This window comes from Calypte anna, chromosome 4A (assembly GCF_003957555.1).
Source record: "Calypte anna isolate BGI_N300 chromosome 4A, bCalAnn1_v1.p, whole genome shotgun sequence".
Lineage (NCBI taxonomy): Eukaryota > Metazoa > Chordata > Aves > Apodiformes > Trochilidae > Calypte > Calypte anna.
Window position 1 is genome coordinate 16269163 of NC_044248.1, and position 115070 is coordinate 16384232.

Sequence of the window (115070 nt, forward strand, 5' to 3'; positions counted from 1 at the left end):
GCTCCCCTGACTCCATTAACAATCAGATCAGGAACAACAGAAGGATGGATCAGCAGCTCTTCAGGAATTAAATTTCACCACATCAAATAAGTTTGCCTGGGTTAATCAGACACTTTTGATCTTCTGTACAGCAACATAATTTGTTTTTCTGGACCAGTCTTCTGCTATAGCATGGACAATGTCAGGGAGATCTGTAGGACTGGCCTCCAGGCTTTCATGTCCCTTGCAAGAAAATTAATCCATTGTTACAAAACATGAAAAATATTTCCAAGTGAGAGTTTTTGATCTAGAGTTACCTCAGAAAAATTTTGCTGAAGACAAACTCACAAATTGAAATCAAGGGTAATAGACGGTAGTTCAGAAGTGGGAAGAATTCTGCTGGCTAGTCAGAGACAGAGAGGAAACCATGGCTTTACAACACTGCCTCTTGTAGCAGCTGCTGGGGAAGAGAGCCAGCAACACCCTGGCAGAGCCAGGGACACCCTTGGGTTTAGATTGTTCTAGTACCTTAGGCATATGCACAGACACCTGCATGAACTGCAATAGAAAAGTTAAATAGTGTTCACCACCAATGATCTCCCCACTTGAATCTTCTAAGAAATGTTATCACTCTCTCAAATCCATACCTGGAGTCATAAGGAACATGGATGCCATAGACCCAGTAGTTCTGCTACAGGTAAAAATCAAAGAAACTCACTCAGTTATCCCCCTCCCAGCACTTTTAGGAACTGAGCTGGTCTTTGCATGATTCACAGGTTCTTAAAGCAAAGAATAATATAATATTGCTGATACCTTTTGTCTCTTCTGTAGAGGTACTTCAGTAAAAGTAACACCAGCTTGAAATATTTGTAGAGAGGTCATGCCAGGGCACCAGGCAAGAAGTACTCATGGCTTTGAAGAAGATGCTTGTGGTTTTTTTGCTAGGAAAAGGCTGACATAGCACTGTTCTGTCACACCCTGGCTGCCACAGGCTAGATTGATATAGGATGCAGGTGCTGTTTGGGTGCTTTCACTCCCCACAGGTGCTAAAACTAAATGAGAAATCACTTTCTTTAAATCTAGAAAATTATTTCAAACACTTCTCAAATTTATCAATGTTTATTATCTCCCTTAGAGTCAGCATTGACTATCAGGAATTAAGTAAAATTAAAACCAAAACCAGAGATTGCTGTCTTTGATACTGGAAAACTGTATTGTTAATATATTGCTAAAACTTTTACAAAACTAGGCTTAAAGGAAATGTAAAACAGTTTAAAATAACAGTAAGCAGCCCTACAAGCCAGATAAATGACTTCTAAGTACTTGCTTATACCTTTTGATAATCATCATCACCCTGGCTAATTTGAATATTTTTAATTTACATTTTAAGATATAGTCTAGATTATTTTGTCATGTATTTGTAGCAGAGAAACACACAGGATCTCCCAGGGTGCTTCTTTATTACTAGCATATATATGCTGATTTTGAAAAACCACACTTCAAATTATCTTTGATCACTTAGAATTTCTGGCTTACATCATCTCTCCTAAAGAACTTGACGACTCCAAGAAGGATTTAGTGGTCAGGGGATGAATTAATGTTCCCTAAAAATGTTTTTTGTATTCAGCATTTTCTCAGCTTCTCCAGCTTTCATCACCAATTCTTCCAAGATTTCTCCAAAGAAATCTCACCCATCGTGGACTATTGTAAGAAGTGGACTATTTTTGCCCAACTCCATATGCTCAGAAAGCACTTGAATATCTTAAGCAGACTTTTTTTTACTTTTTCCGTTTTTTTTTTTCTTTTTCCCTTTTTTTTTTTTCTTTTCTTTTCTTTTTTCCTTTTTTACTGCCCCTGTGCTGATGTACCCTCCTAATGATTTTTGATGAAGTAGATATTCTGGCCATGCCTGAAAAGACATTTTATCCAAAGATATGGATCTTCAAATATAGTTTGATGTTTTTATTTATCACAACAACACACAGAGAAGCAAAAAAAATTTTCATCACTCTTGCCATTCCAACTTTACCATCAGATTAAGTGGAAAGAAAAACAAAGTCAGTACTTTTCTTGTGGAAGGCATTATCTAGCCTTTGTAGGCTTTTTTTGTGAACTATGGATTTCACCAACATTACAGGTCGTACAGGTAAATTATAGGCTGCATCCATTTTCCCAGCAGATTTCATTGTTTGAGTGACTTTGTCCTGATTTAGTTCTGGCATCAAATCCATGAAGACAGCCAAGCTAATATGGAAAAGACTGACAAAATATTTAATGTCCAAATAAATATTGCACAGTTAAAAGCCTCTAATGCTTAGAAAAGAGGAGACAAGACTGGAGTCACCTAAATGTTTCTTTATCTAAATAGCTAAGTCATTGATTTCTTGGACTTTTTACAGTTTCTGCCCATATCAATATAATTTCTTACAATCTTGATCAAACATACATTCTTTTTAAAGCTCAGTGGCTGAATACCCATTCTTTGGTAGAAGCCCAACCCTTTTCTTTAAAGGTAACTAGAGAGTCTTTACCTCCTCTCCTTGTACCTCCTCAATGTTGCAAGAAGTCTTTCACTCCCCTCCTCTTCTGAATCCACCCACATTGCAGAGATCATGGGAATCTACAAAAATACACCTGCACTTGGCAGTTTTGATCTGGACCTCATCAGAAGCCTGAACTACCTGTTCAGGGAAGAGTTTTCCATCAGTAGGGATGCCAGGACCATAAACCTCTAGCGATGTACTCATGTTTCAGGAGTCTCGATTTTGACACTATTGATTGCAATTAAAGCTCTGCCCTGGGATTAATAAAATAGATGCTTAAGTTCTTTCCTGCCCTTCTTCCAGTCCAGATTTCCCTCCCTGCTCTAATTCTAGTAGTTTTCTTTTTTTCTTTCCAGAGCCAATATTTCAGTAGCTGATCAGTTTCAGTAGCTGACCACAAAATGGTTACCTCCAGTTTTAAAAGGGTTCCATGGCATTCATTGTAGCAAACGTTACCAGGTGCACTTCCTTATGACAAGAACTTACAGGCTAGAAAGGTCAGAGTAAGGACTAGACATAAGAAAATACTATTATTTCTGTTGTTCTGGGAACCAAGAAGCCTAAGTGGCAACCCAACACCATAACATGGTGTAAGAAATCTGCAGTGGAATAGGAGCTTGATTCCAGTTTGTTGGGTCCCAGGTCAGTTCTGTAATCACCACCTTAGCTGTCCTTTCAAAGCACAGCACAAGCTCTGTGTAAAACTGAACCTTCAGCTGGTCCAGCTTTGCTACATTTTCAGGGCTATAACTCCTACGAAACTGCAGGAACTGATGCCAACATGCATTTAGCTGTGTATTTTTTCCTCTTAACATATGGTATTTACAAGACTGTTCTGAAGTACCATGGTTATTTTAACACACATGTCCTTGATTGCTTGGAATAAAGCTAGAAAATCCTTTGAGTACCAAATATATATATACACACACATATATATTGCTATTACCAATTGCAATAGGATTCATGTGGATTCTTCTAGTGATTGACACATGGATGTTTAAGGAGGTAAACTGTGAGCTTCATATTTAAGGGGACTCAACATACTGCAATGGAAATATGTTTGTGGAAGCACTCACTGCAGGAACTGCCAATCTGGGGCAAAAAGTGTTTGCAGCGAGAAAGCATTAGAGAATTCCTATACCTCCATCTCTCATTTCTCATCTAACCCTACTGCTTCCCTGGCACACAAATACACTTTTATAATTGAGCTCATCATTGATCCACATCGCATCTAGGGCAGGAGCCTAGAGATGCAGGGGCCATAGGGGCAGGTCACAGTGACCTCCTCAGTGGCAGAGTGGGAAATAACATACTCATAACATCTCATGATATCTGTCTCTAAAATGGGCATTCCCAGAAAATATGATAAGAAAATGTCTTCATGTTGAACTATAGAGATTTTTCTTTAAAAAGTACAAGGCTGGCTGTTTCATCAAGATTAAAGGACATGACAGGCTAGGCTGTGGGAGGAATCTGGAAAACCACTTCCCTATACCCTTCACTTCCCTGTCAGCACTGTCAAGTTTAGTGCAAAATGTCTCAAAATTTTTGGCTGTCCCAAGCAACAGTAGCAAACCTGCAGCCTTCAGAGGCAGCAGAAAGAGAAGGGAGAGGGGCAGGGGGCTGAGACAGGGGCAGCTCACAGGGGTTGCCATGGCTCAGCAGGAAAGGGGAGGAAGGCTGGGCATTCCAGTTTGTGGTCTTCTTCAGGTTCCTGGTTCCAGGCAGAGCTTTCCCCACTGCCGCCTGGTTTTAAGACACCTGCGTACCACTGGTGGCCCCCATACCCAGAGGGAATGAGTGAGCAGAAGCACCAACAATCTGCTTCTCTGGAAGGTTTCATGTTTTCAGTCATTACATGTCTATTAATCCCAGAAGTATATGTTATGAGCAGGTGCCTGGACAATGAACTACAGAATGCCACAGGAGACATAAGTCAGGCCCCTGACTTGCACTGAAGCCACTGGTGTCAGCTCTACTGAATATCTCACTGACTTCATGAGGCTTGGCTTAACCAGGTCTCTCAAAGGCAAGAGCCTTATTTTTCCTTAAAAGAGAGAGCAGGAGAGTTGCAAAGTTCCTGGACTGTAAAATGGGGAGAAAAAACTGAAAATCTGACCTAGGTGTTTGACAAGGTACTGCGTAAAGAACCCAAAATCCTGCAGGCAGGTAATAAAAACTGAGAATTCTGAAACTCATGACCCCTGAGGGGATGACTTCTGATTCTCAAGGGTGGGGCTTGCAGTACTGATGAGGCTCTGTTTATGCTGCTTTTCATTCATGTGGCAATGCTGGGGGATCTGTGAGCCATGCTCACCACCATCCCTGCACTGGCAATGATGTTCAGTGAAGAGACACTTTGGTTTGGTTCACTTCCCACCATTGCTGTCTTTGCTGATGTTAAGCACACATATTAGCAGACAAAACACTCCTTTCTACCTTCGAAGAGATACATCCTTTATGTCAGGACATTTTGAGAAATATTACAGCTCCAGAAGGAGCAAGGCATACCATCACCTAAAGGTGCTCTGCATCTACCTTCCTACAAGGGAAGCTTGTAAATAACTATAGTAAAAATCTTCCTTATAGTGATAGAATCTGTGTACTAAATGAAACTATCAGCACTCATGTGTTAGATAGAAAATATTGCTTTTAAAAGGTTTTAGCATAAAAACAAACAGAACAATTTTTTATGCAAACAGAGCTGACAACCAGAGTTTTACAGGGGCCCAGAGGTCTGTAAATAACTGAGCAAATTGGCATTTAGAGCTGCACTTTTAAACTCTGCTTGCAAAGGCAAAATTTGACATCGTGGTAATACACTTAATCTACAGACGACATATAGCCAGTCTGCTCTTCATTACCATCTGGTGGTTGTTGGATGGAGTGGCATAACTCACAACTTCTCAAGAAGCTACTGAAGGGAATTTCTGTATCATCACCAGAAGTGAAAGTGTGCTGTAGCAGCAGTCGGCACTGCAGGGGGGCAGAGGCACTAGAACCAAAAAATGCTGACAAAATAAGAAAAACAGAGAATTAAGAAGCATACTTTGGCATTTTATCAAGTAATTTAAGGCATACCTGAATACCATTTGCAGGGAGCTGAGAACTGCTTGGGCAGTATAGAGCAGTGTTCCCTCCCATTGGCAGCAATGGCAGCTGAGACCATTTTGCAAGACAAGTTATCTTGTCAACCTGTTTTGATAACTAGCTCCCAGATCTTCACTACTTACCAAGAGAAATATCTTACAGATAGTATCGTAGTAGATGCCCTATGTCCTCTGTGGTAAGCAAGAGGAAGGTAATCCCACTCCACAGCTACATGCGGAGCCGACTTTTGTTCAATCCATGCTTTCCACTACACTCTCTTCCCTTTGCCAACCAGTGGTTTCACCAAAGGGAAACTGTAATTCAATGTAATTCATCCCAGATGGGACTTTTGGTAGTCATTGGTTAGATCAGGTAGCTCAAGGTCCCTGGGGAGATCCTCACCCTTTTCAGTCTTTAGAGTAGGAAGAGCAGTCTGCTCAAACACTGAATAAAAGAAGTAGAGTAATGGTTAATGAAGTACAATAGCCTTTTGCTTTTTCTAAGTGTATGGATCAACAGATAATTGATACAGCCTAGGAAGAAAGTACCCCATGTAGACAAGTCCATTTTAAGTATTTTGCAACAGCAGAAATACAGCCTCTTGGCCACAGTTACACAGTAGTAGTATGGATACATCATGGGGTTGATGCAGTGCAATTGCAGCATCTCGTCTTATGCACTAGATTGAATTTTCAAGAATAATATGAAATAAATTCATTATTGTAATTACAAAATTCAAGAAGTATTATACACTTAGAAACAGTTTTATGGCTCAGTTGCTTTTTATGTTTAAGGAAGATGGACTCGTCAGATTCTTTCCTAACTCTTCCATTGACTTCAGTGATCCTGGATTAGTCATTTAGGCCAAGTCTTCTCAACAGGAGGAACTAGTATTAAGTGCATAATGTGTATGAAGTAAGAGTGACCCAGATCTTGTGGACACCAAATACCTAAAGCTGCATTTAAAATTTTGATTCCCAGACCCTGTTTGTCTGAATTTCCTGTTCTGTAAATTGTAGAGGAGACTTAAACATGTTGCAGGAATATTTGAAGCATTAATTAGTTCACATGTGCAAGGGCTTAAAAATGTAAAGTATATAAATACCAAGTATTACTATCAAATAGGTCATGTCCTTGTTAGTTTAGACATTTTGTCAACTTAATGTCTTATTTTGGATGTTTAATACATAATCAGCTTTCTAAATACTTCTCTTCTGGACACAGGTATCAAAGATTAACACTGAGAAATAAACACTCCTTAAGCCAATACAGGCTCCCACAGTCACTTCCCTGGCCTGTTAGCCCTTTTAGACAAGGGAAACAAAAAGACTTCCACTGCTGATGGTTAAAATGAGAGAATGGAAAATCTAGGGGAAAAAAAGGAAGCAGAAATTTCACATAGGCAAATACACTCTTCCAGGAGGCAGATTTCATAAGATGAATGGTTTTAACAGGATGGATGAGGTCTGCTCTCAAGAGCATGCTTTATTATCTCATAGAAAACCATCTGTGTCTTCCCTTTCTTATTACTCCAGAGCAATACATACTATTTTCCCATCTGTACAGTTCAGGTCACAGTCCAAAAAGATGAAGTACAAATCTACCCTGAATTATATAAGATTTAGTGAAGCAAACTGAAAACCTGTCACACACTTGGGGAATTCTGGATCAGAACCAGAAAATATTTGTCACTTTGAGGTCCTGATTTACTATGGTGCTGGGTTTTCCTCTAAATTGATAATACTTTGTTTCCTTACAGTCTCACTGTTGTTTTTATTCCATTGTACAAATGTTCTAGTTCCTCAGTTCTCCATCTGACAGACAGGCAGGTGATGCAACACGTTCATCAAAAGAGGGGTGGGCAGGAGTTTGAGTTGGCTCCTGTGGCTGGCCCCTCAGATTTGTCTAACACAAAGACAATACTGAAAGACATTTGCAGGTTTTCTGAAATTAAAACCTTGATAATGTTTGGAATGTGAAGTAAAGCCTTCATGTGCTTTGCATGAAGGGAGGAAAACTTGGAAACAAGGAAAAAGTAACTTAAGGAGATGCTTGGCAAAACAATGGAAGAAACAACAGAGAGGTTAAGAATAGGAGAAGTTAAATCATGGGAAGGATCCAGAAATCATCTCCTATAATAGGAAGAGATGGGAGGAAAGTGCTTCCAAATTATAAAATTAAGTATATTTCTTCTTTTTAATTAAGCTATTTCTTCTTTTTGGCCTCTTCTGCCCATAAAACTAAGTCTTCTTTCCACTTCTTTCACTTCTGTCCAGAGATGGTATTAGAAAATATATGAAGCTAACATTGTTAACATCACGCAAATGTTTGCCAATGCCCCCACCATCCCTCATTTTACCCTTCACTGCTCCCTAAGCATTCATGTTTTAGAACTACAGCAGAACTTGAATAAACCAATAATCCCTGTTGTTGTTTAACCATCCCTCCCATAGGCCTCCACTTAGAGCAGTCACCCTTGCTGGAGCCTCCTGCTGCAGTGGGAAGACATACCAACGGGGGCTAAAAAAGTGGTAGCATCCCAGTTTTGTGATCTGTCTGAAGAACTTCTATCTCATGTCTTTGACAGTTCTCTTTCTTTTGTTTAATTTTTCTTTTTCTTCCAATTCTTATCTTAGCATTTATTTTAGCCTTTATTCTAGGGCTCTTTGTGAACTAGCTAAAAACAGCACAAATGACAGGGCGGAATCTATTTCTCAGTTTATGGACTGCTTCCAGTGACTGCTGCCAGCCCACACGACATATATAAATCATGGATTTTAGACCTGCACCCCTGCATCAGTTAAAGAGATAAGTAAAATTACTTGTCTTACACCTCCCTGTTGACAAAGTGACTCCCAGCTGAAGAGATTCACATGTGCTCTTTATTTCAGTGAGCAAGAAGCATCTATCTCCCTCATCAAATGTGCTCCCAAGACAAGAAAGGAGTGTGCAGGCAGCTGTTGTGTAGGACTATTACATTTGTTAAAATCATGCCCACTTTGTTTTCTCTCAGTGTAGGTATGACTATACATGGGGATACATATTTAATGCTGTCATTTCCATGGCTGTAAATTTACTTAATAGAACACCAGAGGAGTTTGCCATCAGGAAAGAAATCATAGAATGGCAAGGGTTGGAAAGGACCTTAAAGATTACCCAGTTCCAGCTCCCCTGCGTGGTCAGGGACCCATTCCACCAGACTGGGTTGCTCAGAGCCCGATCCAACCTGGCCCTGAATGCTTCCAGGGATGGAGCTTCCACAGCTTCCCTGGACAACCTGTGCCAGTGTCTCACCACCCTCACACTAAAGAATTTCCTCCTAATCTCTAACCTAAATCTCTTCTCTTCCAGTTTAAAACCATTACCCTTTGTCCTCTCACTCCATGTCCTCGTAAGAAGTCCCTCCCTAGCTTCCCTCCCTCCCTGTAGGTGCCCTTCAGGTATTGGAAGGCTGTTATCAGGTCCCCCCAGAGTCTTCTCTTCAGGCCAAAGAACCCAAATTCTCTCAGCCTGTCTTCAGAAGAGAGGTGCTTCAGCCCTCTGATCATTTTTGTGGCCCTCCTCTGGATATTTTCCAACAGGTCCACATCCTTCTTGTGTTAGGGGCTCCAGAGCTGGACATAGTATTCCAGGTGAGGTTTCACCAGGACAGAGTAGAGGGACAAAATCACTTCTGATCTGCTGGCCATACTTTTTTTGATGCAGCCCAGGATGCAGTTGCCCTTCTGGGCTGCAATTGCACATTGGAGGCTCATGTCCAGCTTTTGATCCACTAGCACTCCCAGTACTAGTACTTTTTCCACATTGCTGCTCTCCAGTGTGTCCTCCTCCAGTATTCAAGTTTCAGGTTGCCTTGGCCCAGATGCAGGACCCTGCACTTGGCCTTGTTGAACTCCATGAGGTTCACCTGGTTGAGGTGACCCTGAAGAGGTGAACCTGGTTCACCTGGTTCACCTCCATGAGGTTTTCCAGCTTGTCCAGGTCCCTCTGGCATATCAACTGCACCACCCAGCTTGGTATCATCAGTAAACTTACTGATGATGCTCTCAATGCCACTGCCAATATCATTAATGAAGATATTTAAACAACACTGGTCCCATTACAGACCCCTGAAGGACACCAGTTGCCACTGGTCTCCATCTGAATTTCAAGTCATTGACCACTACCATCAAAATAGAAATCTTACATGTCCAACCAACCATCCTAACATGTCACTGCTACCAGAATGGGCTCTTTTGTCATGTTTTGCTATAGTGAAAGCATACATGGATATAGAAACACACTCCTTTGAAATATCAGGTCATGAGATGTTCATTTTCCTGGTTGGATTTGAATAAGATAACAGTGCTATTTCTAAAATGTGTTACAAGAAATTCAGCAAGAGTGTTTTCTTCCTTTGCTGGTGTTAAGGGGCTTGACAGGCATATGACTGTGATTACAAATGTAACACAAACAGGCTCAAAATATGGCTCAAAATAGGGACATATTTTCTATTACTAAGTACCCACAGGGAAGTGAAATTTCAACCTTAGCTCCCAGTCCCCACTGTCTCTGATGTTTAACAAGACAGGATGAAATGCATAAATGGGTTCCTCATTTTTTGTTTCTGGAAGTCTGTGGTGTATAGGGGGACCGATAAACTGGGATGCACAAGAGGTACTCCATTAGCATGGGTGCATACGTGGGAGAAGGGTCTATAGAAAACCAGCAATGAGAAGCACTGAAACTGATGAAATCAACAGATGGACACAGAGAAAGGAAACAGCATGGAATAAAAGCAGTAACATCTTTCTGTGGCAAGCAAAAGAAAAGATACTGAATAGAAACCAGAAGACTAGACACTATTCTCCTTAGAGAAATTTTCCTGTGTAAGATGTAAATACAGAAGCATAATGAATCAGGTCCACAGCTAATACATACATCTTTAGTGACTTCACTGAAGCAATGATAATTTACATTAGACTAGGATCTGACACAAAGAGTCATTTGAGTAAAACTTCTGCTTGTCCCAGTCACAGACTTTTCATCTTAATCTCTTTTTTTAATTATTTATTTTGCATTTCCCTCACAATAAAAATACATTTAAATTCCCTTCATAAAGAAATCAACCCCACCCTCATCCTATTCTCTCTGTGTCCTATTTTCTCTCTCTCTCCTGATAGTTCAAACATTTTCAAACACTTCCCTTCATTTCCCTCTATCTTGTATTGTCCCTTGCACATAGCTGGAACCCCAGTCAGATAACTTCTTCCTATCCAAACTGCTGTATTGGTAAGCCAGTGCTCACAGTCCTCTTCCATAGTCATCCACCCACCTTTTGCTGATCTGCTGATAAGGTTTCTTCACAAAACCTCTGCCTTCCTGGCCTTCTGTGCAGGTGCTCACCTTCCTCTTGTCATTTCTTGTCCTTTGTTTCTTTCATTTCTTGTAATTTCTCTCCTCTCTTGGTGGTTCTTCATCCAGCACACTGATGGAGTCCCATGACTCCATCAACGCAACCTCTGCATTTTACTTTTCTTCACCTCCTGAAACTGGGGATGGATGAAGAGCTGACAGAGACCCTGTGGGTGAAGATTAAAGGGAAGTCAGGGGCAAGAGATATCATAGTGGGGATCTGCTGTAGGCCACCCCAACAGGATGACCAAGTGAATGAGGCTCTCTTTAGACAGACAGGAACAGCTTCACACTCACAAGCCATGGTAACAACCCTGACATCTGTTTGAGGAACAACACAGAAAAGCACCAGCATTCCACTAAGTTCTTAGAGTGCTTTGATAACACCTTCCTCCTCCAAATGGTAGAGGAACAAACAAGAAAAGGCTTTTTGTTGGACCTGGTTCTCACCAACACAGATGAACAGCTATGAAGACAGGCTAAAGAAGTTGAGGTTGTTCAGCCTGGAGAAGAGGAGGCTCTGATATGACATTATAGCAACTTTCAAATATCTGAAGGGGGCCTAAGGGAAGCTAGGGTAGGGACTTTTACACAGGTGTGTAGCAAGAGTACAAGGGGAAGTGGTTTAAAACTTGAAGAGGGGAGACTTAGGTTAGACATTAGGAAAAAATTCTTTCTTGTGAAGGTGGTGAGACACTGGAACAGGTTGCTCAAGGAAGCTGTGGATGCCCCTGCCTGAAGACCAGGGTGGAAGGGGTCTTGAGCAACCTGGTCTAGTGGGAGGTGTCCCTGCCCATGCAATGCAATGGGGTTGGAACTGGATGATCCTTAATGTTCCTTCCAACCCTAGCCATTCTATGATCCTAAGTGCAGACTTACCACCCCTGGCCCTGTTCTCCCCAGCAACTGGACACTGGGGTGTTTACACCTGGTTTATATCTCCTGCTGGTGGTGGTGGTGGCCCCATGCACACCAGCTCAGCACCTGACCACAAGCTCCTGACCCCCAGCACCACCCAGCTGCTTCTGGGCTGCAAAGAGACCCCCAAATGACAGACTAACCCCAAACAAGAAACAAACACAACCCCCCTAAACACCACCCCAAGTCAACAAACACAAACCCCCCAAGCCAAAAACCACAACCCGGCCAATCCCACCAGTAGAGTTGTTGAATGTGTTGGTGGCCTGTTGGGTGTTTTTGGGTTTGGGTTTGTTTGGTTTGGGGTCTGGGTTCCTGGCTGCCTGTTGTTTGTTTATTTACAGCCTGTTTGCTGTTTGTTTGAAGGCTGGTTGTCTGCTGTTTGTTTCAGGGGCCTTTTGTTTGTTTTGAGGGTCTGTTGCTTGTAAGTATTTGGTCTAGAAGCTTTTCTTGTTATATGGTACTGTTTTTCTAAAACTCACCTGAAAAAAGTAAGCGGTGATATATTTTGTAGACAAATTCTTGAAATATCATGCAAGATCTCATTCTTGTCACCTTCGTCCTTGGAGGCAGTCAATAACCTTGAAAATTAATAAAAATATGAAATGCCAGCTTTTTGTGAGGCAGGTGAAAAAGCAAGAGGTTAAAGAACAGTTACTATTTGTATTGATCTTTCTTGGTTCTGTTTTAGCTTTTACTCTTTAGGGTCTTATATACAATCACAACCTCTTAATTAAACAAATATACAATCTCTGCCAAAATGCCTTGGTTTTTTCTAACTGAACCTGGCTGTTTGAGGAGTATGTAATTTGGAGACTGGGTCTCCAATGCACTGAGGACTCAGTTTTCATCCCAAATCAGACTGAAGTAAAAAACCTCAAACTTTTAATGTTAAAAAGAGCTTTGAGAAAAACTCGTTAGGGCCATCAGTCTCATCAGCAGTGTAGAACTGCAAAAAATCTACTGGAGATAATAAAGGAACTAGAACTACAGTTTCCATGGAAGAACTGCAAGTCCTAAGTAGAGGTAGACAGTCATGTTACTATTGTTTATAGTAACAAGACCACAAAATACTTGAAATTAGAAGTGGAACTTCTACACTACCTCAGGCTCAACTTCAGTGACAAGTTCAGCTCCTGCTCTGAGCTACAATAGCCTGAAAGATAGATCAGGTTGATGAGGGCTCATCAGGTTGATGAGAGTATCTTTTTAATTCTAAATTTCTTAAGAGTAAATTATGCAGAAATCTACCATTTCTTGAAAAAAAAAATCATTTTGATTATGTATTTTCTTTCTTCTTCCTGACAAAGGAATGCTTTGATCAACACATAGATGAAAATATCCCCAGAAAAGTTTCTTGTGTGACTGAATTCAGCCATTCCGTCTCTTTATTGCTAGAAGCAAACAAGCTAGGCTCTTATTTACATGACTGACAGATTCATAAGCCTACATAGTGAGTGCATCACATCACTAAAATGGGACAGAGACACATTGCATTCTAGTGGCCCAGTATGGTAAAATACTTCTGAGTATGACTACTACTCACATTTCTCTGTTTACTCCTTTTAAAAGGACTTATTTAACCTGACAATATAAGTAGGGTTTTGCAGTGAGCTGCTTCAGAAAACACTGAAAAGACAACAGTGGAGAAAATGAATGCTATTTATAAAAAAAAAAAAAAATTTCTGGGTCATTCCAGTAAGAGTGTTTCATTTCTTATACAAAAAAAACCCCATACAAATCAAGACAGGACCTGGCCTAAAAACCACAGAAGCAAAAGTCTCAATCCTACAACTGTATATCCAACCTGACATAATATGCATCAGTCTGTAAAATCACAGGAGCTGCTTGCAGTGGAAAGGTACATTTGTGCTCAGTTTGTACAGGATAATACATCAGGTTATTAACTATTTTCTGTCCTGCTTCAGACATCTCACCAGCACTGAGAAACCACAGTTGTTAGGAACTGTATAAAAGGATGTACCTGAAATACATTTTAACAAGAATCATAACAGTATCACACTTCATATGTCTCTGCTTTTTAAATCTCTTCTTAAAAACAGCCTCTGCAGTGCAGTGTAAAACTGCCTTCTTTTTTTCAGTGACACTTAGGTCTATGGCTACTTGTAGCTAATATCCCCACTGAGGCCATTAAACTATGCAAACTCATACAGACCAACTTCTGCCTTCACCTTCTTCACATCTGTTGCAATGCTTGCAGAACGTCTTCCTGACTTAACCAGGATGATTTGTTCTCTGAAGTCAGGATTGTCTTTTTTTGTAAGCTCTATAGCATCTGGCACAAAACCTAAATCTTCAGTCTCTATTACTTCTCTTGGGCTAGCATCAAAGAGAAGAAGGAGCTTTTGAGCCTCCCACATCTGGGAGGAAGGACTTGGAAAGCCAGAAGAGTTCTTTCACACAGGTAGTGAGGAGGGAGGCACAGAAAGTGCACGTCAGAGACTTCTGTAATTAGCCATGCAGGGCTGGCCTCATGCATCCCAAGAGGAGGCAAGTCCTGAAATGGTAAGAAAGGATGTTGGATGAGTGGTGCATACACAAGGCTAGCAGATCTAAAAGGGAATTTCAAATGAGAGTTACAGATGTATATCTAATGTGAATAAAGACTCACTATATTATTCTGCGTGTAGATATTATAGGAAAAAAGCTCTATAGCTCTTACTTTAGTTTCTCTTCTCATATGATTACAGTAGGTGAATTACTTCAATTCACAGTTTTGGTATTTACTATTCATTCAATAAAGTGATTTACAGACTCAAAAGAAAGTAGAACCCATGCTAAGATATGAATTGACCTTTACAGCATACAAAAATGAAGCACAAAGAGGGCATAACTTTTCAGCTGTACCTTTTTTCTATCCTGAGAGAAGGGTGAGGATGTGGAGTTTACTGAGAGACATGAAGGAAAGGAAAATGGCTGGAAGGGTGAGGTGCTCTCCTCAGTGCAGGGCAGCACCACACTGGCTTCAGATAACAGGATAAAGCAGAGGTTCAGTGTGTCACTCTGCAGCTCTTCTTCATTGCTTGTGCAGCTTTCCCACTGCACTGAAACCCCCAAAACACACCAGAAGTATCTCCAGTTTGCTGTTTTCCACCATCTGAGAAGACAGCTCACAAGCTGCATTTGACTCAAGGGGACACTGTAGGTATAAAATGATAAAAGTGTCATCACTAAGCAGATGAAATGTGACCTATTTCATTACCTGCCTCTTTTTTTTTTTTTAGTATAAATATTAACAGGGCTTGTGTTTTACCTGTAAATGTGATAACTTCAGAGTTCCTAGGTTTCATATCACAGTTATCACAGAGATATGATTCCCTTTAAAAATATTGAAGTGACAGAAATCTCCATATTAACCTCCTAGGTTTTTTAGGCACCAAGCAGCCTGATTTCCAAAATTGCAAAGCAGCATGTACTTAGGTGCCTGAATTCTGGGGCACTCAGGAAATTCCAAGATACCTAAAAGTCATGTTGGAAACGTTTTCACTCAGCCTGAGTAAGTAAACCTCACTGGGGTGGATGGAAAGACACACTGCTGTAACCTGAATCAAGTTTATTGACCGCAGAAGAAGCTGCAGATCACCATCAGACCACGAGATGTTTTGTCACCTATAAAAACTTTGGAAAATGTTTGTGAACAATAGTGATAACACCTGGGACTTGAAAGTAAGCCTCTGCTATGGCCACTCATTTTGGACATCAGCTGTTCCTTGTAAAAGGTTAAGCAGCTGCTGAAAGCAAGAATTATGTCCCAGGGAGTATTTTTACAAGATTTTTCTGCATTGGCAACCTGGAAAAGCATGATGTATTTTCTTAGAAAAATATCTTCTGCTAAGAAAGCATAACTTCAATGTGCCTTAATCTGATAAAACTACTGAGCATTTCAGTTTCTAACACCTGGGGCAGTAGAAGTTCTGCTGTAATATTTTACTTATTTCAGTCCTGGAAACAATGAAAGGTCCAAGTCATATTCCATCATCCACTTCATGGGGCTAAAAGGATCGTCCTTACCACCTCTGCTGTGGCAGTGTTATGCCATGCAGCCCCTCCTTTGCATGGTTATTAAAACCATATCAGCCACTTTGTTCCCAAGTCTCAATTCGCAAGGGATCTTTTCAGTATTGTCTCCACAAAGTGGGATATTTGCAGTTGCTTCAAGACTACAGTTTAGAGTCCAGATGTCTTCATTGATCAGGATGAACCAAATGGAGTTGAATTTCCATAATATGCCACCTTGAGCATTTAACAGCTCAATAGCCTTATTTTTGGGATACTCAGTAGAGGAAGTTTGACACCAGTCTGCAGAAGACAGGACATTTCAGCTAGGAGAGCACTCAGAAGAAATGCCCTGCTGAGGAGAACAGCCTCATCCTCCCTGGAAGTACACTTGTTGGGCTAAGGCATCCCTAATGGCAAGAGACCTGTAGGGCAAGCTTAGTTCACACCTTTTACACCTATATGGAGATACTCCAGAAATGCACATAAAACATTTCACCTAAAACATAGCATTCGGTACAGGGACCAGATTACAGCTGCAGCTAGTCCAGAGTAAAGCTGCACTGAAATGTAAAGAAAATAAAGAATTCATATAGAATAACCCCCTTTGCTTATGCTTTAAGATGGATTTTGCAAGCCAGAGAGAGCAGCAGTCTCCCTTTCAAACAGGCATATCTGCCTTTTACATGTCTTATGACAAAGCTACAGGATATAATCCTGCACAGCATCAAGCAGTAAAATGGGACTCTACTTGCACATAGAAAATCCTAATCCTGGGAGTGAGGGAAACCAGGCAGCTTTATTATGGCTACGCTTGATACAACTCTAAACAAACATACCTTTTGGCAGCCTTGTATGGGGGAGAATTTTTTTAAAGTGCTATTGCCAAGCAGCACCAATTATAATTAAACACTACTAAAATATACTAATGCTGATTAGTACATTTTAAAACTTTTTCCAAAGTATAAGTCCTCAAAGGCAACTGAAAACATTCACTACAGTGTAACAAACTACTAATAAAACAATGATTTTCATGAGCATGTATTGTCAAGGTTACAAGAAGTAGCTGTGTGAGAGGCTCTTGTAATGTGTCAGCAAGTGTGCTGTGCTGCTTCTTTAAGAGCAACAGATTTCCACAGAAATATACATAGTTAAATTATTCAACATTATCATTACAATTTAAGTCACAAACTATGTACTTCCTGCATTTCCCAAAACATGGTTGCATATTTCAACCACAAAAGCATCAGCAAAATCCGACTTTTCTCAGAAATAAGTCTGTACGACACTGTACAAGCCTCAAAATATCAGCTACATATCCGAAGGTCACCGCATGCAGTACTGTATAGCAGTATGGAGCCACAGATGAGGTGGCTTGAATTTGAAAGAGATGTCACCTGTGCAGGGAAACAGACGCACTGGCAATGACATAAATTGTTCACAGGGCTCCAATTAGTCAGTGTGTAATCCTGCTCTAAGCTACGATGAAGCAGCAGTTCACGGAGTCTTAAAAAACAAACAAGCTCCCCAAAACTTCTAAACGCTTCGATTTCTGTGGCTGAAAAATAGCAACTAAAACCCTGTTACAATGTCCTGCATGTTGCACAGTGGGTACGCCAGAGGGACAGCCTCAGGGACAAACCCCTCGCGGAGCAGCGACGGATCGCTGAGGAGTGCAGCCTTCACACCTGGACTAAGTACTATTTGCATCAAAACGGGCAATTTCTTTCGAATTTGCCGATTTCCCTTATTTGTTATCATTAACATCAGATCCTATCAGTGTCAATTTTCACAGAGACGTGTCCTCAAACATTACTTATTTCCTCCGAATGAGGATCCTGCGCCCCAGCTGGGGAGGTTGCACCCGGGCAGTGCCGTCCCCTCCGGGCAGCTCGGGTTCTCCCGATCTCGCTATTCCCATCCAGGAACTTGGCTTCGCCGCCCCTCCCTGGCAGGGCGGCCCCGTCGCCGGCTCCTGTTCCCGCTCTCAGCCTCTCCGCTGCGGGCCGGGCTCTGCTTCGCTCCGGTCGGACCTGGCCTGGCTGGGTCCTGGAGGGTCGGTGCGGGGATGGCACAGAGGAGCCGCAGCGGGCAGAAGTGCTCCCCGGGGCCGCTGCGCCCCGCTCCGCGCATGCGTCCCGCTGTGGGGAATTGCTGCTCCGTTCCGCACCAAGTTGCAGTTTCTGGCTCTTTCTCCGCGGGGCAGCGGTGCGGAAGGCGCTGGGACGGGGGCGGCGAGACGGCAGGGTCCATGGGCTCTGTCACTGCCGCTGCTGCCGCCGCCGGCCGTGGCGGTCGCGGCGCGCAGGTGAGCACCGGCGGGGCGTGGGGCCGCCCAGCTGCCTCCCTGCCCTGCCCGTGCTCCTTCCCGCAGCGGCCCCGGGCCCAGCAACTTGCCCGACGTGAAGGAAACGGCGGACAGGTTGCTCCAGGGCTACAGCATCCGCTTCCGACTTCGGAGGTGAGGTGCCTGCGCTCTCCCGACCCGTGCCCCAGCCCCCCCGCCGGCTAACGCCACTTCTCCCCAGCCCCTCCGCCGCAGGTCCGCCCGTGGATGTGGGCATGCGGATGGAGATCGGCGGCATCGACGTAGTCTCGGAAATCAACATGGTGAGTGACGCCGGGGCCGAGAGCTGCCGTCGGTTCCCCGCCGAGCCCGGCCTCGGCCGTGGAGCCCCCCTGTTCCCCAGCGGTGCCGGGCGCGCAGCTCCGCGGATGCGGAGTCAGAGACAGCCCTGCGCCCCGGCGGGGAGCAGCTCGTCCCTCTCAGCAGCACAAGCCCCATGGGGACGAGCTGTGAGCTGTCGGTTTCCCGGCTGCTGAGGAGACTATCTGCCCGTCGAGACCAAACGCTGTAAAATAGGCAAGCACGTCGCGGCTTCTCGGAGAAAGTTCTCTGTGTTGTTGAGATAAGGTTTGCGTGCTTGAATTGGGGCTCCAGATGTGCTCCCTGCTTTGATCAAATTACCTGCCACAGGTTTGAGATTCTGGGCGCTGCTTGCACTGGGTTGCCCTTTGCAGAGGCGCAGCTGTCTCCGGAAACGTTGGAGTTTCTTGAAGTGTAGCAGCAGATGGACATTTTCCTGTGTTAAATGATTTAAAGAGTTAGACACTTTACAAGCTAGTGGCATTGAGTAAAGGGTGCAAAAAGAGAACAGAGCTTCTGGAAAATGCTCTTTTTTTGTAGAAGGAAAGTAATCCCAGCATTGCTTATCAAGTACATGAGGATGTTGTCTGTCCAGCTATAAAATCATAAGAGTTTCCTTGCTACAGGTGTGAAACATACTGCATTTCATTCAGTTCTGCTGCTGAAAGGAATGTTTATAGACATGCAGGCTTAAATAGCAAAACTGGGTCTTTATGGTGTTTGTCTCATAAAGCCTCACAGCCTTTTCCCAGAAGAAGATGAAAAATCAGTTACAAGTTTGAACATTCTACAAAATTATGTTGGGTTACTATACACCATGGGCATGTCGTTCTCACTCTTTTAATGTTTGATCTTGTGAAAATCTACAGTACTTTCGTGCCATAGGGGAGCACTTGTTTAGTTAAAAGAAGCTAGAAACCTTACATTTCCATCTTGATCAGCATTTTATTTCCCTGAAAAAAAAAGGTGATAAATGCCTGTCCAAAGTAACTTCCCCAAGAAGGGATTTTTTTCCTCTGGTATATTAGTTAATAGTTGTCATTAAAATGGTCTGTTCAGAGATTGTTGTATGTTCATATACACAGTTCCCATTCATAAGTACCTGTGACACTTGTTTATGAATATGCTTGGCAGAATGGGGAGGAAAGAGGCTTTGTCATACTGTGTGTTGCATACCAGGCTCTGCAAAGTCCTGGTACCACACAGACAACATTCTGCAAGTTTCTGTTCCTGGAATTCCTGTTACTGTATTGTGTTTTCAGGTAAGAGCATGCTACGGATCGTGCAGATGACACAGAGAAAACTGAAAATAGACCTTAGAAAGACAAAGACCAAATCTACACCAACTCCAGTCTGCTTCTACCACCCTGTAATCGGGTTGTCACTTTTACAAAGTGGTACACCCCGGAAAAGCCAAGCACAGCAAACACTGAAGTACCTGCTCTGAAATGTCCAAAACTTGCATTGCAAAGTCTCAGAACCTGAAATACCATTAATTCAGAGGACAGTGGATGTTACCATTTGCAGTGGCAGTGGCACAAGGCAGTGGTTGCATTTCCAAATCCTGCTACTTCCAGGTAGGTTCTGTTCACCTCAGTGATTAAATAAGAGTAAAGATTTATTTATACACATACAGAAACGTAGGCTATGAAGGAGGTGTACCACTTTGTTGCATTACCTGAGAATTTGTCATGCATGTAGGCTGTCTGCCAAGTGAACAAGCTGATTTGTATATCCAAGGAAATCCAGTCCTCAGGTAAAAAGTTGAAATATAGAGAGCAGAACTATTGGGAATTCTGTGAACATCATCAGTAATAAATGTCTGCTCAAGTAGCTTGCCTAGTTCTACCAGCTTCTTCAAAAATACTAAACTATTGTGACATGCTTTACTCACTCAGTTAATGAATTGAGACTTGCACAGCTTTGAAGTCAACCTTTCTGGTATTTTCCCCAATTACCCAGTCTTCATCTGTTCTGTTCTTTAAACAGCACTGTTTATAGCTACTTGGTAGTTCAATAATACTGTGATGAGCTGCCATACCAACTTTTACAGTAGGATTAATTGAAGCACTCATTCTCCTGACTCTCCCATTTAGCATCAGATATATTATCATATATTGATTTTTGCAGGTTATAAGCGAGAGAGCTTGTCAGACTTTGAACAAGCAGAAATTGAATGTAGAAGTCCTAAGACTGTTGCCTGATTCTAACCATACTTCCTGCCTAATATACCATGAAATAAATTTTAATCTGTTTCTGCCAGATTTTCACATCCTTGCTACAGTAACTGTAGGTACAAGGTGACACTCTGTTTTTTCTCAGGCAATGACTGTTCAGCTATCTTTTGTCAATGGCAGAGTTCCTTTACAAATATATCAGATGTTTACATGAATATAGAGTTCATTAAGAACCATATTATGGCTAGAGCTATTCAGTTGCTGTGCTGTGAATTGTTTGGTTTACTCTGATACCTTCACATGGTTAACAGAAGGTGCTTCTTGTATATATGATTCATAACTACTTTCAAGCTTCAGGACAAGCAAACAATTATTATATTTCTGTAGGTATCAGGAAACAGTAAAGTATCTGGACTCTGTAAGAAAAGTTCACATGCAGTACATGACAGATTTCTCTAAAAGTTTTTTCCTACTGAGCAAGTAGTCAAACCTTAATAGTCAGGAAAAGGTAGCATACACATTTAATGTTTTCAAAATCAGTGCACATGATAAAGAGCCTTCTGTAGAGCAGTTAAAAAAAACCCCCAAAAATAAAAAAAGCTTGTTTAGTATTGGGGAACACTGTTACTGACCTGCCATACTGGTTTTGCACTTATAGTAAAGATTTGTTCTGTATGATAGCACATTGAAGCTTTTGTGTCACAGCAAAAAAGAGACTAAATAAAAGATGGAAAGAATGCCTCATTGTTCTTTGACAGGAGAAGTGTATTTTTTTTTTAGTTTCTCTACACCCAAAGCCACTTTCACTCAAAGCTCTTACATTTATCTCATCTCACAGATCTCTAATCTTGCAGAGAAGCAGGATCTCATCTGTTGCCTGCTGCTCAAAAGTCACTACCTGATTCTCTAGATTTCTCCTTAATTAGTTGGTCTTTTATGCTGTCAGCATCCCAATCTGTTGGATCATCGCTTTATGCCCCAGAAAGAATTTAATTAAGTTAAACCACTCACCTTTTATGTCCTTTAGGGAAAAGTGATAGATAAGTCAGCTGCATAGGTTATTTTTTTTTTCATCCATTTCACGATACCACGCTCTCATACTCCATGTCAATCCTTCTAGCCCCTGTGATTATACATAAGGAATTAGACATAGAAGCAACCATTACATTTTGGTGCATCTTTGACACCATGACTTATGCTGGATGATGAAGTTGTGTTCATGTTTGATCCCTTGCTCTGTCATGACTGCAGATTGTCATTGGTTTGGAGAATAATGTGTCCCCCACAATATTTGAAGCTCAATTGCCCATGTTGTCAGAGGTCCTTTTCCTCCTACACTTTGTTTTCTCTGGAGGCAATATAGTATTTATCTTTTTTTTTTCTTACTTTAGGGCTCGTCCCATCCCTATTGCTGAAACACTATCTTACGTTAGAATTTGAACCTAAGAGAAATGCATTTTCTGATGTACTAGAAGTTTACATACATGTTACTTCAGAAGTTTATAAACAGTTCTTTGTCTGAAGCTTAACTATATTATTTCAGAACATCTTCCTGTGCTCAGTTTGGGTAGTGAATAGTTCTGCAAGTGTGAAAAAATTAAAACCAAACTTGTCGTCTACTCCCACATGATCTCTAGAAAAAGTCTTCTTGATCTTAAGTGTCTCTTTCTAGAATATTTAATGCCTTTTCTGCTTGAACTTCCACAGAGTCATTTCCCAAATAACAGTGCTTACGTATTTTACTTCTTTTGGGGTCTGCTTAGGTTTGGTGTTTCTCACCAGTCTAACTGCTCAACTTATCTCAAAAAATGGCAGAAATCTACAAAATATGTTTCAGGCATGTTAAGGATATGCTCTGTTTTGTAAAAAGCAGTAAAGAAGGACATCCATGTCCAGAACTGCATGAAGAGGAGCAGAGCCAGTTGAGCACAGGTTGAGGGAACTAATTATCTCTGCTTGGGACTCACTGGACCACATCCAGGTACTTCGTTCAGTTTTGGGCTAACCTCCCAGCCAATGCAAGAAAGATGTTGAACAGAAGCAGGTCAGAACTGAGCTTATCAGCTCTTTAGAAAAGCTGCAAAATGAGAATGAGCCACTTTCAGTGGCTAGAAAGAGAAACATTTAAGAGAATTGGGAGAGTTGCCATTGTGGGAGACTGAGAGTTTAACATTAAATAAAAGAATCAGGTCTTTTCTATGAAGGGTGTTCATAACTAGCTCTTTTAAACCTTAAAAATCATGGAAGTATGATGCCTGTCAGGCTAAAAATTTAACCCAGATTTTACAGCTCACAAGACAGGGCATCCTGACAACATCTGTAGTCCAGCCAGATGATATAACCTGTGCAGGATGTAACAGAATAGCATAAGATAACAATGAACTGAAAACTACCAGAGACAGTTGAATTTTTAACATAACTTTTTTTTGTTGAGCTCCTTCTTACCTTCTTGCTTGTTCTGAGCATGGAGGGAGGGGGAAAAAAAAAAACAAACCCAAACAGCACAACTCTAAGTCTGCAATAAGGTGGTATTACTGTGATGAACTTTCAAAAATTTCTTCCAGTCTACAGTTCCTCATGTCATAATGGTGCCTATGAAATGGGCAAGTTGTCACACTCTCTCTCTGTTTAGTGGCAGCTTTGGCACCCAGTTTGGGGTGTCTAGGATGTCACTGAGTAAGGGACATACCTGCGGCAGGATACATCTTCCTGGTATATGGATGAGAAAATCTGAAGTTTTCCCCAGCACTGCCTGTTCTGTGCACCCACATCAAACACCACCACTGCTGTGACTGCCGAAAACTTGCAGCTTGTGGTCTGTTAGCTCAGTGGCACAAACCTTTTGAAACATTCAGAGTCCCAGATGATTCTTTAATATTGGAACAGTCCACAATTTGGACAAAAGACCCATTCCCCCAAAATAACCGCTTTCTAAAAAGATACGAAACCGTAAGTTCTTCCAGGAATGTGAAGGTTTTCTTTTCTTGTGTACATGTGTAATACAGAGCAGAGGATTAACTGAAAGTTTGTGCTTTCATTTTTCCCAGTTGCATTGCCTTTTCACTTTGGATTCTGGAAAGGAGGGAAAATCAGAATCTTTCAGACTAAGTGTTTTCTTCATAAGGAGATCTAAGGGGGATACATTTCAAGTGTCTGCAAAACTTAGAGGGCTTTTTTTTTTCAGTCATCTTTGCTTTGTGCTCTGTTTTCTAAAAAGTATTCATTAACTTTTGTAGGCTGTATTCATGAATTCACTGTAGGGGAGTTCAAACCTAGAGCTGAAGATATGCAACCAAGAGAGGGTCACTCCACCAGTTTGCCCTGAAGCTGGGAAAGATCCCAGCCTCAGGAGAGGAACAGTAATAAGCCCCAGTGTTAGCACCAGAAAGACTTGTTCTGTTCAGGGTATGTCAAGTAGTTTGGGACAACAGCTGAAACTGTTAATCAAACCCAGAGATATCCATCACTCAGAAGTATCCCCAGCTAATGTACTTTGTTGATCTTTATATACCAAGTATCAGCTGCCTGAAAGAATTCTCTGGGGTGTTTCATCTCCCATCCATGTAACCATTCTGTATTTTAAAGCATCAGTAAAGCCTGAAATAAACAACTGTAAGGGCATCTAGCCAGTGATAAGAGTCTGAGATGGTTACCACAAAGTTTTTTACTTTAATGCTCTTTGAGACTAATTTTTTTCTTCTAGAAAAAGAATTCAGATCAAAAGGCAGACGCTTTCATGTTTGCAGAATTCCTCTTTCCTCAAATACAATATCACCTGTAACTGGCAGTGCTCCAAAAAGCATTTTAAAATTAAATTATTTTCACTTCAAGGGCTAAACTACTGCAGATATGTTCACAAGGAAATTGGTAGCAGTCACTGAATAGCAGTAACACGATAATGCAGTTTTTTTCAATTCATTCTTCAAGCAGTAGCTCTGTAGTAAGATCTACATGGGCTGGAGAAGGTAGATTAGATTTCTTGCTCATAAAGCTTCACAATGTCCTTTCTAGATTAAAAGGTTGCTCTTGGCCCAAACAGTGGCAGACTGTGGCTTGCTCCATCTTCTGCTGGGGCAAATCCTTAATGGTTTGTGTTATGTCATGAACAAAGGAAAAATAATTTAAAGGACACAAAAGCAGATTCCAGAAAGCTGCATTATCATGCTGATACTCATCCTATAGCAAGACTGAGTTGTAAGGCTTTAAATGCTCACTATAAAGCACATAGTTTCAAAGCAAAGATTAATGATTTCAGACTACCAAACTTAATTAAGGGTTGGAATAAATGTTCTCCATTAAAATTCATCAGTCCATTTGGCTGAGATAGAAGAATTCTTCTCATGTCTTTTTTAATTGCCTATAGAAAAAACTGAAGAGTTAACAAAGTTAAAACTGTAGAAACAGATACACGGTGTCTAAATATTATTCAAGATGTTAATCATATTAAAGGAAGAGTGCAGTTAATTCCTCTGCATATTTTTAACCAGGAGAGATGTTTAAGTGTAGCTGAAGTAACATGAGTAGCAGTCAGCTGCAGGTGGATCTCAGGAGCTTCTAGGCTTTGATTCCCACAAAGCACTGAAGAATCTGATCCCATCCAAGGAGCCTAGATGCTGATAGTCACATTGGTTTCTGTGAGTATGCTAATGGATAAAATGTCTCACACCAGTAAAATTAAGTGGATATTAGCTTTACCAGCTTAACAGTTTTCTCAGCAGTTTGCAGGACCGGACCAGCTCTCCGGTTAACATTAGTCTCAAACCTTTTGTTTCCTTATCGTTTTCTGTGATATTACTCATGAGAGAATAGCCAAGCCTGGAATGATAACATCCTATTCTGCATTCTTCCATTATCATTTATGCTTTCTTTAACCAGTAGTTTTGAAAACCATTCACTGGTCAAAAGAATACACTGGTTAAGGAGAGAAATGGATGAAGTCAGTGGCTTCATAGATCTATTCACAGGCAGCGCAGCTTTATCACTGTCTTCCTGGGAAGGAAACAACACATGGGATTAACAACCACTTGAAAATTCTGAGTTCATTTTATCCACTGTGCCAGTACCAACTAAGGAAAAAAAAAAAAGTAAGCTGCAAAACATCAATAACATGCTGGAAATCAAATCTGCAATGACAGACTTCACAGCTTGTTAAATGCTCCATGGATTCCTAAACTAATGGGGAGCAAATACATTGTCATTGTGGTGTAAACTGGAAATGAATCCTGAATATAGATCTTGTCAGTTCCCACTGGTAAGAGAAATAAGTTTGTTTTCCAGAAGCAAGCTGGGGATATGAATTTCTGAGATCCTAAGGAATTTTTATATTCTAGATAACACATTCTTTCCTTTTAATTACTCCTAGCGAAAACTCAGGGTAAGCACAAAGTAGATGATGAAAGGGCCTACCATATTTCAGGAAAATACAAAGACAAACATAAGAAAGTAGTAACCATTCAACTCACAGCAGTCATCCTGATTCACTAATATGATGTGGTCTATCAGAGAAAGCTGCTCTTTGAAGAAATTTTTTGCACTGGATCAATTCAGTGAGCCAGTTTCAAATATGAAGCAAAAAATTCCACCTCCTTCTGTCTCATCCCAATGGACATTTCACTATGACAATACTGAAACTTTACCGTAGCTCAAGCCTTTCACTGTTTCCTCCCTCAGATCCTGTAATCCTAAATGCAGTTTAGACTGTTCTACCCCTTGGATAGGACCAGGGAAATACCACTGCCAGAGACAAAATAGGAAGGTGTGGCCCATGTCCAACCACTCTCCTCTAGGTTTGATCTCAATCTCGTAGAGGAGCAGGGATGCTTTGTAAGCAATACTACTGTACCTCCCAGAAGAGCAATAGGCAAGAGGAGACATAAATAGCAAGAGTCAAGACTGTTTTCATGAGTAACACAACACTGCACTCTAAGTGTTGGTCACTGGGTATTTGGCTGTGTGACATGGGTGTACTATTGCTACACTGTCCACCACGAAACACCTTGGATTTTAATTATTATTTCATTTTAGTGCCTTCAAAGTACCTGTAAACACTCCAGTAAAATAACATACATTCAATGCATACTATAAATTACTTTTTAAGGACTATTAATATCTATTCTTCAGCTCATCATTAAGAGCACCTTAGTACAGCACCTGCAAAGAGCAGCAGAATAGCCAGAGCCAGCAGTGTCTTCAGTGTCAGGTGTTTGTTTTTTACATCTGCAGAAGCCAGAAGCCAATTAAAATGATTGGTCAACTCCTGAACTGCCTCCTTCTCTCAGAGGGTAACACAGAAAAAATGACTATCTGGGAACACTGCTCATTAAATTGTCCAATTAAGAGGTTTTTTTCTTTCTCAAAAGGAAAGAGAAAATTGACTTTTTTTTTTTTTAAATTGGTTTACAAGTCACTTTTATTCAAGGTAATACTCCTGCTTATATCTACTCTCCTCCTGCAGCAAGAGCAGCTATTAAGGAGTTATCTCCTTGGGAATAAGTATTTTTTAATAAACAATAATTAAATACTAATCTGCAGATGATGCAGACATGTCTTCTTCAGGCAAGTTTATTATATTGATTTATTGCCGGACTTTATGATTTCAGTGACTTTTGCACAGGTCATACTTGGAAAACCAGGCAACACTGGCACTCCAAATTGTAGAAGCAAGTACAAAAGGAGGCAGTGATGACAACGTGATGTTCAGGGAGCAATGTCAGCACCTGACTCTGCAGGAGGGGACTGATGGCTCAGCAGGGACCCCCCTGATCTCACTGCTACTCTGCAGAGCCCATCAGGTCAGGCTGTTGTCATGACAGATGGCTAATTCTTCTCATCATATTTAAAAAAGGAATATTCTTTTTTAGAATAGTTTTTATAGGACTACACAAATTCCCTTACAACGCAGTCGACATTTTTTATAAGTTTCAGGTTTGCTGTATTTCCAAGGAAGTTTGTGGGTCTAGAAGGGACCTTCTACTAAAGCAGGTAGATCTACATTCCTTAGCTGCTTTATTTCTCATCCAAGTGATTACAGTGTTGGGGAGTTCAGCACAAAATTGTGGCAAGGGATTAAAAACCACAGAGCTCTGAATTTGCATTATGAATTCAATAAACTCAGTAGGATGCATTGTTTTGCACTTACTAGTCCAAGCAATTGGAAAGTCAGTATTTCACATACTTTCCAGTTACAGAAGCAATTACTGTAACAGACTGCAATATTCAAGATCTGTATAGCAGAAAACTGGACAAAATTTAGGCAACAAAACTCAATTTAGAGCCCATACACTTTGGTTGAAACACTTTAATTAGTTAATACGTAGCTGTATGTATGTGCTCGTGAATAATCTTTTATGGAAATGCTGTAGAATAAACATAGATACATGAAATCTTGATAGAGGCAAATTTATTCCCATTTATTATCTGTTCTTTCACTGAATGTCCAGCTCCTAAGGGCTCTTCTGAAGTACATGAAGCACAGAAGCTCTTGGCCCACATTGTCCTTTAAAGTTCCACTGATCTCAGTGAAGATGCACCAGTAATGAAGCAAACCAACCTTTTTCAAACTGATTATACTTTCCTGCTGTAATTGCATTTTCTTATGAAAAAGCTACCTGTAACATGTGTGAACTCAAGACAAACTAAACTGTCCTGAATGCATACCAACATCGAGGAAAAACTTTTCAAAATGCTTAGTTTCTATCCTAAAGCTCCCGAGAAGATCTAAATAGCAAAATGCAAGCAAGTGAAAATGAGCAAGTGAGGAAAAACAAGAAGCCTGTTATCTACCCAGGAGTATATATTTCAGAGTCTTGGCTTGCAGACAAACTTGTTTTTCCTTGCAGCTTTTCTGGTTTTCCTGCTGCTATGTTCATCCATCCTAACCTAATGTTTAAATGTTGATACAAGAAGCTATCAGTCTTCATGACAGTAGCCTGAGATCTTGGTCTCCTTAACCTCCACTGAGCCATCTCCAGTGGAAACAAAATGCATGTGAACAAGTACCTATGCATCTTCTGTTCTCTTTTTCACATCTACAACTGCATTATGGAACAACATATAAGCTTTAAAAGTTGCAACTGAGAATATCTACTGTTCTCTGCCAGTATCTATGACCTTTGGGCTTTTTTGTGTATTTGTCTTTAAATTAAGAAATCAGACTAGGTCCACAATGGGAGCTTTGAATTTTGAGCTGAAACCGGGGAAGTATGTGGGTGCTAATGCTTCTTTCTCCCAGTGATCATGACAGTCACTGCAGTGGCAGAACAAAGCTGTGACAGGAGGTTCCAAATCTAAAGGAAACAGCAGCAATTCAGCTGGCTTGGGACTGGCTAGAAACTCCTTTGGAGGGCAGTGCAAAAGCCTTGGATTTCACTCTGTGTTCAACAGGAGATTGGTGCCTAGAGTGGTCATGGATTGTTGCATTATGGAGGGAAAAACAGTCTCACAGAAGAGCTCCTTGGTGGAACCAAAGGGTCAATTTCTCTTCCTTATATGGATTTTTATTTTTCTTTTTTCTGAATGACTATGGACACAACAGCAATTCCTCTACCCCCCAGTTTCTCCTCAGTTATGATTCCTACTTTACAGGGATAATATGAGAATTAAATACATTGTATGAGTGTTGATTTGGACAGTGTGCAAATTTCTGCACACTCAAGTGGAAAGAAAAGCCTGGAGCTAAAAAAGAATATATCCCCTGTGACCAGTAATTTCAACACATCATCGTGGCTTATGACCCAGATGTAGTTCCTACATCTCTACAATACTTGCAGTACCAACAGGAATTTTTTTCTTGCTTACTTAGTGAGAAATCCCAAGACAGCCCAAGATGGTGCATGGTAATTACATTTTCCTCTAGTGGGATTACTGAATGACATATTGTGATATATCAAGAGGCAAGTGTGAATTTGAGTCAGCACAGGAGACTTTGCCCAGTACAGTAGGTTTCCAGATGAACATACAGTGAATGGAAAAATAAAGGGAAGTTTCTGAATACCTCACAGCATCATGCATCCTCTGTCAGCATTAGCTTTCAAAACATACATGGTTCTGGGCTGGCTTGGGAAAACTTTGTATATTCATTATTTATTTACCTTACATATTCACTTTAATTGTTGCCAGAGTGGATTAACAGGAAAAGACAATGATACTCATTTGTCCAGAAGAATGAGGCATGTCAGAAAGTAAGTAAAAAACTTGCTTTTTCTTTCTATTTATGCTGTTATGCCACTAAATGCCTATTTCCTGTGAGTAACAGAACACGTAAGCGATGTGCAGGACTGTTATGTAAAAAAGAACTATTTAATCTCTGTAAGGGTCTTCCTATGCAGTCTGGAAACACATGCTTGGCCACCCTGCTGCTTCCCAGATGCATTTTCCTAGGTTTTGAGCAACCTAGTCTAGATAAGAGGTGTCCCTGCCCGTTTCACACATATCCCTAAGAAAACAACTGATAAATGATGTCATGCTTTGTGTTGTTGAGTAGTCCAATTCAGTCATACTTTTCACTATGCATTGATGTAGGATCAGAACCCCTGCAAACCAATGATGTTATAAATTGGCAGTAACTGGTCTGAAATCAGTGAATCAGATCCAGATGAAAGAAAGAGGACAAGACAACACACTGTATTTTCAACTTCTCCCTATGTATTCATTCCAGAACAAAGGATCTTTCAGGGGTTGGAAACAAAACAAAGTCTTGGAGAGGCAAGACCTTTTCCACTGCAAGACCTCTAGTAATAGGCAACTTGTGTGTTGTTTTCCACATCAGTGCCATAAATGAATTTTCATGCAAGACTGAGTGAAAATATGTTACATGAAGATAAGTGCACATTTTGTAATGTCAGCAGTCCAGCTCATTTTCTTCTCAGAGCTGGGTTTTCCATTGAATATGCAGCAATAGGCAATCACAAAAGGTTTGTTGTTGTTTTTTCTTTCAAATTCAGTATCTTCTGACATATGAGAACAGGAATGATAGGTCAGCAAGCTGAGGGCTCACTGGGTATCTGATTCATTATCAGAGAGGTGAGCAAACCTAACACCTGAATGGCAGATAAGGGGGACTTGTGGCAGGTAGCAGGAAGATACTTATCTGGAGTTTAGGCTGAAATTGGTCTGTGTTTTGATAGTCACTCTGGATGGTGTTTGACGGGTTTTATCTAGTTCTAGGGCAAAAATTATGACATTTTAAAATGGGACTGGAAGCAAGGAAAGCAAGTGAGCCTTCAGCTGAGATAGCAAGGTAGAGCTTAGGCTGACACCCAATACACAAGTATTCTCTCCAGCATGTTTCTGAGTTTTGTAAGGGAAGCTTCATTAATTCCTTTATTTATTTAGAGATTAGCATTACATAAAAGTCAACAAAAGGCTTAGGTTATGCTAGGGACTTAGTGTTTGCATTGTAGAATGGAATAGAACAGTCTAAAGCTTCACTTCACTCTCCATTGCTAAACAGATACAGAAAAGCAAAATTCACAGGAATCTTCGAGCATAGTTGTCAACCAAAGGTATTAGCATTGGAACGGAAACAAATTCTCAACTCTAGAGCCTTCCTGCTCTATAAAATGTTTTGTAAACACAGAGTGCCACCTTTTCCTTGTTTTGTAAACCAGACGGTATCAGCAACTGAGCATATTAAACACAGTTATGAAATCTACTCTCTGTTTTGCTGCTATTTCTACATATAGGAACAGAGATTTAAAAAAAAATACAAGTGACTGCAATCAGAATACTGTGACTCAGTTTCTGTCTCCATTTGTGGTGTTTCATGGCAAAAAACAATGGATTCCCACTGTGAACTAAACAGTGAATGAAAATGTAAAGCAGTACAAAAATTCAAGTTTTATCCTGCAGGTTTTATAAACTGCTTTTCCTGTAGCTGCAGCAGTCATTGCTTCTCCAGCATGTCACTCTATGTGTCAAAATGGGTATAACTGGTTCTCTTGTAAGATTCTCTGGAGCCTTTTTCACTTGGCATTTCTTACTCACAAATTGTCTAAATTGTATAAAAATCTATTGCAAAAAATTCCCAAATCCATTTTTCTGTACCTTGCCTCCCACAACAGCTACTTGCTACTCTGAGAATACAACAATTGATCATCAGCAGGAGAACTCCTGAGCATATTGCACAGAGCTCCCCAAGAAATTCAACCTTTGAAAAAAAAGGGTTTTGGAAAAAAATAACTCCCAAAAGAGTAAGAATGGCTGGCCAATTATTTAAAGATTTGGTTAGAGTCAGGCTGAGAAATGTTAGGTGAAAATAAGAAACTGCACAGGACAGTGATCAAGGACATCATATGTGAGGTTGTTAGGGATCTTATAAAAGTCAGTATTGCTCTTCCCTGAGAGAGAATTGGAAAGGAAAGCTGCTTTTTTTGGCTAAGATAGCCTAATTCAATTCCTCAATCATATGTTATGTGTTATCTAATTATTTTCCTATAACAACCAGTTATGACAATGTAACTCATCCAACATGACCAGTTATGACAACATCCAAGAGATTTATACTAAAGTACTATGGTATTTATTCATTATTATATTTTTGTTATCTCTGATTTAATTTTAAAAGCAGTTATCTAGATGAATTTCACAGCATGAGATTCACAAAGAAGAATATATTCCTTTGTGTGATACATTTCAGCTTCTGTGTTTTGTTAGGTGACTTATTTACTTCCAATATTTGCAGATCATGGATGAGTTTCTTTGACTGCTCAGAATTCAAGTTACTAATTACTTGAGAATTCATTTTTTGCTCAAACAATTGGGGAAAAAAACCAAGTGGTTAAAAGGAAAGTGCCTACAAAGATGAATTTTTCCATAAGAAATTTCTTCTGTCCAGGTGATTATAAGCCTAAGAAAATAAATATTTACTGGACTTACATTTTTAAAAAAACAACCCTCTGCCATTTTTATGAAGCCTCCAAGTGGCTGAATGTTTTGTCTTTTCTGTAACTTTCTGGAATCTGTAAACCAATTAGAGAACAGTAAGGAAAAATAGAGGGGTTTGGTTTGCTGTGCTAGTCTGGCACATTTTTCAAACCAGTGATATTCTTTGCTTCCATGGTGGACTGCAGAAGGACAGCTGCTTTTTACTTTCTCTTCCATTCACCACACATTATGGAATGAAAATAACTGGAAACAATAACAAGGTCTAAATCCTTCCTGAAATAAATCAAGGGATGGCTGGCAGAGAAGGGCAAGATATGTTGGGAAAGCACTTAGTCATAGTTTTGTCTTACATTTTCTTTGTGGACTACTATTTGGATGTTTCAGAATGTGAGAAAATACAGATGATATTACAATGAAAACTGGAAAGGAAATGAAAGAGATTAATAATTGCGTATCATTTGTGTAATTTTACTAATTTCAGAAACACTCTTTTACATTGCTGTACATTTTAGGATTTTTTTCCCTTGTACATTTTTCTCGGTCAAACACTGGAGAAAGGTTTTTCCACTCTTTTTGCTCAGCCTACAAAAAAACTGCTCGATATTACAGTGGTATTGGGAGGCTGTCTGTCCAGAAGAAACAGTAGGAATACTGAGCTCTTCAGTAGTCCTCTAAATGTAGTGATACTGCTCCAACTTCAGTTCTGCAGAACTGTTGCTTTAGTGATGGCCATCAAGATGAAGTATTAGACAATCATGCTTAGCTCAACAAGAATAAATAAGTAAACCCTGCTGCCCAGCATATGGGATGCACGTTTTTAAGATTATATGGAGAAATTCAACCTTCCATAAAAAAGCCTGGTTTTCACTACTGTCTTGAAGGAGCCAGCTGTCAGGTTCTCCACATACATGGTGCTGTCAGGCACATGAACCTGTGGCTTGTGGTTCTCCTTTGTCATGCAGGGTGTCATCTGTCAATAACCATTTCCAAGTGGAGCCTTTAGGGCCAACACTCACTTTGTGTTCAAATCCAAGGAAGTTGCTCGTTATCCATAAATGTGCTGCTGGAGCATTTACACAGAACAGACTTGTAAGTATCTGTCCAGATCTTCTAATAACCTATAATCCACATCCATCAATTCTTATGGCAAGCAACACATAGCCACTCTTCTACATAAGAGCCATCAGCATCTTTTGGTGCCTCTGATAACCAAAGATGTGATTATTAAAAGGTGGCAGTGGTCCTCTTCAGCAATTGAACCCATTTGTTACAAGGTGACAATGAGGATTTGCTCTGTTTTACCAAACCTCTTAGACAGAGCTGCTGTCCTCTCTCTTTTCAGTATGGTTATTAAAAATAATTCACAATTTATCACAAGTAGGTGAAGAGTCAAGGCAAACTGTTTTCTCAGCCAGTTTGGAGTCTCAATCTCTTCAGATTTAGCTCAATCACTCACATAGAGTTTGGACTGTGGCCCAGACAAAGGGGCAGCCAAGCCCCTTTCACAAACAGAAAGATCCATAATCCCATTCCTAGCCTCAGCAGAATTTAATTCGCCCTCAAAAATCAACAATAACTCCACTTACACCCAGGGATTATAGCAACAAACAGAGAAACTGGTATCAGGTTTAAGAACTGTAACTAGAAAATTGTGCCTTTTGTAGCATTTTGAGGGCCTACATAGTACTGACGCTATTGTGATGATGCTGATTTTTACCAATGCAGGTATTGAACACTGGGAAAAAGATTAATAAACTACACAGTTGACAAGTTTTTCTTTTAGTGGAAAAGCTTCTAAAGAAGTTATAGAACAGGATTAGTATTTTAATATTCATAGCTCTATTAAGATAGTATGACAATATATTTGTGTAGTGAAAATTTATAATCTGCTAAAAAAAAAAAGTTATTTCAGGTAATTTTTGTAAATCTTGATGATGTACTGTGCTAGAAGGATTTTTTTAAAAATCACATTAACCAATTAATTACATCTTTGAAAACTATTAAAAGATTTAAACAAGAATTTTATTACTCTTGACTGAAAAAGAAAAGATAAAATCACAGTGCCTTGAATAAAGAGAAAAGAGGCTAAAAAGGAAGTGATTACAGGCTGAGAATTTACATTCCAAGTTTTATTTGAATGGTTTTATTGTAAACTCAGATTCATTATGTTCACACAGCCAAGAATTACTCTAATATAGTAGATGAGAATTGCACTAATCTATTACTGTTGGCTGCCAGCAGTAATTCTGTTAATTCAAAGAGCTAATGACATTTACTAGCATTACCATTCTGGTTTATTGCATCTTTGAAAAATAGATGGGAATACTCAGTAGTGTGTCATTCTGAACAGACTATATTTAGAGCCTTGTTCTCCATTCTTTCCCCAGCATGTTTGAGACCAAATCTGGGTAGCAGTGCTTTGTGTCTTACTTGCAATGGTGCCATGGAGTAGGTGAATGTCACCTGCACTCCTGGCTTGCATGCTCTGCACCATCCGTACATGGGAAACATGAGGTGTCCAAGATGATGGCTCATCCTTTGATGGAGTATAAGCTAATCATCAAGCTAATAACTTTCCAGACCAGTATTTTCACATCATCCAGGGTAACATAAAGATACCCAGTTGAGTTTGGAAGCAGGGAAGCCAAATCTTGCAGCACTATACCCAGAGTAATTAGTCCAGGCTCAGCAGGGGTGATTCATTTTGGCTTAGCATTCACAAATACAGCTGCATCATTTCTATTTTAGAAGAGATATGGGTCAGAAGCAGTTTAGGTTGTCTGCACCAGGAACTGCAGCAAAAGACACACATGCACCAAATTCAAGCATGAGATCAAGTCACCAAGCAGAGATCAGGAGTTACTGACTCAGAACCAGTGAGTTCAATATTTAAAGGCTTCAACTGATAATGCAATGGCTGCAGCCCCCACCCCTGGTTCCTAAAGCACTTCCTTTGTCTTCTATCATTGTTACTATTGTTACTACCCCTTTACCTTCTTATTCTATGATGCCTCGTTTTTGTTTTTGCTTTTGTTTTCTCCCTGTGATGTCCCATCCTCACAGACAGCTTGGCAGCTTGCTTTGTCTGCATGCTGGCTGGCTAACCACTATGCTGAGGAGCACAGTGTGCATCTTAACCAGCTGGCCACTTTCATATGCTACATATTGTGCATAACATGGCATAAAATATAAGATTTATTAAATGTTTAACTGGAAATCAGACATTAATCAATTAATCAAGATTTGCAGTTTAGGGCAGTTTCCAGACTGAGCTCTCTACTCACATTTCTTGCCAAGTACTAGAGCTGAAATCATTAAGCTGATCCACTGGCTTAGGCACTCTGAACAAGAGAAGGGAACGGGAGAAAGTACCAAAGCGAGACCTCAGCCAACTTTACTTAGTGGAAAAAACATGTGCAAGACATTCATTCAAACAGTAGGCTGAAACTGACTAAAAAACTTTATAATCTAAAAAGGTGAAATATTTGTATAAAGCTAACGGGTGAGCCAAAAAAACCCTGTAGGAATCCAGCTTGTACTAAAGAGCAAATTTTCTTCTGTCCTGTCACCGTCATCCTGGGTATTGGTGATATAAAGCAAGTGGTCCTGGTGACAATTTACTACCTTCCATAACCATGTTGAAAGACTAACAGTATGTTATGGTAAAAGTGTCTGAAGGAATTGTCTTTAGGAAGTTTTCCACAGTTAGAAGAAGTATTAAGAGAGAATAAAGGAGGAGGGGGAGATAAACAATCTTAACAACAATAATTCAGCTGAGGATGGCCCTGTAGTTCTGGTAACAGACCGATTTGTATATAGAGATCACTCTGTGCATTTAGGACAGTTTCTTTAGATGTTACTGGGAGCATTTGGCATTAGGATGTTAGGAATTAGCATGAATAGATATTAGGGTAATTGTAATGCAAAATGTACTCTAAAAATACTACATTTCCTGGTACTATCCTGATGATGAGATTATCCTGTTATAGATACTTGAATAATCCCAGAGAACCCTAATAAACAAGAGTTGCCACACTTCACCTTCTCATAACAGAATAAATGGAAAGCAATTAAAAACAAAAATGCAGAAACCAGCACAGTACTTTTTCCGTGTAATAGTTAAGAGAATGTGCCCAACTCCTGTTTCAGAGTACCACAGAATATGCATCAAAATACTGCAAGGAGGAAGATTTACAATGAAGACTGGAATTTTCATATTCCAACTTCAAAATCCATTGGATTCAATGGTGAACTTGCATTACCTCAAAAGAAATATTGCCAGGCAAAATTTGGAAAGAAATAGTCAGTCCTTAAATCAGTCTTGCTGAATATATGTAATCAAATAACATCCAAAATTTCTAACTAGAATCAAGACCTCAGAGTGTGAGACCCTTATAAAAGTATAGAAGGCAGCACTTGCCCAAAATTAAGAGGAACTTTATTTAATCATTTCATATTTTAATAGTAAGCCAGAGTAAGGGTTCTACATCTCAGGGAGACAAAGTTAGAGCTCATAATCAGCTCTCGCAGCAAAAAATGGAGAGTAGCTCTTAGGCACTGGAATCAGCACAGATCATTATCTGCTCTTTCTCAAACTGTACAAGGAAAAAGGGGTAAGTTGAGTAGCAGCTCCCACAGATGCTGTTCCATCTCTGATTCCAAGCAGACTGGTGATTTACACAAAGAACTCATCCACAGCACTTGCCTTGCTGCACAAGCAGGTAGGGCAAGAACAACCTGGGCTCTCATGATATAATACCTGCCGAGGGTACTACTGCTAAGATACATTTTGAAGTACTACACAGTGCAAAATTTGTAAAGATCAACTGTGGTGTATGCATGATATCCATGACAGGAAGGACTTATAAAAGACAGCTCTGAAAAGTTGCTGTCTTGTCCTCACAACCACTGAGCAACGATAATCAGTTCTCGTGATGCAACACTGCAACCTTGCTCAAAATTTATAAGTATACACACTTTTAAATAAAAAATTATCTGAGTTAATCTAATTTACAGAATGTTTCCTTTGCCAACTTCCTGATAGTCTGCCTAATCTGTCACACCAAAAGCATCTTTTCTGGGAAATCACAGCCTGTTTCTGAATGCCCTACTCTGGAAACCAATAAGGAATTTTTAACAGCAGAAATCTCACCCCTCTGCTTGACTTCAATAAGAGAAAACATGACATACAGTATGGCATTCAATGCATACATTCAGTTGGGTGTCAACTCCTAAGCAAAATAAGTGTTAGAGCAGAAGATACAAGAAGGTTACTTTGAGGTTTATGGACCACCTTAGGAAAGAGTCACTCTACAACAGGGTTCTTAAAAGACCTGAAGCACCATAGAGGGAAAAAAAGGTGGTAGCACCAAAACAAATACAGCTAAAAGGCAAATTTCCCACATCATAAATAATAAAAACCATCACCTACAGGCATAGCATCAGTAGGAATTGTATGATTATGACAGCCAAGGAATTCATAACACTGACAATGGCTTTCCTTCAGATGTATTTTTTCCAAGCATGTTAGCATGGCTTACCCATTCCCTTGCTTTGTTTCTCTGTTTCATTTTGTCCCTCCTGTTGTTTTTAAGAGTAAACAATACATTATAGATGTTCATCTTCCCAAGTTTGTATTTCCAGGCTAAAAACTGAGGAGGGCCAGGGAACTCCTGTCAGAGGTGGACATGAGGTTTCTGCAGGAACAGCTCAGCTGCCCCATCTGGCATTCACTGGAATGCTTTATTCCCTGTCAGAGAAGGTAAAAGCCACGGATACCAGAGGAGCACCATCTTACTATTCAAAGAGCAATTACAGACCACGTATCTTCAGTCATGATCCACTTCCAGATGGGTCATCTAACAGCTTGCTAGAGTCAAACACAGATGGCTTTTTTTCAGTCGTCTGTGTTATAAGGCACAACAACAGAGCTAGAATAATTTTCAACAGACAACAAAAGAAATAAAATTATCTGGATTGCCATCATTCTACTGAAACCATCAAAATGATATCTAGAGGTTAAAAAAGTCTAGAACTCTGGGAACTGTTCTGGCTTGTAAAGCTCACCACATGCCCGGTGTAGCTCTCCAGTCTCTGCCACTAAACTTTTGAGCTACAGTCTTCACAAAGAGCAGAAGTGAGGGGCAAAAGTCACAAACACAGAAATTTTGCTGAGAAGTGAAACAAACAAAAGCACTTGCAAAAACAATTTTGTAAGATCTTCTAGTTCTTTCTAAAGAATGCATGCCTGCAAATTTCCTTGGTTATAGGAGATACGTCTTAACACCCCATGTTGTCTCTAAATCCCCAGAGCAGGTCACATTTTTGTACATTTGCCTGCATTTCTCACTTCCTAGCTTGCTGTGATATGAAGGAAAAATGTATATGGATTGTTACTGTTCAGGAAATGTTTCTGCTTTTATCCCTTCTCTTTTAAACCTGGTTGTTAGTTCACACATTAACACTAATTGCAGCAGCAGAGGTATCAGATGTGGAGAGCTAACTCTCTGCAATAACAAAGTCCCCAAACATTTAGAGCTTTATAGGGTAATAAGGCAGAAAGCAGCTAATGCAGCATGCAGCGTTAGCAGAATGTGTGAAGCAGTACAGCTTAGCTAAACCCATTTGAACCTAATTCACCTTTTGGGTGATCTCAGTAAACAATTCCATCTACTGCATAAACATGCACAAGCAAAGGGTCATTACATAAATCAGAAAGGCCAAGTTCTCCTCAGCAGACATTGTGACTTAACAAACATCCAGAATTTAAATGACTTCAGAACTGCAGACTTCTAATGGACTGTATATTGATAAAAATCACAATATCATTGAGGCTGGAAGGCACCCCTAGAGGCAATCTGGTTCAGCCCAAGGCCACTGAGAGCAACCAGTGCAGGATCATGCCGAGATGGCTTTTGAATGTCTCTAAGGATAGAGACTCTATGACCACTCTTTGCAGTCTGTGCCAGGGCTCAGTCACCATCACAGGAAAGAATTCTTTCCCAGTGTTCAGGGCGAACCTCCTGTATTTCACTTTGCACCCACTGCCTCTGCTCTGGTCCCTGGGTACCACTGGCAGTAGCCTTCTGTCCTCTCTGCACACTCCCTTCGGGCATTTATAAATATTGATAAGAACTCCCCTGAGCCTTCTCCAGGCTAAACAGTCCCAGGTCTCACAGTCTTTCTTCACAGGTGATAAGCTCCTCTCTATTCATCACATCTGTGGCCCTTTAGCTGAACTCTCTCCAGTAGTGCCTTATCTTTCTTGTACTGGGGAACCCAAAACTGGACAGAGGACTCAAGGTGTCATCTCACCAGTGCCAAGTGGAGGGGAAGGATCACCACTCTCGACCTGCCAGCAATACTTAATCTAATGCAGCCCAAGATCCCATTCACCTTCTGTGCAACAAGGGCACAGAGCTGTCTCATGTCCAGCTTGGTTTTCACCAGGGCCCCCACATCCAGTTCTGCCAAGCTGCTTTCCAGGATCTTAAGGAAGAATCTTAACAGTCTTACTAAAGTCCAAGGTGACAAGATCTACTGCTCTCCCCTTTCTAGTTTTTTCCCCATATTTCTTATCCCATCTACACCAGTCTGAAGGCAAAGCACAGACTATCCCCCATGGCTATAGCATAGCTGAATAGAACACACAGAAATAATGTTGTAGCCATCATCCCAGGGGGTCTACCATGCCACAATCTTCTAACATCTTTGCCTATATTTTCCTTTTGTTATAGCCCAGTATGGTACCCATGTTTTTTTAGGATTCTTGGTACCTTTTACTTGTTGGGACCATGGAACAATGAAAATCCAGGCACCTCCTCCTTTTAGGGGGAAATTCATCAATTTAAACCAAGGGGTGTCTCTAGGAGGAATCATAAGTCCCCCTTCTTATATTTGTGTGTGCATATCCATACGTGTGTGTGTATGTGTATATATATATGTATATGCATGTGCGCATGCGTTGGTTTGTTCCCTCTGGGATTTGCATGAAGGAATTGCAAATTTCTTAAGCAAATGTTAATTCTATATTGTAGGGTAGCTGCAGGGAGCATTTAAAGCAATATATACTAATTGTGTTGAGAGTAGCTGCTGTATCCAAGATACTTTAGAGGATGAGGAGGCAATTTCCTTCCTAAGCAATCAAAAATCACTTGGGAATGCAAGTCCATGAAATATCCAAAGTACAGAAATGTACTAAAGCACTGTAGGCCTTCAGAGAAGCTACATGGTTGCAGTTCCCCAGGCAATAACAAATGGGTGGTACCTTGGTTCTCAAGAAAAAGTAAAGGCCTCAGAAAAGATACTGACTACAAAGTTACCATTTCCAATACAAAAAGCTGTAGCTTTCCAAAAGTTTCAAGTGGTATAGGGTACTAGGTGGTAGATCAGCAGATGGCCTTTAATATTCGAGTTCCAGTCCCTCATTTCTAGGTTGAAAACAGTGTAGTCTTTTGTTCTATCTCTGGCTCCCAAAGTTTACACCCTTCCCACTTTGAACAAGTCTTGCAAAATTAGCAGCAAAGAAAATGTTATCCTGATTTATTTTTTCATTTCTGTTCCTTTCTGCTCTTGAAATTGTTCCTGCAAAGAAAGGAAAAATGCCTTCAAGAGACACATCCCTTCTCACATACAGGTAGTCAGACATTTCATTTCTTACACCTATTACAGTGTGACATTTTATATATCACAGTACAATAGCTGTAGCTCCCTAAAGAGTGCAATTAATTAAGCATCAGAACATCCCTGCAAAATATTCAAGATTTATTATTTTACAGGTGAGTGAATTGAGGCATAGAGAAATTAGAACCAAGATGAAAAGCTTGGTATGAGTTCACCACAATCCTTCTTGCTTAAATACTGTCAGTTCCCACTACTTGCTTCTAACAGCTTATTAATTTGCAAGAAGACATTCACTGTTTGTTGTAAAAGTGATTTTTAATTGTGTAATGGGAATGGTCTTTAATAGTCTGATAAAATCATGCACACCCATTTTTTCTCCTCCCTTCTGAGTTCAGCATATCACTTGAAAGTGTGGATTTTCAACAGCTGAAGACACTAGGCATAGATGGCTTATGAAGGTCATTCAGAAAATAAAAAAAAAATAATTTCTGAAACTGCTTATGGTAGAGGACAATGGATTAATCAACCTTACCTGTCACCTGTACAGTTAATCCAGTTATTCTCATGACATGTTTCAGCAGCAATAAATCTATACTAAGAGTAGCCTATGTCTTGCAAAATAAGTAACTGAAAGCATAAAAGGAATAATTAGGTTATAAATAAATAAAAGAGTAAAGAAAACTGGCATGGCAAAATAGTACATACAAAGTAAAACAGTAAAGCATGTCATGCTGGATGCAGCTGCCAATAAACCATAGTTTTATAAATTCTAACAGCATTTTATGGCTATAATGGTTTTCATTTCACAAGGAATTGAATTTTTATTACTTGGCAACATCTTGATGTAGGTAGCACAAAACAAGGGAGGAATTTAATGAAGGTGGTGACCACAAATCGTGTTCATTTTATACACTCTGCAACTTCAATTCATGCAACAGCCCATAGTTTGGAAACAACAATTTGCCTGTGCCAGCACCTCCAGTCTGTCTTGAGCAGTCAATTCAGTCAGAGAATGAGAAAGACTCGATAGCAGAAGAATTTTGGAGTTGGGAGGAAGAAGTGCTCACCATGTTGCACAAAAATACATGGAGTGACCAATAAAAGGAGGCAACTAAGAAGTACTGTAAGAATTAAATCATTACAGCCCAAAAAAAGAATATGTATTTTCAACATTACATGTTGACAGTAAGTACAACAGATACTATCAGAGAAATTATTTATCCCATAAAGACCAGCATCAGAAAAAAATGGTCACCTATTTCAATCTCTTTCTGAACTAATCCTGACAATACTTCAGGAGTTTCTATCTAAACCTGTTAGGAAGACTCAGTAACTTGTTTTAAAAAAGGGTAAAGCAATAATTTCAATGCAGTACAGGACCAGGACACCCAACTAGAGATAGGAAAAACTAGTTTTGAGAAATAATAAATCACCAAAACATGACATTACAGGGAAGTAGAATTAGCAGTCTGCTTTCAGATGAGTAGTTCCAGAAATTCCTTTCAATAAGCCAATAGTTACCAATAATTTCCTTAGGAAGTGCCCCAAATTCTGCTAATATTCAAATACTGCCATTGGGCTGTTAGTTGAGCACTTCAGTGGTTGTTACTGAGGACTCACACATCACTTCAAAAATTCATGTGGTATGTATCACACTGAACCTCTCTGACTGCTTGAAAACAGGAAACCTAGAAGGTATATAAATCCTATATTTTTGTGTACAAACTACAGGGCTGTGCACATCCCAAAGAAAAAGAAAAACCAAACCAAACAAAAACAGTTGTTCCAGAAACTCTAGGCTCTAAGGGCAGTCCAGTGCGTAAGGTGGAATGGACAGACCCACAGATCTGTTCTTTTGGCATTGTTGCCTGACATATATCCCGGGTTTGAATCTGGCCTTTAAAGTCCTGGGTGTAATTGTATATTGCAATTGTAGAGAACTGTTAATGGCCCAGGGAGTTAAGGCAGAAATACGTGACACCACAGTATAAATCCACACTTAGGATGTGGGTAAAGGAAAGCTGTTGGCTGTTTCAGCAGGTCTGCTGGCTGGGATGACTGGTAGACCAGGACTAATGGGAACATCCCTGAAGAGTGTATTAGAGATTGTGAAGCTCCAACAGTATTTTAGGCTTACAATTTTTTAAAAAAAAAATTCAAAAGTCTCAAACAATTCTCATAAGACCTTCCTAAAGTTACAATAAATCTTATGTTTCTCCCTTCTAGATTTTCCTGACTAAAATAAGATCTCCCCTTTTTTTCTTCAACACTATCTTCCTCTATCCCAGCACCTCCACTAGGAATCTTACTTCCAACTTAATACATTTTTTTCCTTTGTCCCCATACAAATGTTTCATTGCCTTAACGAGCAACATTCTGCAGCATTTGTTTGCAAATTCATGGTAGAAGCTCTGTAAGCCTGTGCAAAAGCCAGGCTGCCTGTTGGCCTGACCAAAGCAGTGCTTGCAGACAAATTCAAGAGGCAGATTGCCCTGAATTCAGAATTTGTGCAGATTTTTGCTCCAATTCCTTGAGTGACTTTACAGCACAGCCTAAGATGAAGAGAGCCAGAACATCTGGTCTGAGTACAAGGTATTTTATTAGCCAGAGCCACACAAAACAGCCACATCAAAATAAAAATTGATATTAAAGAATATTTTCAAATAGATGAGAAAGCAATGCAAACACTATCTTAGTCCCTGTGGTTTCTATTATGCTCCTTTATCATCATATCAGAGTGTCATTTATTAGGGACATGTGTCTTCTTTATTAAAGAAATATGATGTACCTTAGACAGATAAAAAGAGAGGGGAATGAGACAGTATTCAAAAATCAAATGTCAGATCTTCCTCTAAGTTTGCAGATGAGTATGAAAAGCTTAGCTGGAAGCCAGTTCTTCAGTGCCCGTAAATGCATTGAAGTATTCCTGCAGACATACTGCTTGAGCTACACTCTGCTCACCTACCCAAACCAAACAATCAAACAAAAAACACGAAACAAACAAACAAAAAACTAAAAACCACAAAAAAACCCATCCAAAAGCCCCACACCAAAGCACTCCAAGCACTAAGCACCCTGTTCTTCCTTCTGAGGCTTCTATTTCCTAATACACTCAGTCTTGTCTCCCTCCCTTTCCCACACACTGCTGCTTAAGCTCCTACGGCATTTTTCTTTTACTTTTTGATCATTTGAAATGTTACTTAGAGAAGCAATTTCTCAAAATGTCTTCTGATTGCTCCTGATCACTTTTCTGATCTCTGAAGTGATCCTTTGCCTGACCTCTCACTGACTGCTTTTTCCTGCCCTAGTACTTCACGGTCCCTCCCACCTCCTCTGTTCACCCTCCTGCCTTTATTCTTTTTTTCAGCCATCACCTAACCCAGGAAACCCTAAAAAAGGTCTAAATAACAATTCAATCATAGAGCAACCATAATGTTCACCCCCTGCCAAAGGATATCTCCCACACCCAGATCTTTGCCAGGCAGCTTAAACTGAACTTACCTTTTCCTAAATTATCTTCTGCCTGCAGGCAGTAGCATACAGTAGCCCAGCCTCACTAGAGGCTTGAAGACTTCCTTGGCATAATTAAGCTGATGTTGAAGCTGGGAGGGGGATGAACTGCTTTCCTACCCACAGCACACAGCATGAGGGAGCAGCTGGAGCTTTAGGAGAGGAAGATCAAGCATTACCAACTGTATTTTCAATGCTGACAGGAAAACAGGGTATTTGTCTGTTGCAAGACAAACCTCTCTTAGGGAACGGCGCTCCGAGGTCCAACAGGTGTTCCAGCAGAAGTGCACAAACAGTGCCCCGAGTTGGTTGCCCTCAGGACTGGTTAGCCTGGCTCGGTGCTACTGCTCCGAATTCAACTGACCTCTCTGCTGGCTTGCTCAGGACTGAGCTGAGCCTGTGTCTCAGGCCTCACCTTTTATTGCCCCCCTAATCCTGCTCATGCGCAGTTGGGGCCCCATCCTAATCAGGCACAGGTGGGCTTAACACAAGCTCATGCCCACTGCCTGGTAATTAGTGGCACCTGGTTGCCTCATTGCCTCATTTCACTACATTTGTCAGAAGTGCATTTTTGACAATCAGTTCACATCAGCGTGTAAAGCAGAAATGTCCCGTTGTCCCAGAAAAGCAGCCTTGCCAGTCCTGTAGAAGTGCTCAGTTGTGCACATCTGTCTCTCCCTTTAAAAGCTGCTGACATTGCATTTCCCACACTTTTCAGAGAGTTTCTCAGACTCATCTTGATGATAGCTCAGGCCCATACAAGTGTCTCAAAGGCACACTCTGACAGCCTGCATGATGATCAGTCTGGATTTTATAGCCCTCACATAAGAGGGATTCAGGATCCCTTTAGAGTAGCACACAGGTTTCCCAAGACCCAGCTCACCCTCCAAGCCTTCTGCTGCCACACCAGGCTAGGTTTAGGTCCACTCACCTGGCTGCTTCCACAGCCTTTTTCTACAACTTCTTCAGGCTTAATTAATCTCCTTGGTGATTAACTGATCTTTCTGTCAATGACTAAGGTAATGCTCAGCATTGCCAACCTCACTTGCTCATAGACTTGCTCAAGGTTAACTTGTCCCTCACCTATCTGGTATACATCACTTAGTACACAGCAGAAACCTGGTTTTCTCAGCCCATCTGCATAAAGGTGACTTGAGAATGATAAAGATTCTGCTTGCTCTTCTTCTTTCACAATATTCCCCAGCAAGGCCTCAGTTTATAAAATCAAGCCTTATCATTAATCTCCTAAATCTATGACTTTTCAGTATTGAATATCATCCCACCTCTACAATCCCAGAATTCAAGATGATCACTGTGATGCTCTGATACTCTGATGTTGGCAGTGAATTCTTCAATATCAGCTGCAAATGTCATTGACACATTTCCATTTTTTGAGCCAGAGAAAATACAAGAGCAAGTAAAAATGAGTCCCAAATCTTGTCCTTGAGGATTTCCACCTGTAATCTCCCTTGGCATATTTCTTCAATATTCAGCACACATTACCAACACATCGCCTTTATATCCAGTATCTTAACTATTCTACTGCTCTTGTACTTATTCCCACATTCTCCAATTTCAATCTCACAAAGATGTTTTACTGGACATCAGATAGTTCAGATCTACCACATTTATTTAGGAAACCAGTTATCAAGGAATAATCAAGAAATGACATGATCAACAACTGCTGAACATATGTTGCATATTACTTAACACCAGCTGTTTCTACTTCTGTCCCTTATAGTCTAAAAAAATAACATTAATTAACATAATTCTTAAGGTTCTTCTGAGCAAAACAAAACAAAAAACTTCAGGGCAAAAAAGAGTTTACTATTACTCATCTCAGGCCTCAGATACAAATGCAGATTAATCTGAAACAAGGCATTCTTTCAAACATCCTCAACCTAAAAACTCAGTTGATAGCAGCAGCAGATGACTCCCAGGTCATATACCAAGAAAACAACAAACAAATTCCATGGTAAATACATACATAGCTGCTTGAGATACAGTTGACCTAATTACAAAGTTCAAAGACTTGTTGTCTGGAGGAATTTTACATCCAATATTAAATTTAATAGAATCAGGACAAATGAAACCACAATCACAATGAATCACTAAGTGAAAAAGACTAATTACAGTAAAATATTAGGTAAGATTTCAATTTCCTGGAAGACTAAAAAATTAGTATCATAAAGTAAAAAATCATGTATCAAATAGAAAAGTGTGGTGTGATACTGTGACCTGAAATGTAAAAAATCATTATGAATGGGACTGACTAAAAGATTTGCTTTAAAATTGTCATTAGTTCTCTACTTCATAATGAAAAATATCTAGAAAATAGATCACCCAAAAACAAGCCCTTCAAGGTCAGCACGTAGTGGCAATCTGAAAATGCAATTTAAAAACCACATTGTCACATTTTATGATCACTTGATCTGCACCAGTTACTGAACTCATGATTGAAATTCAGTTCTTGCAGAACTCTAAGCTTTCTTTTACCATCCATTAAGCATAAGGACAACCCTGTACAATCATTTGTTGACCTGAAATACAGAATGGTCCAAATTAGACATCCCCCATCCAAATTAACTCTTAAGCCTAAAACACAGATAGTCAAGAGAGTTGCCAGCATAAATGCAATATTTGTTCAGATTTTCCCTTTGAGCTTGGCCCTGAGCAGAGTCCCCAGTACTGCTCAGGCATCCACGTTCCTATAAGCAGCTTCTGTTTCAGTGAGAAAACCTGGGAGCCTGAAATCAGGCACAAGATGAAGTGAATAACATATCATGGCAGCACCATTACAAATCATCATGGTGTACACCCCTGAAGAGGTTCAGCAGATGAAAACAACTGAAGATTCAACAGAGATTTGTATTCCAATTTTAGTTCCATAAGAAATGTAAGTCCAAATCTAACTCTGTATGGACAAGCCATCCTGTTGAGGTCAATTTGCACATTTGACATTCTGCAACAGCTGAAAGTGTAAACAAATCTCCCAGAGTGATTTGGTCTTGGGTTGTTAATTTGACTTATGGCTGGATACCTGTCTGCTAGAGAGAACTGTGGTAGGGCAGTGATTTTCCACCATCTGTAAGCAATTGGATTGAAATTAGTTAGTAAATGGGGTGAGAAACCTCAACATAGGACACACCAATCACCTGAGCCATAAAATAGTCTCCTATAGGTTTCTGAAACTGGAAATTCATTATATTCCTAGCTCTCATAATGCCTAAAAATGGCCCACAGTGATATCTTAGTAATATTTGCAGCTGGGAAGGAACCAAGTTGCAATCATTTTTTGGCTGACAGTGTTGACACAGACTGCTAACCAGGTGGTGATTAAATCTTAGATTTCTGACTAAAAACCCAGCACTGCTTTGAGCTGTGTTTTCAGCTAGTATGTATTCTTTCACTTCTTACATAAACAATCCATTTATAATAGCAGACCACTGTCTTGCAAGAAAAGCGTTGCAATGGAATTATCTAAAACTGTCAATGTCTCTTTTAGCACTTGCAAACATGATCCCCAGTGTCTGAGTGTGTCTCAAATATGTATATTTTGCTACAAGTGGTAAGACTTAAATCTTGGACTCGTTGCTAGAACTGGGTGCTGTAACCATAGTGATTTCCTTTCTGTTGCTAGACTTGCCATGAAATGGAGATGCAAAAGGGATTTAAAGAGTTCATCCAATATTGAATGAATCCAATACTGAGAGCTCCTACTCAACTTACATAGAAAATAAGTATATTTATGAGAAGCAATCTTTGCATATGAAATTGGCAGAAGAAATATAGTTTAAAAACTGAAAAAAACCCCACGGGACTATATAACTGGAATTGTTCCCGTAAATACCAAAAACAGAGAAATAAAAGCACTGTTCCCACACAGGACACTCCTCTTCCACCTAATGGATTCCCTGTCACAGAAAAGCTTTTTGCAAACATCAGGTTGGTGATATAGGAGACAGATAAAACCCAAGTGCTGGGCAGGAACTAAGCTTTCTTATGTCCATCCCTGTGATGAGACAGAAGTCAAAAGAGTATTATCCATGTCACAGAGCTGCAGCAGCTGCCACCACAGCAGATGTCATACAATACTTTACTAAGGCTACTGAATTTCATTTTGCTGCAGCCAAAACCAAGCTACTCTGCCCCCTCTACTGTAAGACTGCATATGGTGAACTAACTACACCCATGATTCCTTGCCTGTTTTATCCTGTCTGTAATCCAAGAGAAATCCAAGAGTTTACATTAATCTGGCTGCCTTCCAACAGCAGAGCTGGTTTCATTCTGACCCACAACAGGGAAGTTCTTTTACCCCAAATCATGTTAATTTATAGTCTTTCCGATACCTACTGATTTGTACCACTTTTTCCTAAGCCTGTGTTAACAAGTGTAAATTAGGTGTCAGTTTCACTTCTATCCTTAAAAATAGCAAACTGAAAAGAATACCAGGAAAGTAATAAATTCCACTCAAATTATGAGAAATTTTTGGAGATGACCTGTCCCTGAGAAGTGCTGGAGTGACACCCACTGCTGACCTTGTGCTCTGGGGTTCAGAATGTGTTGGAAAGGAGGCAGCACTATCTATTTCTGATGATCTGCTAACACAAATGGTTAAAACAAGCTGCTCAAGCCCTCGGATCACTAACTCATTTTCTATCCTACTCTTACAAAATTGACTGTTGCATCTGGCAGGTTTGCTGTAGTGTATGTCAGACAGAATCTGGTGAAAGGAATGAAACACCAGAGTGAGACTGAGCAAAGGTGTCCCTAGCTGTTTCCTAAACCCTATTCTTGACTCTATTCATTAGCTTTACAATTGTTGTCTGGGAAGAGTCACTCTCCAGGGAACAGATATTCACATTATCCTGAGATACCTAGAAATCTTGTCACCAACTGAAAGCAAGCAGAAGATAAATCATTATTCAGTAAATTCATTACTATACACTTAAAAGATGCAAAAAGCTATTCCTACTATAAATAAATGTAAAACTAAACATCAACAGAGTTATAACAGATCCACCTGGAAAGTCCTGCAACTAGCCAGAATGTTTATCTCTAAGTCAGTGTCTACTGATGCAAACCCACTAACTCTGTAACTGTTTAATCAAGCTTTATGGAACTGGGTAAGGCAAAAAAGAGGCGATGTATGGAAAAGATTCCTTCCATTTAAGTTGTACTTGACTACATCTACACCATAGAATCAAGAACATTTACTGAAGCTATTTGCCATTTTGCTTCAGAACTTTTGTTGATGCACGCATGGCACACTGCTACATCCTACTTCGTGCTGGAGCATCACTTACCTGATCACCTGTAAGGGCCCTATCTCTGATTAGAAGTCACCAGGCTGAGCCATTCTATCATACTGAAGAATGGTGAGACTCACTGCCTTTACCAAAAAGAAGAAAAATCTCCCCATCATCTTCATTGTTGCTCATGTCATGAGCAATGGTATAATTTAGGCACCTCTGCCATACACCAGAACTACCAAACAGCTGGTATCCTGACCCAGTTCACTTTCTTAATATCATCTCCTCCTTGCCACAGACTATCATGGTCAGTGGCAGGAAGAGAAGAGCACAGTTATTCTGTAAGGACTCCTGCCAGGAGTGTGGCTCCACCAGCATTCCTTTCCATTCCTGTCCACAAACACCTCATTTATCAGCCTTATCTTTAGGCAACCCAAGCCTTCTGGACGACTACACTTTATACACCTCTGACACCAGGGCCTTTGGCTTGGTAATAAGCCAGTCCTACAGAAAGCTGCAGTTGGGGAAACATTACATTTTAGCTTCAAACAATAGTGGCACAGCCCTGGGCTTCACATAGTTTGGCCAGCTGCATGTAGAACTTTTCTGGCTGAAGACAAGTGGATGTAATTGGAAAATGAGTCTTTCTACTCAGTAGAGGTGTTAAGGAAAAGAAGCAGGAAAGCAGCAATGTTTGTAGAAAAAGGAATAAATGCACAGGCACAATTTGAAATGCTTGTTTCACTCCTGAAAGCACACTGAATTTCCATTTCTCTACGGGATGGAAATCGTGTAATTTGCAAGGCAGTGAAAACTTACCAGTAAGAAGCAGCTGTTTGCTTGGTTTTTAAATGGAAAAAATTCATGAGCACTTTTAGTTGACATGGTTAAGGCACTGCAATGAATCCAGAAATTAAAGCCCCAGAGGAGAATACTGCCTGACTAATAACTCACAGATTTGGGACTCCTCAGCACTCAATAACCAGCAGTTCTTCAGCATTCAGTAGTAGGCTGTAGCATGCACGGAAATGCTGAAGGGTCACACTGATTTCCTTGCCTTTTCAAACAATATAGTAACTAATATTTTTTCTTTTTTATTTTCCAGTTAATAAACAAGAGCAAACAAGGGCAAGATTACTGAAGCAGCTGACTGACTGCTGAGCTCCTGCTGTTTTTTTAATGCTGGGAAAACACTAAGCTTACTTAGCCAATGTAAGATAACAGGTTGGCCACTAGATGCCAACCTACAGACCTTGGGTCATTTGATAAGTGTTGGTGCAGCCCTGGCAATAGAGTTGAGCTGCTTGTGACTCAAAGCTGAAGCTGAAGAACACACAGCTGATAAACCCAGTCTCTGCTGTAGCCCATGCATGGCACCACACTGCAAACTCATTCTGGTTCATCCTGGCCTCCTCTGACAAAGAAATACAAAATATGCAATGGCATTTGGTTTGCTTGAGAATGGTGGTAGGTGTGCTCTTTCACAAGTCCTTGTGTTTTTCTTGCATCATTTTGGGGTTCATAAACCCACTCCAGAACTATAGTTTCACAGCTGGTCTGAGATGCCCTGAAAAAGAGCTTTGCCTGCTTTGCCTTCCTCCTTTGCTCCTACCTGTCCTGTCCTTCTCCAGCAGTAGTGTTTGAGTAACAGGCAAGGACAGGATCAGAGAATTTATCAACATAAAAACCATCACATCAAAGAGCAATGACAGGGCTCATTTCTAACCTGAATCGACTCCCTCTGCTTCCTAAATAGTTATTCAAATGTGTGCTGGCACAGAAGAAGGCATGGAAGCAGAGGTTGTTTTGGACTTCAGTGAGGTGAAAGTCTTCTGATACTTCAGTCCCAGAGAGAGGTTGTATTTCTTTAATCATTACAGAAAACTAATTTTGGGGTTTGGTTTATTTATAATGTCATTTGCAAGAACACACTTTCCCAGGATTTCAGTATACTGGTGCCAATCCCAACTTTCTGTACTAAGCTTCTCCAAATAACTGAACTACTGTTCCTACCTTCTCCCTAGTTACATATTGTGCAAGATAGAGAGCCTGCACTTCCATATCCAAATCAATACTCTGGAGTATTGTTCACGTGCCTTCAAGCTGACTGATGAGTTTTATTTGTTCTTGTTAGGTTTTTTTCCTCTCCTAAAATGCCTACAGATACAATAAAATGTTTTGAAATGTGTATTCCCATGAAACTGGCAATGGCACAGGATTTGTAGGGGCTTAATTAGGTTAATCATATTAAATTGGCCAACTCAATTATTTATCCAATTGGTTATGCTGTTAGTGACACATAAATAAAACAAGGTCCTTTATTATAAACACTCTAAAAATACCCTGGATTCTGCTCTGAGGATTTATTGTCAATGATTTATGCATCCAAAGGCAAAGTTTTTTCCCTGTGAATTCCAAAAACAGGTTTATCACAGAAAATTTGCAGCAGTGTTGAAAACTCATCAACTATGATGTTAGATTATCGTGTAAGCAGCTTAATATTTAAATTATGCAGATCATGAGAAATTACAAAGGGAAGCTTTTTTCCCCAAGCTGTCTTTTGTAGAAACATCCCAGATGCAAAGCAAGTATTTGCAGCATGTTTGGTTTACAGTGACCACAAGATGACAGAGCTCAGGATCTGAAGGGATAGCTGGGAGGGTGAACAACAGAATTAGAACTCTAGGCTTGAGGATAGTAGAATTCAGCATGTTTGGGTAATTGCCAATATTGGCAGCCACACCAAGACGGTGAGGCCACATCTCAAATCCTGTGTTCTGTTTTGGGACCCACACAAGAAAAACATTATGTTGTTGGAGAGCCTCCAAAGAACATCAGAACTGGTGAGGGGTCTAGAGCACGTGTCTTACAAGGACCAGTTGAAGAAACTAAGGTTGTTTAGTCTAGAGAAAAGCAGGCTCAGTGACAACCCTATTGCTCTCTGCAACTACTGGAAAGGAGGCTGTAAGGAGGTGGGTGTTGGTCTCTTCCTCCAAATAACAAGTGCTAGAACAAAAAGAAATGGCTTTAAAGTTTTGTCAGGGGAGGTTTAGATTAGGTATTAAAAAAAAATGTCTTCACTGAAAGGATTGTGAAGCATTGGAACAGGCTGCCCAGGGACAGGGTGGAGTCGCCATCCCTGGAGGTTTTTAAAAGATGGGTAGATGTGGTGATTAAGGACATGGACTAGTGGTGAATTTGGCAGCACGCTAGGTTAACAGTCCAACTTTATCTTAAAGGTCTTTTAAAATAATTATTCTATGATAATTAAAACTATCAACACAGGCCAATCATGCTAGAGCAGTCTGACTGCCATCTAAAATGCAGATGAATATACGTGGATGAGGGAAGAGCAACGGATGTAACATAACATGATTTTATTCAGGCCTTTGAAATCTCCCACAGCATTCATATTTGGAAGCTGGGGAATGATTGTGCTGGACAAAGGGGCTGCTAGTTGAATTGAAAATTAGCTATCTGGACTTGCAAGGGCTCCAAAGGTAGTGATTAATGACTTGAAGTCAAGGTGGCAGCCAGCAACAAAGCAGTCAACGCTACAGCCCACACTGTTCAATATCTTCATAGATGGTGCAGAGCACATCTTTAACAAGTAAATGGATGACTCCGCATTAGGCTGACAATCAGTGGCAGAGCTTCATTTCAAATGATCTTAATAAACTAGAAGATTGTGCTTAGAGGAAACTCAAGAGCTCAGCAAGAACTACAGATGTCAGCCCCTGGAACAGGTAGGAAACTGACTGGTTAAGCAGCAGCTGAACACAAGCCACCAAGTGCACTCCATATGTAAAGCAAACTGTGTACACACTGGTAGAGACATAGTCAGCATAGAGGGAATTTATTACCCTCCTGTATTCTGTAAGACTTCACTTGGAATGGTGTCCCTGTTTGTTCCCTCACCCATTTCAAGAGGGATACTGAGAAACTGGAAATGGTCCAGTGGAGACCTATCAACATGGCTGGGGCCTAGGGCACATAACCTATCAGGAGACACAGGGCAGCTTGCTTTGCTTAGTCTGGCAAAGAGAAGAGCCAAGGCAAACGTTTATGGAAGCCTACAACTGCCTGAAGGGAAGTCAGCAGTCAAACCACTCTCAATAGAGGCAGATGGCACAATGAAGGACAACAATGACTAATTGCATCTTTAGAGATTCAGGGTAGATGTCAGGGACTAGTTTTTCACCAGAAAGGCAGTGCAACACTGAAAAAGGCTGCCCAGAGAGGTTGTAGAATTCCCAGCCTTGAGGGTCTTCAAGGTTTGCTAGACAAAGTGATGTCTGATCTGAGATAGAGGCCCTGACAACCTGATGACCCCTGCTTCAAATAGGAGATCAGAAGAGAAGCTCCCAGAGGACCTTCCAACCAGCATCTCCTTAGTTTTATCATACTCAGACAGTGTCACTAATACCCTCAGTGTTACCAACTCCAAGTGCAAAATACCTTCACTTTTAGAGACATTATAAAGCAGAAATGTCATGATGCTCTTCTATCCCTGGTTTGCGATACAGGAAAAAATGTTGTCCTAAGCAATTTAAAACAAAACAAACAAACAAACAAAACAAAAAACCCCAAACAAAAACAACCAACCAACCAATAAAAAGAACAACCGAAAAAACCTACCACAATTAACCAAAACCCCCAAACCTGAGACTAAAGTTACTTGCAAAGCAAAAAGCAACCAACCAAACAAAACAAGAACAAAAGAAAAAAATGCCTGCCAAAAATTTGATTGAGGTATATACAGGTCTAAAGATCCAGCAGCTAAATTATTACTGTTTCTTTTCGAAGTAAAGCCAATGACACACTGCATGTCACTTTGACCCTCATGTGCTTCTCTCAAAACTAATAAAATTGGTGCACTAAACTTATAATCAAGAACCAGGCAGGAAGAATTAAATATACTTCAATCAATAGATCAACAGAAATAGAACAAACCCCTACCTATTCTGTACAGAAAACAAAATTGTTGAAAATAGATTGTGTATAAGACACTGAAAAAAAATAATTGATTGCTGTTACTACAAAGTTAGCCCGATTTCATTTTAAGATATATATAACTTCCCTCCTGCATTGCTCAGAATCTTCTGAAGCCAAGCAGTCTGGCCATGGTTTGCTGTCTCTACTACTGATTTCTAATTCATAAGCTTTGCTTAACATAGCCTCCTGCCCAACACAGAACTAAGGCTTCTGGATTTTTTCTTTTACTCTGTACACTCAGCGAGCTTGCCCTGCAACTGCAATTCATTCTTGAGCTTGCTGATGTTCTTGTGCTTGTGTTCTTTTCAATTTTCTGTCCAGTGCTTGTAAGCTTTCTGATGCTGTTTTCACTTACACAATAGCATTCAAGACAAAATTCATCAAACCTCTCCCATGTGCTCCTAAGCAAGCAATCAGTTCTGCTTCACCTGCAGCTGTGCACTGACACCACAAGGAATTCTGAGCTCTTCACTCTGTGTATCCTCCTTAGACATTTAGTGCTCTTTGTCTCACAGAGGTAGAGCACACAAGATAAAACTGGGCTTTTACCCTCCTCTATGTTAAATAATGCCAATCCAATAGAACACAGCTATCATAGCAACACATTTAGATTCCAGAAGCAGTAATAAATACTACTTCTAAGTATTATTAATATTAACACAGGGAACCAAATGCAAAGAAAACACATAATCTGTCGTTGTAACTGAGAAACATTTTGCCCTCTGGTTTGGTTTTTTAGTAATGATTGAATACACTGGATGTAATTCTAATTCCATTGCAGTGAAGGGGATTTCTGCCTTGACTGCAAAGGGTATTGGATCCCAATACAATAATGATGACTGCCTTCACTTCCAACATGCTACTCTTATAATGAGTTTAATCTTGTTCCTGGCTGTGCTTTAAGCAATAAAGAGCACCATCACTACAGCTCTGTGGACTGCTGCCAGATCTCTGCTTCTTTCTGTAAGACACAACTGTGATGCCACATACTTAATTCAATTTTGAAGTTCTAAATGGCAGCAAGTTTTATGAAACATTTCTCTGGAGAACTGTCAGCACATCTGAAAACCAAAAGACTTTACTATCAACTAGAGCTACCAACTGGATGGAATGAAATAATGATACCTTGCACAACTTTTTCTCCTACAGAAATATTGCCTCTATGAATGGTTCACAATTTACTGACAGAAAAAAATGTGATTTCTGCAAAACTGAAGCTTCCTGTGGAAAAATTCTGAACTTGCTAAAAGCACCAAAGAGCTTCTCTCAGAAAAATAGAAGGCTTTTATTCCATTGCCCTGGAGCCAATGGAGCTTCCTATCCCCTGACAGAAGTGGAGTTAACAATGGGCTCCCTCCTCCCACTGCTCTGGACAGAAGAGAACTGGATAACATCCGTTGCATCAGTCTTTACTGAAAACAAAACATAAAGGAATACTGAACTATGCTTCCTTTTGAAAGGAAGGCAAATAAAACTGATGCAGTAGTGTGCACATCCCTAAATCCCTGGCTTCCTTGCTTGACTGAACAGCAGACTTAATAAAGAGATGTAAGCTGGCTTGACAATTTTAGAGAAGAGAATAACTATAACTTGTGGTTTCTTCCTCCATAAGGTTGGTTAAAAAAGACAAAAAAACCCAAAGCAAAGCACAAAATCCCAAATCCAACAAAGAAGGGGAAAAAAAACCCAACACAACACAAAACACACTAAAAAACCCCAACAACAGCCAACCCCACAGCAAGAAACCCCAACTCCATTTGTATTCTTTTACCTGAAAACAAATCTTTTGCTGGAGGGTCTCGATTTTCCGTAGGAATTCCAAGATAGGAAAACCCACTGTTGCTAAACAAATGTTAACAGCTTCTTCTGATGCAGTAGGATGCTTAGAACATATGAATGAGTGAATATGCTTTTATAGAATTTGCAAATTCAGCACTTAGCACTGCCTCAAAAACTCTGACCTTTGCATTTTCATATTAGATAAACACAGAAAATAATCTTCCCCATTTAGTAACAGTTCAGAGTCACAGCAGGATATATATAAATATTGCTGTTCTATATTTATGGCCTTATTGCACTCAATATTAGTATTCAGATCATCACCCCATATTTAATTTTAAATGTTCATTTCAGTTATGCTTGTCTTTATTAAGTGATAGTATATTTGAATTGTATCACATCTCATTTTCTGTGATGCTGACAGATATTTGGTTATTGGATGGTTCCCAAAGATATAATTTAACTTGAAGATCATTTGGGTATACAGTATAAATCCCACAACTATCAATATGCAGTGTTACCTATTAGAAGAATGATGTGGATGTGTTTCATGTGCTTCTTTTGCAGCACAATGCCATTTTTAGTAAAACAGGATAGTTTCTCTTCCCCACATTTTCACAGAATCTCTCTTAACTAGGACTAGCACATAAATATTTGTTTTAGCAACCTGATGCATCTTATTAAGACACTGTTTGATACACAGATTGACTTACATATAGCACACATGTATATGTGCTCACTTACACATTTCCAATTTGATACAATTTGATAAATTATTAATTATGAAGAAATAACACACCCCCCCCACATTTCAATCTAAAAAAAAATCATCATAATTCACCAGGAAAAAAAAAATTAAAAAAGAGAAAAACTAATGGACATCAAAACAACTTTACCATTGGTTCTCAGACATTTCCCACTAGAAAGGTTGGCTATACCATGAAAAACAGGGAGGTACTTTTGGAAAGCATAGACAGCTCTATTATATCTACGGAAATCTTTCTCAGCAGCTTTATAGCTTTTTCTTTTATTATAGGAAGTACAGTTAGGGAAAAATATTCAGTGTGCTTCTAATAAAACCTAATTTTTTTAAAAAATACAAACAACTTAAAAGAACAGTTATCTGCAAAAACAGGATTTATTTTTGAATTTCACATTGAGCCTTGTTTTTAAAGTTATGATTAGAAATTTTTAAATGCAAAAGTTAAATAACGACTTATTAGTTTTTCTATCTAGACTGATGCTTGAGATCTTGGGAAGGTGTCATAATGTCTCCGGCATTGGAATGGGCTGCCCAGGGAAGTAGTGGATTCTCCGTCCCTGGAGCTATTTAAAAAGAGACTGGATGTGGCACTCAGTGCCATGGTCTAGCAACCGCAATGGTGGTAAAAGGGTTGGACTCGATGATCTCTGAGGTCCCTTCCAACCCAGCCAATTCTATGATTCTATGATTCTATAAAAAACTAAAAAATTCTGCAGCCAATTACCACTATAGATATGAAAGATTCAGAATTATTCATACACTCTAGAGCTTAAAACCACAAAATCTGCAGCAAATTTTACAGAGTAGACAGCAAGCAGTCATTAAATCCTCACTTCACTCACAGCACTGTAAAATATAAAAAAATAATACAAGAACCTCAAAGATGTGGCTAACCATCTGGTTTGCTGGCATTTCATTCTTCACTAAAGAGACACTTAAGGCTGTATTTCATTAAAAAATTAGAAAATGTATGACTATATAATTTGGGTTAATATAGCTCAAATATAATTTGTTCTTCATTAAAATAACCTCTAACTATGCTTTTTACAACAATAACTTGCAGCAACAGAGACTTTCACAGTCTTGACATACGACTCTTGGTTTTCCTCATTAAAATATTGAATAAGTAACACCCCCACATTCTGAGGAGAGGAAAAAATAGATAACGATTTCTGAGTTAAGATACACTGTGATTCCCTCAGGATGAAGCTTGGATTTTTTCTCCTTGTTATCATTTGTTGGCTTGCCATGGATTTCTATGCAGTACAGAACAACTGCAGAGCAGAGGATTATTCCCTCTACCAAAGTGTTACCAGTGGCACTATTCTGCATGTAGCACAGCAGGATGAAATAAAATTTCTCAAGCAGACAATGATGCTAAAAGCAGCAATTAATTTTCTGCTCATAGCCACAGCCAAGAGACAGAAATTCTTTGTTTTTCACATGACCGCATCCTTTATGATCTCTTGTAGCTATTTTGTCTATTTTTCTCTCTTGGTGGAGCCTGAGAACCATCACACAGGCACCACTCTCAGTTGTTAGCTTTTCTCCAGGATAGCATAACAGTTCTACAAATACAGCTTGAAGACCAAGTGAAAATAGAAAGAAAAGCAGGAAGGAAAAAAGATAACTATGTACAAGTGGAATTTCATCTATGCTGCAGACTGCATGGGCTCTGCTGAATCAGGCAGAAGATGTAGAGAAAGCCAAGTGAAGCACTGAGGATTTAACTTGTATCAGCCATCCATGACAGCTTTTCTACCTATATGTGCTTATAGGACAGGCTAGAAATCAGGTAAAAAATAGGAAGAATGCACCAGAATACCAATTATTTTTTTCCTCATCAGTTCCCATGTGTTCTCTAAGTCTGTAAATGCATAAAAAGAACAAAGGACATGGATTTAACTTCTCTAAGTGTTTGATTCTAACCCATCTCTATTCAAATTGTATATTCAAAAACACACCTTCTTGGGGCTCATGCTTCTCATACTACTGTGTAAATTATAAATCACCTTTTGAGCAGAACACGGTGTACACCCCAGTGTATTACTTTGTAGTTCCAGGATTGAACAGCCTGGTCAGAAAAGCAAAAGAAACTGTCTTGAATCCCTCATAGTTACCCAGGCCAGGAAAAAAACATGAAAGTGCCTTGGCTTATCACCTCTTGGCTCTGTCACAGCCATCATCTTGCAGGTCTGGAAAAGGATATACCCATTAAACCCTCAAAAAGTGGTGCTCAGAATTGATGTAACTGTCCTATGGTATCATCAAGTCATGGCATAGCCTCCATACAAAAAAAAACCAAAACAACCCAAACAAACTACAGGCCCAGGGCAAGCCAGAACAGTATTTTCATGAACTTCTGATATGAATGATAAATCTGCAGTCTACAGCTCTGCTGAATGCAACATTTCAGGCAGAAAGTCTTTTCAAGAGGTAACAACTCCTGATTTAATGGTAACAATAAAGTCTTGAGAAGATGAAGAGAGCAAATCACATCAGAGCTTGTATGCTGTTTCTTAAAAAACTGAGCCCAAGCTAGGATTTGTGAGGATGACAGAGGTCATGCTTCATGCTTTCCCTCACCTAAAGGAAAATCTTATTCCTGACCATTTCTTCAATGTTATCTATAATTTTGCTGCACTTTTACCATAAAAGATGTGTGGCACAATGACTTACCACTTGAAAAGGGGCCTGGGGCTGAAGTGAGGAAACAAAATTAATAGTCCACATGCTGCTTTCCTGTCATCTTTTAAGAACCCCATCAGCTACAAAGTACATGGGTTTTTTCCACTGTCAAAAAAAAAAAAATTACTACCTTTTAAATCATCAAAGTCCCAGGAAGATGGGCAGGTAAGAGTCCATCAGACCAGAAACCTTTTAGAACAATTTATTTTCAGGCTAAGTGAAAGCTGAAAGACTGCATAAGTGGTATTTCACCTAAGCTACAATGAGATAGTCAAGAGAAGATGTCCCATGTTTTCTGTTCTGTAGTATCTGATTGCAAAGAACAGAAAGCACAACACTCCTTGGGCAGAGGTGAGGTGTGCCCAGCTAGCTAACCTTGCTGCATCTGCCAGCTCCAGCTGGTACAGGATGGGAAGTTGTTCATTATAAATTCTGGGGTGATATTTACTCTTTCTCTGGAGATCTATGGACTGCTGGCCTCTCTGGGTTGTGGGAGAATCTGGGTTGTGGGAGCATGAAGGGAAGGAATATCTAAAGAATGTCCTCAATGGTATGCAAAGCTGTTTGGCTGAAGTCAGCTAAACCCTGCTCTTCTCACAGTAAAACACCAGAAGAACCCCCCCCCTAAAAAAAAAAAAACCCAAACAAAAAAAACAAAAACCAAAAACAAAACAAAAAAATCCCCATCCCCCACCCCAGAAAAAAAAAAAAAAAAACACCACAAAAAAGGTGTGTGATCTGTAGACCGGAGACCCAACATACTGTGCATTCCCTCTGCCTCTGGCTCAAGAAGTTTTGAAAGCCCATGGCTTTCATTCCCATTGGCAAGTAGTGAAAAGTCTGACATGAAGATGAAAAGGCTCCAATGTACAATCCTGGTTAATGGTTAACATCATCATCTTAGTGATCCTAAGCTTCCTAATGCTACAGAAACTCAGTTATTGAGAGACAGTCAACTTCTATTAAGGTAACCATTATGCAAAATGCAAAAAGCCCTTTTTATTTCTTCCCTAGGACTATACCCTGACCATGTACTTCCAGAAGTCCTGGAGGGATAAAAGATTCTCTTATCCTGCAATACCTTTGAACCTAACTCTGGGCAACAGGGTGCCTTACCAGTCATTTGTCCATGGGGTGACAGTGAAAAAAAAAATTATTCTACTCCCTCCAGATGGGACAGTCCTTTATGGCTTATGGTACACTGGGTTTTTTTAGTCAGCTCTATGGCTGTCCAAGCAAACTGCAAGTTGTGATTGGTAAGTGCAGGTAGTACCAGTGTAGCTCTCCTCTCCTTTTTCCTAATTTTCCACTGAAGCTTTATGGGAATGCAAACACTCCACATAGACCACCACAATACACTCAAAACCTTCTGCAGAACATCAAAACTACTTTTAATGCTGTAACCATGCAAAGCTTCATGCATTTCTATTTCAGCTCTTTTGAACATATTACTGCTGGTGATGGGCTCTCCAATGGTTCGTGCCTGATAATCAAACACGTCTTAAACAAAAGCTTCCTTCTTTCTGACATTTCTCTAGAACTTATGGAAGTTCTTTAGAACAATACAAAATGTAAAATCAGCAGTCATCTGAAGAAATGTGGCCAGTATTTGGTAGCAAATGAAAAGAAAACATTTGTAAATTGACATGAATTATTTAAAGATCATGTATGTGCCTGAATACAGGTTTTCTTGAATCTGCCTCACTTCATCACTGCCTCTTCACACCAGAACTTCATACAGTGCAACCTAGATTCACCCCTCTAGATAAAAATATATTCTAAAATCTGAGTGGGCACACTCTAATGGTGAGGTACACAAATGTAAAATTAAAATTAAACGAGTTATTAGCTATGTTGAGATTGCTGCAGAACCTGAGTAGCCTATGCATAAATTTTAAACTTAAGGTAGCTTTTTTTGGAAAAAAGCATTGCTTGCCTGAAACTATCTCTGATTGCTCTTATCACTCAAGAGTGAAAATGATGTCTGGAGAACACAAATGTGAAAGCATAATTCAGTTAATCACACACATTAAAAAAATAGAAAAAAAGTCAAAGCATAAAATCTATCTGAAATAGCTCAAAATTTTACTAAAGATAAGGCCAGGGGAAAAAACAAACAAACAAAGAGCAAAAAAACACCATCCTGTTTTATAGACCTGTTGGAGAAGGTCCAGAGAAGGATCATAAAGATGATCAGAAGGCTGGAGCACCTCCACTATGAAGGCAAACAGAATTGGGGTTGTTCAGCCTTGAGAGGAGAAGGCTCTGGGGAGACCTTATAGAAGAATTCCAGTACCTGAAGGGCCCTGCAGGAAAGCTGGGGAGGGGAATTCTCACCAAAGAGGACAGTGACAGGACAAGGGGCAATGGTTTTAAAATGAAAGAAGGTAGATTTAGATTAGATACTAGGAAAAAATTCTTCACCATGAAGGTAGTAAGATACTGGAATAGGCTGCCCAGGGAAGTCATTGATGCTCCAGCCCTAGAAGTGTTCAAGGCCAGGCTGGATGAGGCCTTGTGCAACCTGGTCTAGTGGGGGCTGTGCCTGCCCATGCAGGGGGGAGTTGGATCTTGGTGATTTTAAAGGTCCTTTCCAACCTAAACCATTCTATGATTCTATGAAAACAAACAAAAAAGCAAAAGCAAACAAATATAAAAAAATGAAAAAATTAAAAAAAAAAACCCAAAAAAAACCCCCAAAAAACCCAAACACCAAAACCCAACCCCCACAGAAGAAAACCTTGCAGCAATTCAAAATTAAAATAGTATTTGGGGAAGAATACAGAGCTTACTGAGAGTAAAAGTTTTAAATTACCTCTCAGCCTATAAAAACAAATTTTTAAAACACTACCCATGCACTCAGAGAAAACCTTACAACCCATCAATACAAGCTTCACAAGAAACAAAAAATCATTTAGAAATTATTATTTTGGTTCGTAAGTTTTCTTTTGAACTTGTCAGATTTGCAGGCAGTGCATTTGTTGCTATCAAGGACCACACATGCAATTTGATACAGTCAGATCTCTTCTAGCACAGAAAAACTGCTACTTCAGTTGTGAATAAAACAAGACACTCAGAGGAAATTCCTGGTATAGGCTGTCATTATCGACTGCTGAACAGAGCATTTGAGAAATACATCTTTCCCATTGCTGTCAGACCTCCTACAGTTCCTTTCAATCAAACTGACTCCTGTGTATCAGCTTAGCAGGGCAGTCATCATTAGGGGAATTTTTGGCCTGAAAACTTTTCAAGAAATATTTTTTTGAAGGCCAGGAACTGGGTTTATTTACATTTCAGGATTTGCACAGTGGCAAGGATGTGCATTAGAGCCAAGCAAACCCTCACAAGCAGTTCTGTACAATATATGCTAAACCTAGAAATGTATGCCAAGCATGGGCTTCCACACATCTGTGACACATTGGGTGAACCTCCTCCAAGTCCTCTCCTGTTGCTTCATCCACAAAACAAAGCCTGGCTGAGATGATGTGACCTCCCCTGAGCTCAACATCTGTGCTCCTCCCCCCAGAGGTGGTCAGGCATGACAGCAAAGATGGATCTTCACATAATGAGCATTTAATCATGTGATTAAATAACCATTCACATCTGAATAGTTAAGCAGCAGATCTGCAGATCCCATACAGTATCCCACTGCTCTAGGTGGGAAAGCCAAACAAAACAAAAAAAGCCAACAAACCAAAGAACACAAATATTAAAAAAAAAAAAAACCAACACACTATAAAGGGCAATCTATATTCCACACAGTTGCAGCCTAGTACTGTGTAATGCCCTTCTCCTTCCTCACCCCTGGACTCCTGCTGGCACCAGGGTAATCTGGGGCTCTCCCAGACTTCTGGGGTTCCCCACCTTCTCACTCCAGAAGAAGCAGTAGAAAGTCAGGGTGCAGATGTAGGGGAACAACATAAGGAGTCTGCTAATCACCAAGGAGTGGGTGTGAGCCACTACACCTGTGCCCAGTTGAGGCAGGGCCCCACGGAGCATGCGCGAGGCCGTGGACCAATAAATAGTGAGTCTCACATCCACCAGGGAGCTCACTCCAGAGCTAGCTTCGAGTGTGGCTGGTTGCGTCCTCAGCAGCAGGCTAATCTCACAGCAACTCTACGTTAGACTACATCGCTCAGCTATCCAGCCCGGCGACGCCAACCTCGCTCTCTTCCCGCTACATCTGGTGGAGAATGCGGGCATAGACCCTCGGTCTAAGCCAAACACTTTCGTCAGAGCAAAGACCCGGCGTGAACAACAGCCCTATTCAGGTAGGAAAACTTCTTATTCTTTCTAATTACCACAAAAATGGGTTTGGCTACAAGCACCCCCTCCGAACAGGGATCAGCACACTCTGCAAGTGCTACCCGTATGCTTTTGAGGGAGGTCCGAGACCTACTAAACGAACTTCATGAGAAGGAAGCTCAGAAAAATATAAAAGGGGTGGAAGCCACCTGGAAAATGGTGATGAGCTCCCTAGAGGAGATAAAAAATGGGGTAAGGATCACCATTACTGCCATAGACGAAGCACCGAAAAACGGCAGCCTCGTCAAGACACCACCCATGGCGATAGAAGACGCCGTGGTTCCCTCGGCACCTCCACTGCCAACTGAGACTGAGGGAACCAAAAAGGCTTTTCCAATTTTGACAACTAATAGCTTTGCCGTTAAAGGAATGAGAGGGAAGGTCCACCATACCGTGGCCGAATTCCTCTCCGACTTCAAACGTCAGAAGGAAAAAGCATCAGGAAGTGCAAACCCATCAATAAGCGAAAGAGAGCCCCCCAACCCAGGAAGTAAGGGCAACGAGGTGACAACCATCCCATCAGCCACCCCGGTGGGACCAGAATCATCAATAAAAGCATTGCTAGAACAAACCGCCCAGACGATAAAGTCACTAGAAAAGCGAATATCAACCTTGGAGCAGAGGACCTCGTTTCAAACGTACAGGGAACCACCCTCCATCCTCGACAATGATGAGGAAACCACGCTCGAAGCTAGCTCTGGAGTGAGCTCCCTGGTGGATGTGAGACTCACTATTTATTGGTCCACGGCCTCGCGCATGCTCCGTGGGGCCCTGCCTCAACTGGGCACAGGTGTAGTGGCTCACACCCACTCCTTGGTGATTAGCAGACTCCTTATGTTGTTCCCCTACATGCAGAAGGGCCAAACATTGCCAGAGTGCCCATCTCCAGTGACAGCTTTGTCATCACCAACCACATGCAGAAAACAACATTCAAGCTCTGGGGGTGTTTTTCAGAGATGAAGGTGATGTGCCATATTTTCTCCAAGGACAAGCAGATGTTTAGGCACATCTGGTGTGCAGATTTTGGTCTGCCAGTCACCAGTTACCAAAACACATGTAGTGTCCCCATCCCACAACAGAGATCTGATCAAAGATAGCAAATAAGCAAAAGAAAGAATGAAGGTAAGAGACATTGAAATAGGTTTCATCCAACAGATGGCAATTATTGCACTAAGTCTGCATTTCTTAAGGGTCACTTACCTCATGGTAATCAATATGCTTCTATCAGCCTATAGATTACCCATACATCATACAATCAGCATTTTCCTCATATGCCAGATGGCACATATGCTTGTCAAGAAATAAACCATGAGAAAATACTGCAGAAAACTCAGCATTGCCTGCTAGAAACCTGAGCACAGCTCCAATCTGAGTCTCGTTAGTAGAGAAAATTTGCAATGTATTTGTGTTCATTTAGCTTCTATGAAGTAGAAGGTGTAAAGACTATCAGCAAATAGAGGAGCAGTGACCTGTGAGATTCAGTTTCATTACTGAAGACAGATCATCTGCCTAACTTGACTTGAACAAGGCAGACAAGAGCAATTATGCTTCACACCAGGGTTTGAGCTCCCAACAAATTGTGCAGGGTCTTAAACCACATTCAAATACTTGCTTTCCTAGTGCCTCCTATTCCCCACACAAATTTTCTATTTTCAGTCCAGAGCTAAATGTTTCTTTGCCGGCTCAGATATGAAATTTTACTGCCTTCTTTAAACATAAATTGGAACAATCACAGCAGCTCTAAATAACCTGTTTTGCTTACATCCATGTACTCAGCAGTTTGGCACTGATGCAATGTTCAGACTCAATGGAATTGAGGAAAAATAAACCAAGGTTAATCATCAAGCTTTACAGATGAATAAACAAGGGAAATATGCACTGAATACACCAGAATGGTTTTAGATCATATAACAAAGCATTACCTCTTCAGTATGTCTCCATTATTGTATTATTTCTGTGATGAAAAAACAGTCCCTTTAGCTATTTTTTTCAGTAACTTTAAGCTGCTACCTCTCCACAATTTAAAAAAAATGATCTGTGCATATAAAATTGTACAGGCACAGACCACTCCTAAACCTTCTGCCCTCGAAAATTGTGTATTGCTGCTATGTCTCTTATTGCAAATGCTATTTATTTTAATTATTCACAGTAGTAAATAACATAAAACATTACTGACCAAATAACTCATCCTATTGCTCAACAAGATACACATAAACATATTATACTCCACATTAATATTTCCACTGAATTCCATCTCAAATATACCAGAGAAATTAGACCTCACTGTTAAGTATTATGTACCTGAAGCGCATGATTCATCAGTTTCTCTCAAGTACTCCCACCAGCAGCTATTATTATTTTCTGTCGTGCAGCCACCTGCTTCCTGAGAAATTTGAGTTGACATGCAAACCTACAGCACCAGGGCTCTTGTCTGAAATTCAGCTCTAGCCTGGTCCCTGTACAGCTGGTAAAATAAATACTGGAATCTCCTTCATTTTTTCCCCATTTTTGACAAGTCATTAGATCCCATTAGCTATAATGCCTTTGGCATTACCAGCATGTCTCCTTACTTCTATTGCCTTTTAAAGATTCTCTAGAATTCTCTCCCAAAGCTCCAGATTCTCAAACTAATACATGCTGTTCCTTCTTTTGCTTGTCCTTTCTCTCTCTTTCTTGGATAAGATGCTGGGAATGTTATCTGTCATTAAGATATTTAAGGAAAATTTATTAATTTATTGTACTTAATTCCATATTCAAACTCTTATGTCATGTATTCAAGAATAGAAGCTCTGATTTAAATCTCCTTTCTTAGCATTTTTATGCCACCTATTAATTCTCAGCATTTCACTGGCAGAACAATGACATCTTATTGCTTCTGGGACATCTGTTCTCTTATCATAACATTGCCTCAGAATCAATGTCAGCAGAATTTCATCTGCTGTGGTGAAAGCAGTGTATCCTTCAAAAGTATCAGCAGTTTAAAAGCACAACATGCCTTCAGTGATACCTTTACATAGATTTCTCTTTTGCTGTTCAGACAAAAACCTCTCCTTCATCAGAGCAGGTCTGTCTTTATAGCAAGGCAGGGGAACTGAGCATATTGCAAGTGTGCAGAAGTCTGGCTTGGAGCACCAACAACTTTGGTTTTAGTGAGACCAGACATTTTTATACTGCTTCAGCAGAGGATGCCACTTTGCTAGGCACTGCTACAGGGCAGAAGGACAATCTTTGCCTTCAACAGGAGGACTTACTTTACCACTTTTTACACAAAGGAGGTCTTCTGTGGTATACACACTGTCAGAAACACCCATCTACCTCCAACTAACTAAAAAATGTGAATTCACCCATGCAATGTTTGGTTTACTAACCACTTATTCATGCAATATCCAAGGAAACCCATCTAGCATATCGTAAAGCTGGAATACACAAAAAACCCCTATATTTAAACACAGAATCCTTCAGTACAGCCTTAACAGTAAATTCAAGTGTGAACTTCCCTTCTTGACTGCTTTTATTTTGGTGATATAATCCAGAGTTACTACAGAAATTTGCTAGCCACATCTTAGAGTAGTGAAATTTGACTGCTTTTTGTGTTGCCATGATTTGGGGCTATGGAGTTCTGGTATTTCTCCAAACACCTTCCTGGATTTGATTACAGTTGGTTATTTGGTATTTCTGAGGTTATCCCATCATTGCAAGGAGCAGCCTGCTTATGTTGGTACACAATAGATTGTCCTCACCTGTGTTACTAAACAGCTCCAGCCAAAACAACTAATTACTGCAATCCTTTTAAATGATAAAACCTTATGTCATCTAATTGAAAAAGAAAGATACTTTTTATCTCACTCTACAGAAAAATACAGATCAACTTACAGGTAATAGAGTAGGGTTTTTTTAATTATATAGCTAGCTATTTCTTCCATGTATCAATGCCAAAAGATTTAGCAGAAGGAATCTGCTAAGAAATAAAAGTAAAGCTGGAGTGAAGAATCCAAGTAGAGTGAAACATTAGATCACAGCTTACATGAAAACTTTACTTTTCCCTATTTAGTGTTTTCCTACATGGTCACCTGGCTCACAAGAACTAATTGGGATTTCCTTTATAGTTTTGAAACCTAGGGATATACAAGAACTTTGCAAAAATAAGTCAAATATTTGTCATTTCTTCCACCTCCCAAAACATTTCAGTCCCCGAGGTTCCGTTTTCAGGATTTACAGGCAAAGGAACACATTGCTCAGTGTCCAGCTATTCAGAAAGGGCAGGGCCGAGGGGAAGTGTTCACGTGTGCATTGGGGATGGAAGTTCAGCCTGCCACTGTCACACTGCAGCTGCTGCAAGCTTTCTTCCCACACACTACCCTTTTAGAAGCAAACATGCCTTATGCGAAGCCAGCATGACCCCTAATCACAGGGCACCCACTGCTAGGAGCATTTGTTTAAAAGGGGATGAAAAAAGGAGAGGAAGAAGACAGAGCAGATTGATCCTAAGGCAGAAGGACTTTCCTTTTTGTCTCTCCTGCTGCTTGCAGATGCTTCAAATTGTCTGCGCTTCTCTGTCAAACCTACTGTCACCTTCCCATCCTTGGGCACGACCCATGGGCATGGTGTGGCCGGTGCAAAAAGATGACTGTGCAATGACCACTACCTAAACCCACAAGGAGAAAGCAGTTGGCACCAACAACTGTTCAGGGCCAAAATACAGCTGCCTTTGTTAACCAGGCTTCAGTAGCCATAGGACAAAGGGCTACTCCTTGCCCTTGACAGTTACCAGAGGGAAAAAAAGCACCAAGCTTGTTAATGGTCTCTCATGCTTGGGAAGGGCTCCTCCATCCTGTGTGTTTATAATGTCATAAAAGAGAACATCTGTATTTTCCTGGGAGCTGTGGCACCATCAATATGTGATGCTGCCATGAGCTGAAAACGCATTCTCAGGATCATTCTTGCCATGTGCAAAACTGGTTGATTTGACACAATCTGTCCCAGGTCACTTCCTACACACTGCAGTTAAACTGATAGAAATTGCGGACTGGTTTGTATAATACATTCTGAGAAGAAAAATATGTATTTTATCATCTCAGCACAGCTGCAGTCTGCAATTTAATACATGAAGCACAGTAGCATTCAAGCAGGCACTAGCATAAGATATAGCTTATTTTTCACACAGAAGTGAGGGATCTGCTTGGCTAAATACTGTTGAAAGCAGAGGAAGACAGTACAGGTGTAGTCTGTCTCCATAGCTCTATGCAATAGCGAAGAAGTAGCAGGGAATGAGATACCCTCAGCATCACTCATTTTTAGTGGATGAGTTATCAAATCTAACTGTGGAACAGTTATATGCTCTAATTGAGGGGGAGAATATAGAGAGGAATAAGAAAATCTTACAGAAACTGTATTTGCTCACTTTGTTTTTCAGATGCAGAAAGAGATGGAAAAAAAAAAAAGATAGAATAAAGGAACTGTAACCTAGCCACTCCTAAGCTCACCACTAGCAATCACTGCATTAGTCTACTTTAAAAAAAATACTTTTCAATTTTTCATTTTTTTAATGGTTGTCTCCTCCCCAGCTTGGGTGTTCCCTCCTGTAGCCATCTACATTTGCTAGTGGCAGGCAACACAGCAGCAACAGCACAAAGGTCTACTACCCCAATGCACCTATGGGATTTCAGAAACATTTTTTCAGGTCCAGGCAGATTTTTCTCCAGCTGAGATGCTGAAACCCATATTTACACTCCCTGCTATCTTAGCTGCACTCTCCAGGTGTGAACAGTTCTCCCCAAACTTGCCTCCACCTGTTCCTCTCAAGACATTTCATGCCCAGCTGTGGCTTATTCCCTTAATGTACAAAGATTGGAAAGGACAGAGTTCTACAGGATGATAAGGAAGATAAATCACTGAGGACCAACACGTTCAGTCCATTTGCTTCAATGGAAGCTCAATTTATCATTGGTTTACTTCCCCAGTATTTACTTGGGCACTGGTAGAAAACTCTATGTACCACACAGCTCTATAGCTGTCCCTGAAGGCTGCTTCACTGTTTTAAGCCATGTCTGGAAATCAAAGAGAAAACCTCACTTCAGGCACCTCTTTGCTCTGAAGTGGTTGGATTTGTAACTTTTATGCAAAGTTTCATGCTGTATAAACAGTGAAAAGCAAACTCACTACCACTTTACTCATTCATTTGTTACACATAATGTAACATAACAATCAACCCAGGGTTTTAGAATTTCTTTAACATCATTTGATGAAGAATACCTGAGATTGAGATCACCATATTAATGAAACTGAAAACACACAGCCAAAACCGAGCAAATCAAATCCAAAGTTAATTAGCACAGCCCTTAAAACCTATAGGGCACCATATTTGAAGACTTTCACTGCTGGAGATAAACCAGAGAACCTGCAACTGCTCATGGGCTTCTATGCACAAAACAAAAACACTGCTTCTGAAACACAGCTTCTGTTGATAGAAGCGGCAAACTGGTAGTTAATAAATATCACAAATGGAAATGGAAGACTGGTAACTATAAGAGAAAGGAAGAAAGACAGAGTCCTCTCCAGCTGCCAGGGCAGGGTAAGAAGTCCCAAGTGTAACTCAAACAGCCTTGCTGTTTTAGCAAGGATGGCCCCACAAACAGCCAAGGAGAAGCCCCTGGCTGCCTTTCCCAAAAAGAGGTGCTCTCTTCATCACTGACAGGGTGCAAACTGAAATCCCCCCAGTGCCACTTGCAGCAAATCTTGCCTCTCTTACTCCTAATGAAGAGCACATATGGTAGAAACAGCTCCATGGGGAGCAACTGCTCATAAACTCCTCCTGAATGATCAAACAATTCCCTGTATTTGATTTGGAACTTTTCCCTCAAATTTCATCCAAATTAATTTTTATTCCATATTTCTGTAGCATTTTCAAATGTGAACACAAACCAGCCAAGGTGGGGGAATGCTTCAGGTTTATTGAGTCCCATTGCCAATGTATAAAAAAACCCTCAACCAAACAACCAAACCACTCAAAAATGTAACATTGACTCAGCTTTAAATGTGTGAGTGCTGGCTCTCCTCATCAGTAGTGAAGTACAGAAACAGTCTGGTGAAGTCACAACAATTGGCTTCATGGGCTGAATTTAAACACAGGATTTAGCTCCTGTAATTGCTTTGTGGCTATCAAGTGCAGGACTTTGCAGAACTGAATTATAAGCATTTTGTAAAGCAAAGTCCACTAGGCTTTATTGAAAAAACACTTCATCTAGATCAAACTCAGAGTACTGAAATTATGTGGCTCCTATTTACATATATTAATACTCTTCAAATATTATTTAACCACGTTAATATAATCCAAGGAACAATAAAAAATAGACAACATTTAAATGTTTAAAGCTGGAGGACATTGCAAAGTATGAATCACATATTTTCTATGCAGCACATCATCTCTTACTGTCTTGGTATAAATTGGTTTTGGATTATTTTCTTACTCTCTATCTATAGGTTATATTCTTCTTCTTAAATCTGAGCAAGTCCTCCCTTTCTCTCATATCAGAAGTGCAAATATCTTCCAATACTTTGGAATTATTACTCTGCCACTCTTAACCCAGTCTGCATCAAAATTACACTTCTAAATAGAATGATCTTTATTTTTAAAATTAGTTTGTTCACACCAAAGCTCATCTCTAGTGTGTATAAACAATATTATTGTTTAATTTAATGTTTAATATTGTTTCCTCAAAAGTATTGGGAAACAGAAATTAAGGAAAAATAAATTTCACAGCAGAAATTAACATCAAAGCACCTTTGTTCAAGAAGAATTTCAAATAAATTTACATACACTGAGATTATCCAAGAATAGCACAGGTAATTTTTTATTAATATTTCTTTCTTTACTTGCTTTTAGAGGAAAGGTATTAGATGTGAAAGGAGCTTTTGTATATTTATCATCTTACCTTTATCCTCTCACAAACCACAAAAGTTCCTGCCCAATAGCCTGGTAGGTACAGAGATACCTTATAACCAAGCAGCCAGAATGAAAATCCCTGCAAGCTTTTCACAAATAAGCCACGTGACCCCTGTTTTGGTGTGGCCAGTTGCTTAAAGAAGTTGCAGAAGCACATATTTCATCTTCGTGCTCAGACATAATTAGTGCTTGAGTTTGCATAACTTTATAATATTTGCTTTTTCTCTGGAATACTAAGTTTTGAACACATTTCTTGATGCTTGTATTGTGCAAGGAAAACCAAATGTACTACAGTTATACCACATATTCATGTTTTTAAAAGAAAAAAACAAAAATATTTTCTAAAACCAACTGCAAATTAATTCCTAGAGCTTGTAAGTATTTCAGCACTACAGGTTATTCGGTGTATTTTTTAATATAATGCTATACACATTACAATGCTATCTAATAATACATAGTATTATTAGATATATACATAGTACATAACAATGCTATCTAATATGCTAACATACACTTCATATCAACATATATTTGCTACAAACCTTAGTATGTGTGTTTTCAAGGTCTTGGAGTTCATTAAAAAGGCAATCAATAAAAGCAAACCCATTTCCCTCTAATAAAAATTTCAAAGGGACAGTAAAAAAGTCTTACTTGCTGCAGATTTCTAATTTGTATGCTATTAGTTTTGAGCATACTGACAAGGATTATTACTGAGGGAGAAAATGCAAGTTCTTAGCTGCTCAAAACCAACCTTACACACATTTCATTCATGTTGATGTCACGTTAATTATCATAGAATCATAGAATCATAGAATCCTAGGGGTTGGAAGGGACCTCGAAAGATCATCTAGTCCAACCCCCCCTGCCAGAGCAGGGCCACCTAGAGTACATCGCGCAGGAACGTGTCCAAGCGGGTTTTGAATGTCTCCAGTGAAGGAGACTCCACAACCTCCCTGGGCAGCCTGTTCCAGGGCTCTGTCACCCTTACAGTAAAAAAATTTTTTCGAATATTCAACTTGAACCTCCTATGCTCCAATTTACACCCATTACCCCTTGTCCTATCACTGGTAATCACTGAGAAAAGCCTAACTCCATCTCCCTGACACTCGCTCCTTACATATTTGAAAACATTGATGAGGTCACCCCTCAGTCTCCTTTTCTCCAAACTAAAGAGACCCAGCTCCCTCAGCCTTTCCTCATAAGGGAGATGTTCCACTCCCTTAATCATCTTCGTAGCTCTGCGCTGGACTCTTTCAAGCACTTCCCTGTCCTTCTTGAACTGAGGGGCCCAGAACTGGACACAATACTCCAGGTGTGGCCTCACCAATGCAGAATAGAGGGGGAGGAGAACCTCTCTTGACCTACTATTAGTGACATCAGTGAAAATACTTGTTCAACAGAAATCAGAGGGGGGAAATCTGTAACTTTTCTATAAACTGTCAGTGTCTGGCAGGTGAACTAAGGTCCTGGGTTGTGCATTAAATATTTCACCAAACCTGCACCAGACTGCTGAATGTTGGCTGGTGTTGATGCTGCAATATGGTTCAGTGAACAGGAGAAGTTCTGCATCACTCCAGGGTATCAGCATCGAGAGAAACCCTGACTTGATTAATTCACTAAGGCAATCAAACACAATGCTTTTAAGTAATTTAAACGCAGATTAAGAAGTGGGTTTTTGAGTACAATGCTAAGATGCAATAATCATGCATAAAAACATGTTTTGAGGCAAGGTATTTTCTCCTTAACCTTCACTCTTCTACAAGTATCCCTCTTAAAAGAAAGGATTGGTCTTTCTTCTCAAATATCATGGCCTAATTTAGAAGTAGCTGCAAGAGAATTTACACTCTGGAAAATAGCCAAGTCCTTGAGTTGAATAAAATGTAAAATGAATCACTCTGTAAAATACAATAGTACATTTCTCTATTTGACACTTCTACTACAGAATCAACATACTTAGTCTCATAATGCCAGACCAAAATGGCCTCATTTTAGGAGCTAAAACATGTGACAACTAAAATGTTTTAATTTATAAAGTCATCAATAAGGGTAGATTACTTGGTATTGCTATAGCATTAGAAATACAATCCCACATTAAAATGCAAGTCTGACCTCTTTTTGTTAGATTGGGAAGTCAACCTTAGCAGCAATTTATGTAGTTTTGGATGACCTATTTGACTGGATTACAAATAGAATTAGACATCTTCAAACCTAGAACTATCAGAAGTACTGGAGCTGCTAGGAGATAAAAGTAAAAGTCAAAACCATGAACCAGGCAATTTGAAACTCACTCAACAGTTAAAACTACGGGAGGCAGATTTACACAGGAGTGAACTAAAAGGGGGTTTGAGCTGACTGCAAATTATGTCTTGATCTCATCAGGCAGCAACATGAACCTCAGCTCCTCCAGCTCAGGTACAGGGTTGTCTGCACCCAGTGTGGTTGGATTCACCTCTGTTGAGGTGCCTGCTCCCAGGTCAGAGCAATAAAGCAGCCACAGCCTCCGAATTCATTACCAACAACTTACCCTGCTGACAGAGGCATTGGCTCCGGTTCTTTCAATTCCATTGAAAACCCCAAGCAAACAAGACTTAATAACAACAACAAAACAAGAACACAACAACCACCCCCCACCAAAAAGGACCAAACCAAAAAACAACCAAACAAAACACATTCAAACACAAAAACACATGCAGTTTCTTCCTAGAGTCAGATCAGTAAGAGCATATACTTAGCTTCTCTTCTGAGCTTATTTTTTGCAAAACTATTTGCCACAGGTGAAAAATGTCCAGTTCTTCATGCTCATGAAAAAAATTGCAAAGATAAATTTTTCAAGGCCAAGTGCATAGCAATAGGCTTAGTCCAACAAGATACTTGTACTCTTCCAAAAAGATATATATACACCCTCTTATATCATCATCACTTACAGAGATCAGACGGAAAAGTTTATCATCTGAGAAGATAAGTTACATGCAAAGGCTAAGCTGACATCTCCCATGCATCATGGCACAGAAAAAAGAAATTTGGGGAAGTTTAGACCTCTTGGCACTTCTCAGCCCTGGGAAATGTAACCAGCTGATGCTCCCATATTTCTTTCAGCAGAGCCACTCAAACCAGCTCAGAGCGCATGGTCTGAAGGGACTGCAAACGCAGCATTTTTTCATAATCTTTAGATAGACAGTTTTGTAAACTAAATAAGACAGTGTGATCAAGTAGCTATATTGGAAGCATAAATCTACTTCCAGTCCTGCTCCTGAAACATTTGTGTAAATGAAGAACCTGGGAACTATATCTGGTGTGGAAATCTTAATAATTTTGGGTTTATTAGTTGATGTGAAAAGTTTAAAATTTACTTCCAGGTTGGATGATGAACTTTTTTTTTTTTCCCCCAAAGACCACATCCCTTAGACTCATCTATTTTTTGGTAAAATGAGAGACAGTATATAAGAGTTTTATAAAAGTCTGACAGTAACCCAAGTAAATCAACTATAAGTCCTCAATGCTGAATTTATTCATTTTAGTATGTTCCCACTGATCAAGGGACAGAAAGAAAAATATACAGATTTATTTTGTTCATAAGGATTTGTTTAAAATACTCTCTTGACCCATTTCCCATTATTTTCTTCTGTCAGAAAGCATCTATGGAACATAACTTTGGGGTCCAATAAAAATAAATTGCTATTTCTATTTTATTAGTTCATAGACTATTTTGCAAGACATTTTTCTGTACCTGAAGAAAACTTTTTGAGGAAATAATTTTAAAGAATCTCTAGTTAGGCATTTTGCAAATGGACGCAGGGCCAAGAGAAAAAAAAATTGTCAAATTATTTCCAAATAATAATTCCACTGACCCTAGCTAGCATAATTTCAAATACAGTTGGCTACTGGCCTACTTGTCTTCTTACAAGGTCTCTAACTGTTTAGTCTTTCACTGGGAAAAATAAATGAAGAAGCTATAAATTAGCACTGTTAATTTTTTTGGCAGGATTCCAGGATGTTATCTCAATTTTTCCTTTTTAAAAAATCTTTGTAAAAAATCTTTTCTTTACATGAAGCTGGTAATACTGCTCTTGATGCAGTTAATGGTGCCTCTTATAGATACAAGCTATCACTTACCCTTTGCAGAAAATTACTAACTATCATGCATAAGAATTCCAAGCTCTCTCTAGCATGTTAGATGGTGTTAAGCCTTAAGTGCTGCAAAACATCTAACAGACAGATTTTAAAAAGCTCTAAGGGAAGAACAACAATTTATGCTGAAACACTTCAAGATAAACCAAAGGAGTTTAGCAACCAAAACCTTATTTAAGTAAAATGCTTTTTTAAAAAAATAATAAATATTCTAAAAGCCAATATCTCAAATTCAAGGAAGTTTTTAAGTATTCAGCTGTCATCCTGACAAGTGGGTGTAACCAGTGCACGTTGACTGCTGAAGCTTTCTCAGTGTTACCTGGGAGCCCCCTGCTGGGACTCTGCCTTTAGAAAAGCAGCAAGGAGAAGAGTTGTGTTCTGAAGCTGTGTCACAGATGTTGCAGTAATATTTAAGTGCTCTACATATGGTATATTATCAGCCTTAGAGTCACTGAACGCTTAATTTCTCACACCCACATCACTACACTGGAGAAAAATAAATCCATTTTCTCTGAATAACAAATGTATTTGGTTGGTGTTAGTTAAATATTTTAAAATATTCCTACTTCTGTGAAATGCATAAAGATTCAAAAGGACTGTCTGTGTGCTAGATATAAATGATCCATACTGGTCGATGGTCTGTGTGGTTATCATTCAAGAGGCCATAAACAGACTTAGGTTGATTGTTTGATTGAAAACAACACCATCACCACAGGAAAAAAAAAAAAAACCAAACCCTAAACAAGCAACAACAGCCCACACAGAACGAGCAAATAAACAAACAACAAAAAAACCTACTAAAACATTTTAGGATGGCAGGAAAAGAAAAAGAAGTCAGAATTAATTTTTGTCTTTTATGGAAGAATAGTATTTCTACTGTACCCCTGATATAACTAAGAAAAAAAAAAGACAAAAGAAGCAACAAATCTCAGGTTAGGTACAGGTTACAACAATTGCTCTGAACTCAGAAAGCCTTTGGTACTCTTTCCTGGCAAAACTCGTACAAAATATTTCAGTTCATACTCCAGCTGCTGCCTCCTCCATTCCTGCAAGTTCAGAGCACTGTGGAGTTATAAGCACCAGCTTTTCCAGAAGTATTTTGTACCATATAATTTCACTGTTCTTGTTATGAGCAGTACAGCCATAAAGCTCAGTCTCTAAATTAAGCTTTGAGGATGTTTGGCAGCTCTTTCTGTAAGCTGAAGTTTGAGATGTCAGTGGTGGAATGCTCGCTTCATTGGAAATATCTTCTCAATGGCAATGGGAGTTTCTGTCTTTTATGAGCATGGAGCTGCTACCTGGTATAAAAATGAGCTTTCATTTACTAGTGATCTTTTACGACATTTCTGATCCCTTTTTTCCTATTATTTCTTAATGGCAAAATGTCAGGCTTATTTTTAAGATGCCAGTGAAAATAGCAAAGCTTTTTCTTGAAAAAATTCAAAGGCCTGCATGCCCACATGACTTAAGTATAGCTGCCTGAATACCACACAGTGATGCCTGTGACTTTTCACTCACATGGGGAATAACTCAGCCTTCTGCCATCTGAGTCACCTGTAGGAAATGTTATCAGAACTTTGGTTTCCCAAAATGCAGAGCTATGGGCATTCCCAAAGACAGCCGTGGCCACAGAAGGAGGAAGTAAAAGACCAAAGGAAATACTTACCATATTTCTTCCCACTATGCCAGACATGCACTCATTTTGAGTAACTGTAACAATAAGTAAAATCTATGTGTAAATATTCTCCTTCCAAAGATCCTTAAAGTAGACCCAGACAGAAGGCATTGATCTAGTAGAAGTTGTATTCTTGTATTTCACCCATTTGAAATGGGTGCCAAGAGGAAATTAGCATAGCTAGGGGATTTTGAGCACCTAACTTGGATGACCAGGCAATGTTTTTATTAAACTTCTAAAATTAATCTTTATGCTCTGGAATAAATAAATTTAAATAGGGAAAAAAAAAAAAAAAAAAAAAAAAAGCAGTCAGAGAAAATAATCTCTTCCAAAATACCACAGGAAGAGTATTTACAAGTTTACTACCTATAGGACATAGATACTTCTTTAAATTACGAAATATGTATTTAATTTCTAAAGTGACACTGTATAGAACAAGCCTGTGTGCTCTCTCTATGAGGGAAGTCCACTTTACAGAGGAACACTGACAAATACTTTATATTCAAGATACCACACAACTGGATATCAGTCTGCTCGATCACTGGCACTCACAGCTTTCAGTGACCACAAGAGTCACTAAGTATCATTTGTTAAAAAAAAAAAAAAAAAGATTTTTATTAGAAAGGAAGCCTAAAACCAAATAAAACAGGACAAAGCTTCAACGTGGGAGCCAATTTTGCTCACTTCTGTTATAATAAAGTGAGAAAATAAATATATATGTTCTGTTCAAGAACTGCCTCCAATTTTTGTACCTTTTTCTTTCTTTATAAGACATTTTTGTTACGCACCTGGTAAAACAACTACCACGACTGAAAGACAAAAACAGTGAAAATATTCCCCTCCCCAACACATTCAAATACAAAATATCCACCCCCTGCCAGTTCAAAGTTATCTGTATTGGATTTAGCTAAGAGATTTTTTAGGATAAAAATACCTCATATGCACAGACTCAATTTTCTTTTGAAAGCTGTGACCCACGCAGGCAAAATCTGCATCTGACTCATCAGCCTTGGCAGTCAGGAGAAACTCAGTGCTCTAAGTATAACCAAGCTGCTCACTCTTTGGGGCTTGATAACTTGCTCCATATTATGCAAGCCCAGCTGAAGAACTGGGTGAAAAGGACAAGCTCAGATAGAATATTCACACAGAGGATCCCACACGTAAACACATACATTCTTCTAACCCACACTCCTGGTTTAAGAAGGTCTTTGCCAGTCTGCTCTAAGCTACCCATCACCATTTCTCTGCTAGAGATTAAAGGTCTCCTAGAGATTAAGGTTGCTTTGGTAAACACTTTTTATTCCTATTTCAGACACTGAACCAGTTACCACCTTACCCAATATAACTACCAGTCAACAAAAATGGATTCACAAAGGCTGTTCAAAGTGTTTTACGTCAGTAGCTCTGTGGTAGATAATAATGGATTTTAATTTGCAGGGAAGGAAAGATGAATCAGAAGATGGTAACCTCCTCATCTAGTGCTGCTGCATCTGGGGAAGAACATATTTCTGCTTTACAGGAACAGAGAGTTTTGATTTACCCAGCAAAAGAATTACGGATAGGAGATGAGCTTGTTGTCCCAAAAGGGGAAAAACAACATTAGGGAGAAGAGCTGTGTAAGCCACAGGACGGAATTGTCCCAAAGGCAAAGGGGTACACACCAGCCACAAATCTATTCAGGCTGTAAGTTAGAGGGCTAACTATCAGAAAAACATGGTTCCCCCAAGATTTCCTGTTTAATAGTTTGTTCTACTACTCCCAAGTACTTTAAGACACATGTTGGTCAGGTTATGAAAGAAATATCATGAGGCAATACTTGCAGTAGTAAGAAAACCAGTCCAAAACCTTTCCCTTCCTGCTGTGTTTCAAATCTTGTTTTCCAATTAAAATTAATGTCAGGATTCAATTTTTATTCCTGTGTTTTAACTGATTCAGCAGCACAATTCACAAAGAAAATGGAGGCAGAAGAACTGCAAAAAGTTTCACTGGAATAACAGAAACACATTACTGTCCCAAATTTATTTCAATGTTATAATTAATTTATGCTCACTCAAAAAGTTATGAGAATTAATAAGCTGTTTTAAGGAGATGTATGTTTGAAGTAATACATGACTTAAATTGACATACTATAACAGAGTCATTTTTTTGACAATTGCAATTAAAAATATTTATTTCATCTCTGATTTATCTGATTTTCCAAGTCATATCCACTGACAGTGCATGACCACCAATCAGTTTTATACACAGGTATCACATCAGCATTCTTCAGAAGTCAGGGTGTGCAAAAGGCTACCTGATTTCGTTGTTCAAGCTCTACACTACCCATGAGGTCAATATTTTGTCAACAGCAAAGATTTTCTCATTAAGAACCCAGTGTAAGGTTTTCATTTTACTTTCAGTTCTCCAACTAAACTGGCTCCCACACATGGTAGATCAGGTAACTGCAGCAGCTCAGCTCCTTCAGATGCACTCAAGTTTCCTCCCCACATATGTATAAAGACATAAATACACTGCCAGCTTGGCTGACTGGAATTATTAATTTTCACAATCAACCATCTATCTGGAACAAATGAGGTGTGCTTACTGTTTGGTCAGCATGGAAAAACTCAAGAAAATGGTGAATACCATAGGCCTGAGAAAAACCTTCAGAAATTAATCACACTTTATATTAAGAATTGCTTCAGTGGTCTGTAAAGTTTTGATAATTTAGTATCTTCTCTCCAAGTAGGAAAAGCATATTTTAATGAGCATTAGGTCTTACACTCAGTTACAAAAATAAAGCAGTACAATGCCACACTGTAAGAAGGCATCTACTGCTGCTTTTGCAATCTTTCCTAGGTTATATATGTCATTAATAGATTTCATAGACAAGCTCATTATAAAGACATATGGTCATAAAACTAACCACAGATTCAAGGGGAAGCTACTCTTCCTTTGCATCAGGGCTCCTCCTGCCTCTTACCTTTCTTTCTTTTCTCTACAGAAAACACTGCCTTCCCTCTCTGTTGCACTCTCCCAGGAGCAGGAACTGTAGTTTGAAGCCATATAGCACCATGAAGTCCTAAAAATCTCAAGTCAAGTTTCTCTGGAATTGATTAGTTACAAATTTCCACGTCCTTATAGCTACAAATGAAGCAGGACTCACCTACTAGCAGCAAAAAGCCTCATATTCCACAGTGTAAACACTTAACCTGGCCAAGCACCCATCACCATAAAACCCACAGAAGTTTAACACTTACTTGTATTTTCTACCATTTTTTTCCAAGATAGCTCTCCACTCAGTTCATAGTTCCAGAAGAAGCCAGACACAGGCAGCAAAAAAGAGCAGGCCCTTCCCCAGCTGCTGCCCATTACTCTCCCAGAGGACTGCCCTTTCTCTTGCCCCACACGCAGGTGTTGGGAGCCATCAGGAATGACTGACAGCCTGGGATTTCAATAACAGGAACTGCATAGCAGAGTCAGAGGACATGCCACATCCCAAGTCATTCTGTTCCTCACATTTCACAAAATCAAGAAACTCTTAAGCTTCTCAACTCTGAATGTTTCCATGCCACTCATGAAACTTGTAACACCTCATTTATCTTCATTTAAAACCACTAGATCTCCATCTCTCAGCCTGATTTAATACTGAAGTCATTCACCTGTTTTACCTGCACAGAGGTAAAGCTACAACCACTGGAAAAGAGCAGACTTCCCCATCTTGGAAAATCCATCAGAAGAGGGCAAGGAATACAAAAGACAGAAACTGTTCTGTTCCTTGCTTCTGCACATTTCTTGCCCTGACTGCAGCTTCTGTTTGAGATGCATCACTAAGGGTAATGTTGGTAATGTGTCCCTGTAGAAGGTACAGGAGAAGTCACAGCTCCTGGTGAGTCACACAGTGCCTCTAGGGAAATGACAGCACTCCCATCCAGCCTTACCACCACTTCCAAAATACAGGAAGATCTTCCTTGTTACAAGGAAGTTGGATAGTGATGGGTCAATATGAAGTATTTCTGTTCCCAGAAACTATCTGGTTTTTACCAGCCATTTGGACCAAGCACATCCTGAAGCCTTCCAGTTACAAACCAGGCTGGATGTGGAGGATGTTGTCTAGATTCTGCCAAAGAAGGGGAAACACCCAACCACATGCATGCTATCCTCTCCCATACACATAACCCATGACTCGGTGTCTTGTCTGGTTTTCTTTTGGAAGAAATAAACCAAACAATCTAAAATATGAGGATATCAAATGACACTAACACGACTGTGCCATCCAGCAGGCCTCTGTTCTCTCCTGAGCAGGTTATATCAATCTTGAATATTATCTACAGCTAGGAATTCCAGTAGTAACATTACTCTTCTTTAATTCAATCTTTTTTAGAAGGCTTGTATGGAGCCACTAAGTCACAGATTTAGCACCATCATTTTAATTAAAATCAGACTGAAAACCAGTTATCTGACTTCCCTCTTGGACCTTCCTCTATGCTAAGCACTTCCCATCTGGCTCACTCTCTTTTTTCTTTTTGGCTTGCAACACACTTGCTCTGTCAGACTAGATTACTTTTTGCAGTAAATTTCAGCTCCAGCTCTCAGACACTTTTTATTGAAGTATCTTTTTTTGCCCTGGTATAGTTATAGTCCCCTTGGGATTTATATTATAATTTTTTTTCATTGTATTATAGCTGTGTTGTAAAAATTCTCATTGCACTAAAATTTGGATTACAAGCAAAGAGGGAGGTTTTTTGCTAATATTTAAGAAGGTACACTGTTACATTTTAGTGATTTTTTTTTTTAATATCTCTAGATCTCTACAAGCAAGGTATTCAGCTTCACTCTGAATTATTCCTGGTGCACTATATTGAACAGAAAAAGATCTTACAATATCTATGAAAAATGACTACCTGGCATAAGGTTTGGATTTAAAAGGTTTTGACTGAATTTAAATTCAGTCAAAACAAAATATTTTCTTACAGAGTTGTCTCCCACTACCTTTCTCGTCCCAGTCCTTGACACCAGGTCTCTTCCTTCCCCACTGCAGCTCTGGAACTTCAGGGTCTCCTCCTGGGGAATGCAGAAGCCAACAAACCTATTTGTCCCCATTTGGGGTAAGCTCCTCATCCCATACCTGCTTTGTGATAGTTCTATGTAACTCTGAAGAAGAGTTCTGGCAGCTCAGACTGTTCAGCAATAGGTTTTTTAAGAAAACTATCGATGCTTAATTTGCTGACAATGACTTTGAGTGCCAAGATAAATCTCTCAAGAAAACTAAAATGTGATGTCCCCTTCGTCAAAATATCTCAATGCCTACAGCATCCAAATGGAAAATTATCTACCCTTTGAGACACTTCTACTTGGCACAGGCTGTAGAAGTCAACCTTCTACGTGAACAAAATACAAAATGAGTTGGTCAGAATGAATATATAGCATGGCATAAGAAATCCTGACTTCCTCCAAGGAATCAGACCCCTTGTAAGGGTTGAACACCTCCTGCTCTGGATGCTGCTGTGTTAGGTTATAGCACTTTTCTGTGTTAGGCACTTTGCAGCTCTCTACATTCAAAATATCTGGTCCTTTCCATCAAGTTTTCACCTCAACACTGGTGAACAGGAGACTTAATTTGGATGATAAATAACATTTTCTTGTGAAAAAGTGGATATTTAGCACTGAATAGCTCAGTGGTTTTGGGAAAACCATTCTCCCACAGATATATGTGCCAACACATATATTTTTTGACAATTAGCCCAGTGCTCAAGGTGGTGTTGGTGGTAAACTATCCAGGCCATCTGTTTGTCACAGGCAGTTCTTAGATCACAGCACCATGGTTGCAAGGCACTACAACTGCAAACCCTTATAAGAAAGCCCCCAAGCTTCAAAGTGCTTCAAGGAAATAAGGAAATTTCTGAATCTGGGATCCTTGAAGGAAGAGCAGCAGTGACTTTTTCCCCCAGGCAGCCCTTCATCATTAGGGGAAAAAAAAAAGTAGACACAACCTTTAAGAGGGAAAAGAAGTAATAAAGAATCAACAGCAGATAATAGCAGGTTTCAAGTCCACAGTCAGTTCAGTCTAGCAAGAGAGTATTTACAGTTGAATAGATTGCAGCACAAAGAAGATTCTCATACTGTAATCTTTAATAGTTTGTGCACCCTGAGTTGCCAGAGATGAAGATACAGCTTCCCTGCTTTGCAGCACATGGTAATTATTTACACCTGCTCCAACTCAGCACAAAAGGTCAGTGACTACTCTACAAAAATGGAGAGGCAAATCAAACACCAAAGCAGAGTATCAGTAAAATATAGTAAAAAGCCCATAGTCTGAAACATTTTTCCTGCCCAAATTTTTGTGTGACTTAAGCAGAACAGGTCACTTTGCCTAATACAATAAAGATTGATGGGTCCCTCTCATGCTAGACCCTGTTCTCAACTCCTTACAGTTTTAACTCTTTGAGCTATATATTTCCTGGTACATGTCTTCCTCAAGATTTTTTTTTCTTCATGTTTATGCACCTCTTCTGTTTCTCTGACAAAGATTAAAATAAAATGTGTTGCACTTGCTTACCTAAATCCATACAAAATCTTTCCTTATACACTTGGTTGTTATCTCAAAGCATGTAGTTTACAACAGTGACCCAGCAGCTGACAACTTCTCTCTCTAGACTCCAAGATAGACTTCCTGATGACTTGGGGGGGAGGGAGGAAAGAGAAAAAAGAAAAGAAAATAGACAAATTGTAATAATTTTATGACCTAAAAAAAAAATGGTTTCCACATGCTAATATATTCATAACTAAAATTAAATATCTGAATCTTTTACTGCATCTGGCTCAGGGCCCAATATTCAAATTTTCTCTCAGTTTCTAATGAGATCTGTGAAAGCATTATTGCTTAACTATCTATTGGCCCTTACCAACCTTACTAACACTTGTAACTTCTTTTAGAAGATAATATGACCAACAAGCAAAACACATGGTTGAACACAGACTTCCCGTGTACACACTACATTATGTAAAATCCATGAGACCAGCCCAAATAATGCTAATGCTCAAATGTACATCTTGTAAGTAGGCTCTTCCAAGCACTAGAAATTGATCACGTTTGCAGGTTCAGAGCTGATATTTTCTCCCAGGTTCAAGCCTTCAGGCTTGCTTGGAAGTTTACAGTGCCAGCAGGCATGAAAACTCTAAACTTTGTACATGACATGGACAGAGAAAAAGAATTGCAGATTAAATGTATGCTTTTTCTGCCTTCAATGTATGTTTTCAGCTTTCTTCTGTTCCTTCAGTAACTCTCCCTCCCAAAATTCTTCCAGTTTCCAGAAAAATTAGGCCACTTACACCAGGGGACTGGGTTGGATATCAAGCATTTCCCATGAGATCAGGTTCCCTGACACCACTAAGGTCAAATTAACATTGATAAAATAAAAGCAGTGTTTTACCTGGGATATGAAAATCTACTTCCAGTGGTTATTAGAGCTCTGCAGTGGTTAGGAGAAGCATGGTTAGTCTTTATTTGATTTGAAGATTTTATTTTGCTTTTGAGGGAAAAAAATTTAGTCCATCCCAGTTCGTATCTTCATATACATTTATAATTTATGCTCTGTTGATTGAGATAAAAAGGACAAACATATTAAAATTTGATACCTGTCCTCCAAAAGGAAGGAATAAACATTTCAGAATAAAATTTGCATTGTTTAGCTCTGATCATCTCCATGTTTAATTGTCATTGCTGTCTTAAATAATGATTCTATTTCTTCTTCAAGAATTGAGGACCAGCTTTTTGACAGTATTTTAATGAAATGCTGTAAATACTGAACCATAACTCTTTCTGCACTCATTCTGAACTTATTTTAATTGCTTACTGAATATAAAACTTTACCATTTGTTCCTACAAGACCTGCTGTCCTGCAGGTAAACCTCTGACAGTATTACTTAAGGAAGTCAGTTTTGCAAATAATGAACATTAGTGTTTTCTTTCTTTTTTTTTTAAATTTGATTATACAATAAAAATAAGTATTCAGAGAGTCAGACATGAAAATAAAAGCTGAACACTGGATCAGATAGCTTGAACTCCAAGACACAACATAAAACCAAAACAAAAAAACCAACCCATACAACCAGTTAATTTTGCTTTTTTTGCAAATGTTATCTTGTCTGTTAGCAGTTCAGATTTCACTCCATCCCAGAATGTCTGCGTACTGATATGAATGAAATTAAGTAGCCAAATGATCTATCTCCACCTAAGAGCTTCTTTTCTTTGCATAATCCCATTTTTAACATTTGTATTGGAAAAATCTAGAGAACAGAAGAGTAGTAAGGCAAAAGACAATGGTAAAAAAAAAAATAATCCCCAACACTGGAACTTAAAACTTACTTTAAGAAATTAAAAGCCTGGAAGAAATATACCATAGTCTGAGATATAAATAGATCTCCTTCAAGTGTAGGACTAGTCCTCCACTTAAACTTTTACACAGTTTCATGATATTCCACCAATGCCACAAACTGCTAATGCCCAGAGATTTTCAGGACTATTCCTCTTGAGCACAGAGTTATTGCAGCTTTGCCCTATCTTCAGACTCTTGCATTTCTTTTTGCTGGCACCACAGCCTTGTGTCCTGCATTGGGATGTCTGCATTTTTATTCTCCTGCTGCCTGTGCAAGCCACCAATTACTCTCTCCAGTGACACACTGAAACCAGTTATAAGTTTGGGAATTTACACTGTTAGCAATAAAATATATTATTCTTTTTAATCAAGACAGCAATTACTATGATTGCATCTGGGGTTAGTTTATCTCCTTAAACAATGTTTGTGTTTATCCAGAACATAACACTTTTAAAAAATTTTACACATCTGAGACTATCATGAGGAGAAAGCTTGAAAGGCAGATTTGGGAACTACAGGTAATGAATGTTGCTGGATCCTGAAGCACTCCTACTGCAATTGCAAGTAGTTATTATCTAGAAAGTCTGACTCCCAATAAAATTAATTAGGAGACATCGCATATCATAACAAAGAATAACAAATTGCTACTGCTTGTGTAGCTTATGCAGGATGTGCAAAACTGCAGAACTCATCAGTACAGACCCACTGACCATGAGGAAACAGCTGCCCACTGCAGTCCGGTGCTCTAGAAAATGCTGTTCTCAACTTCTACAGCTGTACACAATTAAATACATCTGATTGATGTAGGTGAAATACATTACCATAAAGGCTGATTTAGTAATTGGAAACAAAACATTACCCTATGAAACCCTCATTAAAATGCATTTATTTGTGATTAATGTTAGCATATTGTTACGTATGATCTTAAGTGTTATTAAGTAGGCATCTGTCATATGATTACTGTGTGTCTTCTAAGTGCCTCTCAGTAACATTTATTGCACAGCTAAATTACAGGGGGTCCTGCCTTTGCTGAAGTGCTCACCCTTTTCTACCCACTTAGACACATGCAATTCAATTTAATGTGAGAAAAATCAACACGAGGAAAAGCATAAATATAACATTTCCATAGTACTTTACACAGTATTTTAGAGTAGTTTCACGGACTGGTTCTCATACACAGGTCCTTACACAGAGGTAGACAGATGGATTTTGTAGACATACATCAAGTATGTCACAGTAATGATGCATGTGGCTTTTTTTTTTTCATTTAATTCTGTCAGTTTGGTGACAGCAAAAATTATCACCCCAGTGCAACAAGTAAGTGTGCTTGACTTTCAACACATCAAAAGTGAAACTTGCACATGTGTTCCTGTGCCATTAATTAACATGAAACTGGAACAACAGCATGAAATCCAGATCAAGAAAAGAGGTTATCTACCTTTCTCAGGTAGAAATTTTTGGACAGAGGGAGAGAGAGACAAAATTACATCCAAGTTTCTCTATTCAAAATACCAGAAGTTTTATAAGCATTTAAGAACCCATCTGCCACAAAAAAGAAAAATGAAGCTTCTAACTCACTTTTGTGAGTTCAAAAGCACCACTGTTATTGTCATTCTTAAAGGGATCTGTAAAAGAAAATATAATTTCACCCCTATCCTCATAGGGGTGTCACTTAACCTTCCTCCCAGGTGTCACAGGCTTATCAGCAAGAATTTTCTTAGGCTCTCTGTGATTACTATCTAACAAAAGGTGAGGAACTGCCCAGCAAAAAGGCACAGGCTGTGGAGAATACCTTCAAAGACCAAGGATTTATTTACATGTTCTCTAGGAGCAAGGATCTACCTTGTAGCTACTCTCAATGTTCATTCAGTAAACACCACATGGCATTATATTTCACAAGAGTTTGCATCATGCTATTTTTAAGAGTTTATGTTAAATTATCACAGTTAATAATAAACTGATAATGAAACCATAAAAATAATGGATCAGATATTACCAATATTTCCACAGCATCAATGAAAATACACATAGCTATCAGAAAAAAAATCAAAATAACAATAGGTGACAAGAAAATGAAGGAAGAAACCTATCAGCAGTATGGGTTATAAATAAAACAATTTGCAAATAAAAATTGAAGATGTCTGAATTAAAACATTAAAAATAAGATGTCCAAGTAGAAACCTCACTGGATCTCTTCAAAACACTGGATGCTTTTGCACACAAAGTTTTCGGTCAAAACCCTGCTCCATGATATTCAGCATATGCTCTGATATTTGATACTGTAACCAGCATATTGTGCTGTACAAATTATTTATGCTTTACAAGCTATGTAAAGCCTGTATGCCAGGGATCTATGTGCATATGCAATCTGTATCTAAACAGAAAAGCCACTTAGAAATCTTGCCTGATTAAATAAGTAAAATGTTGTTTCAAATCACGGGTTTTTTTTTTATTCTTCTCTTACAGGCTCACAACAACAGCTGCTTGCATGATGGATCTATGCAGCTGTCCTTTTGATGAACAAAACTGCACACTAGAAATTGAAAGATGTAAATTACTGGAAGCAGAGAGTTGGCCAGATTACATCTGTGGCTTGAAAGACATTCAGAGGGCAGGTAAAGGAGAAGCAAGTTGTTCAAATACTGTGTGTCCAGTGAGTGACCTAAGTCAAAATATGTTTTGTTCACAACATTGGCCTATCCAAGCTTCCTAGTTGTTACTCAAAATCTCTCGTCAAGGAAAGGAGGGGAGTGTTTGCTGACAATAAACTCAGAGGTCAGCAGCTGTGCACCATCCATCTTCAGTGCCTGATCACCACAGAACCTGAATTAATTACCTGACCTCAGTGCTTTCATCAAAATTACCATCTTCCCCACATGGTGGTAGCAGGATTGATCTATTGTTCTTATTAAATGACTTGGAGGAAGAGTCTACAAAAGGAAACAGCTTGATCCTTCAGCTCCAAGGATCCTTCACGAGAGCTCTGCCATTGTACTCCGTGAGCACAGGATAAAGGTGTGCCACTTGCAATTTTTTTGTCATTTACACAGTATTTCTATCTTTTACCCTGATAGCCTGTAGAGAAGTGTCCATGGAAGTTTTTTTAGAAGATTTTTTATTCTGTCATTGGTCAAACCAATGGCTGCCACTGACCAGAGAGCAGTTTGTCTAAACATAACCTTTAAGACTACAAAGTCCAAAGCAAAATAATGCAGCAGTTTGCTAAGAATTTCAGTTTATCACATTAAAACTTTTGCAGTGTCAGGCTATCTTTTTTATGTAATAATACTTCTTTCTAAAGTAGTATTCTAGAAAGGATTAACAGATTTCCCCAAAAACAGTATTTTGGTTCAGTTTACTGAAAAGAAAGAAAAACTTTAGCATCTGAACCTCTGCTTTGATGGATGGTTTGAAATGTTAAATAAACAGAAATAAGATGATCCAGGACTAAGCAAAATAAATTCCTAATACCTGTCATCAACAAAAGCAATTCTTTCATTGTTTGTAACATATCTCATTCAAAGAATTACAAGTTTTCAGAAGCCCAACTCTCATTCTTCAGAAACTCATGATATAAGATTTTACCTTGGGCTGAGAGGAAGTGAAATTTCCCAAAAATCTCACAGCATTAATTTTCAAACTATTCTATTTTCATAGTGTCAAAACAATGGAATAGTCACATATGAAACTTTTAATAGTACTGTTATACAAATATAAATTAAGTAAGTCTAAACCAAAGAAGGCCAAATCACTCTGAGCCTTAGAAAATGCTGCTAAGATTTCAGTTTGTTCTGAATTGCAGAGGTTTTCATCAGTTCTGTATACACAAATGTAATGTCAGAACATATCTGTGAGGTGGTAGTTCTCAGGCACTGGAAAAAGCAGGCAGTTTAGAGCATTGACGAGACATTGGGCTCTCAGCCCAGTGTTTGTATTTGTTTACAGTTTCTATTTGATGGCACCAGGAAGATGCCTCATTTAAATCACTGAAATGGGCACATACCTTCAGAATCACTCTCCATAATGAAGTATTTTTCTTCTTTTTAAGTGCAGAATCAATATCCAACTTAATATAAGTCACTAGGGGCACAGCTTTTCATTTAAATTTTATATGCATTGTTTGGTAAGAAATTTTGAATGTTTCTCCAATAATTATTTGGTTTTGCTCCTTTTCCTGGAATGTCATTTTACAGTGATTTCAGAAATTTTCTGCCAGGTTAAGAACAAGTCTTTTATTCAACAAGCAAAAGAATTCAATCCAGTAGATATTCACAGCAGGGTCAATGAAATTTTTTTACTATAGAACATTTTCTGAATAGAACCTGCTTGTTTAGTTCTTTAGTAATTCGGAAATTGTGGGTTTTCCAAGGTCCTAGTGTTTTCGCACTGCAAGTAAGCAACTCAGAGAGAGAAGCAGAGAGACAGTGCTGTCAAGGTTCTTCATGATGCACCTCAATAGCTGCAGTGCCAAGCACCCACAGTAGCTTATTTGTTGAACACGTACAAGGAAGTCTCTGGAAGGACACACAGGTTTTGCACCATATTAAACCCTCTCAACAGATACATTATTAGCACCATAGGCTGGGCCATGTCAATGTGCATGTCATGAACTGTAGATGGGTGCAGACAGATGAATCTTCCTTGGGGTACGGCGCTCCAATGTCAAAGAGGTGTTCTTATCCAGGTGCACAGTCAGTGCTCCAATCTTGCTGCCTTCAGACTCAGCCAGCATCATTCAGTGCTTCTGCTCCAGACTCAGCTGACCTCCTCCTTTGGCTGCCCAAGAGTGAGCCAAGTGTGTGTTGGGAAGCTCCCCTTTTATTGCCCCCCCCCAATCCTGCTCATGCACAGCTGAGGCAAACCCTAAATGGGGGCAGAGGCTTAACACAGGTGGGCTTGACACAAGCTCACACCTCCCACCTCATAATTAGCACCTGAGTGCCTCAAACATGGGGCTGTGTACGCATGCTCAGGCCATTCCTCTACACATTCTGCTACAATGAACACTTGTGTTGGACCAACCTGCATCAACTTTCTCTGTACATCAGCTTTCAGGTAGCCCATTCTACATTACTCTGCTGACTGAAGCAGCGCATATAAATACACATGCCGTCATTTTCTTCTCATTCATAAGAAGCAGAGGCAGCAGGCAATTGTAACTTCCCTTTCCAGTGCTGTCCATCACCTTTCTGATCCCTCAGTTACTTTCTGGTAGTGCAAAATTCTGAGGCTCATAATCCACCACTTTATGAGACCTACAGAGCCACTCATCCAGATGCATTTTTGTCATACCCACCCTTGGGCTTTGCAGGTCCCTGACTTTTTTCTGGCACAAAACAGTTTCCTTGATGTTACTTGCAGCTCCTTGGCTTCTCTTCTGACTCAGACATACTAAGATATGCATTAGGAGAACAAGTCATATCTTGATTTTCAAAATAAGTGTGTAACATATCTCTTCAGGAGCCTTTCTTCCTGACCAGCAGAGGAACTGTAAAAAAATATGTACAGTACCACAGCGATGAAAATAGACAACTTCCTACTAAAGTTGCCTTCATACTGAATTACTTGTGAATTTATTTACTACAACATGATTGATTTGAAGTCTCCAGTCCACCAGTGCTTAGTGAGAATGGACTTAGCACTAACACTGAGACCTCATCAAGAATCAAAATTAGCATCAGCTGGAAAAAGCAATTAAAATGCCAACACAATAAAGGGTGGGAGAATACCATGTCACCCATGTGTCCAGTCACATGTCACCAAAAGAAAATTGCTTTTCAGACCTTTTGAACATTTGCTATAAATAAGTCATGTCTCCAAAAAGACACATGTTGGTATGTTAAGCTTGTTGAGTCAATGCAAAGAATCAACATTGTTATTCACAATTTGTAACAGGTCAAAACTAGCAGAACACATTGCTTCTGATTAGTATTTTGATCAGTTCTAACAACAGAATGATTTTCCAAAAACACAAATATGTTTACCTGCTACTGCACACCTACACGTAGTATGTCAAGAGCACTGGCATCTTTGAGAATTCTGCATCTAAATTGCATCTCCTAATGCACCAAGCTTTTCTCCTCTACATCTGTACAAATCCTGAAAATCATTGATCATACCTGTAAGAAGAACAGAATTCTGAAGAACAGACTTCCTCCTTCTTTCTTAGGCATTTGGGTACAAGTAAACCTGTTTTTCTGAGTACTCTGCTCTTAGTACCATTAATTCCCTCAAGAGCTACCAGAGTGTGAATGAAGAGGTGATACCTGTGACCACTGCCTCTCTGTTCATGCCGCATGTAATATGTGTGTGGTTTCCTTCCATGACAGAACCAGTTTGAGATTCCCATCTCCAGTTCTTCAGCTCCTGGGCCGCACTTCAGCTATTTCACTCTCTGCTGTGCCAGTATACCAATCTCCACAGAGCTGGGATAAAAATCAAATTGTTAACACTTTTTTGGTTAAAAAAAAATATCTCTTCTATAGAAAGGCTTATCCATTTAAAATGTACACCTCAAACCCCAGGGCAGAACTGTTCAATAAATAAAAGGGACAAAGAAGATGGTGCTGTAATTAATTGTTAAGCAATCTAGGAACCGCTTGTATAACATGTAGCAGCATCTCTCACCACAAGACAGATACTGTGCATTATGTGCACTGCCAAACAGTTTCAAACCACTGGAAAGTGATGGTGTTTATTTTTATACTATGTACAGTTATATGGTTTAACCCATAGCACCAGCTTCCATAGAAGTACCCTTTGTGGAAACCATCACTAAATGGTAATCGCTACTGTGAGGAGATGTGCTCTATCTTGCTATTGCCACTCACCTTCTTTTTCTGCTGCCTGTCCTCTACTTGGCTTCAGCACGAATGTAGTAACAGTAACATTCTTCTTTTAATTCTAATTTAGTTTCTTAGCAACACTTTTATCCTCAGTGCTGCCAGTAATCATGAAAGCTTGATGCATGCAGATAGAAAAGAAACAGAACACAGAGACAGTAAAAAAGACCTGTACAGATGTGCAAATCTATGCAACACTAATAGCCCTAAATCCAGTAGCTCTCAGCAGCACATAATCTAACACAGAAATAATATGTCTGATCTTCAGGTGATCTCAGTTTTTGTCAGTTAAACCACTATAACTTACACTGAGAAACTTCTCTATCTGCTTTTGTACTAGTTGTTTTAAACGTTTGTTCCAAGTAGATGGTCCTTTCTTCAGCCCCACCCTCAAAGTTAGATCTGATCAACAGATACACTGAAATCAAGACAGAAATTAGGATTCGTGCTTCTGAGGAGTGTTCAGTGCTGGGTAGAAATTGCACATGACAATTTGGAATTTAAGCAACAATACAAAGGGCGAATAATAAACTAAGTCAAAGGTCTGCAAAGGTCTGTATGGTCATGTAAAATATCTATCCTGCATTTAAACAGAAGTAGTTATTAAACTGATCTCCATTCTCCTGCAGATGCCAATGCATGGCTCCCATGGAGGTGCATACCTGCAGGTGCAATCACAAGCAGTGTCACAGTACAATAGAAACAGCAAGAAACAGCCTAGCAGTTAAGCCAATGCTGAGGCACTAGACCATGGCCAGGATAGATCGTGTGTTCTTCACACCATTTTTAAACTCCCTTAAAAAACCTGAACTTTATGAGCATCTAATCCCATGTACAAGGACATAAGGACTGCCGAGTGATTCCCTGAAGAGCACCCTTTGGAAACCATGTTGGTTAACAGATTTTACACTCAGATTCAGAAGAGTTACATGCTGCACTATCCTGTCTCCACGTACTTGAAGCTATGTCTGCTTTCTCAGTTCAGCCTCATTTATTTCCCCAGGATCAGCCAGTGCCCTGACCATGCATGGGTGTGCAGACAGAGAGCTGCTGCCTCTCCCTCCCCGGCTCCCCCTCAGGGCGAGAGCTGCACGATCTCTTTCATCCCTAAAGGGTGGCAGGAAGGTGGCATCTGAGCACATCCCCTCCATGTCCCAGCGTGATTCTTGACCTCTAAACCAAGCAAGCTGGAGATACATTTTCTCCTCCAAAAGCTCAGTGCTCCACAGTGAGGCCACAACACCTCAGCCCTGTAGCAGGTCCAGAGCACACCAATACTGCAGCACACACAGCCTGGGCTCCTCCTCAGCTCCCCCGTGGTTTTTCAGGAAGATTTACTCCTGCTGCAGAACAAGAGTGCTCCAGAGGAACCAGGCAGTCCCAGAGATTAATTGCACTTAAGCTACTCAAAGAATAGATGAACATAGCACTATTTGTGAAGAGAAAGGCAGTGAGTCATTACACCTCACAGGAATGCTGTGGAAGTTAGCCAAAGACAATCCCCAAAAACCTAAAGTGCTAAGAATTTTTCCTTAGTAACACTCACCAGTGAGTAATCTAAGGCACTGCAAGTGGCAGAACACAAAGAATCAAATGCTGCCCTATTATCAAACCTCTCCAGCAGAGCAGCCAATTCAGGGATAATACATGCTTATATTGAGCCAGCAGATCATTTTTTAAAAAACTGCTTTTCCAGTTTTCCCAAGGCTATCTTACAGGACTGCAAAAGCTGTGTATGCACAGCTGACAATCAGGGAAATGTATACATTTAGGAGGATGTGAGCATTTTGGCTACACATGTTCCTTCAGACACATTTTCCCAGCTTTGCTCAAGCAGTTCAACTTATTCCAAAATCTGCAGCTGCAGATGAGGAGAGGCTTTACACCTGTTTAAGTGTCTAATGCCATGATGGCTACTGGAAACTTCTGTGTATAAAATCAAGGGATTTTATAAGTGCTTCATCAGCAGAGCTGGGATCTGTAAGACTTCATTTCTCACAGATTAGCATATACTGGGACAAAGGATACTTAATACTTGGCTGGAGGTTACCCAGACTGCTTGCCACTCTCACATGAGCTCTGATGGATGAGAGCTTGGCAATTTAAGATGATAAATCCCCAGCTGTTAGCTCTGCTGTATCAGGTAGCCTCTGGCAAGGGCTACAACTGCCATGGCAGTTCACAACCCAGTGCTTTGGCACAAGCCCTCTGTCCCTGGCAGCAGCAGCAGACACAAATCCCAGCTGATAACAGAGCAGACAGAAGGAACAGACAAACAATCAGGGGCAGCAGCATCAAACTGCTGCAGCTAAATCATCCAGGACTTGTCTGTCAGAGACTTCTGACTGCACACAGCTGCCCCACTCTAGCATCCTTCATTACAACTACAAGTGCTGACCTCACTACAGCACCTGGAAGATAAGAGAGGATGCTGTTATTACACTCATACTCTTTGCCACTTTGAAGTCACCAGGACCATAACTGTGGCAAGACCTTGTGGACTCAGCTTGCACCTGGCTTTCCCTCAGCAGAAAAAAAGTTGTCCTGACAGCACCACTCTGACAATAAATTATATCCCCATTTGGGGTTTCTGTACCAGAATCCCCCAACTTCAGTGAAATGTGTTTCACTGCCACAGGAGAGGGTGGGACAGGCTGCATTCCAGTCTGGCAAAGTAACTTACTTATTGGCAAGCTACTATGTGTTTTCTAAAAGGTCTGAGATGAATATCAGAACTGTCCCTTTGATCTCAAAAATCTGTGTCTCTATGACAACCGTGATGCTGCAGCATGATTCAGGGATTGACACAGCAACACTGAGCCATGCATTACTCCTGTCAGCAGCACCCTCAGAAACCATTTCACTTGTGTGGGAGAACTGAACAAGCAAGAACTGAACAGGGCAAGCTGGAGAAAAGAGGAAGATTAAGAAGAAGTCATCTGCAGCATAGAAAATGACACTTCTGCCTTGACTACATTGTTTTTATGGCTGTTCCTGCTCCATATAGAAATAGACCTAACACTAAATGTATGCGATGCTTTGATGAAGGTACAACCAAATTAAAGTGATATTGCAGTGAATCAGTAGAACATTCCACTTTAATCTTTCCATGTTTTTTTTTCCAGAAAAAAACAACTGTGTTCATACCTAAACACTCATTACAACCTCTGTTGGCACAGAGTGATCTGACAGAATGAGATTTGAACGGATTTATCACAGCTCCGTTCCTGAGAAAAGATTGCATTGATCCACGTTATGATTGCATTTGAACTAAAAGGATACAGGAAACTACACCTCAAGAAAAGATGGATCATATTTTTATTAGAGATTAAAAACCTGTCTTAAATCCAACTTTCCCAGAAAACTTTTTCTTTGCCTGTCTGCAGGTGCCAGATATCAAGTCATTTATTCATGCACGGCAATAAAAATTCACTAATGAATATGAGTTTGCTGGTACCTGAGGCAGCAGGAGGTTTGAGCTCGATCCATTCACTCCTGTCTTTTCCATAAAGTATCCAAAGGTTCTAAAAGGGCATCTGGCCACATCCTGCTTCTTCTCCCCATGTATATCAAATCACTGATGGAGAAGGCATCATTTCTCCCCTCTCAAAGGAGCTTGCTGCTCAGAGTATTCTAAAAACCAGTTGCAAGGACCCTCCCCAGCTAAATATAAAAAAAAAACCAAAACAAAACAAACAAAAAAAGGCTGGGAGGAAGCTCAACTCTATGCTTTTTTAAAAGAGATTCAGGTTTTCTGCTATTTCTAATGAGGGCAGCTCCCCCATGGGACATGTCAGCCCTAAGCCCATGTGCCAGAACATGTCACTTTCCACAGGCCCTGCAAACCCAGGGAGGGGGTAGGTTGGGACTTGCTGCTTTGACTTGTCTGTGTTTATTACAGTGTAGTGCTGAGAATACGAGCTCTCTGCTTCTGGCCAGTTCCTTTGACTGCTCTAAAATACATACTCAGACTTTAATTCCTTTCAGATTTGATGGACTATGAAGAGAGAAAGGGAAGGGCATCTGTTCCAAACCTTGTATCACTCAAACAGTGGGGTCATTCTGAGGTTAACTACCTGAACACAAAAGGCAAAAGAGTTTCTGCCTGCTCATCTTGACTTAGTCTGCCAGCCACAAAGTAGTTCTTAGCATTTTATCCAACCCACAGCATTCACAATTCACCCGAGCACAGGTGGGTCTCCATCCATCCCTTCTCCTGTACTCCTTCTGCCTGCTGCATGATATACACAAAATGCCTCGTTTCAAGAGCTCTGCCATGGATCAAACACCATATTCAAGCAGTCAGCTTTCACAAACCCTAGCACACACATCACACTCATAAACCAAGCAAGACAGCACCATAGGCAACATACCAGCAAGATCAGGAATGGAGATCAGCATAAACAGGCTGCTGGTGGGATCCCATATACAGCCCACTGAGACAGCAAAATGACCGCTCTCTGGGCAATACATTTTGCATTTTGAAACAGACTTTAATAACTTCTAAAGACAGTCAGGTAATACACCCTAGATCACTCCATATACCCTGTGCAGAATACATACACTGAGCTTGTAACACTGCAAATTCATTCATAGAAGGATGGGGACTGATGGGGAGGCCACACACACACACAGCAATCTGTAGATCCAGATCAGATTAATTTCTGACAGAGCTGAAATGCCATCCTTCAGAGCTGCAAAGAATTTGCTGGCAGCAAAACAGGAGTGGTTTTTGAGTTAGAGCGTGAGCAACCACAACAGCAGTTTCAAAAATCACAGCAAAAGCAAGACAGGCACAGAGCTGTGCAGCAGAGCAAGTTGATTTTCAGATACTCTTGGAGGCAGATTCACAAATAGCTTGCTGATACTGAAACTGAGAAATCAGCCAAATAGCACTGTATGTTTCTTTTTTGTCACATCAAAATTTAAAATGTATTTTTGGCTCCATTTAAGCCATGCCTTACCACTCATCTTTTAAGTCAGTCACTAAGCCAAAATAATTCATTCTTCACAGTACACTAGTGTTAAGCCACAGTGACTGCTCTGTTTCCACACTTTGGAAAGATTTCTTTTCCCAGTAGAAATTATAAACTACTTATTTTACTTTCACAATGTATTTTTGCACTACACCCAAATTTAGAATTTATTTAGATGTTGATAGTATAGTCTATATGACTTTCCCTTTTTCCTTTCAAAAGATGAGTAGCTTGTCTCTATAGGGATACATAGATTTCAATACCAAATACTTGACACTCAACAATTTCAGTGCATGAGCACATTAAATTAGCCAGCTCACCTACCTGGTACATCTTAAGCACTTTTCTCTCACAGACTGTTTTTCTCATTTTAGTGCCATTTCAGAATCCTCAGAGGTACCAGTACAGGGCCCAGGCTGTTCCCTGGTGACCACAGAAGACAGAAAAGCTGGGGCAGAGCCACTTCCCAGCATTACCTCACCAGGCTTCAGCCTCTGACAGTTCCTGGGCCAGGGGAACAGTAAAAGGAAAAGCTGGGCTTGCTCTTCAAAAATAAGGGTTCATTTAGAGGAGCAGCTAAATTGTCTGGAAACAGCTGTGCTTGTAAATTCGTCTGTGTTTCTACAGTCAGAGTAGTAGGAAAAATAATCTCTCCACCTGATCATATCACATTTTTGGAAGAGCTGGGATTTTATGCTTTAAGATAATGCAGTTGTCCTAGGATGTTACAACCATAAGTGTTATTTATGCATTTAATTGTCTTCTGTCACCCAGAGAAATCCCCTACTCATTCTTTAGTGCTTAAAGAAAATTGGTGGCCATGGCACTGTGAAAGCCACCACGGTGTCCAAACAGCCATTCATCTCCTTTGTGCAGGGCTGTACCCTGCTCCTGAACCCACTCTGGTCATTGCCCAAGGGAACATGGAAGTTGCTAATTCTGATTTGTCAGCCCAGGCTGTACAACCATATCAGATTACTAAGGCCTAACATTTCTCTACATAACCCTGTCTTTGGCTTACCACTGATTTGCCAACGTGAAATTAAAAATGTAACGTCTCAGTAAAGTGTGATGTATTCCTTCTATACTTCTCTTTTATACATTTCAGATCTCCCTGCAAAATGGAGATTGGTTGATTTTGTATAGTACTTATAGATTTATTTGTATAGTATTTAGGTCTATGGATGAAAAGCCATGTATATTTTCTGAGTAGTAACAGATTTTTGCTAGTTTCTACCGTAGTCTTGCTGTTGTGTTCCCAATTATTGCTATCTAAACTTCAGTCTCAGCACCCGAGGCAGCCAAAAAAAATGCTGGTAGTTTACATTGCTTTCTCTAGCTGTAAACTGCAGTACATGTCCAGGTGTTTAAAATTATAGTGACTTATCTCAGTGACTTAGTGGAGGCAAATATCCTCAGAGAAGCCACTGCCATTCCAGCTCCATAAGCAAGGGGAGTAATTTCTATAGAACTCAGAGCAGAATCCAGTCTGAAGCTATATAGCAATAAATCTATTACCAAATACAGAGCAGGATGTTCTTTTTCCTAAGATTTTGGGTTTTTTCTAGGACTTTCTTGCTCCTATATCTTGGCAGCACAGAATTAGTATTTATCAATGGTTACAGAAGCAAAGCAGATTGGTGACAAAGTTTTAAAACAACAGTCAAATCTACATTTCTTTTCATGGTCTTGTTACAGTGTCATAAAAAACCACATGAACTTCTTTTTATGACAAGTTCAGGCAAGGCTTTTTCCCTAGTGAAGTGTATCTATCACCTCAATAATGTGGAACTATTTAGGCAATATATGCATGCAGGAAAAATGTACGTGTACAATACACATGCGTTGTAAAATGTATTTTCTAAAAAGAGTCAATGTTTCATTTTCAAAAGTCAAAGTATTTGGCATTTTTATCTGATATTGACTGTGTTTAGAAAAGTAATTTTTTCACTCAGGTAATTTCAATGTCATCTACACAAAAACTCAGTATAACTTTAAATCTTTCTTCAATTGTTCATTAATTGAAAATTCAGCTACCTACATAGTCAGAATAGTGAGTGAGACCACCATGAAAAATTAATTCTCGTATATCTAGAAGCACAAGTACATTGGCCTTGAACCTAACTCTTTACATACCTTTGGAAAATTTAACACCTTAATTAAGTAATCAAAATTTTAAAAGAATTTTCACTGTCTCAGAGAGGGGACTAAAATGTTGCATAGATACAGTAGGTGTACATGCATAAGCCCCGCTGCTATGAGAGAAACACATGGCCTTGGTCATCTGCAGTCTGAGCACTGCTGAAAACAGAGGTCTTATTGCCTTAAAGAGGAGCAGGTTTTGGCCTGACATGGTGGAGAACAAACCAGATGGACCTGGATTTCAAATGCCTTTTTCCCCAAGTACTACAGCTGTATTCAAAATTGGGGGAGTCTGCCTGGCAGCAAAATGGGAGCACTTAGAAGTAGATCTTAATTAGTCCAATGAAAAAAAGTGCTCAAGGGCACGACATGTTTACAATATGAACAAACAAAACTGTGTACCATGCAATATTGACTGAACTAAATTAATTGAATGCTTAGCAGCTGGACTTCTGTTGCCAGTGTTTACATAATGTGCTTATAAATAGTGGTGTTCTCTTTTTAACTTTGTAAAGTGACTCAAATCAGAAAGAACTTCCAGGGTAATGGCTCAGACAGCAATAGCCATGTGTTTGTACAGTGCTTCTAGGTGGGAAGAAGGAGGAGGAAACTAAAGGGTGCTCATACAGAATCTTCCAGACTTTTGCCATAACATTTTCTCAGTCACCTTACCTCCAGGCTGAGGACTCATGACTCAGTCAGTCCTTCCCTCAGTGACAGCAGCTCTATCTTTCATCATCTCAGTGGCACTTCTTTGTAGCCAACAGCAGAGCTATTTTTAGGAAAGAAAGAAAGAAAACTGCATTTAATAGTCAAGAAATAGCATAACATGAATTGAAAAGCATATGAGAATGCAAACAAAGAAACTTGCATTTGCTTTTCTTTCCTAATAATACCTTGGTTTGGTTTTTTTATAACTAATGACAATGAAACACTTACCAGTAAATAGGAAAGAAAAATAATATCCATGTGCCTTAAAAGAGGTACCCTTGCACATGAAAACTATACTAGATAAAATATGTTATTGTGTATTTCTTATTGTGATAGGGTCAGTGGGTCCTTTGAAATCACTGGCATAATCCAGTAGGAGAGAAATAAGCAGGTAAGGCATTTTCAATACAAGTCTGACTGCTTACCCAGAAACCTTGAGTGCTTCCATCTATTGAGAGTTCGGTGATACTGAGAAGTCCTGCTGTGTGAGCCATTAAAGAGATATTAAGTACAACCAAACAATTCCTCTCCCAAAAGACTTTCAACCTTGCATCAGGTTTCATTGGCAAATGAGAATTAAAAAGTTAGAGGTGAAAAAAATTATAATAATAACAAGGAACCAATATTAAAGGAATTTGGCCAATAAGGCAAGGTTGTAATTCACTCTCTGAACTAGATTAGGATGTTGCAAGAGAGTCTTTATGCTGCAATAACATTTACTTTCTGTGTCTAATGGATAGGAAATGATGTCTCCAACTGAGATGGAGCAGACCGCCCCATATGTAATATTTATTTTTATTTGAGAAACATACTTAAATAGCTGACAATCTGTAGTACTCCAGCAGTCTAATTAAATTTTCGCTTGGGTCAGATTTGCTTTGGCTAAATTCTGACTTATATCTCCAGTCACAATCTGCCATCTGCCTATAAAACGTACTTTTCAATGAAAAAAAATAAAGTCGCTTTTGGATACAAACACCCACTCCAACAGAGGTGACAGGGAGACTTTTCAAGCAATTCTACCACCTTGATTTTAACTAGCAGCAACACTTACCAAAACACATCTTCTGATCTGCAGTTCCCCATTGAGTTTCAGCTGAAACAACAAATTTACCATTTATGGTATGGACCATCTTGGTAGTGAGTGGAAGTAATGCTTTATCTTCTTCTTTAAATACAGTTAGAGAAATTATAACTGTGTGAAACTAAAAAAATTATACTAGAAGAACACATTCAGCAAGGCTGACTAAGTTGTTAGAAAGGGAAGATCCAGTAGTGATGGAAAAGGGTTGGATTGCAGGCTCGTATCATTACAGAAGGCACACAAAATGGAAATATTCTTTTGAAATGTCCTATTTAGCCACAGGTCTCTAAGGCAGGGACCCTACTACTGGGTGTTTCAGAGCTGCCTATCCTGGAGGAGCAGATGGAAAACGGGGCTCCATTTGGACATCCCTGTGGAACTGGTAATAATTGTAGAACTATAACTTTATTTGTTAAGTTAATGTAATATAGATCTTTGTTTATCCTAGAGGTATCTGAGATGGTAAAGGCTATGGGGCTACAGAGGGAAATAAAACAACCTGCTGACATTAACATCTAATACATTAATATACTAAGGTATATCACAATGTCAGCAACATTTTTCTGTGAACTGCAAGATTTATACACAAGCTATTTCTTGTAGTGCTTTTTAGATCTACTGCACATCTGCCTTAGTGTTCTCACTTAAACTCTTAGCTGTTAGTCTAAAGGGAAAAAAAAACCCAGAAACCAACCAACAAACCAAACAGAGGTTTTGGCACATCAAGGACTGTACTATCTTTTCAAGATACTACTTTCTAGGAAGCAGAAGTTTAATATCTTGAGCTGAACAATTAAATGTATTTTACATGATTTGTAGCTGGAAAAGAATTTAGCAAGCCAACAAAGGCTTAGATGGATCAAATAATTTTCATGGGAGCTTTATTAATAAAAACAAAAATCTTATCAATCATCTATTTATTATTCAGGTCAACAAAAGCAGACACAGAAATCCTAGGGAATTTGATTAAGTGGGCTGGACTGCTAGGGATGTCAGCCCAGAAACCTGGCCACGTTTGCTCCAGAAGCATTGAGCAAATGTGTTTAAATCCCAAGTCATCCTCTGTATGAAGTCCAGCCATCGAACACAGTTGCTGACATTAAGTACATCGCCGCCCCAAATCTATCCCTCCTTTAATTTATGCTAATTGCTGTCCTGGCCAAATTTGGCGACCAGGTGTAACCCTTTCGGGGTCGGATGTTTCAAGATGGGAGAGCGCGGCTGCACCCGGGCCGAGGACCGAAGGAGGGCAGGGGGGGGTGGGCTGGGGGCAGCGGGCGGGGGGTGCAGAGGGAGGTGGCCTGGGGGGCAGTGGTAGGTGGGCTGGGAACCGAGGCACGGGTCTGTGCCGGCCGCCGCGGATGGCGGGCGCCCCCCGGTGTCGGCCGTGTGTCAGTGCGCTGTGCCGCCGGGCTGGGCCAGCCGGGACCGGGGCAGCCAAACGCCTGCCCGATGCTCCCCGGGTATGTGCCTGGAGAAGGGCGCTGGAGCTCGGTCGCAGGCGGAGAGACCGATTCTGATTTCTAGGGAGCGGACATAACTGAAATCAGATAACTCGTGTGATTAAATCAGTTGAATGTTACTAATGTCACGGATTTATACATTTAAGGAAAGAATTCGAGACTTCTGCAGTTGAAATTGCAAGCCCTCTTGACAGCTAGCATGAACATAATTGAAATATTTCAGGTTCCCAGCATCTGATTTCTATGAAAATTGCGTGCAGACATCACTGTCCAGTTGGAAGTCCTGTGACCAAAGCAGAGGCATCCCTTTAATGTTGGGGCATGGATACGCAGAGGGAAAAGGATTGCGTTGAAAAGAAGCTGCCAAGGGAATACCTGGGCAGCACAGATAAGTGCAGTGAACAAATCAGCTTGTTAGAACTGGCCGCTGAGCCAACCAGAACCACTTTTTTTTTTTCTTTTTTATCATTGAAATATCTTTTCTTCCACTGTGCATTTTAAGGACATACGCTGCCAGAAAGGAGGGTTTTATCATAGACTGCTAGCCAAAATGTAGTGCTGCTCCACACTAAATATTTCTTAATTTACATCACTAAGGTTCCTCACTAGAAGGCACTATCCATTTCAAAAAAAGGAGAAGGAGTCATCTGTCCTCTGCTGTCTCTCTTCAGAGCTGAGGTCAGTTCCAGTCTTAAAACTGCAGCCAATTGTGCTCCTTCCAAGCCTGTTCATTTGGAAAGCAAAAAGCAATGTCAGTGCCTGTGGAAGATGAGGACCTCCAAGCCCTGCATCTGTGAATCGCCAGCCATGGACATGTTGTCCTTCACACACCTAGAAGAGTGTGCAAACATGTCATGAAGAGTATCACACAACAAAAATCATATCATGTCAGGGAGTGGACTGCCTGGGGATAGTTTACATCTTGTTAGTGTTATTACAGTGACTGTCAAAGAAATCATGATTGTATTGAGGTTCTCTGTACATAAAACTACAGGAAGATGTTCCTGCTCAATCACTCTTCTAAAAATTAAGCTAATAAATGTAGTTCTCCTGACTGAAAATCATCACTATCCCTTTCTCATCACTTCCCCCAGCTTCAATTCAAGAAACAAATCAGCATGTTAGAAACAGTGGTAGCTCGTGCTAGATCTATTTCCTGTAGTATTTGGTATTCTCTTTTTAAGTTTGTAGAGGTTAAAAACATGATCTGCTAGCAGAGGTGGCTTGTCATCCTCCGTAATCTTCCATGCAAGATTCTTGCTTTGACCAACTGGCTTTAAAGTCTTGCAGTTCTACTTTTCATTTAGTAGCCAAAGTCATAGAATACTTTCCAAGACTTCACATTTGCCTACATTACAAAACACGTGTAATCAGTTTTTACAAAGTTCCAGCATCACCACACTGTATCTATACCATGGTGAAATCCTTCTATGGGAGGCTGCACTCCTTTCTTTAAAAAAGTTGCCTGGTGATACCCCAGGTATTTATGGAATACCATTACAGTTTTAGCAAGTAAATGTGCCAACATTCAACTCTGAGGAAGAGAATTTTATCTTCATCAAGGTGCTCAAACTATTCCCTCTTTTATCAAGAAGGCAGGTTAACAAGGCAGGCAGAAGCCACTTAAGGAGACAGTGAATAAAGTCAGGGGCTGATGAGTACTGGAGAGGTTTGTCTGTGTCCCTGGGTCCCAGCACTGGATGAGGAAGCAGCACAATCAGAGCAAAATTGGAGGGTGGCATGTGAAAAGGGCCTTAGCCCATGGTGGCATAGAACAGAAGAATCACCTCCTTCTCTCATTTTGTATTACACCCTCCATGCAGCTTATATTAGCCCTGTAGTTTTTGTGCAATGCCTATAAAGCAGCTACTTAATTCCCACTCTCAAGCAAGCTGCCTTGATATTTTGCAATGAGAAGCTCTTTGCTTCTACCTGTAAGGAATGAAAACCAGCCATGCAGAGCTCTGTGTGACAGCTTTGGGGTTGTTGAAACCCAAAAAGGCCTACAAAACTGTTTAGAGACAGAATTTTAAGCCTTTAAACAGCAAAGGTATTTATTTTTGGATCTGGGGAACTCCCAGCTCGCACTGGACAAAGAGTTCCACCCGTCAGGTAAAAGGGTTAGGTTATTTATACAGTTAAAAGGGGAGGTTGCATCATCCTTACATATGTAGTCATAAGATTGCAACATGTAATTATAATATTCATGACAGGCAGAGTCTGGGCGGAGCTGTCTTTTGGGGATATGTCTTGGGGTCTCTGGGAGTCTTCAGATGAAGTAACGAAGTCTTCCTCAGGGTTGAACTTTTTACCTTTTTTGATTCTTGCCGACTTCATTATACTGTTACATGGCGACATCAGACCCTAGCCATAACTTTCCCCTTCTCTGCTGGTTGTGACATCTTTATGTTCTTTTTGCACAGGTGTTCATATTCCTTCAGTGCCTAGTTAGCCTTGGCAGTGTCTTGTTTTAAGAACAGGACCTACACAGAAGTTAGCCTCGTTAGGGCCTTGTTTTGTTCACACTGTTTCAGTGGGAAATTACAGGAGTTAATCATGTCAGGAGTTAATCCTGTCAGGGTCTTCCTCTGTTTCATGGTTAACAATAAAAAAAAAAAAAAATTAGTATAATGGGAAGCAAACAGCAGAGATCCATATTGCACAGGTTAGTGTGGGGTCAGGAGCAATTCAGATAGTTAGCAAACCATGGCACCAAGCAGTTCACAAATAAGATATGTGAACACCTCACCTTGTTCAGCCAGTCACAGTGTGTTTGCATCAAAAGGTATCTGTTCAATAGCTACAGACTTCCTAAGCAGTCCCTTGAGCCTGGCAGCAAGTTGTGAGAGCTTCTCTGATTGTCACCAGTGAAACTACAGACGCTTTCAGCATGTGGTCAGCATTCCAGAGAGGAGGCTATTACCAGATGCTATCATAGGAAAAGACATCTTAAGTCTAATTTCCCTAGTGAGAAGTTGCATTACTGCTGAAAGAATTAGTGCCTAACTCTGTAGAGTCTTCTGATGATATGGTTGGTTCAGCTGACAAAACTACCATCAAGTTTTCTAAAGCTTTGAGTTTAAATACAATATTTTATTTCTTCTCTGCTATATGACTTAAACCTGATTAACTGTAGTAGCTGAAGGAAAAAAAATCTTTAAAAAAAGATTAGTTACTGTTTTCTCCTTAGGTCAATATCTAGAGAAAGTAGTAAAATGCAATACATTAGAACCAGTTTAAAATATTAGTTCAAAAATTTTACCGGTTGTGAGATTTTTGGAAAGTCAGTCACGCTTGTGTTTAATCAGAAAGGGTTTTAGAAATAGTAACAATGTTTCCTTCCCAGTGGCAGAACAGCAAATTAATTTTTAATTAAATGATAAATAATCAGCATCACTGTAAAAGGAAAATGATAAAACACACTGGTTTTGAAGTCAGTAGGAAATACTTTGGTGATAACAGAAGCATTTTCAAAGATGGCATGGTCTAATTAAAATGTAAAATGCTTTGAATGAGCATCAAAGGGATACCTACAGCTCAGACACTGTCAGGTAGCACAGGCACCTGAATTCTTCCAGAGTCATCTTTGCCTCCACTGACTCCAAACTCCCATTTTTTTTTTGTCACAGACTGCATGGAAAATCACATGTTAAACCAGGAACTGAAGCTGGTTTTACTGCTAGAATGCATCCTGAAGAGTTTAAGAATTTCACTGTTGTTGTATCAGTCCATTAGTGCATTGAGCAGCTCAAGCCTTAATGAAAAGTAGTAGTATTAAAGGTAGCTAAAACTGATCTTTAATCTTAAGCTCTGTCATTGTTGTGTTCCTTTCCGGACCCAGAAGCTTCCCCTGGGTACAGAGGAGGCTGCGTGGCTTCTGTATAGCAGAAATGTCACACAGCCGAAGGCTGAATTCCTGATTTACATCAGCTTCTTCCACTTTAACAGCAAGTATTTAAGCCAAGTAATAAAAGAAAAAGAAAAATCAATAATCAAATTATGCTTCTTTCAGACGGATACACTGCTGATGATATTGAGTTTTACTGGAATGGAGGAGAGTCAGCAATAGTGGGAGTTCATAACATCAAGCTCCCACAGTTTTCCATCATTGATTACAGGATGAGCAAGAGAGTGGAATTTACAAGAGGTAAGCACTGGCTAGTTAAAATAGCTCCCCCCTCTTTCCCAGTCCAGAACTGTCCATGTCTAACTGATACTAGGCATTAGGCATTCTATGACTTCTTTTTTTCTTTTAGGAGCATATCTTCAATTATCACTTAGCTTCCAGCTTAAGAGAAATACTGGATACTTCATTTTGCAAAGCTCTGTGCCTTCCACACTGATCACAGTTCTGTCATGGGTATCTTTTTGGATCAATCACGATTCCTCTGCAGCCAGAGTTGCTCTAGGTAACTGGTAACTGCTTTTCAAAATTTAAACTCATAGAGCTGATTGCAGCAGCATTAACTCTGATCTTACACATGTAGTGTAGGATCTCTGTGGTCAAAAAGACAGGCAGGTGTCACCTTGCCTACCTCTAAAGCTCTTCCCTTGCAGTTAGGCTGAGATCCTGACTGATTTCCAGTAGCCATAATGGTCTTTGGATCAGGTCCAAAGTATCTTGCCTCCAAACTGAAATGTAAAAGACTAATTCAGATACCTAAGGACATCTCCACTGTGCTGCATCAACACTTCATTAATGTTAAAAACTGCCCTCTCAGGCCAAATGTGTGGCTGAAATGAATACCCAAGATCCTACCAACCTCAGTGGAGATATGGCAGCTTACACCAAATAAGCCTTGAACCAAGAGCTTCTGCCACCATCAGTCCTTCAAGGTAGATATGCTTTACAAATGCAAGATATGCAAGCATATCTGCAAAAGGCAGATACACTTTACAATGTCAGCAAGCCATTTTGTCCCACGACTAGCACAATGTCAGCTTTATGTGCTTTCACATCCTTGCATGCTCTTCATTACATGTTCGAATGACAAAAAAATCCCAACAATCCTTCATCCTTCTACAACTTTAGCACAATTTATTTATGTACAAACAATGCAAAGTGGTTATGTCCATGCAAACACAAATTTAGGCTCAGAATATTTTAACCAAAAAAAGATGTTTTCTTCTGAGTGATGATCACTTTATGTAATAAAATTAAGGCCATTCATATTAAAAGAACAAAAAGGTTCTTTTCAACAAGGTTGAAAGAATAAATGTGTTACATCAAGTAAGGAAGAACTACTTTGGACTTTATATGGCTCATCTTTCCTACCTACAGAGGGGACTGAGATTCTCTGTGCCTAAGCAGGAGGCCAATTAGTGGGCCAGAAAACTGAGCAGACAGAACTTTGTCTCTTCCATCCCAATTTTTTATCACACCATCCAAAGCAGACATATCAGAGACTGTGTACAACTGCAGTACATACTTGATGTGGGTAAAAAGTCTCATCACTAAGAAATGGGGTGGAATGAGTTAAAGCCTGCTGGTTGTTTCTGGGGCACAGGCTTCCTTCAGCACAGGACCAACAGCAAGCCCCAGGTAACCTCATACTAAGAAAAGATTTTAAGACAAAAAATGTACAGCTTTTACTGTGTATATATCTTCCGCTAATTCATTCTAACATTAACATAAACAAAACTAATAACAAGTATTTTGGGGATCCTTTAAGAATTTGTACATTTTGCGGATTCCTACAGGAATATATAGAATTCCTAACTCCTCGATAACAAAACCTCAGCTGCACAAGTTTTAAGAGTATTTTTTAATGAACTTCAATAAGTTCTGAAAGGATTTTTAACAATGTGGGAAACCACCCTTAGTCCAGTTTCATTGCACGCAAGCGGAGAATTTGACCCAGGTACATAGTAAGAGCTTTTTTACTTCTCTGAGGTAATTTATTCAAGATCCATGTAAAGCCCTTCACTCTTAATTGCAAAGACTGAAATTCAAAGGGTGCAGCCCTTCATGATGTATAATCATCCTGCCTAAAATTATTTAAATAAAACTCATTTTAAAATATAACAAGTTCATTTATAACACTTAAAGCAAAAACGCTTGGCTTATAATAAACTGTCAGGGCATATTAGCTTAAGAAACATCCCTATGAATCACTTTAGACTGTAGACAGTTATGAGGTGTCTTCACAAAAGATAAGCCATATCAACTGCTTAATGATGCTTGCACTACTGTTACTGCCATTGTAACACTGAAGTCAATTATCTTAAACATGAGATTATTTAATCAAAGACTGTAGTAGACAAACCTTTCTTGGGGCATGGCACTTCAAAGTCAAAGAGGTGTCCTTGCCAAGGTGCACAAACAGTGCTCCAATCTTGCTGCCTTCAGACTCAGCTACCCTTGTTTGGTGTTTCTGCTCCAGACTCAGCCAACCTCCTCCTCTGGCTGCTCGAGAGTGAACTGAGCGTGTTGGGAAGCTCCCCTTTTATTGACCCCCCAATCCTGCTCATGCACAGCTGGGATCAGCCCTAATTGGACACAAGTGGGCTTAACACAAGCTCACGACTCCCACCTTGTAATTAGCAACACCTGATTGCCTCATTTCACTACAAAAGACAGCACAAAAAGTTATTTCATAAAACTGGGAAGAGAAGGCTGACCTATCAAAACTCCTCAGAGTTAAAAAAAATACCCTTTTTACATGAAGAAAACATTGTTTTTTCCACTGAACGTCAGAACTTACGAGTCATGAACACACCACAGATACAGCAGCCCTCTGGAGAGAATGAAAAGCTCGCTTAGATCTTCCTTTTGCTTAAATCTGAAGACTTGACCTAAAAATTAAAACCTGGAAGGCCCATTGCAAACACCATGCTGGTTTGTGAGTAGTGATTCTCTAATCCAGAACATGTAAGCTTTTCCCACCAGAACAGTGATGGAACTTGGATGTTTCTACCAAGTGATCATTTGTATAGAATCAGTTGCTAAGCCTGAATAGAGCACTTTCTATCTGTGGTGACTTATTACTGTAGTTAGATGTTATTTTCCCTACAGCCCTCCTGGGTGGCTTTAGTACAAATAACCCCTTCACTTTTTTGTTTTGGGTCAGTAAGCATTTAATCTGGCACAGCATAAAAATGCCAGCAGTCATCACACAATGTTTACTCGTTCCGGCAATGGGAAGGAACATCTTCTGTGCTGCCAGGTGGAAGCAAGTTTTTTTCTGGATTCCAGCCTTCCTCAGAGTCCTCAGAGACTGGCTTTCCCACGTGCTCTGCCTGGAGTTCCTTTTTGAACATACTTCACACATGCTGTAGATTCTCCTAACATTTTCTAGCTCTGCTATGCTAAAAAAGTAAAACTCAAGAGTTTGAACAAAGCATTGTGTATCACTGTTTCTTCACAAGACTAGATACTGGCAATAAGTAATTTTTTCTTTCTCTGTGGTATAAAGGAAACCCCAAACAGTCTTTGGATAGCTTGTATTATATTTGGGGTAGAACCAACAACACAGTTTACAAAAAATAATTTTGATACTCAAGTCTCAAGGTGAGGTCTTTGAAGTTCAATTCAAGAGATCTGTGTCCTGATATGTATTTCCCTCATCTGAGCTACAGTGGATGTTTAAATATCTAGGAATTTTAAAAATCTAGTGAGTGTCTAAGGAGAAGACAGGAGTCATCCTGCAAACACTAAAGAACTTTTCCTAAAATAAGTTTTATGAGAAACACGTAGAAAACTAAAGATGAGTAAAAGGTAAACAGTAGTAATGCAGCCATTCTTGGTTAATGAAAATTGTAATAAAAAAGACAATGCCATAAAAATATTTTATATAAACATACATGTATATATATGCATATATTTACATATTGTTTGTGCCAGACATGTACATACTAATCGCAGTTTCCCGTTCTTTGCTCAGATACCTAAAGCAGTGCCTTGACTATCTGATAGATACAAGATTTAGATTTGTTTTACACAAATTATGTAAGTGATAAACATATTTGTAAGTGATAAACATATGTGAAACAACAGCTTCTGGTACCAACATAAAAATGCAGTTAGATGTGAGGTTTCATTGAGTGGAGCATTCTGTCTGCATGTAAGCAAGTTGATGATACTCTGTGGCAAGTGGGATTTTTCTCTGCAATATCATGAGTCTCCAAAACTGATTCTCATCACAAATATATTACCATTACTGACAGAATGCATATGTAAAGTTCTTCAGATGATTAACCCACTGTTATAAACTGTTCTTGAAATTAACTGACAGCACTAAAGCTGTATAAAATTTATAGACTGCAATGTATTTTTTGTTTTCCCTTTGAGTAAACGACAGCATAGTGCTTCAGGTCATCAGACATTAAAACTCAGCATTTTATAAAGACCATGATCAAAGTTAAAATTTAAAAAAACCTCTTACTTTACAAGAAGTGAGATAAATAACTTAAGAGGTCTCAGATGACAGAGCTGGGTCAAAAATGGAAGATATTTAGATGCCCAAGAGATAATTCCACACCAGTCTGGAAGCATTACTTCTGCTTCCATTGCTGCTATACAAGATGCAGCTGTCACTGCAGCTCCAGGAGCACCTGGGCAGTAGAGTCAGAAGATGCCTGTCCATCTGAGAGACTCACCTTGGGCTGGCTGCAGGACTTTATTCCCATTCATTCCTTGACATGGGTTGACCCCCAGGGAAACATGCTTCTTGGCCCACTTGAAACATGAAATTACGTCTCAGACATGTTCATGAGCTTCCGTGACCACTAAGCCATTATGTACACATGACAGACTTTCAAGGTTATCTGCTTTTTTAAAACATTTCATAGTACATCTATAAAACTGCTTTGTGGATCAGCCCCAAAGTGTCTCCTCACCAAATAACATACTAAATTTGATAGTGTACACTTGTATGAATACATCACAGTTTATTGTTTCTGCTATTGTAAAGGAACAGTTTTCAGTTCTTACAACCCAAGGGATAAAAAGTGTTCCAACAATAAAAATTTAGTTTAAAAAGTTACCAAAAATTGTCTTTTGTCTACAAAAGCCTTTTAGCAACACACACTATCAGAGTATAATGAAGCTAAAGCAGTTATACCTTCAGTACACCTAATGCAATTCAAGGAGCATTTAAACACATAAGGCCATATCATAATGTCATATTCATTCTTCTATAAGGCAACCATAAGGAAGAGGAAATGGAATCAAGACAAATATACCTATGAACTAAGTAGATCTGACCAATTTATTCAATAAACTTAAAACTAAAAGATAACATGCTCCTGAAGACTACTTTTGTTTGTAAAGAAGATTTTTTCCAGTATCTGAAAAGACTGAGTTTAGCGATTATTAAATCAGGAAACAATTTTCTGTACTTATTCACACACAAAAATCAAATGTTTATTTACTATTTACAAGTATAAATAGATTAATGCTACAAGTACTTTGTCACGTTCTTCATTATCATGGCACTTCAGACAAGGGTAATGTATTATGCAGTAAGATGCCTCAGTTTTACCAGGCATCTGTGCAGTCACCGATGAAATTTAACCAAAACAGATACAACACATGTGATACATAGTTCTATAACTCTTAGGATGCTAAAAGCATCCATACATTGAAATTTTATATTTTTGGTCAATCAGATACACAATTTTATTATTTTTATCACAGGATTAGTAGGTTATTTGGTCACAAGTTGTAACAGCCTTCACACACTTTACAGCGTCAACAACTTTTGGCTTTGCAAAGAACTTTTTTTCTCACCAAAGTCAACTGGGGAGCCATCACCAGCAGATGCTGCTGATGATCTGAATTCCATCACTTCAGTTGCAAGACAACCTTCAAAAAGGAGAAAAGGAGTAAGATTAAAATTGCACAAGACCAAAACTTAAGCAGACTAGAAACACAACTTGTTGCTCTCTGTTACGGTATAATATGCTACTGTACAAACCTGCCTTTCCTCTGAAAAAGACACCACCCCTCTGTCAGCTCTCCTTTAAAGCTTCACACAGCTATCAATTTCAAGAGCTTTCTTTAGCACTTACTGCACAGACCTTTCCTTAGGTTCCCATAATCAAAACGTACAATGGTAATTTCCAGGTTGAGTAAGATTCTTTCCACACAAAGGAGAACTGAGGGATCACTTCTAGAGGGAATTTCTCCTTGTGTGCACATAAAACCAAGGAGATGACAACATCCCACAGCTTCCATACAGACCTTCAAACAGAACAAAAGGCATGTGTAGCCTGAAGTCTGTCCTGGAAGAACTCATTTGCACACTGTAGAGTTCATTACAAGGGACTATTTTTATCTAGTATTAGAGGGGGGGGAAAAAAAAAAAACAACAAAACAAGAGAAAGACAGTTGTTAAAGGCTCTCAATTTCTCAATGAGAAAACCATCTGTATCTGGACTAATGCATTCTCCTCACTGGGAATTGTGTAAATATTCAGAGGCCTCCTATTAGCCTCACTAAAGCGACTGACTGACAGACATAATCTTTGTATATTTTTTAAATTAAAATTATTAACAGCACTGCTCTCAGTTAAATACTAACTTTATGAGCTATAAGTCTATTTTGTTCAGTTTTTGCATAATGATGAATATTAAATGACCAAGGAGGGGCTCCAGGCTTTGTAGCTATTACCAGCTTACAAGTAAGATGACACTTCTTCCTTTAACAAATTTTCTTAAAATCCTCACCTTTCCTTAGTCTTTTCTATCAAGAAATCCAAGACATTCCAAATAAAGTTTCGTTTTGAAATTTTCTTCTTGGGTTACTGCATAGAATCTTTGCAACTTACTTACTTTGTGTCATGGAAATTAAAACATTAATTTGGACATAACAACTCTCCCACGTGCATTCGGGGGGAAAAGTGGAGTTCTCACCTATCTTTACAAATTAAGTCTCATCTGACACTTTATCACTTCATTTTCTTCTCCTCCTATTCTCAAGAGACTTTTTAATGGTGCTCTGAACAGGCTATTACGCTTATGAGTATTCTAATTACATTTTTTTAAAATTCTAGACTAAACTGTGCTAAAAAAAACCTGAAGTCTACCCAAGATATCTAAGCCTTATCTAAGGCTTTCTGTAACTTCAGTCATTTTGACAATCAATTATTCACTTTGGGTTTTCAGCAAGACACTCAGAACAAACAATTTCAGATAAAATCAGTACAAGAGAAGTCAGGAACAAAGAATGTTATCAGTCAAAGATACC

General features: G+C 39.6%; 2 protein-coding genes across 3 annotated transcripts in view; one reads left to right on the forward strand and one right to left on the reverse strand.

The window, feature by feature from the left end:
* The first annotated feature begins 17770 nt into the window (after nt 1–17770).
* On the forward strand, nt 17771–108302 carry GABRB1 (gamma-aminobutyric acid type A receptor beta1 subunit). Its single transcript, XM_030449955.1, has 7 exons — nt 17771–18249; nt 18316–18402; nt 18470–18551; nt 61272–61453; nt 89131–89213; nt 107895–108029; nt 108139–108302. The coding sequence occupies exons 1-7, from the start codon at nt 17771–17773 to the stop codon at nt 108300–108302; spliced, it is 1212 nt and encodes a 403-aa protein (XP_030305815.1).
* A 4771-nt stretch (nt 108303–113073) lies between these two features.
* COMMD8 (COMM domain containing 8) overlaps nt 113074–115070 on the reverse strand; it is a 6347-nt gene continuing 4350 nt past the window's right edge. Inside the window, exons 4-5 of one of the 2 annotated variants that reach the window (XM_008491817.2) lie at nt 115070; nt 113074–113687 (exon numbers count right to left, since the gene is read on the reverse strand). The exon at nt 115070 is cut by the window's right edge and continues 155 nt beyond it. In XM_008491817.2, coding sequence (XP_008490039.1) covers nt 113667–113687; nt 115070 — 22 coding nt within the window. In that variant the 3' untranslated portion in view covers nt 113074–113666. Of the gene's footprint in view, nt 113688–115036 lie in introns of those variants that run through there. The other variant, XM_030449749.1, reaches the window with a different exon arrangement.

Excerpts from the sequence above, each read along its gene's own strand:
- GABRB1 (XM_030449955.1), top strand. The coding sequence starts at position 17,771 with ATGAGGATCCTGCGCCCCAGCTGGGGAGGTTGCACCCGGGCAGTGCCG. Across the intron at positions 18,250-18,315 it reads GTGGCGGTCGCGGCGCGCAG|CGGCCCCGGGCCCAGCAACT; the intron begins GTGAGCACCGGC and ends TCCTTCCCGCAG. Across the intron at positions 18,552-61,271 it reads TAGTCTCGGAAATCAACATG|GACTATACCCTGACCATGTA; the intron begins GTGAGTGACGCC and ends TTTCTTCCCTAG.